The sequence below is a fragment of the Glycine soja genome, chromosome 10 (assembly GCF_004193775.1).
Source record: "Glycine soja cultivar W05 chromosome 10, ASM419377v2, whole genome shotgun sequence".
Classification (NCBI taxonomy): domain Eukaryota; kingdom Viridiplantae; phylum Streptophyta; class Magnoliopsida; order Fabales; family Fabaceae; genus Glycine; species Glycine soja.
The window spans coordinates 4590577-4734755 of NC_041011.1; the positions used below are offsets into that span (position 1 = coordinate 4590577).

The window sequence follows — 144179 nt, forward strand, 5'->3', positions numbered from 1 at the left end:
AATTAAGATTAAAAAAATGAAAAAATTGGGCCAATTTGGCCTAATTTGGTGGATCAGACCAGGTCCATTAAATGCTAGCTCAATATTAATTAAGGTCTAAAAAACTATCGTAAAAAAAATATAATCTACAAAAAAAATTGATTAACTTGACTGAATCCGCTTTCGCACCTTGATCCAATAGTTAGGGTTGGGTGACAACTCATTTTGTCACCTTTAATAATACATTAATACTTTTAGTTATTTCGTCAAATATCACTTGATATTCCTATGTTATATTACACTTAAATATAAAAAGACTAAAAAACCCATTTTTTGTCATATAATTTACAAAAACAACTATTAAAGAGAATAACTTTACCAATAGTTACTTGTTCTCTTCTCCATATAAAATATTTTTGTAAAAGGCTAAAACATACATATCAGGAAAAAGTTACAGAAGTATTATATTTCTTGCTTTAAGAGGATAAATCCAAAAATGGAAACGTAAAAGAAATGATGCAGCATTCACGTGTTCTATAGATTATAGCGTAAGCATTTGCTTTGTTTATAATAGAAGCAACAAGAAAATATTCGCGGGACTTGTGATTTTGTATGATTTGCATTGAAGTGTAAAGCTATTAGTGCAAACAATGGACAACCTGTTCTAAAGTGACTACTACCACACAAATATATAAGATGAGGAAAATGCATGCCAATGCTCTCTGTTAATTACTTTAATTAGATGCCCCACAAGAATGATCAAGCACCAGAGTAGTGTTTGGTGCTTTTACACTGGAACTACTAATCAATCTCTGGATATATACACAAAATAATCTATTAAAATAGAAATGGTTATTTCACATATTTTATTTTTTACATTTTTTGTTGATATACACAAATAGAGATAGTTTTAGTTATTTTATACAAAAGCAATATAAAATGGTATTAAGATAATATGTTAAACATATAGTTATTTTTATCACAGAAGCATTACAAAATTAAATATGGAAGAACTGTTAAACATGTAATCCTATCAAATCATGACAAAAAATGAACCATTCCCAGAAGCCCACCCTAAGGAGAACCAATACTTGCTTTCATATCTCATTTTATTTATCTGGACCCATTGACGACGTTGTAAAACGGTACCGTCTAATTACTTCATAATTATGATTTTTTTTATTGATAAATATTAATGGTTAATTTTTGTTTATGAACAAATCTTATATCTCTCATAATCGTGAAAGATTATTACATATTCCCGTAATACCGTGCCTTATTTATTTATTTATATTTCTTTTCCCCTTCCTTATAAATTATAATTACATTTTCTCTAGTACATGAGAAAATGAAGAAAACAAAATAGAAATAACAGTCTAGGATCTTTCAAAACGTAATTCCTACACTGTCAGCAAGGACAAGATATCTGATTTCAGAGGGAGTGAATAGTCTCCATTCTCTAATATGGTTATATATATTCTCTACTCCTTTAAAGAATTACGTATAATCTAAAATCTCATATAAACTAAACCAACCTTAATGTATTGAGAATTATATTTATCTGTAGTTGAATTTGTAGCTCAGGATATATACTGTTTTTATCAAATGAAGAATGTAGAGGTTATTGTATGTGTAAATTAAGCGTTTTAGATTAATAAGATTGAATTTTGTAATAAAAAATAGTCTCTCACGATATAGTGATTAGTGAATTAAGGTTTGAATTTTTGCTATGAAAAAAAAATCCACTTTTAATATCTACCAAAGAAGATTACCTTTGAAGGATGATACCTTTAAGAAAATTTTGTTTAAGAGTTTTAGTAATTGATTTTTTAATGTTTAAGATCTAAGATTTAAAATTAAGATTTGTGCAAATAATTGATTCTTAATAATATTTTTAATTGAAGAAGCAATAATATTTTTTTTATCCATGCAAATCAAAAACAGTGTCACCAGCTATTTACAACAATTCACACATTGCTTGACAATAAAAATGTATTTGAAAGTAATTATTTAACAATAAAAAGATTTAAATCAAACTTCATGCCAATAGACTCATCAGACTACATGATAAGACTAAACAAATTGAGAAGAAAATCGATAAACTACAAGTCTACAACTTTGATGGTTTAATTTATATATATATGTAGAGTTTTGGAATTTTTATTATTTCATTTTCTTCATAGTTTTAACATCAGCACAAACAGTAAAAAAACTCACAAAATAGAACTAGGACAAAGCTTTATACATTTTTTTTTCAAAAAAGTGAGTGACGGACCCAATCCCTGACCCAAAAGAAAACAAGGCCGAAAGAAAGACAGGCCCAACATCCCCCATTCTCTTTAAACAATTAAAAAAATTAAAGAGTAATATGATTCTGACAATTTATTTTCACTGCACTTTCTAAGGAGGATAATAAGACAGCGTTGAAATGAACCGTGAAAACTGAAAAGTGTTGCAAAAAGATGTTTAGAAAATATAATTAATAAATTAAAAAAGGATTAGAACATAAAAAACGTAAGAACAGAGGCATTTTGTTTTTATTTACGCAAGAACAGAGGCCCACGGACTAGGATTACCTGCAGTTCAGAAAAAAAAAAAAAACTGCACGATTCTGCAGCTGCATCCAACAAATACTTGTGATGCTAGATATATTTTATAAGTTATATAATTATATAAAAGAACATTTTTTTTATGACCTAGATTTTGTGCACTTGCTACACAACGTAGACTTTTTTTTGGTTTAACATTCCGTTTTGTCAAGAAATTTTTTTTATTAATCTGAAATTAAGGATTGAATTTGAATAATACTCAAATAATTCAATTTTGATCTTATCATATTAATTATTTGTGTCTACCATAGAAATTTTTTATAAAAAATTACTACTGTAAAAATCCTGATCCGTAAACAATGGTGTAAAGATAAAAGATTGAAAGTACTAGAAGAGGGATCAGGTGGTCACTCCCCACTTCCCATTATTAGAAATATATATTTTTTTTGTCTTCTTAAAATAAATATTTTATTCATTTTTCCATACATTTTTTATATTTAGCATATTAATATTAACATTTATAAAATATAAGTTATACATTAATTTTTTTAACATATATTATGTATGTAGAAATTTAATTTTTTCACTAAGGTATTTTTTTCTTTCTTCTTGGCCTCGTGAAACTATTGAGCCATGGAAGGTAGCAAATAGCATGTGAGTAGGAATAATTCCAAGTCTCACACACTTTCTGAGAGGGTAACGAGGTCGCTGAGATTCTTCATTCTTTGACTAAGTTTGGGCTAGATAGGGAAGGTTATTGTGGGAATTCCCACTTTGCCACTTAATTTGCTACTTTTATTTCCATTGTCTCACAGCATGTTCAATCTTTAATTAAATGTTGTTTAAATTTTTTTTAGGGAACATATTACATAAAGTTATTTATATAAACATAGTTACTTATAGGAAATTATGGTTTAACAATATTATCATAAATAACATATTTTTAAATATCATAGGATCCACAAAATTAATTTAAACATTTATTTTAACAAATTTAATATTAAAATGAATTTTTATTTAAAATATTTATATTTATATAAAATTATAAGACTTATAAAATTATAAATAGTTATGTATTTGATCTCAAGTAGCGGAATTCTTGTCTTGGGCTTAGCCCTCTTTTACACCAACTCAATAACAAGGATGAAAGAAATCACATTACTAATTAAAACTTATTCATTCATATTAAGTTATGCCAATCCTACACGCGGTCAGTGAAGATGATATTGTGGGCAAATAAGTGTATTTCCCTCATGAATTTTACTATTTTAGGCCCTATATATGTGCCGTGATAATTCCATTAATTCACCAAAGAAAAGAGACAAGTATGCTAACACAATGCAATCCTTTTTCAATAACCTCCACTCCTCCAGTTTTCTTTTTGTAGATATTAAGGATCAAAAGAGAGTTGCTTTCCTCTTCAATAGACTATGTTATTTTGCTAAGTTATGGGATTAATGAATAGATTGTTTCATCAAACCCACCTCTTAAACCCCTCAAAGAGGTTCGGAATGAGTGGAAAAAAAATGAAACAAAAACTATTATGAAAAATAAAAACAATAATAAATTAATGGTATAATAAAAAAGAAGAGAAATAAATCGTGCAATTTTTTACTAAAATATCAATCAAATTGGCATCAATATCCTTCTAAATTGGTAGTACATAATTGATTATACAAAATCGCATTAAAATACTAGCTTAATTTAAAATAAATAGGCAAAATTGTATTTTTGGTCCTCCAATTTATCTTCAGTTTCGAATTTGGTCCCCCAATAATTTAATTCACAAATTTGGTTGTGCAATATTAGTCTCCTAGGCCACGATTGAACGTTAACCGTTAACGAGTGATGTTGACAGTCATGTGTCACGTTATTATTGGATTATGATTGTCACGCGTCATGTTCTCATTGGTCAATGAAAACAACAATTCATTTCATCTTGTATGGAGTTGACATTCAATTAGAACATGACATGTGACAATCATAATTCAATAAGAACGTGACACGTGGTAGTCAACATCACTTATTAAAACGGTTAACGTTCAATTGTGATCTATAAGACAATATTACACTATTTTATAAAATAAAAGACCAAATTTGTGAATTAAATTACTGGAGACCAAAATTGAAACTAAAGATAAACTGGGAGATCAAATTTGTAATTTTACCAAATAAATATTTATATATTTAGTTTTACATTAAAAAATTAATTTAAAAGTGATTTATGACTTTTAAATTAGAAGTTATAAATATCTTTTGACTTATATTTTTTAAAAATTTACTGATTAGGAGAAAAAAACTACCCCTTAAAAAGTGGATTGGCCATATAAATAAATAAGTAAGGTTGAAATGCCGGGACCATGGTCCGTGGCTACTTTGAAATGCTGGGACCAGTGTCGTACTTGACCATGCAGCAGGAAAACTGGCACGACGTCGTGTCGCTTTCATTGTAAATACAATATGGTCCTGTTCAGTCTTCTAGTTCGCGTCTATGTCCAAAGGAAAATGTTTTTTAAATATAAAAAAAGTGAATACTAAAACGTGATTTTAATTGGAAAATTACTATTTTAGTCTTTTAAATATATGATTTGGTGATAATTTAGAATGCTTTTGTTTGAAGAGAAAGAAAGTGGAAAAAAAAAAATAAACAGTAAAAGAATGAAAGACTCATATTTTTATTTTAAATTTTTATCTTAATGTTTTTTCTTTACATTTATTTTGTCTATATCGAACAGACCCTTGGTTCATAAAAATGAAAATTTTGATTTAATTATGAATGTGTAAAAGTGGAATAGTTACACTTTGTCATACAATTTTACAAAATTATCTTATAAAATAAAATAAAATAAATGTGAATATTAAAACATGAATTTGAATTTTATAACATATTATTAAAATGTATATGATATTATAAACATAATAAAAATTTATCAAAATAGCATGCCAGCAGAGACTTCAATAAAAGAATCTATACTACCAAATGGATTTTTGGTCCATCATCACCTACATAATTCAATAGCATTGAATAGCTGGACCTAAAACCGAAAAAGCTTTTACAAACTAATACTAGTACTGAATAGCTTGTTTGTTTTCTCTATTTTTTTTTAAAATAATTTGAACAAATTGCAATTTAGTTTATAATCTGCAATTTGACAATTCGTATCCTCGTATTTTTAAATCCACAACTTTGACTCTCAATTTTTAAAATTACACAATTTTACGTGAAAGTGATTCAAAATTATTAATCGCTAACTTGCTATGCATGATCAGTTAACTCCTTAGTCCTTATAGTAAAATAGAGTCAAAGTGTCTTGTAATAGTACATGATAATTACATTCAAATTCAAAGTGATTCAACATCTACCGTTGTTAATAAGAATAGTATTTTCTCGTGAATTATGTGTCGTGTCTAGAAATTTAAAGTCTTAAGCAAAACTTATATTCAATGCTTAATTTAATACAACTTAACATTTTTATTTTATTTTTATCAACTACAAAATTATCGATCAAGATTTTACGGTTAAGTATTTTTAACCATCCATTATTAATATATAAAATGACAAATTCATTCAATATATCCTTCATCATGCTTAATATCAAATAAGATTTGAGTAGTTTTAAATTCAAAGAACTACTTTCAACAATAAAATAATTATATATAATTTTAAATTTATCATCATCCAAAGTTTTCAATTGTTTAATTAATCTAATTTGAAGATTGTGTAGTCTTACACTAAAATCATGCAATTTTTTTTAAAAAGTTACAAAAATTTTTAAGTAATGATATATTTAAAATTAATAATGATATTTAGACACTTATTTTTTTAAAAATATCTAATTAGCACTTATCATTTATTTCTATTTTTCTCTTTTTATCGCATTATATCACTTATAATACTTATATTTCTCTCTCTTATTTTTCACTTTATAAATAGGCTTAAATAAATTTTATGTTATTGTAATTTAATATTTTTTTCATTTTCTATCCCTAAAAAAAGTTTGAATCATCCGTATAATTTTAAAATCTTTTATTTTTTTATCTCTATCATTAAATCATATTTAAAAAATATTGAATGACCAACATGTACATATATCATATCTGACATTGACATGTGTCACATCAATATATCTATTAGGTGATTCATTCTCTTTTTTTGATATAGATAAATAGATTGGAAAACGAAACCAAAGTAAATATTTATTTAAATTAATTTTTTGATTTAAAACTAAATATGTAAATATTTATTTAATGTAAAACTAAATCACGTTTTAGTATTCAGTTTTTTATTTTATTTTATTTAAAAAACATTTTCCTTTGGACATAGACGCGAACTAGAAGACTGAACAGGACCATATTGTATTTACAATGAAAGCGACACGACGTCGTGCCAGTTTTCCTGCTGCATGGTCAAGTACGACACTGGTCCCAGCATTTCAAAGTAGCCACGGACCATGGTCCCGGCATTTCAACCTTACTTATTTATTTATATGGACAATCCACTTTTTAAGGGGTAGTTTTTTTCTCCTAATGAGTAAATTTTAAAAAAATATAAGTCAAAACATATTTATAACTACTAATTTAAAAGTCATAAATCACTTTTAATATAAGTCGCTGGTAGTTTTTTTCTCCTAATGAGTAAATTTTAAAATAATATTTAAAAAATATAAGTCAAAAGATATTTATAACTTCTAATTTAAAAGTCATCAATCACTTTATGATTTTTGTTTTTTTTTTCTTTTCATCGTAAAATTTTTAAGAATTCTTAATGCGATCTTGAAATCAGAAACTATTTATGACTTTAAAGTTCTGATTAATTTTATTTAAATTAATATTTTTTTATTTAATATTTCTATATATTATTTTATTTAATATTTTTTAATTGTAGTACATTTTAACTAGCTCGACTTTAAAGTTGTCTATATAACTACAATTTCATTTTATAGAAAATATATTAAATATAATAATATACAAAATATTAAATAAAAAAGTATAAAATATTAAATAAAACAATTTATAAAATATAGAAAATATTAAATAAAACTAAAAACAACATACAAAGTCGTATATTTTTTTTTATTTAAAATATTATTTTTTATTTAATATTTTCTATATTTGTGTATATTATTTTATTTAATATTTTTTTTATAATTTTGTATATTTTTTTATTTTTTATTTAATATATTTTCTATAAATGAAACACTAATAAAATGAAATTATAAATATATGTACGACTTTAAAGGAAGCTCGTTGGAATGTATTATAATTAGCAAAAAATCCTTAACATTAAGAAAAAATATACAAAATATTAAATTAAATATAAAAAAATATAAAATATATATTAAATATAAATATATTAAATAAAATTAAAATTAAGATATTAATTTAAATAAAATTATTTATATCAAGTGTCAACGACCTAATTATTTACATTTTTTTCTATTTTTAATATATTTTATTATTTTTCTAAATAATTTTAATATTTTATTCTTTTTTTTCTCTCACTTTTATATTTACTAAAAAAAATTATGCATCGTAAAAATTCCAATACTAGTTACATATATACGTAATGCGTCTCTCACTATCATACTTATTAAACAGTTTAGTTGTTTTAACTATTTTTTAGATAATCAAAAGTTATGGTTACAACTAATTAATTTATCATTTGGATCATTTAACTAAAATTTGAGATTCGATTCCTCTATTTAGATATAAAGTCACAATTAAAAGTATCATTTTATATAAAAATAGATAAATTCAGTGAGAAGATTAATTGGATACTAAATAAGAAGTTTCATGTAGTTTTTGGTTATAAAAACAAATAAATAACTATTTTGAGATTATAAAAAAAAGAAAAATTTTCAAAGATTTTTATGTTAAGCAGAAGCTATATATATGGTTCACTACAAATATAAAAAACACGTTGATTTAGAAAAATCATTTTATAGCCTAAAAAAATACTTCATTCATTCTAGATTATAGAAAAAGATTTATTTTAAAATATATGTCATTTTATAAAATTGATGTTGCATTAAATATTTTTTTTTTCAAAATTACTCTTAATCAATACTTAGTGAAGTAATATATAAGAAAAATAAATGAGTTATTAATTAAAAAGATAAAATATATATTAAGAAATTATTTAATGTTTTATTTAAAATTCAATAAATTAATTGTATTCATTAATTAATACATGTGTCAAAACTTTAAACTTCGTATAATTTGAATGGAGGGAGTATAAAGAAAGACCATTTTAATTAGTTTAAATCTAAATGTAACAACATAAAAGCACTTTTTTTTTAAAATAAAATTACAATAAAAGATATGTTTCTCTTGATAAATATTAAAACCATTCTCGCCGGAGTAATTGCTAGAACAGGTGCTCGATTCTCTACGTTTTAAGGGTAACCTCTATACGCTAGATATGGTACTTGTCCTTTGCTTTTGTGACTCCAAGTCTATTTAAAGGGACTTTTATTAATTGGAAGAGGGGATTTTAGGCTAATAGACGCAACAGATTAATGGAGGTTAATGAAGATTAATAAATTCTTCTTGCAAATAATTAAGATAGTAGTAATATTTACGGTTGTACTATAAGGAAAAAATGATTTTAGAGACTGAAATTTCAGTTAAAAGTGAGAAAAATGATTGCTAAATTAATTTCAGACTGAATTAGAAATTGATTGGTTGAGATAATTCACAACTCTTCAACACTGAGTCTGAAAGACAAATATAGTTTGTTGTATCTCAACCAAGGTATCACTTGATTAAGACGGTCTACAACCCTTCAAATACTAAGCTCAAGGGAGGTAAAAATTATTCTTCAAGATTTTCAAAATGTATATTTTTGTCCAAAAGCAAGAGTGTAGTTATATATATAAGATTTAATACGATAAAGAAAAGTAGTTTTGGTTTGATCTGTAAGTATACGTAGAGTTAAAAAAGTTATAGTGTGTTTGTTTATACTTTAAAAATGTTCAAACTAATGTTTGAGCAAATCCATCATGACTCACGTTTCTCTCTTTGAGTGCTTTGGAAGTTGTGATAACTGCAAAGCAAACACACTTAAAAGTTAATTGAGTTCTTCTATAAGCAGGTGCGGACGAATGTTGGGCTGATTTTTTTTAATTAAAAAATTAATAGGTTATTATTTGTTTATTTTAACAAAATTTGGTTTTTTATTCAATAAAAAATCTGATTTATAACTGAATATTGTATTTTATTAAATTAAAATTATAGTATAATTAGTTTTATCTCTTAACTTTTCTAATTATAATATCAATAGTAATATTTCTTTTAAGAAATCTTATCTCAATATTATATTTATTAAATTTTAGTTATTATATAATCAAATTTATCTCCTAGATTTTTAAATTATAAAATAATAGTAATTTATCTAAATATTATATTTAATTAAAATTTAGTTATTATATAAACAATTTTTTGTTTGGTTTTGTTAAATCTTATTTTCTTGGAGAAAAAAAGTTTTTTTTTTTCAAATCTCATATAAACAAGGGCCAACATTGGATTGATTGAAAATTATTATAATTTTCAAGTAAATGCATAATTGTAGGCATTGTAATGTTGCCATATTGAAAAGAGACATGAGTATTTATTTAATGTTTTAGTTAGAAGACTGCACTTAGTAATAATATAAAAGATGATCTTTTATTGACTAATTTTGTTGGTATATATTGAAAAAAAATTGTTAAAAATTAGTATAAACTAAATCATTGATTATTTTTGTGACATATAATTTAGAAATACATTTTATGTTTTGATAGATTATTAATATAATTTAATGCATTAGAACATCAAAGTATAAATATTGTATTTTAAAAAAATGATGATATATAATTGTCTAGATGGATTTTATATTTTTATTTTTTAGATGTCTATTGATTGAATCAATGACTTTTTTTTTGGTATTTTCTTTATTATCTTGCTCAATTTCTTACTTCTAAAACATATTCATGATCAGTGATAAATTGATGTAGTCATCAAGCATAAGTGTAAGCTTGTTTCTTGGATAAATTCTCAATTTGGTCATTGAAAGTGATTCGCTGACATATAAGTCCTGAAAGATGCAAAACTATTTTTTTTATCCTTGAAAGTGTAAAAATATTGACATATTAATCTTATCGTTAGTTTGATTTGTTATCTCTAACGTTCAGGCTAATGTGACATGCGATGACTCATTTGTCGATACAAAAGATTGTCAAATGAGATTTTGACTCAACAAGACTAATTTGTTATGGTATAGTCGATGAACCATTTTGTCATTTTTGAACTTTGGGTAAAAAAATTACATCAAACTCTCCTTTTCTTTAGAACCCCCTTCCCCCCCAACGGCTATAATGACCACCCTCCTCCTTTATATCTTCCTTTCCACCTTCTTCCTCTCCCAAACCCAAAACTCTTTGTAGCATTCTTCTTGTTCTACGAAAACTTGAAAATCATAAAAAATGGGTGGAGAGTCACAAGATTGTTTTGGGGGAAAAAGAAGCAATGGTGGTGATAGCCATGGTAAATGCTCTTTGTCTAGTAATGGTCCATCATTATGAAGATAGCTAGGTTGATTGGAGACATGAGAATGAAGATTGATGGCTTGCAAAAAGGACTTGAAGACTATACAATATTGTGTTTTTTTTTGTTGTTGTTGGATCTAATACTTGTATGTGGATTGTTTAGGGTTTGAGAATGGTTTGATGTTGTCAGTGTGATAACAATTTGTATGTCGAAAAAGAATTTATTTGTCATAAGTTGTAAATTTCAAGTACCACAATGAGATTAAGTTGTTTTTATTGAGGGAATTATTTTAGCTTTTGAACATTGAGGCAACGAATTTGGGTTCATTTCCATGAAAACAACCTTAAAAACTTGAATTACACTTTTAAGATTGATATGTCTGAATTTTTACACTTTTAGGGGCTCAATGCATACCACTAGTACAAGCTAGTATCAGCGAGTATGAAAGGATTTTTTGAAGTATATTTTAAAAAATACAATTTTGAAATATATGGTTATATTAAAAAATAATTTTAAAGTATATAGTTGTAGTTAAAATAAATTATTTTAGTGTCAGCGTGTTTAAGCTTATTTAAAATATATATATAAATAAACAGATTTTTATTTTTTATGTATTTGTCTAAATTGTTTTTAGTTAAAATAAATATTCTTAATTTTTTTAAAAAGTAAATTTTATATGTTTCTTAAATAAATATATTTTTTAAAACACTTATTTTAAAATTATTTTTTTAAGTTTAAACAAATTCATCGGTTGATATTAAAATAAATTAAAAAAATACTTTATATAATATATAATATATTGATAATAAAATTCAGCCTGTCTCCCTGTTCACGTGTTCTGGTATCCGAATCGTGTCTTTATATATATATATGAGTTTCTGTGGGTTCATATTGTATATGTGTTGAGTTTCCTTGTCCGAATAATTTCTAGGTTCTTAAGCTATCCTTTTACCTAGAGAAGAAGTAGTCACGCTTGCATAAAGTAGTGGTCTCACTCTGATCTGAGCCTCTTGAAAGTCTCCCAATATTAAACTCTTTCTGTTTGTATATATAGTAATAACCATCATTTGCCCTTCTACGTTGAAAAGATTTTGCAAATCGAAGAAACTACTGTTGTCCCATGTCTTAGACATGCATGCCTTTTCACTATATTAATTCTTCTCCACTCTCTTTACCAAAAAAAAGCCTCTATATTTTTAGTAAAAAAACACTTATGACTTGTATCCAAAACATGCCTATATATATGATATAACATATAGTTAGTTTCCAAGGAATTAATTTGTTCAAACCGCTGTCATGATAATTATTATCGAAGGGACTTGATGCAGTAGTGTAGAGTTTTTGTTCAACTCTTCTACTTCATCAAGACTCCAATATTCATGCACCCTCCACTAGTACTGTTTTCTTTCTGGTGCCCTAATTAAAAAAAATGAAAATTATATAAATCTGAAATTTGAGAAATTAAGTTTCAAAATACGTTGAATATGCCTACTGATTCAACTGCCTGTTTGATCAACTGAGCGTCCTCTAGTTGCTAGGTGTAGTTCAGCACCCCTTGATGTAAAAAACCATAGAAAAGCAATCAACTGGGCCCTCTCATTCTATTCATCTTCAAGGACAAAGTTTTGCATCAACTAGCTTCATTTGCACATGCGCCATACCCTCAGCCATTTAGCTAGATCTTTCTCTTTATTTTCTTCTTCTTAATTAAATATTCATCTCTCTTTCTTTAATTTATATCACACCATTTGGTATATCTATTAGTATTTTTTACTTCCCCTCTTCTTTCAGAACATACACCCCATTTTTGGATGTTTGTTTAACATTTTTCAGCTCTTTATTGTTTTTGGTTCTTGACGACCAACAAAAAAAAAAATCCTTGATCAGGGGTTTATGAGGTCTAAGGGGATGCCGGTGCTGCTTTTGAAACATGGGTATTTTCGTTCGTACATGTGAAAGGTATACATCAATGGCCACTCTTCTCTGATTGATTGTGACTTGGTTTCTGTTTCAATATATTCTTTTGTTGGTGGTAAACGTATAAGAAATATGGTTTTTGTGTTTTTGACACTCTGATTAATCTTTGAATTTAATTTCTTTGATGCTTGGCTGAAGCCAAAAAATTAGATTTAACTTCAAAAAACTTTATCCTTATCAGCGGTAAAGTTGTGCCTTGGTGATTTGTTGGTCATGGGTTCGAATCCGGAAACAGTCTCTTTGCATATGCAAGGGTAAGGCTGCGTACAACATCCCTCCCCCATACCTTCGTATAGCGAAGAGCCTCCGGGCAATGGGGTACGAAGTTTTTTTTTTAAAGAAATTGTATATATAACCTAGTTTTTTCAGGCTGGAAAGTTTATATTAATCCTGTTTTGTATAGTGTGAATGTTTCTTTTTTTGTTCTGATCAACATTTTTAGGGTTGCATTTTGATATTTATATGTGGAAAAAACAAAGCTTATGTTTATGAACAACATGGATGATTTAAGTAGTGTATATCTTTGCTTGTCTTTAAATAAGATTTTGAATTATTGAAGTTTGTGTATGAAAAAATCTTTTGCTAAAAGAGACAGCAGCACCATTATATGAATATTCTTAGTCTCTTAAAAAATATATATAATCTAAAAAAAACTAAATTCAATCAGAGTCTATGTTTCTTTGTTTTTATCTTTCAATTTTAGAAGTGAAATTAATTAATGTTTAAATAATTGTTTCTTTTATGCGTTGGCTGTTTGTTTTCCTATCATTTTTTTTTCTGTTTTCAATTTCTCTTCCTTCATTCGAAATCCATATTCCAACTCAAACTTCAATTTGTTCATTAGCTTAAGGGCTTGTTTGGTTTACACCAAGAGTTAAGTGCTCTCTCGTGGTGTCTAAATAAAACATTTTTGTTTTTAATAATTGAAGACCATTTTAGTCAAGCTAGAGTTATGAAGCTCACCTTCATTATCTTTTCCCAAAATCTTGCACGTACGTATCACTGATTCTATTTTTGATATCTTGGGTAAAAGTTTGGAAAAAGTTAGATCGTACACCTACTTTTGAGGTGTGTGAGTGAAAGGAATAGTGTGATAGAATCAAAAATTAAATTATAATAAGAAAAAAGAGAAAATAATAAATATAATAAATGATATGAAAAATGAAGAAAGAAGAAAAAAATAAATAAAGGGGAGATGGAATATTGGAACGAGGAAGGTGGATATATAATATAATATCCAATCAATTTATCAAGTGAAAATAATAAACCATGAATTATTGGTCCATCATGCCTATAAGTAAGAAATGAAACTTAAATACATTATCATTATTTTTTTCCTCGTGTAAACAATATTTAGAAATTCTACCTTCTATTTTTTTTTCATAAGCAGAGATTCTACCTTCTAAACTGTTCTTTATGGTTTTATTTTTCCTCAGCTTGGATTTCTCTGTCATGTCTTAAATGTTCAAAAGAAGAGGCGACAAAATGGAACCCTGGTCTTAATGAACTGTACCATCCAATGAGTTTACTACCATGCATGCATATAGCAGGAAGCTTAGAAGTCATCTAAGAAAAAGTTGAATACATGTTGCGGAATCTTGAAGAGGAAAAAGTTTATGTGATTCAATGAAAGATTGCGAATTGCGAGGGAGGAAGTGGAAGAAGAGAAGGAAGATGATGCAAGTTGCTGATTAACTATGACGTCAAAAACGTGTTGCAAATGAAGCTAGCTGGTGCAAAACGTGTCCTTGAAGATAAATACAATGAGATGGTCAAGTTGATTACTTTTCTAACGTTCTTTAGATCAATGGGTGCTGAACTACACTAAGAAACTAGAGGACGCTCAGATGATCAAACAGACACTTGAATCAGAAGGCATTGAACGTGTTGTGGAAACTTTTTTTTCAAAATCAGATAATGTAATTTTTCATTTTCTTAGCTCAGAACATCAATACTAGTGAGAATGTAAAAACCACAATCCACATTGAAAGTCTTGATTTAGAGAAGGGTTGAATAATATAAAAACTCTATAATCAAGTTTCTCTTTTTCTTTCTTATGAGTTACTATCTTATATATATATATATATATATATATATATATATATAAAGACCAAAGGTAGTATCATACAACTTATTATGTGTATGATCCTACTTTTTTTGTTTTTCCTATTTCTTTTCCTACCACCCAAATCTACTCAAAATGGAATTAATGCACGTTGATACTTTTCCATTTAAGAAACCAACACCAGCCTCTCACCGTTGCAGTTGGTTTCGTTTGTGTGTTGAAACAATGTACCTTTTTTACTTTCAATTGGAGTTCACCTATACTTATTACCTTTTAAATCATGTCGTGCATATTTATTGTGTGGGGGAAAACCATTAATTAACTTACCTCACTGTGGAGTGGATGGAGTGAATGGAGAAAAGAGATAAAAAGAATTGATTTAAATATGTTTCCTATTCGCTAATCGCTATGTATATATATACTCTAGGTAATATAAGTTTTTCAATTTAAGGCATTGAACGTGTGTACTGTGCAACTTTTCCAAAGTCAGATAATATAATTTGCATTTCTTAGCTAGAATGACAATACTAGTGAGAGTGTAATTAAACTCGATTTATATCATTCACATTCAAAATCTTGACAGAAAAGAGGTAAATAAAAAATCTATATTACATCAATCAAGTCCTCTGGTGATCATAACAGTACTGGTTTGAACCAACTAATTTCTTTGAAACTATCTGTCTTATTGTGGATAAGAAATTTAGTTCATCAGCAACACAAAGAGGAGAGATACCTTTTTTATTTGAAGAGAAGAGAGGAGATACCTGTATTGTTATTTTTATTTATTGAGTGATAGTCACATGTTTTTTTTAAAATCCCTCACCTATGTTGTTAATGTTAACAATTAAGGACAATGATATGGGAGGCAGTGAAGCAAATCGTAATGAAAAAACAATGTCTAGAATCTCTCAAAACAGGAGTTAACGGGTTATGCTCTCTATGTTAATCATAGGATAAATAGTAACTTTCTTGAATGATACAAGAAAATTATTTTATTATAAAACTATTTATTAGTTTTACACATAAAATTAATTTTTTTTATTTTAAATGGTACAAGAAAATACATTTATTATAACTTGTATAATTTTTTTAAGTTTTGAAAGATTTTTTTATCTCACAAACATAATTACATTTAAATAGGACTCACAATAAATAAAAAAGTAAACACATCAAATATAATAATAACTAATTAAAACTCATCAAGTTTTATAATAATTATATATAATATATATAAATATATTTATAATATAATGTTAATAATTAGATATATAAATAAATAAATGAGACTTCCAATAATAAACAAATTATAATTAGCCTAGATAATAGCAATTGACGAAAACTCAAATAAATATGTCATTCTTATTAGATCTATTAATTAACATGTATATCTCAAGGATAAATTATAATTAATAGCAATATATATTATTAAAAAGATTAATATTTTTTCTGTATTAAAAAGTTTAGTATATAATCAATTGTAACATGTATTAATTATCAGATTTTTAATTAATATATTTTATTTTATTGGAAGTAGTATATATATTATTAATTGGTATATATTATTATATACTAACTAGTATATATTACTTATACTGGAAGTAGTATATTTATTATTAATTATAATTATATATTATTAACAATATTTTTAAAAAATATATTATTACATAGATAATTAAAGCAATTTGAGGATGGGTGATTTGAAGCCCTGGCTGCCGCCCCTTATATCCGTCTAGGGGGTAACAGTTCATCTAAACTATATATATGTATAAAATTTTATATAAAATATTCATAATTATATATTATAAAGCATTCATTACATTAATAATACATCAAAATATATCTCTTGGATATTATAAAATTATTTATAATTAAACCTGCATTAAAATTTTCAGCAATTTATTTTTTAAAATAAATATTTTTCTTAACAAAAATAATATAACAAGTGATACTTTAACATATATGTTGAGAATAAACAATCAACATATATTGTTGATCCCAGTGAAATTAACTAACAACCAAGAATAATGTACTTCAATTGTTAGAAAGTAGGAGAATATATGTCTAAAAGGATATAAAAAGAATGCAATTATCTCTACTTTAAGAATAAAAATGTTCATTTTAAAAAAAGAAAGAATATCTTTATGTTAAAAAATACTAAAATGTTATTATCTGCAAAATTGTATCTTATTAAATAAAAATATTATAATTCTATATCATAAAAAATTAATTAGAAAAAGTGAGGGGGGCCAGGCCCCCAAACACTAACATCGTTTTCTATTTGGCAAATTGCATTTGAGAAGACCTATGTATCTGCTATTTACATTAGCATCGGATAGTAGGTAACATTTTATTTATTATTTTTTCTTTGCCGGTTTGGATATCCTTCATAATCGATTCCAACAGCAAAAGTTATGGTCCGTAATTGAAAAGTTAAAAGCAACAAAGAATTGCTTTATTGCGAGCATGAAAAACAAATCAATTTGATATGATCGCACCATGTATTGTGTATTCAAACATACGCTAAATATATAGCCTTGTATATGTTTTGGGTCTAATAAATTTGGATTATTTTTATATTTGATCTTTCAAATTTAAATTTATTTTTTTAGATTCTCAATTATGAAAATATAGATTTTTTAGTTCCTTTTCATAAACACACACAACACTGATGAAGCCCTAAAGCGAAGAAATTAAAAATCAAAAGGGAAAAGACTAGAAATGGATGAGATGATATAATCGTAGCATGATTGATAAGTTAAATAACAATTCACTACAAATAAAGATTGTTATGATAAAAATACAGTGGTTTAATTCAAAAACCAAAAGAGGAGAACACCATTACTAGCAAAATACTAATCACTTTGTGCAGTTTGAAAACAATTAAGACGGTGTCTACCATGGTCAAGTGGTTCAAATGGTTTACAGTGGACCATTAAAGATAGCCTTTAGATTAATCAATAGTCCATTTTCTTATCATGGACTCTCAACATCAGATCCTTGCTCTTTCCGACGTTAATTATCATGTTTTTTTTCCCTTTACTTCTAATTTTATTGTCGTCTCAAGTTGGTTTTTTCAGAGGTTTTTAAGCCTATTTGATGTGTTATTCATTCACCCAAAAACATAAAATGAGCCAGAAGTTTTTGCATGTTGTTAGAAAAAAAGTGTGTATATACATTCTTTTAAGCAAGTATATATACATACATCTAACAACTAGGTCATTTGACTATTTTTTTTAGAGGCCATTCAACTAGTTAGGCCCATGATTCCATGACTCATAAACCAACACAACTAAGGTCCAATGAAGTCCTAATTACAAAATTATAAAAACAAACATAAAAATTACACAAGGATTAAAAGTTTTCAAATTATACCAAGTTCCTCATCTTTGAAAGAAGCCGGAAGCCTCCTCCATTGTTATTTATCTCACACACATGCACATTCACAAACACACAATGGGATCCACTTACTCCACCCTTTCATTATTATACCATCTAATGATAGAAAAAAAAATCTTATGTCATGTGATTTCTTCTTAATTATATCACCATCATCATTATAATTCTTATCATTGTCACACCACCATATTGTCAATAAAGAATAGCATATTTGAGTGACTACAAACATAATTAAACCTTAATATAAATAATTATTACAGCTTTAAATTTAGCCCCCAACAACCATAATAATAGTGTAATAATGGACAACTGTTGAGTGACCTAACAATAATGCGTGAGACGTTGGTTTCACGTGGATTCCTATCGTGCCTGACGTGGCCATATCTTCGTCGTCAACTTGAATCTAATTTTTTAAATAATATAATAAGGAATATAAAGAATTTTCTTGGCAGAAAAACTAAACTCATTTAATAAACTTGCCATTATATAGTGTTTGAATAGCATTAGTCTAATGACCTTGGGTTGCAGAAAAGTTCCAGCGTCAGAAAAGTGAGAAATTCTAATATTCCTCTTTTTGTCCTTTTTTGAATACTGGTCGGATTATTATTATTTAATGAAAAGGTTTTGCTTCTAGATCACGCTTTGGGGGTGTGCAGAGGAATAATAAGTGAGTAACTCACTAACTTTATTATTGGTTTCAGAGAGAAATTAGCAAAATGGCGGATGTGAGAGGGAGGGACACGTGGACGGAGGAGCTGCCCAGTCTGATAGAGGATTCGGGAGTGCTCTACGGTGGAGATCCGACGACGACGACAACAACAACAACAACGACGTCGTTTGAGGTGTACGCGCCGCATAGCGAGTCGGGGGAGAGCTTCAAGGAGCAGGCCTTGGGGTTCGTGATGGCGTGGTGCGAGATACTCATGGAGTTGGGGAGAGGCTTCAGGGACATTCTGCGACAGAACTTGATGAACGAGGATTCGTATGTGGTTAGGAAGTTCGGTGGACCTTGTTCCAAGGTTTCGAAGCGGCTGAGGTTTCTCAACGACTTTCTCCCCGAGGATCGCGATCCCGTCCACGCTTGGTCCGTTGTGTTCTTCGTTTTCATTCTCGCGCTTGCAGGTAAGAATGCTAAGCTCAAATTTATTAAAAATCTTAGTAATTATGCAGTTTTTTCACTATTTGACCTCGATAATGATTTTGGAGTTTATTTATTTATTTATTTATTTTTTTTAATAAATTTCAGCTAATAACAGAAAGAGAGTTAGAATGAGTGTTACTTATTATTATTATTTCATTGGTTATGAAAAACATAAATTCGTTTTACTTTATTTCGGTTATTTGTTAGTTCTTTACTGTTATTTTTTTTTGTTCCAATCATGGTATGGGCCATTGAGGAGACTAGACTAGAGTGTACGAAAGAAGATATTGTTTGGATAAACTTCTCCTAATTACTTATTAGAAAAGAAAATAAGAAATTAAAAAGAAATTGAGTTTCTTCCATGAGTTATGCACTTCAACTTTTGGAGAAGTTAAATGAGAGAGTTTCTATAAAAGATAAGTGCATAAGCTGATTTTAAAGCTCAATTTTTGTTTTCTTATGTGAAGTTTATCCAATCAGGGCCTAAATGTATATATTATTATAAATGAAGGGACCTATAGATTCTCGGACCGTTTCTTTGTGATGTATTGATTTTTTTTTTTTAAAAAAAAACTGCATTGCTATTGAGCTCTCATATGTTCTACAAAATTTTGAAGCAAGTTTTGTTATTGCTTACAAATGATCTTTTTCCTGATGGTATTAGCTTGGTATTGACATTTTTTTGAGTTTTTTTTTGCAGCTATAAGTGTAGATCCCAGTCGTGAAGCAGTGGCCCCTGCGGTGAAGGTCCGTCAACATCCTCCTTGTGCTAGTCGCGTGCTACTTCCAGATGGTAGATACATGGCTTATCACGAGCAAGGTGTTCCAGCTGACACAGCTAGATTTTCACTTGTTGCTCCACACTCTTTTCTTTCATCCAGACTAGCAGGTAAAATATAAGTTGCAAATTTTAACTACAAGAAAATCTTATTGGGCACAATCTTTATGAGGAGCACGACTAGAGGCTGGATTTTACCTTCAATCTTATTCTACTTTCTTCCCCCCTTAATGGAAGGTTTACCTGGAGTCAAAGCATCACTGCTTGAAGAGTACGGCATACGTCTGGTCACATATGATCTTCCTGGTTTTGGGGAGAGTGATCCTCATCCCAACAGAAATCTCAACTCATCAGCTATGGATGTGCTGCATCTAGTCAATGCTGTCAATGTTACTGATAAATTCTGGTTACTGTGCCACTCTAGTGGATGCATTCATGCTTGGGCTTCTCTCAGATATATTCCCGAGAAAATTGCAGGTTGTACATCTTTTTAAAGCTTTCTAATTTCTAGATACCTTAAATTGCTTGTAAAAAAATATTCTTGGAGGTCACTCTGACACTAATAAGAATGCAATCAGACCTCTAATTGGTGATACCCCTGGCCAGTTGGCATAGTTATTGTATGTTGGGTGTATCTGGATGTAGAATCCATTGTTCAATTATATTGCCAATTGGGCAGGGATGTCAATCATTTAAGTGTACCACAGAAACCTCCATTCATGTGCTGTTGTTTCACGAGGGCCTGAACTGATTGAGGTTTTGTGATAGGAAAGAAGGGAAACCAATGGGCATATGTCTGGACTAGTCGACAGTCTAGTTATCATAGTTCCTTTCTATTCTTTTTCCTTCCAAATCCTTCACATTAAGCATTGTGGAAAACCCTGCAGAGAAAGTCAGAGTTCTTAATTCTTTTTTTTTTTTTTTTATCAGCCAAAAATAATATATATATATTAACAAAGTACCAGAGGTACTAAAATTACAAACTACAATTCTGGTCTAGTTCAACACCATAACAGTTTGGTTGATGAACCAGAATAAAACATATAGTAAGACTAGTACAATTAATAAGCCTAGATTCGAATCCTCATCTACGGAGAAATCCTTCACTTAGGTTTGATGACCACAGATTATAGTGGGTGGTGAAATCCTTCTCTAAGTTTTTGAGCCAGGTCCATAACAGAAACACTGCATCATCCACCAGTTTATTTGCATTAAAGGCAGAATTGGAGAAAACTATACTATTTCTATGCTTCTAAATAGTCCATGTCAGTGCTAACCACCAACCTTTCCATCTGTCCAGCTGTATCCCTTCATATGCTCCATATATATGCGGCAGAAAATGATGTCTTGGGTGATGTGGAAAGACACCCACCAGATTTACCCAAGACAGCATTTCACACCATAAAGGAAACACTTTGCTGCAGTGAAAAAACAAGTGACTTGCGCTCTCTTCCATTGTTCTGCAGAAAGGGCACATAAAATCTTGTAACTCAACATGCTTTCTCCTCAAGTTGTCTCTGGTTGGTAACCTATCTTTAAGTAACCTCCATGCAAACACAGCTACTTTAGATGGAAACTTCACCTTCCATAGCTCCTTGAACTCACCATCCTGGTCCTCCTGTAATAAGTCCTCTCTAAGTACAGTGTATGCACTCCTAACCGTATACTGGCCACTAGGATCTGCCACCCATACCCACTGGTCAGCACTGTGGGCCCGAATTCTGTGCCCCTCGAGTTCTTCTAAGAATGTTACCGCCATATCTATCTCACTGTCGAACAATGGTCTCCGCCATTTGAAATCCCATTCCTACCCTGAATCTTTGAAGTCTCCCATTTGCTGAATGAAATGATCTTGCTGAAGAGATATACTGTGTAGCCTAGGGTATTTCTCTAGTAAATGGTTATCTTCCCCTATCCAAGAGTCCTCCCAAAATTTAAATTTATCCCCACGCCCTACCTTCCACACTATCGAGCTATTCAACAATTGTCCCTGTTGAGGATGCTAAGCTACAATCTTCAGGTCCCTCCACCATGTAGATTCATTATTGGCTGACCTTGCTTCATTTAGATTCCTCCACCCACCATACTTTGACTCAATTACCCTAGCCCATAACTCCCCCTGATTCTGAAAAAGCTTCCACCTCCATTTACCCAACAGAGATATATTAAAAGAGCTGATGTCTTTGACCCCCAAACCTCCATCTTTTGGCAAGCACACCGTTTCCCATCGGATCCAAGCAATTTTGTTTTGCTCCGACGCACCTCCCCATAAAAAATTCCTCTGTAGTCTTGTTAACTTGTCCACCACTTTTTTAGGTACCCTGAAAAAATAGATAGGAATGGATGTTAGCACTGAATTTATTAGAGTCACTCTCCCCCCAAACGATAGGTGTCTTTGTTTCCATCTCACTAATTTTCTCTCACATTTAGTAACGATAGGGTCCCATGTTTGGCATCTTCGCGGATTGGCCCCAATAGGTATACCAAGATATGTAAAAGGAAAAGACATCACGCTACAATGGAGGTAATTGGCTGCACCACTTATCCACAAATCCGACACTCCAAAAGCCCCACAACTACTTTTAGCAAAATTAATTTTTAAACCCGAAGCAAGCTCAAGGGCCCTCAAGATAGCTTTAATAGTTCTAACATTCTCCATAGATGCCTCCCCAAAAAATATTGTGTCATCTGCATACTGGAGGAGATTAATGTCCACTTTGTGTGTGCCCACTAAGAATCCCCTGTATAGCCTTTTCTCTATTGCTTTGGACATTAATCCATTAAGTCCTTCCGCAACAATGTTAAATAGTAGAGGTGATAGTGGATCCCCCTGTCTGAGTCCTCTTTGGGGTAGGAACTCAGATGATGGACTGCCATTGACCAAGACCGAGACCGATGCTGATTTTAGACATCCAGCTATCCATTGGATCCATTTGGTGCAAAAACCCATTCTTGTCATCATATAAGTCAAAAACTCCCAAGACACAGAATCGTACGCCTTCTCATAATCGACCTTGAAAATAATGCATGGCTTTTGACACCTTTTGGCTTCTTCAACCACCTCATTTGCAATCATCACACTGTGGAGCATATGTTTACCTTGTATAAATGTTGACTGTCTTTCATTAATGATGAGATGCATAACCTTCTTCAGCCTGTTAGCCAGGACCTTAGCAAGTATCTTATAGGTACACCCTATCAAAGAGATTGGTCTATAATGATTCAACACTTGAGGATCCACTAGCTTTGGAATTAATGCTATAAAGGATGCATTCAAGACCCTCGGAAAAACTCCATTGACATAAAACTCATCAAAAAATCTTAGGAAGTCTGATTTGATGATATCCCAAAATTGCTTGATGAATTTAAAATTAAGTCCGTCCGGGTCTGGGCTTTTATCATTTCCGCAACTCCATACTGCCCTTTTGACCTCATCCTCCGTAAAGCGCTCCACCAGCATGTCATTCTGCTGAATGCCCATGGACTGAAAGCAAATACCATCCAACCTTGGTCTTTCTTGTACATTTTCCTGGAAACGTTGTGAAAAAAACCTCCTGATTTCCTCTTTAACTATTGCCGGCTCATCCTTCCATGATCCATCAATCAACACTCCATTCAGACAATTAGCTCTACGCCTGGAGTTTATCAGCAGATGAAAACATCTAGAATTACAATCACCCTCCTTAATCCACTTGGATCTCGCCTTTTGTCTCAGTAATGACTCGTGTGCCTGAGATGAAAATATCTAGAGTTCTTAATTCTTACTGTATGTACTAAGTAACAGATAGTTTGACTTGAGTTTAAAACAACTCAGGGAGGGCATAGTGATGCTATCAGTTTTTACATTTAAAAAAATGGCATATCATCTGATTTAAAACACAATAACTGACTTGTTTGAATGTCTAAAGAGAATACAAACTAACAGTTGTTTTTCCCAATGAAAGAAAAAGAAAATGATAAATCTGAGGTGTTTCCTAGAGAATAGAGCACATAGTTTAGGCACAAACCTCTTGCAAGTTGCAACTTGGTTTAGAAGATGTGTTTATAGATTTGCACTTGTACCCAGCATAGAAAATATCATCTATTGATGAAAACAGCTGTTTTGAATTCATACAGAGAAATTTGATTTGGTTCTCTATAAAACTACAAGTGATAGTCCTATTAAGGCTTTCTAAGTTTCTAACCCTATTACCTCCCATGCAGCTTGTAGACTGAGAGAGACTTATGATAAACTAATAATGTTAAACTTTTGGGGCACATACAAATCTAATGTCAATGAAGTTATTAATGTGTGACTCCATCTTATTCTAACAAGTTAATGGGAAAGAAATTGAAAAAAAAAATCAGCTGAGATCACACCAATAAAAGCAATTTTCTATTTAGTTACCTACCTTTTTTGAAAATGTTTGCTCCCTTTTCTAGTATATCTATCCTCCAACCCTCAAACAAAGAAAAGGGACACGTTGCAGAATCTGATGTAACTTGTTATATTGTCCAAATTGCAGGTGCAGCAATGTTGGCTCCTATGATTAATCCATATGACACAGACATGACTAAGGAGGAGACAAAGAGAACTTGGGAGAAGTGGCTGCAAAGGAGGAAAATGATGTATTCCTTGGCTCGTAGATTTCCAAAACTTCTCACTTTTTTCTATCGGAAAAGCTTCTTGCCTGAAAAGCATGACGAGATTGATAAGCTGCTATCTTTCTCACTAGGAAAGAAGGTGAGTGTGTCATAAGTCATAACTTGAATTATGTAACAAGTATAATTACTTTTGAAGTATGTTGCATTGTTCATCAATATGAACTGGCTTATCTGTATTGCAATAGTATGATTGGAGTGGGTTTGTGTCTGCTTCAAACAAATAGAGCTAATTGTTGGCATTTGGTTCAAATTTGTGCAGTTAGTTGTCTGTCCATGCTAACATGTTAACTCGAAGCCCAATGCTTTACCAGCTGGATACCGAATCACCCTGATTTCTATGTCAGATTTTCAATTGTCAATATATATGGTCAAGAAACTATGGAGCCATCCAATATATTTGTCTTTCTTGAAATTGCTTTTGCTAACATATTGAAGCTATAGAACATTATTTAATATTGTTGGCTTCAATCTTGTAGTATTATGGAAGAGAATGAGTAATTGCACTTTCTCATTGTATATTGCTTGAAATAGTTTCATCTTGGCCACATCTGACAAGATATTTTTTCATTGTTATGATTAAAATACCAGTCTGTGAGAAAGTCAATTTCATCTCTGCCCTGCCTTGTTTGGTGACTTTGACATTTAACATAAAATTAAAGCTCAATTTCAAATCTAAATACAAACACAGTGGTAGGTAACAAAAATTCAATTCCCTAGCAGCTTGCAAAATTGTCTGCGAGTAAAAGACATTTAGCTCTGCCATGATTGTTAATATAATGTACTTCACATGTGCAGGATAAACTTATGATTGAAGAACCAGAATTTGAGGAATTTTGGCAGAGGGATGTGGAGGAGTCAGTTCGTCAGGGAAACATACGCCCATTTATAGAAGAAGCTGTTCTGCAGGTATCAAATTGGGGTTTTGACCTTAAGGAACTTCATGTGCAAAAGAAGTGTCAAACAAGAGGCATACTTCTTTGGTTGAAATCCATGTACAGTCAGGCGGACTGTGAATTAGCAGGATTTCTTGGCCTTACACATATATGGCAGGTTTGAACTTTTAACTCATTGTTCTTTGGATTCTACACTTGTATTTTTGTATCATTATTTACAATATTTTATATGTTGTTACTCATGTGCAATTGGCATTCTGCATAGTTGAAGGTCTTGGAAGTTATAGGAATGTATAAAGATTGCTTAGATACATACCCGTTGTTTTTAGATCAAAAAGTGGTAGTAAACACCCTCTTCCACGAAGGAGGACAATTAAACCTTCTTCATGTCAGAAAAATGGTAGCTAAGCTTATTGCATTAAACAACAGCTCCAAAAAAAGTTCAATCTTGACCTTCAACGACTCTTCTAAAATGATGCTGATCGCATTGGATATTCGAATACATTTTTTGATATTTCAAATTTGCAAGGCATCATGGAGCAAACATTCATTGTCGTGCTTCTATGTAGTTCAAAAGACTTTAGTGTAGACTTAGGTATAGACTAAATCAATAAAAAAATTGACATCATCATTTCATTTCAAATGTAAAATACATTTTGGCAGGAAGATTTAGACAATAATTTGATGATAAATGCCGCTGTGTATTAGTATTAGTACCAGGATTATTCATGTTTTAATCAAGTTCAACTTGCTATTAGGTGTAAGTGTAAATCTTACCTTTCTCTTTTCAATACTTTTAACAGGGACTGGATGATAGGGTGGTCCCACCATCAGTGATGGAATATATAGAAAGGGTTTTGCCAGAGGCTGTTATCCATAAGCTTCCAAACGAGGGCCACTTCTCCTATTTCTATTTCTGTGATCAATGCCATAGGCAGATTTTCGCCACTCTCTTTGGAACTCCTCAAGGTCCCGTTGAACGACAAGAAGAAACTGCAACTGTATTGGAGGAAGAGGTTTCACAAGTACCTGTTTGACAGCTTCTAATGCGACATGACACGTTAATGCTCATAGGCGCGTCTTAGGTTGGATGTAAATACCACAGGCGGCTCCACTGCTCGGTGGAGCTTGAAAGAAAAGAGAATGATCGATATAGTTCTCGGAATTTTGAACCGTTAAGAGCTTTTGGAGATATAGGTAAAGCACGAATGTGACACATTGTTTTTCCTTTCCTCTCCCTAGCAAATTGTACCTTAAACCCTGTCTAATTTGTTCTAGACAGTTTCACTTGCAATCATTTTTTAAAAACTTACATAGTTATTATAAGATTTTTAGTCATATTTTCAAAGATATGGATCCTTAGTTGTATCCTACAAATAAGCTAAAGCCAGTAAATTGGTAATCAATGCTCCTTCCTTGCCAAAGCATTTTGATCTCATCTCTTTCTTTCTTTCTTTCTATGCAGTTTGGCTAAGAAATAGGACTTCAATCAGTACTTGATTAGGTTTGGTCCATAGGCTATTGTGTACGCAAACCTTACACTAGGGAGCACCATTGATGAATAAGTCCCTGTTTATATACGTAGTCAATTTGTGTTTGTTAAAATAATATGGGTTTTGATAAAATTGTTACGTACCGGGCCGTGTAATATAGTGTTTATGGTGAAAAAAGTACCGGATATGATCATACTTTAAGCTTTTTTATTTTGAAAAAAAATGTTTTGTATTTTTAGTTTTAATCATAAGAATACTTTTTATTTATAATGATTTATTTTGGAATTTTTATTATATAATTTTATATGAATCTTTAAAAGTAAAAAATAGAATGAAAAAAGTTAATATTTTTTGTAATTAAAAATAGTAGTTAATAAAAACAATTTTTTTTCAAATTAAAAGGGAGATTGGCTGTCAAGGAGTATGAATTGATGAATAATTAATTGAGCATAAGTAATTAATATATTAAAATTAAGATTAAATCGTTTGAATATTACTTAAATTTGATCTTTGATGAAAATAATTTTTTTTTATCATATTTTACTTTTCTTCTGATTAGTTGGTGTTTCTTTTTTCCGATGAATCAGAATGAATTAATGTAAACTCAGACTTCGTGTTTCTTTTTTCCGATGAATCAGAATGAATTAATGTAAACTCAAACTTCATCGATGTGTGTGCATGTGAATTGATTGCAATTAACAGAATATTTGGTGTCAATTGGTCTTGTGATTAAATGATTAATTTCATTTATGCACAAATTTAAGCAATAGAACAAGTGAGAGAATTGTTTTCATCGATGTTGAAGATCCATCGCAATGTAACTGTTTAAAAAAGGTTTTGACATTTTGAAAATTTTATGACTTGTGAGAGTTCATACAATGGTATGTTTTAATCTTGATTATTTATGATAAGATATAATGGTTATTATTAATTTCTCTCTCCAAAAAAAAGTCTCTCACTAGATACATCTCTGAATTTTTTAAGAAATAAATAGTAACCATTATATCTTATCATAAATAATCAAAGATTAAAACACACCATCGTATGAACTCTCATAGGGGCACGAACTCAACCAGAAGGGAGACATCACCTAAAAAGGCAAGAACTGGTAGTAAAATGCGCGAGTAAAAATCAATTTTATTGATAGCAATCTTAACTTCTATAGCACATGCCAAGTTACAATGGAGCTTTATCATCCTGATACAAGCATACCCATGTTCAACTTTCTCACAATGGGACTACAAGAATTAATTAGGCGATGACCAAAAAATTAATAATTGACATCTAATGAGGACCCCGGTCTGCACTGTCAAAATGATGGAAAGAAAGGCTTGAGCAGGCTTCAAAATGCTGACCCACCACCTTTGGTCTTTCCAATTAACATATCTTTTGCTTCATTGATTTTGGATGCAAGGTAATGGCTGCCACCTGCATCTGGATGGTTTGCAACCATCACCCTCCTATGTGCTTCTTTAATCTTATCTGTTGGAGTGCGTTCCCTGAAACATGACAATTGGAAATCAGTAAGAGAAACACAAAATACATCTGCTAAAACTTTGTCAAGGGCAAGACTCGTAATAAAAATTCATATCAACCAATTGAAATTCCATTTGATGGCACAGAAAGAAAATGTAGATTAAGGGAGACACAATTCAGCTCATAAAGCCTTTTAAGCCCTTACTATGGACCAATTAGCAATCTGGCCTCTGAAAGAAATGTTTGAAATTTTATTCTTGTATTGTTATGCAATTTATAATAAATGGGCGGTATATTCCCAAATTTAAACCCAGCACCTTTTTCATCCTTACTTTCTAAGCACAGGAGGGAGCAACGGTTCAAACCGATTGAATGTGGGAATATTTTACCAATCTAGAAGGAAGGATTTAAGTTTCATAAGTCATGATTTTCATAATTTCCTAAGCAGAGAAAGTATACAATACAAGAAGACACCAATGTGGCAAAACTAAAATAATACACACACACACAAGATACAATACTGCATGTGCATACACACTAAAACAAAATCAATCAATGCCAAATATTAAACATGAAAAGAACTAAACAAATCAAACTTTTGACTAATTTCAGTTCAAATGTACTTCCACCAAACAAATTATAATCAGTAATAGTACTCATCAGTCATCACCAACTTATCACCATTTGACAAAACAAAAGCATTGAAGCTTAAAATCAGTAATCAGTATGATTGGACAGAACTACAGTCCAATCCAAACCGCATGGCAAACGAAAGATGGAAAACAAAGTCGGAAGCCAATTCTCAACAACAATTGGAGAACTAAATCTGCTTTTCTTTTCAATTGGATACAAAACTGTACAAAATATGCCCTCTACACATGCTGCAATTTGCAAATCACAACTTGCAATAGAGGCAGAGTAACTTCGAAATACGATCACAAGATTCCGTTCAAGCAAATTAAAGAGGAATGAGTAACAACATCAATTGAACAGGAATTGATAGTAAGTTCTGATTCCCTTTCTCGATTTACATGCAGTCTGAACAGATTCAGAAGTATAGCAATTGGACACTGAATAAAATGAGTGCCATGGTTACTAATCCAGGATCACAGTGCCAAGTAGCTGACCCAAGAAATGCTATAGCAAGATAGTGGATAACTGCTACGCCAAAGGCGATAGATGCATACAAAATCCATGATTTATATCATACACACATAATTGCACAAAAATAAAAAGATATGTTCATAATTAATAATAGAAAGTCATAATCTAAACCACAAGCACCAGCAATCTAAGACTTCATTTTAACAAGTCAATAACAACAAAAGCCATGTTCTAATTTGGTTGGATGATACCATGACTGTCATGAGCAATGAGAACATAGGTAAGAAGTAAAGAGAAAAATAGTAGAATTGATAGGGGAAAAAGCACAATACATCAGATACATGAACAGAAGACTGAGTTGGAAAGAGAAAAGAACAGATGCGAATTAAGGGAATATGAAATGTGAAGTGTGAAGGAAGAACACAATTTAGATTAAAAAGGGAATAGAGAACAGCAAGCCATGCTGCCTGATGTGAACATAGATCAAATGATGAAGGGGGAAAACAGGGTTCCAGCCTTACAGGAGAGCAGTGGTTCTATACAACAACAACAACAAAGCCTTTCCCCCTAGGTGAGGTTCTATAAAAAAAACAAAAATCAAGGTTCAGCAGAAATAATACCACTAAGCAGTAGGGACTGAGCTGGAAAGGAAATAGAGATCACACTTCATGTTTTCTTGTCTAACCAGAGGTAACGCTGGTTTTGTGTTGAAGATAGGAACACCCTATATATTTCTGATGTGAAAAGCGGCCAAATAATAAAGATTCCTGCATTAACGGTTTCAATAACTTAAAAAAAAGAACAACCAGAATGGCTGCATTTTACTGCAATAGTAGCTCAGCAGAATCATGGCTGCGACAGAAAAGCACTCCATGATGGAAGTCTCGGTCACCATAATGCCACAATAATGCGCTATTGACTACCTTGGTGATGTGTTCAAATTAGACAATAGATGTGCAGTTTTGAAGTTTTTTAAACACAAAGCACTGTGCCTACAAAGCACCATATCTACACCATATTGTTCCATATCTCTCAAGTCTCAACCATCTACGATATCCAATTTGTTTGATAGAAGCATAAGATGTGACGGAAAGAAGAAAGGGGAGAAGGATTTGTTTGATAGAAGCATAATGGTACAGCCTGAATATTAGAGTGCTGGTGGGAAGTTGTTATTTTGGTGCTTTATAGATATTTCTAATATTCTAACTAATGACATCAGAAGTTATATGCATTGCCGTAGAGTCCATAACAAATCAAAGACCCTTCCTGCACAGTGCACACACTTGCAAGCCGCAAGCAAGGCCAGTATTGGACATAATTAGATGGTTGTGACTGTCATGTGATTTTTCCATGAAGACACTTAACCTTTATTACATGTTGGGTACACATACATGCAGGGTTGTAAAGATATCACGAGAAAGACCAATATCTCAATTTTCAAATCAAGAAATACCATAAATTAATTCGATCAATCAATCACCCAAAATAAATGGTGGTGACAACCATCACTACAGACATCATAACATAAGCAAAATTCGATACTCCAGGCCTTTTTCTCCTTGTAGATTATCATTTCAATGCCTTAACACAAATCAACACATTAGAATCTTCAAGCAAAAATGGCAGTTACCTAACACCCAGTATAAGAGCTGCTTCCCTCCTAGTCATGGTAGCCGGGAAACCACCTTCATAAAATTTTCGCATACTCGGTGGCCTAGCCTTGAATGCTTGCCAAGCCTGGATACCATATCTACCAGCATAAGCCGCAGCCGCCACTGCAATCCCTGCCACCAATGGTGTAGCCTGTTCCAACTTCCAATTTCAGTTCCACAAACCCAAAGGCAATATCAAAATAAAAAAAACCTTATCCCCTAGACCCCTACCCTACCCTCTGCTGGTCACAGTATAGCCAGAAAAACTAAATTCCAAATTATGCTTATCAATACAACAAGAATACAAATCCATGTTCTGTTTTCTATACATCAACATAAAACCCTACCCCAAAAACCTCTCCAATCCCAGAGCCCCAAACAAAATTTGAAGACTGAAAAAAATAATTAATCCAATACAATTAACAACTTATCAAATTTGTATAAAAAATTAGGCAAAACGAAAGCGAAAATATAAAAAGGAGGACAATGAGACAAAGGGGCAAGAGGAGCTTCAAATCAAGTCAGGAGAAGGGGAAAGAATTATCCCTTTTGCAAAAAAAAACAACTTTTTTCGATCCAAAATTAAAGGGGAAGAAAACAGTTGAGAGGTTGCGAATGGTTTCCCAGTTCGAAATCGAAATAAAAGGAATGAAATTTTAAGAATAACGATGAATGGCTTACCATAACGTTAAAAAGCTTAAACGAGTGAATGGAGAATTCGACTAGGTTTTTGATTTGCCCGCAAAGAGGGTTTCAGTTGAGGAACATGAACGAAGCTTGGCTTCTTTTTTTTTTTGTATTTATATTTTTTTTCCTTTTTAATTGCCTTGCTCTGCACAACTGATTTTTCTCGTAACTTCTAGTCCAATTCTTCTGATAGATTTTTTTGCTATGAATTCTTGTGGTAGTTTACCGCCAATAATGTACTATTTAATAATCTATAACTAATTATTTATCTTTAAAATTGTAATTATTTCAACATGTTTTTTTTTATTTCTCTATTTTTTTCATATCAATTATCATAAAATTGAGGTAAATTGAGTCTGGAGACTCAGGCTTAAGACAAGCCTTAATGCTCGAAGATAACTTACAAAAGTATTAAATTTTGGAATATAAATTTATTTTTTCTTACCAACTATATTAACCTTTATTAATTGTTTCAACATGAAACATTTACTTTTTTATGATAATATGAAATATTTACTTAAATTTGAATATATATTTTAAAAAATAAAGGATAACAAAGATTGGAATTTTGTTATGCTATGAATTTAATTTTGATATATTGACAAAACAATTATAATTTAAATTAATTAAAAATTTTCTTATATATAATTTTAAGATATTTATATAAATATAATAATTTTATCTACAATTAAATAAAAATATAAAATATTTATATTAATGTATTCTTATTAAATTCTAAAATTATTTATCAATATATTAACTTGTTTATGTTTAGAGGCGATAACAAATTACCTAATTATAGATCAATTCGTTACAAGTCACACTATCTATGTTAAATCAAGCTAAAAAAAACTCGAATTCAACTTATACTTCTAAAATAAAATCCAAACTTGATTTTTGCATATTTTTAATTTTTTATTAAGACAAAATTAATCATTATCAAATCAAGTTAAAACGTCATGAGTTAATTTTGGTTCAAAATTTTAAATTAAAGTCTTATATTCAATTAAATGGGTTCGATACCAACTCAATTCAAGTTATGTATTATTTACTTTTATTGTTAAAAGAATAGTTCTAATATTTATAAAAAAAATAATATTTTAATATATTGTTTTAACATAAGTTATAAGTAAGATCGACCTAACATATTGATAGTGTATATGTTTAATATAAATATATTAATACTAAAGAATTTATTTTTTGATATACTTAATGCAAGGGCTTGAGTCGCCTCACCCTTAAACTAACCCTAATTATAAGAATATATATGGATTGAACTTCACTAAACTTGGAACCCAAATCAATTTAAACACTTTGATTTGAGTTAGAGTAGGATTTCGATAAAAAAAAAATTAGGAGAAAAATAAAACAATAGAAAAAGAGATCAGCTACCCTTAGAAAAATAACTCATTAGCTGAACCAAAAGGTATTACATCATCGGGTCGAATTTAATCCAAGTAACATTAAAATTTAGATCAATGTGTGAAGGTTGGGTGAGATTCATAGGTTACCCAAACCCATGAACACCACTAATAACTTGATTAAAATCCAATATAAAACATTGAAAATCATAATTTGGTTGAATCAAGCAATGCTCACTGAAATATTTATAATAAATAAAAAGTATGTTATTTTGTAAAAATGACAAGTTGTCATGAAAACTTCGGTCCTCCAAGGTCCATTGTGGAGGAAGTAGGAACTTAGTTTTTCATTTGAGATTTATTGAAATACATTTGCATATAGATTACCCAGGGATGAGACCTGTGTACAAAGCAATTTTTCTTGGGTCTGTTCACAAATTCTCTGCTCCGGATCATACAGCATAACGGTCCAAGAAAGCCATACACAACATAAATATCATAGATTACCAAACATAGTAACATCTAAGAAATGAGACAATGAAATTAAATATACATTTTATATCACATGTAAGAATCAATAGTAACAGAAAGATACTGGGGAAGCTCCGAAAGGCTTCTAACTTTGTCCATAATACTATCATGAATCACACCTTTCAACTTCTCAGTGCAAATTGTGAGCTACATGAGAATACAAATAGATAAAATGTAGAAGGTAAAACAGTTTTCACCCCCAAACCAATAGCCTCCAAGAAATCACAAGATTGAGATACACATGATAAATAAATAAAGGAACAATTCAAATGAACTTTTGTCTTATTTTTTGCCATGGCATTTCAAATGCTTGCTTGCATTGCATCATTTTTTCTGTGGCTACATAATCAACCAGCCACACCATTTCCCACAGTGATTTCAGCATTGAAGCTGCTTTCTACCTTTGGTGGACCTGAATGCCTCCTTGGCCTAGCAGGCGAAGCTGGGAAAGAAAGACGTTTCTTTGCAGTCCCGGAGGACCCTTTTTCTGGTGTTCCGTATTCTGCTGCTAATGGACTTTGCATCCGGGACTTGGCTTTCGCAGATTTAGTTGGCACCATGTAACTTGGAATAGATGGAGAGCTTGCAAGGCTTTCGTCATCTCCAACTATCGATCCAGCAATGGAGTGCCTCCGCGGCCGCTCTGACTGCACGCTTATCATGCTTTTGGTGTCATCATCTATAGCCAAGATATCCTTAGGACTTGCTTTCTTCAGTTTCTTAGCAACTGCTGGAGAAGGTGGCTTGGGAGGATTTGAATGGGATTGGGAATGCGACTCGAAGTTAGGTGAGCCTGGATTTTGGCTGGCTGTTGGAGAATGCTTCTCAGAATTGAGCTGAAACTTAGCAAATGCTTTGCTGATTTCAGCACTGGTAATGCCACGGCTAGAACTTCTTAGAGATTTATTGCCATTCTTCTCTTTCTCCATCTGGCTATGGCTCTCCCAGGGCCGGGCTGCCGTCCATCGTTCCAACCAACTCCAACCCCAGGCTGGATTGGTTGGATCCATGAACATTGGGTTTATAGATCTTGATGCATTCTTCCAGTTATGCTGTCAAGATATAAACATTTTTATTTATTTAATTAAGGTCAAACTTTGAAGCTTAATTTGTTCAAAATGTCAAGGAACTCAAACTAGTAGCCATATTCTTATTTTAGTTCTTTATACTATGTGTTATTTTGTAAGGAGTGTTAGCAACACACTCTCTTTATATTACACTCTCACCTATTGGCTGAAATTCATGTGGATCCCCCTAATTCGGGAATTGGACCCACCAAACGAGGAATGTGACTCACATATTTAGTGGGACCTGCATGAATTTCAACAATTGAGAGTGTATTGAAAAGAAAGTATTAAAGAGTGTGTTGCTAGCATCTCTTGTTTATAATATAACAGACTAAGTCAATTTTCCTATGATCTTCAAGTTCACCAACAATTTGCTTTCATTTATTTTTTTCATTTGTTTGTTTCACTATCCTTATCCTAACAAATGTAAATTCATAAGAGAAATAAAAAAAACCTGATGAGAGAATGAATAAGCCATTGCTCTTTCTCTTCTCATAGAAGCTTCATACTTGCTCAGTAACTTGGCTTCAACTTGTTCTTTTGATTGTACGCTGTCATCCCATTCCTCCCCAAGCTGTTATGAGAATTTGAAATAATTTAAAAGCATCCCAAAATTCATACGCTAAAACTTTCATGTCAATAGATTAACATTTGAAAATATATCAAGGAAAATGAAACACAGACCCGCATGCTCTCTAGCTCTTTTGCGTGCTTCTGTAAGAGCTGTTTTTGTAGTGCTTGATTCTCCTCTAACATCCTGAGCCTCCTAGAACGAATCTGAGTTTGCAAATGAGCAAAAGTCTGCATAGAACGGAGGGTGCTAATGGCTTGACGTTTCACCACTGGCCCTTCCATCAGTGATCTCAACCTGACCAACCCCCTTAAAGCCCGCAATGCTCTTCTTGCCTAAATGATTTTAAAAGAAAATTCAGCTTAAAAGTAGTTTAGCATTGAATCAAAAAGCTTTCTTTTGCAGCAACTATTGATTACTTACCATGTATGACCTTAAAACATAACATAACTAAGTAGGACATTTAGTAAATATAAGATTTTTATATGGATTCACATTTAAAGAGTTTGAATTTGATCAACTGTAAGTGTACAATAAACAATAAAGTGCTATATTACTATTGTAACTGAGGTTTTTCACTTGTAGTAAAAACATTCAACAGATAAATGGTAAGTTGGAGGCTGAAAAAAATAGATGAATGAATTAAGTTACATTGGTTTCAATAAAAAGTTGCAAAACATACCAAGTATCCACGAAAAGCTTTTTGAATCCTGATTGCTGCCATTTCTTCTGTTGGTTTATTGTCAAACTGAACAATTGTTGTGGCTTGAACCTCAGCAGCTGCTGTCTGAACTGCAAGAACAGGTTCCTCAGCATCCACTGCAGTTGCAACTTCAACCCGATCATGGTTGATTTCACTCTCGACATGAGTTAAAATAATCTCAGGTAGAGGAAGAGGTGGTGCATTATCAGATTGTGAGGTTGATTCTGAAGTCTGCAATTTTTGCTTCTGAAACCATTTCTTCTTTGATCTACTTGAATTCTGCAAAAGCAGTTGCTAACAGAATAAGGAACATCCTGGATACCTGAGATAGGTTAAATATAAATTTTATCTTAACCTGATCGTTCTTCTCCTTTGGCTCAGGGCTTAGAGCTTTCTTCATAGTAGAAAACCAACTATTTCCTTTCCTCCCCATTTTCTTCGCATTCCTCACTTTGAGCCCTTTATACAGAAAATATGTAAATTTCAAGATATCATACCTCACAAGTCACAAAGCAAAAAAAAAAAAAATCACGGATTCATCTTGCGTTTGAATAGGAGATCCAGTGGCATTAGCTGACATTATTAAATACTATTAGAACTATGAAATTTGATACTGAAAATGACAGAGTCTCATAAATTATGTAAGCCTCTTAGCTCTTAAAGAAAAAGGAAATGAGGAATTAGCTTCTGGCTTCTACTAGAGAAAATCACCATCAAGGGATGGAGAAAAAGAGGGAAAAGTTAACTCAAATTATGAGCAATTCAAAATCCTAATCCCTAAAGGAATCTAAATATCATCTATATAAACAAAGTATAATTTGAAATCTTCATTCTCCGAATAATGTTGAATCCAACAGTATGAACAACTTAGTTATCTTCCTTAAGTAACACATAGAATGCAGATTTATCTACTCAAAATAGAATTTCCAGTCAAAATTGTACAACACCCTGGTTGCTAAAACTTCAACAATTTTCACCAAACCAAAACAAAGAAAGAAATTAAAGAACTTTAAACATTAAACAACCCCCACCAACATTTAATTGCATAGAAAAGAGGAAATGGGAAAGTGCAAAAATAGCAATTTTTCTTAAAAATTGAAAAAGGGGGGGGGGGGGGGGGGCGGTTCCAAAGTCCAAGGAAGATGAAAAAATGAATGAGAGTACCTGAAGTGAAACCAAAGAGACAGACAGATCTCAAATCAAAATAGGTTGTAGCAATTTGTTCTTCTGGGGCCTATGTATGTCTCTGAAAACAAAAGGGAACAAAAAAGATGAGAACTTGGAGATTACGCTTCTCTTGCACTATCTAAATTCTATCTCCCCTGTAAAGGGAGGGAAATGCAATGAGATCTTGAGAAGAAGGGACAAAGGGTCTCTCAATGATAAGAGAATATGGAAAGAGAAACCAGCTGGTTCAGCAAATACTGTGACCCCACCACAATAGTACTTGTGTTAATTAAGGACAGTGGACCCCACTCAGTTACCATGAATTCGTGAAAACTGAAAACACCCTTCTTTTCTGTCCAAGGTGGTTGTTTTGTGCGTTTAGTTTAGTTACCCTTGTTAACCGTGTGTCCCATGATCAATGATGACCCCTTTCTGTGGATGTTGATGTTGCTTCCACTTATGACAGTGTTTGGTTCTTGGTTGCCAGTTGCCACTGGCAGTGGCATTATAATTCATGTTTTTCATTCATTCTTTTTTTTTTTTCTCTCTCTCTCTGCTCTTCGCTGTTTTTGTTTTTGTCTTGTCTACTTTCTCATTAAACCATTTAACTGTTTTTCTTTGTCTTGATTATTTTATTTTCTTATAAATTTTTGTTTAAGATATTATCCAACATTAAACAAAAATATTTTTTAAATAAACAAAAATATTTTTTAAATAAAAATTTAAACTTTCATTCATCACATTATATCCGAACCCACTCAATTCTTGTCTTAACGGTTGGTTGCATAGATTTTTCATTGTTCATATAGCTTAAGTTATCAATGTCTCTTGTTTTGTTTATTCATGTAACAACAAACCCTCAACAAATCTTCAAAAGTTTTAATTATCAAACCACTTCCTTCTTTTTTACAAGCAATTATCAAATCAGTTCCTAACTTCTTATAATATTTAAATGAGTAAATACCGACCGCGATTTGTCAATGCAAGAGTCTAATGTAAAAAAGAGTTATTACATTTTCATTCAATTTATTATGGATAGTAAATTTATAATTTTTATAATAATTTTTTTAAAATCATATCTATTATAGTTTTTAATTGGTAGATAAGGTATAAAATTTACACTAATAATAAAAATTAAATTATCTTTTTTATGACAAAAACAATAATTATATTTAAATCATCACTATATTATTTTTTGAAAATCTCATTAAATTATTTTAAAAAAATCATTGGTAGTCTCTCAAAGACTTAAAATATTATCATATATCAGTCTTTATAAAGGATTAAGCCGGTAAGAAAATGAAAATTTGAAAGTCTAGTTCATTGACAGAGTAAATCTATGAGGAAAAAAATTAAAATATGATCATATTAATTCACATGAAAAATTAAACTAAAATAATGATAAAATAAATGTTTAAGAATTAATTTAATAAAAAATATTTCTTAACAAACTAATTCAGTAATGAAATGATTGATTAATGTATGACTAGTGATCGAAAACACATACATTTCGTACTTGTGCATTTGTATTTTTATTTTATTATTGTATTTTTTCGTTAATAAAGAAAATGACATTTTAAGATTTAATTTAAAAAATCTCAAGATGAAGAATTTTGAAATTTAGTGTGTTGTAACTTATTAAAACTCTACCTTGTTAAAATATCTGACGTACAAGATAAAAACTAGATTCCTTGCTTCCTTTCTTTCTTTCCTTTTTCATACGAATAAGTAGACTTTTTTGCGTTTTCTTGTTCACGTAACAAAATAATTTTGAGGAACTTTGCTTTTGCTTTTAGCCTACTAAACGAGATTACTATCTAAAGTGAAAAGTTCTCATTAGCGGCGATAACTTACCAACACACCATTCTGAAAACGTGTAATTCATAAACTACTCGTTAAGCTTATATGACCAGCGATTTGTGAACGACAACCTTATCACACAATTTCGGATCTTTTAATTACACCTAAACACCTTAATGACCTTTTTTATTTTTTTAACCATAATTAAGAATTAAACCTTAAGTTCAAGGACTAATAACATATTTAAATTATTATAAACTCTTGATATTATTCTTACAAATAAAAAAATCTTAAATTTTCATGTATAGTTAGACACTTTATCCATTTATAAGAAATCAAACTCAGATAAAATCTACAATAACTTAAATATAGTTCAACCAAACGTTGTTTTAGTAGCCACATGGATGGTCAAACAAGATCATTGAGGAACATGCAAGCCAGGTGGCAAGAGACAACTGGGCAAACAGGAGTTAGAATGAACCACTCTGGAAGGCATGGTTGGTAGCTTAATTTGTTAGAAGAAAATGCCCTAACTATTTTGTCGGTGATGTTTTTTAGCACAATATTCTATTCCTCCATCCGTTTATTTTTTGTTTGTGGTGTTAGCATAAATAAAGCCAAATTACCAAATATCTACAAAGAACAAAAGGCCAAATTACTGAATGATGATTAATCAAAACCGTGGGGCTACACTTGTTCCAGCTTACATCTTGATTAATAATAATAGCTAGCAACGATAATAATTATAAATAATGATTTGAAGTTAATAGAATTTTCATGACTAATTGTGTGACTTTTTTTTTAAGGTGGTTATGTGGGATTTATTAATTGGTGCAGTTGTATTAAGAGTATATAACCACCAGAGGTGTCGATATTCCATTAATTACTTGATCTTTTTATAGGCTAAATTGTGTCCATTTTATGTAATTTTATTGGCAAACTTGAATCGAACTAGTCCAATCATAAAAATATTAGTTCGAGTTAGATTAATTGGATATAAATATTTAAAAAATATTTTTTATTTTATAAAAAAATTATAACAACATTTTGTTTTCACCTAGAGTTATATAAATATATAATGATTAAATATCTTTCAAAGAGGCCAAATTATAGCAATATTTAATTAATAGAAGAAATTATTTTAATATTAATATAAAATTTTTATTTTAAATAAAAAATAAAAAATAAAATAATATATTATAATATTAGCAACAGAAAACATAAATACAATCAAGATAGAAATAAAAATAACATATAAAATAATCAAGGGTAGGTTAATTTAATAGTTTAATAAACTATAACAAAAAAAATATTTTTGTATTTAATAATTTAATATATATAAAGGCAATGACCCTCTTTACATATTTCTTATTCCTAACTCACCCTTTAATATATATAATTGTTTTTATTTTCTTCATTCAAGATATAAATGATGTCACTTATCTTAAAAAAAAAAAAACTGTTATCACTATATTCTTTAATTTTATTCTTTATCTTTTAAAAAATAAACATAGAGGCACAAAATGTTTCTTTTTAATTAATATATGATAAATTTACTTTGATTTTATGGGTAAAATTAGATCGGGTCACGGGTTAAAAAACTTATTATTCAACCCATACATTTAGCGGGTGTATGCCTCATAAATTTCACAAAATTTTCTCCAAGCTGGAAAAAAAGGTAAAGAAGATGCTACTTCAAATTTTGCCCTAGCATATGAGGAAATCCAAATTTTGGGGAAGTGTTTGAACTTTGAAGAACATATCGAAGATGATCGTGTAAAAGATAAGTTTCTTTGCTCGTTGACTTTGAGTTTTATTATTTACTTGTGTTTTTTACAATTCAAATGATTTAGACATTGCGAGTATTAATGGGTTATGAGAAGCAAATATGTTTAAAAAGACAAAAAATGAACATTTGGAAGCTGGAGCACGCCCACAAAGCACATGTGTCATAAAGGACTATTGAATAAGACAAGAGTTTAAATGGACTTGGATGTGGACAAGAAAGATGGTATAACCATGATCCAGGAGGAAAAAATAAAATTTAAATACAATATGATAGCAACTGTTGACTTTGTTTTTTTTTATTAAAAATACTAACATTTTATTCTGGTAATTGCTGTCTAATTTTGATGATTAAAATTAATACTAATTGTTAGATGAAATGCCAATTTTAATTAGATAAGAATAACAACAGTATCTTTATATCTAATTTTTAAAAAAAAAGAAAGAAAAAAGAGAAAAAGAAACAGCTATGACAAGTTAAATGATAAAAAGACAAGCAAGTCATTTCATCATGAACAAGTTGTGGAAAGAGGAAGAAAACAACTATCTAAAACCAAATGGAAAGGTCAGAAATATGCTTCAACATTTCATTTGTGTATTTGATGGTTCTACTTAGGACAAGCCTTGGTTGTTAGCAAGCCAAAAACAAACGGGGGGACGAAATTAAAAATTGTTTCTTTTTGTTAAGCCAACAACTGAAATTATGAACCCTTAAAAAAAACTGAAATTATGAAATTAAGCACAATATACACAACATTTATTCATAACATTTAGACTTTTTCACCTAATTAACACTACATCTATATATATTTAATAGTACTATAACACCAATCAAAGAAAGAGAGAAAACTACTATAAAGAGAGGAGAAATATGAATAAGACCTTATCTTGATCAAATCCAACAATTCTGAAAGACCAAATGCTGATTTCTGAAGAATGAAGATCACCGCACTACTTAGGCTTAAGCTATGTTGTACAAAAATAATATAAAAACTAGTTGAAACTAAAAAATTAACTGTTTAAATAATTAAAAAGTATAAAATAACATAAAAATAATAAAATTATGATTTATTTAAAAATAATAATAAAAAGTATGATAAATATATTAAAAATAAAGCATGAATAAAATATAAAAAAAACTAGAAACTAAAAGCTAATGTTTTAAATTATGTTACTTTAGCTCACATTTCTAGAAATGTTAAAAATTATTTAAAAAAATTGTTTATCACGTAATCAAATAATATTTTTAGACAATAAAAACATGTAAAGATTAACTGAAATATTTTGTGGAAGATAATCTTAATAACTAAAATATCATATTGAGGAGAATAACCATATTTGCATACTTTAATTTGTTGAAAAGAATCCCCGGTGCTATAGATTAAAAAAAGTTGTTACCTACATATGTTTACCAGTCAATGTAAACTACTCAGAGGAAATATGCAAAATTAGTTTTGGTATTTACTTCATTCAGTTCGTTGAATAACAAACGCAGAAAGGAAATACGCAAAATGAGTTTTCCTAATATGCATGTACTGCATATTATGATTTTGCTGTGAAGAATTTGATTTGAATTGGGGTTTCAATGAATACAACAAAGTAGACACCTTCGATTATATTTATATGGTCCCGAGTAATGATTTCATCAAATATGTATGGCATAAAAATCGACACATGAACTCACACAAAAAGTAGGCCAGACCACATTTATATTTGAATTCCAGATGCAGAACCATATTTGTATTTATGCATATCCAATTCTCCATTTATGTACACATGACATCATTATTCAAACAATATTATATATTTAATTTATGAAAAAAAGGGAGGGCTAGCCATATTTATATTTGAATTGCATTTGTCCAAGAAGTATACTATGAGAAAATAGTATAAATAATGAAAGTGTACATTTTTTATATATACATTATCATCCAATTATAAATTGTTTATATTATAAGTTTGGTAATTTTAATAAGGCTGAAATAAATAACTTCTTGATCATTATAAAATATGGTATTTTTTAAATTAGTTCTTTAAAGTTTTTTTTTTGTTTTAAACTTATTATTAAGTAATAACATTAACCGATAATTACTATTAACTTTTCATATCATCAAAATGTTTAACTAGACAATTGAGTACTTTACTTCTTTTTTTTATTAACTGTATGACGCTATCATTGTTTTGAACGGATCTGGATTTAAAATTGCCACCAAATGCACTCTTATTATAATAATGTTACATTATGATTTTAAATGCACTGCATTCTTTAAAGTGAAATATGACCTTATAGAGGATCTCAAATCTAATTTTCTATAGCAAAAGAAATATGGAAATGCTAGTATCCTTAAATCTAGATTAAGGGTTAATATGAAAAAAAATTAATAAAAACTTTTTATTTGTTAATTATCTAACGAACGCGCCTGGAATTTATGTCAGCAGTAATATCAAAAGAAAAATATATGTTAGCAGAACCCAAAAATATATATATGATAAAATGTTTTTGCTTCCCATCAGAAGACACTTAGACTTATCTAAGCCAACAAAACTTGTGAAAATAGCAGGGACGTATAAAATATACAGGAGAACTTTGTACAAGTAAAAGTAAAAAATAATGAATAAATTCCTGCAGTTGGAAAGTTGAATATTTTGCTATACATTATTTTCGGATAACACCAGATGTAGTAGTCAGAAATTTATGATTTGAAGTCGTGCGAGCATGAAAATTGAAGCGCCAAAGCAAGATTCTGGAGCAGTCCTCTGGGGGAATTCCCTTCAACTTTGCTTCATCCTCTAGAACTACTTCCTTCACGAATTTGATTGAATTCTAAGAAAACCAAATTAAAAGCCACGTCAATAATAAGAATTATATATATATATATATATATATATATATATATATATATATAAGAATGGAAAAGTAACTCTTTGGTACATTCATAGGAATTGAAGACATATATCTGAAGTTTATAACAACTCACACATTTTACTTAGTTAATTGATCTAGACCCCTTGGTCAGAATTATATATATGTGTGATTGATATAAGATATTAAGATTGTTGTGATTTATGTCATCTAAACTCATTTGGTACGTGTGGGTGTAAGCAAAATAAGCCATTGGGTTATATACATATCCCGGAGTAATCGGAAGTAGAATAGTGAGAATACTATCATTATCAGTGAGACAGTGACATTATGCTAGAGCAGAGAACACTATAATAATTAGAATTGTGAATAGTTGAAATGATCAATCAAAATGTCATTATATTGCCTAATATGCTACTATTTCTTTTGTCCACTTTTCATTTGCACTTTTTAAAGTGGTAGTAGGTTGGCCAAATGTTAAGCAAACGTAAGTAATGACTCAAGGTTCAGGCAGAGAAGGTACGATCATGTTTTGGACCATACAAATTACATTTTGACATCTACATCACTGTTTTATTAATTTCTCATTATAACACGAGTTATAAAATTATTTTTTAATTACTATGTGTAAGTTCTTAATTCTAGATGCAAATATTCATGACTTGGAGACACACACACTTGAGCATGAATAAATGGTGGAGACAACGTGGATATTAACACCCAATTAATTTTTTATTTTCTTAAAAAAATTATAGTAATACTTTGGCTATAGGATATAATCTGTACCTGAGAGGTGTCTTGAAGAGAGGAAGTGCGACCCCATCTCTCCGGGTCCCAGAGAATGGAGCTATTGAATGCAAAACTTGAAATATGAATTGGAGGAGTAATTGTATCAGTTTCATTGTTCATATTCCTTAAATGCCATCCTATGACTTGTGAAGAATCACACACAGGTCCTTCTATGATCACTTTCTTCATGTTTGCTGCTAACAATGCTGTTGGCCACGTTCCAAATACCCTGCTCAGTTTCCAAATCATCAAGGAGCATGTTTCTCATGTTAGTTCTAACTTTTAAATCAAATTGCAAGTGCGAAATATAGTGCATTATTGTTAGGATTGTAGTTATCATTAGTCATTGGTATACCTCATGACTTGAAATTTAATTTTTTTTAAGCTTACCATTTCACCCATTAGCAATATTTTTCCCTTTTCTTAACATGGTCATAAAGACATAGTGCCAATTAATCAATGTTTATAATCATCATCATCATCATCAAAGTAATAAGAGAAATAGAACTAGTGCATAAAATAGAAAGGGAAGAATCATACTCAATATGTCTTAGTTGTTGGAAGAATTCAAGATCATAAACATTGGAAAGCTCAGCAAAGTGTACTATCCCACTTAGCCTGTGATGCACAATATGCTTGAGTGCAAGATTTCTCTGGTGATTCAATTCAGCTTCCAAGTCCGTGAAGTTTTCCTTGGAAACCAAATGCCTATACATGATGCCAGTCTTCCTAAGCATCTTCCAAAGTTCCGTGGAATCTGTTTGCCCTTCCACAACAATCCACAGCAATGGTTGAGGAACCAGCTTTATAGTGTTTGCCAACCTTGTCAAAATCACTGTTTGGAAAGGATGTTTTGTGCTTGTTGGAGTTACAATGATTATAAGTCTTCTAGGCTTCAACTGGGGCACTATTTTTACATGTAATTTTGTATTTTGCTTGTGTACTAAAGACCTTGCTGTTGGAGCTATCCAACTTCTATTGACATTTGTTAATGTCTTCTGTGACATTTCAATAGGTTGTGGTGCAAATTCTGACCTATTTGAATAATCAACATGGCTGTGAAATATAGATTTACCTGTTGGAGCAAAGCCAGTGAAGAACCCCATCACAAAACATAGAGAAAAGTGCACCATGGCTTTCTTCCATAACATGACTTTCTTTCTTGATCTTTCTAGTGATCCCATCTTCTATCACTAGCTTCCACAGAATTTGAGTATTTAATGTATAGATGCTGGAAATGAATATGAAGGGTGTGTAATATAAAATTGAAACATTAAGGACACCACACTTTTTTTGTGTAAAACGTTTAAACTGTAAAAAGCTATGATTGGTACTGCCAAACTAAATCATTTTGTGTAGGTATTTCATTGGCAAGGTATTGCTTCACAGGGATGTCACTTGAAGCACAAGAAAAAAATAGAAATAAAAAAAAAATACTTTGTGTGATGGCAAGAGTTGCTATCTACACCAAATAGTAGTTGGCGTGGCACCCATCTATGTATCTATGTATCCAAAATATGTTCTCTGACATTTAACTAATACTAGTGATTGTGATTAAGGGTCTAATTATTATTTGGGGTTGACCGGTAGTCCCCCTAGGGGGGTTGTTAATTTTTTTAAAAAATTAATAATCAACCTCGGGATGTCATCAAAGAATCATGATTATGCTGAAAAAATATCAGATTATGACAGTAGGTTGAGTTTGGACAGTTTGTATAAATCAACAATAATCTCCAACGTCAGGAGAGATTTGGATTCTCTCAAGAATCTTAAGTGAAAGTATGGGTGCATAGAGATTAATTAAGAAGGTAATTTTATTCAAGTCAAGGCCACACTTTTCATTTAACACACTAATTCACTAGTTACAAGCAACATTTACGTATGCTTAATGTGCAAGCAAGCAAGCAACAGCATTGCAATGAAGCACGTAAAGAATTCTAATCCAACATAGATTTAGCATCCGGATAGAACAAAGAGGTGAACCAATTTATCTGGTTTGGTTCCGACTTTATATCTGTCGACGATGGCTGGTAAATCCATGGACGCCTTTGAACAACTTTTGATATGAAGCCACAAAATTGTGATCTCTTGAGCTGTTAAGTAAAAATTTAAATCATTGTGCAATTATTGTACCACACTCAAATATTTGGACTGCGTTATACAGTCAAGGTTACTGGAAGAGATGTTCAATTTAGCCATATTGAAAATCCAGGACTCGAATTCTGGGAGTAAATTGCGCTTAGTGGTAACTGGTATCTTTTGCAGGTACTAAATTATAACGCAAAGAGAACTGGAACAGAATTACAAACAAAAATTTACATTTCAGTCTAACGTGTATGTACTCTCACAAAAAGGGCCACGGAAAGTGTACAACCACAAGCCCTTGATAATTTTATCAAACACCTCAATAATACCAATACAGATCCTATTGGCCTTCAATAATGAATCATCGATCAGCAATCAGCAATGTCAAGTAAAGTACTTGCCATACTTCTCAGATCTTCATTTTCATGAAACTGAAGGCTCCATATTTGAGATGCGGCTGATGCAAGGCATGCATTATAAGGACAAAAACAACAGTGGATCTCACTATTCTGACCCCTACTATTATTCATCAAGCCCATAGTCCTCTCCAAAATACTTGTCAATTAGAGTATTTGCCATAGTTCTCAGATCTTCATTTTCATGAAACTGAAATCCTTGATTAGGTTAGACAAAGCCCAGGCAGCTGTTCTAGCAGTTGAACCTCTGTTTGGTAGCATCATTCTTGCAAGAGGTAGTAATGCCCCTTGAACTAGCAGAACATTCCTCAACTCTTCACCTTCACCAGCCACATTTCCCAGCGCCAAGCACACTGTTCAGCAACCGGTGGGTAGCTCTTTTCTGCAGAATAGGATCATTCATGAATTTGAAAGGTAATTGTAAATGCTAAAATTATTAAATTAGTCTCAGCCTTGAAGAAAAATTTGTTATAAATGATGGATACAGACGAAAAATGGGCATTTAAGAAAAAGAATGACGTGTCAGTAGGTTAAGTTCCCTCCATCACATTTCTTCTTTTACATAATATATATCTTATAATGCTTTAAGAATTTAGACTATAAGAATTCCTCTTAATCTTTATCTTTATCTTTATTATATACAGAGAAAAATAAAAAACTAATTCATTTCTTTACATGCAAAAGAATCTTAAAGTGATCACTCACCCCCAAGATGAGCAATAAGCAAGGGCAATGCAGGCAACAGAGCTTCTGTTTCTTCTGGATTCCCTGCAGCAATATTTGTGAGACACCAAGCAGCCTCAAGCACCTGCAGAAGACATTCACCACAGAATGTAAGCATTAAGAAAATTTCTTCCCACCACTGGTTCCGTATTATCTTGCATAGCATGCACAGAGATGTGCTTGCTCAAGCGTTTTGAGAGCACAAATATTCATAGAAGTCATTGAACATCATTCAAAGGAAGATGAAACTTCAGACCTGTTCTTCTGGGGAACCAAATGAAAGGCACTGCATAAGCAAGGGTACAGCTCCAGCATTAATAGCAGACTCAACAGGAGGAAATTCAGATCTTGACAGCAAACGCCTTAACTCTTGAAGAGCCCCAACTCTTTTCTTTACTGCACCCTTCCCCCTACCAATTGAACATATATATAGTTTAATGCTTTAGCCAAAGTTGATGAGTATGAGAACTTGCAGCTACATAATCAAAGCCTTTCCCAGTTTGTATTAAAAATACAGCCTAGACAATACTAAAGATTTAATAAATGACCCATCTAAGACTAATATATTAAAAAAATAAAACAATAACACCATTCTTGTAGTGTATGTACAAGCTTGCTTCATTGTTATATCATCCCACCTCAATCAGAAGACAAGCACTTGGTGGGCTTTACTTCCTCAGGCCAACAAAGAATTGGCTAATCATATGTTCACCTACATAATTTGTTTTTGATAATAATATATGAACAGCAGGTATCCTCCATGAAAGACAATTCAACTCAAGTCGGGTAAGATCACTATGGGCCGCAAAATAATTCCTCTGAGTATTTAATGCAACTACATATCTAAGACTCAAACTCGAAATCATCGGTTAAACTAAAACAACCTCATGCCAGTTGACTCACGCACTCAGTGGTTCAACTGCAAAATTTCAATTAAAAACAACTCATCACACAATTGCAAGTATTTGGCCTCCACTTTATTATACTAGTCTTCTGAGTTCATCATAAACTACAAAAAATTTACCAAAAAAAAAAAATGTTTTATGGACTTCCTACAACCACCTAACCTGTTTCTACCACTCCAGATAGCAGTAGCATGTTACCTGGCAGTAATTATTACAAAAACCAAAACTACCAGCACAACAAAAAAAAAAGAAACAATGAAACATTGAGGCACCAACAAGTTTGGAAGATCTTACTGAAAAGCAAGGGCAGATTTCAAATTTTCCACTGCCGCTAAAGTCTGGGACTCCAAAATGGATTGCTCTTCATCAGTTAACATGACACTGTCAACGGAAAATTCGCCATTACCGCCACCAATGCCCACCCTACAGAGTCTTTTCGCGCGCATCAGCGATTCCCTCCTTTCTTTCCCCACTGTGACTGCATGCTGTCGTCTCCTACTAGCCGCAGCATTGCCAACTGAAACAAAAAAAAAAAAAAACACGCGATTGAATCTCTCGGATTAGGCCTTAGTGTCAGAAATCAAAACGGGGTTTTGCAAACCTTAACATTCCTCTCTGATTTTAGTTTTATTTTTTTCGATTTTAATTGCCTTGAAATGAAAAAAAACGCACCTGAGGACTTAATGGGGTCCCTCCTGTCACTGGTGAAGCCAGAATCGGCCATTTGAGTATGCTAATCACGTTTCGTGAGTTACCAGAGCTTCGTTTTTGCGTTCGGTGCTTGCGACCTCCCAAGTGAAACTAGCTCTTTACCGAGGGTGTTTGCAAAGTCGAAAATGAAGTTTTTGTAAGCTTGGAACAGGGCTTAACGGGGATCAAAATAAAAGTGTTCTACTCAACGAGATTTTATTTTTTAAATAAGTCCCTATTTTATAGGGGATTTTTTTTTGCCCATTAAATTATCATTTTTTAATCTCTAATGTGAAGTAAGTCACGTGTAATTTTTACTGTAAATCGTGTTTTTGGTAAATCTTTTGGGCATCATACACTAGTGGCATCTATGTGATTTTATCTATTCACAAAAAGTATATCTACATTTATCAATTCTTCCACTTTCTCATTTTTAGTAGGTTTTGAAAAGCTCAAGTTTGGAACAACCTAAGAATTCTGTTAATAAAGACTTTCTCGTTCGAGCAAGACAACATAGATAAAACATCAATTTTATATATATGCTAATGCTAGTCCCACCCAGTGCCATCCATTTTATTATACTTTCTGGCCTATATATCTCTGTTGTAATAATTCATCCTGACAGCAGCAATAGTTATAGGATTGCAAAATTATATCTTCCTTTGAATGCTAACTTGCCTGGACATTTTCCTTTGGGATTTGTTGTTTCCTCAACTATTATTGTCATTAATGTGTTCATTTGAAGGCATTGTGAGTCATGTGCATTGGGTCTGTTTAATTTAATATTCACCATATTGAGTTTCTAATATATGCAAATGGTGGAAATATAAAATTATAACTACAAGGTTCACATATGCTTTGGTATGTTTTGGTGTAGCTGGCCTTGCTCTTTTTCCGTTTTCCAGGCACATTGCTCCGAATTTTTCTTCTAGGGTTTGTATTCACAAGTATTTATGGCAGTATTACTATAGCTTTATTTTGTGGAGCTTTCCACTATAGAAGCCAACTGGCTGAGCCACTCAGGTATAAATGGCATCTATGAAGAGAGCAGCAGAGCACACTGACATGGTACTACGGACCTATGATGTCTGTGATGTTAGATTTCATCTTAAAACCAATTGGCATTAAGTGAAGTTGCACAACAGACAGATATATAAGCTGCACTCCAAGGATTGAGGCAGCCGATGTGAGACTTGGGTATTTTCCCAATACACCCCTTTCACGCCCAGCACTTATTGGGCTTGGTGCGTGAACCACAAATCGTGGGTGCTTGTCGCAGCGGAGGCGAATGCGAGGTCCCAGGGTTAGAGCCTGCTCTGATACCATGTTAGATTTCATCTTAAAACCAATTGACATTAAGTGAAGTTGCCCAACAAATATATAAGCTACACTCCAAGAATTGAGGCAGCCGATGTGAGACTTGGGTATTTTCCCAATATGTGAAATAGAACTGATGTATGAATAGATGGTTACCTGATGTTATAGATAGACATGAATATTTTATCTTGTTTTCTTACATGGGTTTTAGACAACATACATTGACACAAATACAACCAAGGATTGTTCAAATCATTGATAAATTTATAAATTTCTGGTTTGCACCTAAAATATATTGTGCAAGCTCTATATTGTGTTTTACATGTTTTTTGTTTTGCTTAAAATTGGGTGTTCGATTTACATCTCCTTTTAGCCGATAATGCTTTGCTTGGTTTAAATGTTTTGGGTGTCATGGTGTTTCCTTTGATTTTATTTATTTATTATCATGTAATACATATTTTGAGGGTAGAGGTAGTGAGGTACTACTATGGGACCTTACTTGAGCTTAGGAGAAGGAATCCTCATGCCAACATAGGGAACTAGAACGTGCTTGTTTGGATTCCAGTTGTAGTTGCGGTGGTGCACGTTTCGAGGTGAAACGCTGTTTGGAGGATGCCACCGGATTTTTTTTTTGCCCATTAAATTATTATTTTTTAATCTCTAATGTGAAGTAAGTCACGTGTAATTTTTACTGTAAATCGTGTTTTTGGTAAATCTTTTGGGCATTATACACTAGTGGCATCTATGTGATTTTAACTTTAAATTAATTTAAATCAAATGAGAAAATTAAGTGTGGTGTAATTTTATTTGGTTTAAATTATTTATAAATTTGAACTAAATTAAATTAATCTTTTGTAGTTTAATTTGATCAGATTTTTACAATTTAAAAATTCTGTTAGTAAATATTAAAAAATTGTTTAAAAAATTTGTTATTAATTTGATAAAACTTAAATAATACCTAGTTTAATAATCAATGGTATAAATGGACAACAAAAGTTTGAACAATTGAACTCAAAGTAAAACAATAATTATTTTTAAGTTGAATAATAATCATTTAACTTAAAAGTAAAAGTAATACATAATACTTACTTATAAGTTTCAACAATTGAACTTAAAAAAAGTAATAAAACAACATTCATAGTACTTATTTTCAACCATGAAAACTTTGAAAGTAGATATCTAACACCAAAGCAATAATTGCAACAATAGTTTCTAGGGGTGTTCGCAATGCGGTTTAATTTGGTTCGATTTTTTAGCATCAAACCACAAATCGAATCAAACCGCATGGTTTGAAAAATAAAAAAAATCAAACCAAAATAATGACCATCAATTTTGTTTCGATTTTCAATTTTTTAGGTCAATTTTTTGTTATTCTTGATTTGATTTGGTTTTGAACATCTCTATGATACAAATAGTTGTTTCTCATTAATGAAAAAAATTGACGTGTTGATTAGAAATGACTATCTAAATATATATATATATATATCAATAGGTAGTAAAAGGCATTCTTTGAATCTCTGATTATATGTTGGTTTTATTCCAATTAATTTTGAATTATATTTTAGTTAATCAATTTTTGTGTTGCATTAAGAATTCAATGTAAGCTTCATTATTTATGATGAAAAAGTTTATTTAAAGATCAAACTCAACAATGATGCATACTTCGACGACCAAACAAAAACTTAAAATTAGTCATTACTCTAATAGGAGGTCAACCAATTAAGACCTAAGCAATTCAACAAGTAAATATAAACTTAAGTGTGATCCTCACTCTTGTTAGAGGTAAACCAATCAAGACTTGAGTAATTGAACAAGCAAATAAAGTTGTAGGTGTTACTTTCATTTCAACAAGAATCTATTAAGAGAAGTGAACAAATCACATCTAAGGAAACTTTTTCTTGTTTTTTTTTTTCCTTTTTTCTTTTTAAACTTGAGTTTGATGGGTTGTGGACCAATGTTATAATAATCATATCAATCATCGCCTTGGTCAATTATTGGAATTAATGGTCACTAGTTGAACTAGTAAATTAGTGGTTAAATTTTGTGTGGAATACATGTATGTATGGCTAGTAAAATGGTTTCTCCATCATTTTGTCTATTGCTTTGTCTAATATTACAAGGAATTTTTTCTTCTTCCATTTTTATTTTATTTTTATGAACACAAATGATTCAATCAGTTAAATATGTGTCTAAGTCATTAGTATTTTAAAAAAACAACTAAGTTATATCAATCCATACTTCAATTGAATACACAACTTATCTGTAAAGGTTCTTGGACTAATTATATAATTAATTTTTAGTTTCATCACCTCGTCAGAGTTGAGTTTTATAATATTATTATGCATCGTTTAAAGTTCTTAGTCCATCATGAGTCGATCTTGTATTAAGCCAACCTTAGATGCATTGTGGGTATGAGCTCCACTTCATAAGTTGACCTTGTATTATGCTAACCTAAAGTCCTTCAAATTACTTGACATTGTAATAGGTGAACCTTAAATCTATCACAAGTCGAATTTGTATTATTGGCCAACTACTTACCTTGGTAGACCTTAGGTCCTTTGCAGGTAAAGTTTTGAATAGACTGACCTTGTAGGCTTGTACTAATCACACAACACCTACTTAGGCTCGAATACTTATTTCCCAAATAAAAAATCACCCACAAAATATTCTTTCGAGCACAATCTTCATTTTTAAAATTATTAAAAAATTATAAACTTTAGAGTTGACCATTTTTAATAAAACTTACTAGTAAGTAGCAATAAAGTGCATATTATTTAATTTAGTAACGTTTATTCAATTTTTTGAGGCCATGAAAAATCTGAGTAATCAATGACGCGAGATGTAACGTAGTAACGGGGAAAGAAAGGGCCATTCTCCGTTGTCACTTTTCACTATCACCCACTCCAAACCCTTCGTCGATCTCAGATCTTCCACAATGACAACTCCGACGCCGCTGAAGGCCGTGACGCTAACCCACGTGCGCTACCAAAGAGGCGACGGCGTGGGCCATTTCCTGGCCTGGATATCCCTCGTCCCCGTCTTCATCTCTCTGGGTGGCTTCGTCTCGCACTTCATCTTCCGCCGCGAGCTCCAAGGCATCTTCTTCGCCCTCGGCCTTATCGTCTCCCAATTCATCAACGAAGTCATCAAAACCTCCGTCCAGCAAGCCCGCCCCGCCACCTGCGCGCTCCTCGAGATGTGCGACTCTCACGGCTGGCCCTCCAGTCACTGCCAGTACATGTTCTTCTTCGCCACCTATCTCACCCTCCTCTCCCTCAGGGGCCTCTCCTTCTGGCACGTGCGCGATAATCCCCTCCTCCACGCCCTCACGTGGTCCCTCGCGGTTCTCACTATGTATTCTCGGGTTTACTTGGGCTACCATACGGTTGCGCAGGTGTTCGCCGGAACCGCGCTTGGGGTTTTTCTCGGCGCGGTTTGGTTTTGGGTTGTGAACTCCGTTTTGCATCCGTACTTTCCGATTATTGAAGAGAGCGCGTTTGGGAGGTGGTTTTACGTGAAGGACACTTCTCATATACCTAATGTGTTGAAGTTTGAGTATGATATGGCCAGGGCTGAGAGACGGAAGGTGGCGTTGAATTCTAAGTCGGATTGATTGGTATGTTTGAACCTGCTTCATGTTTAGGTTCGTATAATGTGATTGATGCAAGTTCTTAGGATAGTTTTTGGGAATTGTAAAATCAGAAAATTTGGTTTGGAAATGTTTGTAGAGGGAAAATTGTGGTGGTCTTGTTCTGTGAATGCTAAGTGCATGTTTGGATTGATGTTAGAAATGTTGTTTGTGGATGGGTTCCAATGCAAATTCAACGGATAAAAACAAAAACAAGGGTCCTGATCCTCTGGCAAAATTACTTTTGCCTCAAACGTACTTTTTCACCTGAAAACTGAACATGAGAAATCAGAGGGGAAACTTGTGTTTGATTATAATATATCACCCTATATGATTTGATTCCATCATGTTTGTGCGTTCATAATGGAATTAAATTCAAATACCTTCTTTCACAAGTCTCAAGTGGGTGATAGTGGTGTTTTTAGTGAGTGATATAAATGTGTGTGTGTGTGTTTTCTTTTTGTGTTGATTTGGTTTTGTAGGATTGACTGATCTTGTGAATGCTGTGTAGTGTGTACATTTTAATTGGAGTAACTTTTAGTTGTCTGGACTCTGGAATGGTAGAGGAAGTACTTGCAATTGTATTATGCTTGTTTTTGGTGTGAATAGATATGTTTCTAGTTGGTTAAGTATGATGTGATCTGTAAACTGAGTAAATCATGGATTAATGTACCAAACCTGACAAAATGAGGCTTGCAAATCTTGTGAACTGAAGCTCAAGATTATTTGGTTACAATCATTCTTTATGTTTAGTATTGTGACACTGCCACACAGGGACCTTCTTCACTTCATGTTAGACTCCTTGTTGAAACTCACTCCATTTATGATATATCCTGAGCATGTTTCTTATTCACATTTGTGATATGTAGTTTGTTAAATACTTGTTATGACATTCTTATGTAAGATGGATAAATTCCATTGCATAAGATAGGAAATCCAAGTGGTGGCTCTCAATAATGTTTTGTATGATAATTGACCCAAGAATAGGCACTTAGTTAGTTAGAAACTTAGAAAAGACTTGATAACACTACATTACTGTTGATATCTGTATCAACAGCTAAAAGCATGGATGTGACATGTTGCAAGTGACAGATATGATACCTGACAAAGGGATGCAGCAACTTTCAAAATTTTTAAGACAGCATGACTAAAATACATCATATACAAGTAAGTAACATGAAAAGTTAATCTTAAATCCAAAGAGGGAATTTATGTTTTAAGAGTGAACACAAGTAATCACTGACATTATGGAATGCTATATTTTATTTAATTGCTGTGGTATTCTTATTTGTGTTCATATAAAAGTTTAAAAAGAAATTTAAAATAATGGTAAGATGCAGTTAGTAATATTCAAATGCACTTTTGGTTTAAAGGAGGAGAATCGAGGAACTTTATTTCAAGGGAGAAGCACCTTGTTTGTTTCACAAGGGAAAGGGGGAAGGGGGGGATTTTAACCCCCTCCCCTTCCCATCCATTTCCCTCCAACTAAACACTGGAAATGTTAGTGAAGTACCCCACACAGCTATGACATGGTTACTATTTTGAAGTGTTTGTGCTTCCTTGATTCAGCTATTAGTTAGTTAGCTAGAACAGTGGACAATACTAGAGGAGAGCTTTTAGATTTCCTGTAGGGATTGGGGGAAAGAGCCAGGACTCTCAAATTTGCGAGGACTGTGGTATACACTTGAGATTCCTGTACTACTTGTACTATATACTAGAGTCTACAATCACATCTGGTTCAGATTCAGGGAGAAGAGTGATATTGATAAAGGTTATTTTTTACTCTGTTTTTCTACTTTCCCCCTTCCAGTTCTATAATCTATTCTAACAAGTCGTGATCCGTGCATACTGTCTTCCTTTCTAATATTAGCCTCAACTATTCAAAGTCAGCAGCCTGTCCTATTAACTATGATAGACTGCTGATCAGACTGAAGTGCTGAATTGAGGAGGCATACATATTTCAGGGTTTAGAATCTTGATGGTGGCATGTAATTGTTTCTTAGCTTAGGCAAGTGTTACACCCTGGAGAAAAAAAGGGGTAAGGGATTGTGGAGGTATATTTAGGTTGACTATAATAGTTATTCTTTATTCAATGTTGTTCCTTCTGCACCACTTTCATGGTATTCATGTTAAAACATGGTTAAGATATCACCCAGGCTGCTCTTAATATTCAATTCATACGAATATAAGGAACCTGATCTTCAGTGTGCTTAGTCTTAGGCTGATACCGAAAGCCCAGTTTTATTTTTTATTGTAATATTTTGGGTTTTAGGTCTATTTCCTTTCCGTTCTATTTTCATATGGGTAAGTAAAGGCTTATTTATGTTCTAATTTTTTAAGACGATAAAAGATGGTTGATTCAGGGGAAAATTTTATCTGTATTTGCCGCTACGAAAGAAAATGTCAATCTATTCACAAAAAGTATATCTACATTTATCAATTCTTCCACTTTCTCATTTTTAGTAGGTTTTGAAAAGCTCAAGTTTGGAACAACCTAAGAATTCTGTTAATAAAGACTTTCTCGTTCAAGCAAGACAACATAGATAAAACATCAATTTTATATATATGCTAATGCTAGTCCCACCCAGTGCCATCCATTTTATTATACTTTCTGGCCTATATATCTCTGTTGTAATAATCCATCCTGACAGCAGCAATAGTTATAGGATTGCAAAATTATATCTTCCTTTGAATGCTAACTTGCCTGGACATTTTCCTTTGGGATTTGTTGTTTCCTCCACTATTATTGTCATTAATGTATTCATTTGAAGGCATTGTGAGTCATGTGCATTGGGTCTGTTTAATTTAATATTCACCATATTGAGTTTCTAATATATGCAAACGGTGGAAATATAAAATTATAACTACAAGGTTCACATATGCTTTGGTATGTTTTGGTGTAGCTGACCTTGCTCTTTTTCCGTTTTCCAGGCACATTGCTTCGAATTTTTCTTCTAGGATTTGTATTCACAAGTATTTATGGCAGTATTACTATAGCTTTATTTTGTGGAGCTTTCCACTATAGAAGCCAACTGGCTGAGCCACTCAGGTATAAATGGCATCTATGAAGAGAGCAGCAGAGCACACTGACATGGTACTACGGACCTATGATGCCTGTGAAATAGAACTGATGTATGAATAGATGGCTACCTGATGTTATAGATAGACATGAATATTTTATCTTGTTTTCTTACATGGGTTTTAGACAACATACATTGACACAAATACAACCAAGGGATTGTTCAAATCATTGATAAATTTATAAATTTATAAATTTCTGGTTTGCACCTAAAATATATTGTGCAAGCTCTATATTGTGTTTTACATGTTTTTTTTTTTTGCTTAAAATTGGGTGTTCGATTTGCATCTCCTTTTAGCCGATTATGCTTTGCTTGGTTTAAATGTTTTGGGTGTCATGGTGTTTCCTTTGATTTTTTTATTTATTTATTATCATGTAATACATATTTTGAGGGTAGAGGTAGTGAGGTACTACTATGGGACCTTACTTGAGCTTAGGAGAAGGAATCCTCATGCCAACATAGGGAACTAGAACGTGCTTGTTTGGATTCCAGTTGTAGTTACGGTGGTGCACGTTTCAAGGTGAAACGCTGTTTGGAGGATGCCACCGGATACTCAAACATAGCTTAGTAGTTACTAGAAATATACCTCTAAACTCAAACAACGAGACGAAGCCACAAGAAGGCTAGCAAGATCCAGCCATTATTTTGTCTTTTTATTTCTTTTCTTTTCTAATAAAGAGAGGATTCTGTTTCTATCTTTCCCCCTTCCTATTTTCCTATTAAAGGAGGTCTGCAGGTTTTGTTGAGTATCAGTTATCTCAAACAAAAAAGTGAAGCCACACGAATATTTTGCTATATAAAGTTTGTATTTATTACAAAGTTTTCATACAAAACATAAGATCTACACACCATTCAAAAAAGGAAAAAGAAAATCCTTTACCCTTTACCTTGGTTATTAACCACAACCAGGATCTAAATTTTTTAAGGTTTATAAAATTTCTCTCCTCCTTTATAAAGTTTATAAAAATAGTTCATTCTTTCCCTGTTGATTTCTTTTCTATGATGTTTATCCTCTTGTTTGTGTGATGTTAAATATGATGAGGATCTATTCCTTTTATAAGATTCTATTTATCTTATGTAATTATATTTGCATTTAATCAACCACCGACAGTTTGATGTAGGAAACTTAATAATGGACTAGACAGAAAAACTTCATAAATAACTTATAAATTTGTATATGTTTAAAAATGAGTGTTCAATTACCAAAACTATAAGAGGAATCAAAACTCTATAAAAAAAAAAAAATTATCAACGAATTTTTTTATGCCAAGACAACAATGATATATACAAGAAAAATAGGTAGTTTTTGGATACACAATTATAATAATAACAAAAGAATTTAATAATGGTACAGACAATGTAAAAAATTTACATTATTTATCCTCATAAATAATAAATAATTGTAGATATGACTTTTTAAAAAAATTATTATAAAATTTAACACTTATCATACATAATAATTTATAATTAAATAATGGTAAAAAAAATTATATTGTCCGTGCATAATCTATTTTTTATGAAAAAAATAGGTTAAATTTTAATTTTGATCCCCTATAATTTAAACTTACAATTTTAATTCTTCTATTTCTAAATTAAGATATTCGTGGAAAAAAATTAAATAAAGTAAAAAATAAAAAATATTTTAATAAAAATTGAACTCACGATGCTTTATTTATATATGAAATAATAAACCACTAAAACACTTAGTTTGTTTAGATAGCTACATTAACATTATTTTCTATGTATCATTATTCAAGAGTTATTATTATTTTTTTCAAATTATCAAAATTTATAAATTAAAAAATAGTTAATATATAATTTTTTTATTTTATTTTATATAATTTATATGTTTTATTTTGAATATTTTACATATTTTTTTATTTTATTTTATATAATTTATATGTTTTATTTTGAATATTTTACATATTTTTTTATTTTAACCATTTATAATTAAATTTCATAAATTAATATGTGAATTATTTACATATTTTTTTATAAATTTATTTTAATACAAAAATTATTTTTACTCTAATTATTTACATAAAATTATTCATAAATAATGTAATAAAACAATTGCTTGATTTAGTTAGCTATATTAACATTATTTTTTATATATCACTAGTCAAGACTTATTATTTTTTTAAAATCATAAAATTTTTATAAATATTTTTAATTAAATGTCTTGACAATTTAGTCAAAAAATATATATAATGTGCTATTAATAAGCATCTGAATTAAAAATATCTGTATAATAAAAAAAGTACTAAATATTTAAAAATATTTGTATAATGTTAAAAATTAAGTATTAAATATTTATGTTTTAAACATTCAAAAAAAGATATTAAGACATTATTGTGAATCTCATCTCTTCGATTTTTACGAATAAAAAAAATAAAATTAGATGCTTTATTTGTAAAAAAAAAAAAAGATGTTTCATTAAATGTTCATATTTATTTTAAAAAGTAAATATTAATAATTTCAGTACAATATCTATTGCTAAATACTTTTGATTTTAAAAAAAATTTCAACCATCATTATCATTTTCTAAAAAGTATGAAAACCCCTTAATTAGTTTGAAATAAATGATTTTATCATTTGAATGATTCGGTCAACGATACTCTACCAAATTAGTTTCATGAATTATTATTTTTTGACTGATAGTTTCATAAATTATTAAAATCCTTGAAGTTATAAAAAGTGTCATCTTAACAATAAAAATGATCAACCAACGGTTATTTTAATGTTGACATTATTCAATGGCATTCTAAAATCATAAAATAATAATTAAAATAAGTAAAATCAAATGACTTCAAGAAATAAAATAATGTATTTATATTATTATTTTAAACATTAAACTGATGAACATTTGTAATTTCACATAGGAAAGAAACTGATAGATACATTAGTCATTGGTATTTGGTTGAACAATGGTAAATTGGTAGTAGTAGTGATATAAAAATGGAAAGAAGCGGGAAGCACGTGACACACGTGACACCCAAGTTTTCGCGCACTGCATAAGTGCATAGCATAGCATGTAATTCTCTCTCCTCTTTCTTATGGTTGATCACTTGCAATTTGCAAACTGTGTAATTGTTTGTTTGTCACAGAAATAACAGTGAAGAAGAAACTCTCAGTTGAAAAATTCAACCGCGCTTAGATTTCGTTTTTTCTGAATGTGGCCCATTCTCTTACTCGTTGCCGTGGCCGGATCCACTGGTTTCGCCACCAAACGCTTCCTTACTCACAGAAACACCATTGAAGGTGAAAACGTCAATCTCCACGATCCAAGTGCTTTTGACTTTTCCAGTTCGGAAAGCACTTCTCAGATGCATAACAATGATGGAGTGTTCACGTTTTCCAGTTCAAAATCTGAATCTCTGACACAACAAGATGGACCTGAGAGTAGACGATCCCGAGCTTCAAATGACGGAGTTAGGGCTCCGAAGGTTGAGGCGCGATCGGAGAAGCGGAACGGTGGAACTAAACTACATTTTCGTATGAAGAAGAGGGAGATTACAAGGAATGTCGCTGCAAAGGCTCCGGTCCGTTCTTCTAAAGGTTAGATTTGTGTTTTAATAATTTCTAGGTCTGTTAGAAACTTAGAATGATAGTTTTTTAGTATTTTGTGTTCAATGCAATTGAGGTTTTGAAGGTGTTGGTGTATAGAGGTCGTAGTGGTTGTGGTTAATGATTTACAATTGAAAATTAAAGGCTCTGTGTATGATTCTCAAATCAAGGGAAATTTGTTTGTGAAGTTTCGTATGGTTAGTGAGTTTGATAGCAATAGTGTTGTATGACATGATGGATTGAATACAGGGGATGGAAATTCGTGAGTGATGGCTAATAATGTTGTGTTTTGACCTGGGAAATTCCATTGCATGAACCGAATGATTGTTTTCCATGGAATCATTTCACAAATGGAAGAGATCTTTGATATTATGGGAAATGCGGCTTCAATTGGGGTTGCAGTGACTCTGAAAACCTTGATGTTGTGGCCAAAATCGTTGTCGCAGGCTGTTTTTTGAAACCTTGCTTATACTATTGGGATTTTTTGAAATCTTGATGGCTCATATTTCGTCATTCATTGTTGCTTGTTTGCTAGATTGGTGCTTTTCTTTTGGCCGTGTTATTGGATCTGTTCAATCTGCTTTTGTGCTTTTTTGCACAATAGTAAATAATTAATTGGTTTAAAAAATAATTTCTTGATTTTTTTCCAAGGTATTCTTTTTAAATATATAATATAATGTCCTTGTTCTTAATCTGTGGAAAATAAGTTTAGCTTCATGTTGTATCCTTCAGATGACTCCTTATTTGGTCGGGGACTTTGCTCTGGCATCATGTGTATGATGTCTGCTGGAAAAGCTGAGATCAATAAGCTGAACAAGACCATGGACGAGACAGCTAAACTTGTTCAGGAACTGAAATCTGAGCTCAACAGAAGAAAATCGTCACATGCTCTTCAAAATTTGGATTCTGTTGGCAATGGTGTTACGAACTCTTGCAAAATCAGTGGCAGGAACGAAGTGATGCTCAAGAAGACAAACAGTGAGCTCAGAGATGTTGATGTCAAAATTTGGAGTCCTTGTGTAAATGATTGTGGTGAATGTGGAAGCAGTGCTCTTACTGAAGAACCAGAACCACAGGTTCTGGAAATGGATCAACTGGAAGCAGAACTTGAGTTTGAACTCCAAAAGCTTTCTGGGTGTGCTACTGACGGCCCTTGCGATGAACAAATAAAGCCTAACTTAGATGAGGTGAACTTCTTCGGATCATTCTTTCTTTTGTTGTCTTAGACTCAGTATATTAAATATGCCATCTAGGTATTCTGCAGAATGCAGTTAGTTGTGTGTTGTCAATTCTATGGTGCAATTTTTTGCTCTTTTCTCTCTTTCTTTTGATCACCCAGGGCTTTGGTGGCTTTTTTTCTTCTGCTCTGGATTTTCTTTTTAAGTAATCTGTTTATTAACCATTCAAGTTGTATGTTTGCTCTCATTTCTCTTGTTTCCAGTATGGGCAGGCAACTTCTTTGCACCATGGTTTAGTAGAGAAAACAGTCTAAACTCAAATTGCATGTCAATGTTCCTTTTCTAAATATAATTTAATTTATTTATGGATTGTCATACGGTGTGTGTGTGTGTGTTGATGCAGCAGAATTTTGGCAAGTCTTCTATGATGGTTGATAATTATTTTTTTAATAGGAGAAACATGTCTTTAGACTGTCTAAATTTTGTAGTCCGCCTTCTTTCATATCCAATTTACTTGGTTGAGCAACATTTTGTTTTTGTGAATTAATGTTTGATCAATAAAATGTTGTGCAGCTTGAAGCTCCAGGTGAAGGCTATCATGGAACAGATCATGGAGTATCAGCATCTGAATTGCATCAGAAACTAAGCCACTTGCTAATAAAACAGCAAGAAAATCAGATCATGGAGCTAGAATCTGAACTGCACCAAGCTCAGTCAAATCTGCATGAGAAGGAGGCTGAACTTCAGGCACTAAAGGACTGTGTCAAACGCCTTACTGAACTCTCGTTATCCACAGTTTCAGGCATGATTATCTCTAGAATAATGACACATTCTTCATGCTCACAAACTCCTCATAGACTTGCATGTTTGCCATTGATAACATTTTGATGATCCTATTTAAACTACTTATGAATGGTCAAAATGAGTTCATCTTAGAAAAGTTCGTGCATGTATTATTTTCCTTATCTCTATTATTGATAATTTATTTCAAGACAACGCCTTGTCACTTTATCCCCTTGAACTTGAAGCTGTATTTTTTTATTTTCAAATTTATTTTACTTAACTAGAGGCTTTATTAGTGAAACTTGTCTCTATGACACTACTATATTATTTCTCAGATGATGAAGCTCAGGTTCTCTCTGATCCAAAGGGAACAAGCGATTATGGCAACAATAACATGCACTCTGAATCAAAACATTCAGTTATTGGGACGAAAAGACCTCTTGATTCTGAATCTTTCTCGTGTTACATGTGAAACGACACTTATCTCTGTGGGGATACAACCATACAAGGTATATAGACAACTTTATCTGCATTCGGATAAAAGTGTAAATTACTGTAGTTGACAACTCCCTTCCATATTATAACCTAATTATTATGCCTTATGTTGTATATGTATAAATTATTTAGGCAGATATAATTATAAAATTTAGCAACTCAGTACTCGGATACCGATATGTTCCATAACATGAAGTTCTACCATATTCATTTTTAATACATTATAACTTGCAGAGCAGGTCATGTTACTAATGTTAGTACTCTAGTATTAACTATGAGCATGCCAATTTTTTATTATATAAATACTATATAGTAACAGATCTGATTATTTGATATTTTGTCGTCTACTTTTTGGAGCTGAACTGATACTGATTCTAGAGTGAGTTGGGGGCCATTTTCTGTTTAATGGTCAAGCTATATTTATGAGTGGCAGCAGGAAAAAAGGGTGTTTCAGCTTTTTGTTTGACTTTTGGTTCTCTTGTTGGGAGATTATGGGTCAGCCCACTTTCTAGAGTCATGTCACTAAAAAATAGGATTCCAATGAGGTTAGGAGTGGAAACATGCGCTGCGCTATCAGCGGAATCTGTGGTTGACTCTATGGTAAGACATTGCTAAAAGGCTTTTGTATGGCCATCGTAGTGGGGTTTCACTTTTTCAGAGGCTTGCTTCTTTCTTTTTTCTCTCCCAATTTTGCTAACCATTGTCCCATGGAATTAAAAGTGATACAAAATTTATTGGAAAGTACTAACTAATAGAATGAGTAAAAGATTGTCGGAAAAAAAGATAAGAAAAAGAATGATATTTGTCCAAATCAATTTGACCTAAATTTAGGTGTTTAGAAAAAATAATATAAAATAAAGGAAAAATATTTGCAATCACCAATAATATCAATAATTATTTTGGCTTAAATATATTTTTGTTGATTATAAGTTAGTATTTTTTAAAAAATTTTGTTGTAAGTTTATTTTTCTAATTTTAGTTTATCCAAGTTTGTATTTTTTAAATTTTGATTTCTGTAAGTTTTTTTGTTTATTTTTAGTCCTTCTAAATTTGTACTTTTTTAATTATAATCTTTTTAAAATTTTAATTTTTTTTATTTCTAGTCTTATAAGTTTAAACTTATATGGATCGAAATTGAAAAAATATAAACTTAAACAAATTAAAAATAAACAAAATATTTTAAATGAATCAAAATTTAAAAAATACAAACTTCCCTAAATTAAATTTGAATAAAAATTATAACAGACTAAAATTAAAAAAATATCAAATGTATTTAAGTCATGATATTAAGTCTGAAATTATTTGTCCTTTTCCAAGGGACAGTAGTCTTTTAAAATATTTGAATCCATGTTCAAATGACAGTATGATTAGTTCCACATTATAATCGATACATTTGTGTTAAGTGAGAAACGATACAGTGATTTGCTCTAATTCCGTTTTGACATGAAAATGGAAGTTGGACTTGGATGCGTTGTTTTAAAACCCGGATCAAACACACTAAATCTGAAGAGGCAATTACTAGATCAAATCACGACTAACGCATGAAATTCTATATTTACTTTTGCATATGCTTAATGGAAACGTCTCAAACGAAAAATAATCAGAACAAGGAAATTAATCACGTCTAAGAAATTCTAATGTGAATTCATTACACGCAAGCATTATTTTCGTTGGCTATCTGCTCGCTCAACTACGGACACCAGCAAACAGTTAAGTTGACGTGAACAAGCAAAAATAATATCGTGGCAAATTCAAAGTTCAAAGTGAAAAAAAAAAGCAATTTATTTTTAAATAAAAATAGCCTGTGAGTTGCACTCTTCCATCCCTCGAATTCTTTCCGTCCTGTGTAGAGTTTTTGGAATTAACTCAGAATGATGAACAACGTGGGGCAGGAAATGTCATGTCTAAATAATATTATGAATCATGAAATTGATTTAGTGAAAGAACATTCAAGTGACTGAACACCCACCCTCTGGATATTCTTCCTCCTTTTTTCTCTGTTACGGATTGGCGTGTATGAGAGTAATTTGAGGTTAAATCAAACTTTTAGTTTTTATACAAGTGTAATGATAGCTAATTTTTTTAATAAAAATAATTAAAAACTATCCTAACAATTATAACAATAATTAAAAGGACCAATCATCATTTTAGTTCTTCGATGCGTAAAAGATTGATCATTTAGTTTATGAAAAAATAAAAATTCTGATTTAGTCATTGAATGTGTAAAATAATGATAATTACATCTTTTATATAATTTAACGACAAATTAACCTCAATATTTTATAATTTAATGTTAGATTATTCTTTAAATATTATGGCTTAATAATAAAATAATCTTACAAAACTAACTACAAGACTTAATTATTGTCCTTTTTACACATTTAAGAAATAAATCAATTTTTTTTTCATTTTTTCAAAGAATTAAATTCTTAATAATTTACATATTCAAGTACCAAAGTGTTCAATTATCCTAACTAAAAATTATTAACAGAACTTTTTTAGAAATATGTTTATAATGTTGAATTGAAATTTTAAAAATATAAAAAACTTTTATTGCTATAATATAGGTTAAATTGAAACCACTTCATGTTAATTGATCTAGATAGTATCAAAAACTTTTGCTTTTGAAAAAAAAGTAAAATTAAAATAGGAGGTATTTAATAAATAAATTCATATATTAAATATTTAATGTACAATTTAATAATTAAAAATTAATATAATTAAGAGCAAAGTTGTATTCTCTCTCTATCTAAATTCAATTGAAATTATCTTTAAGCACATTGATCAACGGATATAGGATTGTTTTATATTAATCAACAATCTCGATTTCAAATCTTAAATATACAGTTAAATTATATATTTGAAGAAAAAAATTATGGTCCATAATAATTCTAAAAAACTCTTGAACTTGATTTTTTAATTATTTAATCCGACTCGAGTAACATTGTGTATTGGGAAAGATACATATAGTATGTAAAAGAAAACGTCATCATCATAATTCTTCAATTAAATTTAATAATTTTAACTTGTTAAAATGCTCTTAAAAATCGGTTAATATATATACGATTATTCAGGTAAGAATTTTTTTTATCCATATCATTTAAACCGAACGTATTAAGTCAATTATCGAATTAATTTTTACAACCAATGTAAAACTAAATATTAAAATTAGTTCGTCCCACTCTCTGAATCTGGGTAGCATCTTTTTTCATTGCACTTTTACTAATTATTACCTCCCCCATTTCTTTTTATTTATATTATAAGATTTTTTATATATAAAAATAAAAATGTAATAAATTTTCTTCTTATAGTGAAATCCTTGAGAAATAAATAATAAGTCACCTAGACTAGTAGGCCAAAGAGAACCTTACGTTCCAACACCCCTCCAAATCATCAAAACTCATCCATCCGTGCGATAAGATCAAAACCAAATTTACATGAAAACAAAATATCATAAACAAACACCTTTTTCTTTCCTTATTTTTGAATAACTACACACATAAATCACTTTTTATTTTAAATATCTAATCATAACCCTTACTTTATTTTTAATAACCATCAACATCTTTTATTAATTTCTATCTCTTTTTTTATATTACATCATAAATTCTACTATCTTATATATTTTTCCCCCTCTTTTTAAGTGTTAAATAACACATTAAAATGTATATCCCTTTTTACTATTTTACGAGAAAGACAAGCTTCCCATATCTTGAGTGCGTTTCACTAAATAACATGGCAGAGCATAAAAGTCAAGTGTACCAAATTTGATAAAAAGTAGAAACAAAACAAGGGTGAACAAAGAAAGAGATATATCCTAATATCTTCTCTTCTTTCCCTCTTTCACTCTCTCTCTCCAACACCAACAATAAGAACAGAACAAGAGTTAAGAAACAGAGCATAGAGTGATTTGGTGGGTGGAGAGAGGAACAGAACAGAGCAACATGAAGCCACCAACGAAACCCATTTCGAGCCCTGGTCGAACCGAGAAGTTTCCACCACCGTTGATGAGATTCTTGAGAAACAATGCCTCAAGCAGAAGCAGAGGAAGGTCAAGAACCACCACCGCCATGTTTCTGAGAAAGAAGAACACCAACAATATTGAAACACAAGAACCCTCTTCCCCCAAAGTCACTTGCATGGGGCAAGTCCGCGTTAAACGCTCCGCCTCCAAAAGGGTGCCCTCCGCCGGCGCCGGAACTCCGACCAAGTTTCGGTGCTGCTCATGGGTCCCACATGCTCTGTTTTTTCACCGTTTAATAAAACCCGAAGTTTGTTTCCCCTTTCAGTGCAAACAAGTTTGGCCCAATTGGAGGTTCTTACAAAGAAAGAAAAGGGATTCCAAAGTCACGGAAACTTCTTCGCCGAAAACAGAGTTGAATTTCAGGGGAAGGTTTAACCCTAATTACGACGACTCAGAGCATAAAGATAGAGTTATTGTTAACCCTCCCGCTTTTGTTTCCAACACTTCAAGTACTCCACCGAGGAACGCTTTGTTATTGACACGCTGCAGATCCGCGCCGGGGAGGAGGTTCTTGAACGAAGAGACAGAGGTGGTTGAAAAAAATAGAGTAAACAGAGAACACTCTGAGAATAACAGAGACCGGAAGTTGGAGGCGAAGTTACGGTTCTTCAAAGAGCTTGAAGAGTCACTGAGGGAGAGAATAATAATGGAGTCAGAAAAAGCAAGGGAAGAATCTGACTCTGTTCATCCTCTGGTTCTGACGAGGTGCAAATCTGAACCCGCGAGAACCGCACAAAAACTCGATCCTGAAATGAACGGGCTTTCGAAGAAGACAACGTTGGGGTTCGCTCATGCTTGGTTTTCACATGGTTTGTGATTATTCTATTCTTACCTCTGTAACTCTGTTACTTGTTCTGTTTTAGTGTTTTTTTTTTTTTTGGTTTAGTTTATTATCTTATTTTATTCTTATTATTACTGAGTTCGATATATAGTTATATAATATAAAGAATTTTATAGGCAAATTGTGGTGACGTATTTTCTTCTTTTTGACATCTGGAGCTGTCGAGAGAATCTCTATGCTCTATGTATTAAAAAGATACCTTGGAATTAAATAGAAGAAACATGGAAACTTGTCCCGAGTTAATGTATTATTCACTGTCTCACTCTCTTTTTTTGTTATAGTTTGAAGTGTTGCTTTTCAATGCTTTCTCAGTGGTTTCTGGTTTTGCTTTTGCACTTTGTTTTTCTTAGGGGGTGCAATTTCCTTCATGTGTCGGTTTCAGTTTGTTATGGTCATCGTCCAATTTATTAGAAATTATATTGTATAGATTGAGATTTACATGTTTTTGGTGAATCTTCGTGTACTACATAAATAAGTTTTATTAATTTTCTCTCTCAAAAAAAAAGTTTTATTAATTTTTTACGTAAATTTAAAACTTAATTATCTATTATATAAAAATTGGTTTATATCATAAACTCGCGATGCCATGGTATCATATTATACAATTTATACAAGAACTTTTTATCAATTTAGGCATAGATCTGCTTACTCTTGCCAACTTCCCAACTGGAATTTGGAAGTGGAGACAGAGTTAATTTTTTTGGTACATCAATTCAAGAGGAGAAAAGTAAAAATAGTCGTTTTAAGACACTAAAATTTAAGAATTAAAATAAAAATATTTTGTATAAGACAGTGTTATCGTTATTTTAATCATATTTTTATTTAACCCATATGTTAGTAGGATTCAATTTAGTATCTTTTATGACTTTGAGGACTGAGTATGGTAAACATGACATCCGTTTAAGCCATTAAAAACAATAAAATGTGTAGTTGTGAACGTTCAGAGTATGGTAAAATATAGTAATTATTAATAATGGTAGTGATTTCTTATTTACTTTCTTAAAGCTTGTTTTCAATTTTCTTGGTTTCGGACAAGGTATGTGGTCATTGTCAATGCAAATAGGTTAAGAAACACAATGACCAACATCCATTAAGGATTAGGTACCAAACCACTTTGCCTTGCTTAATTACTTTTTTGTGGGGTTAACAGCTTACTCAACTAAATTCACAGTAGCCTTAACACTGCATATATGTTTTTATTTATTTATTTATGGCACCATATATGCTTTAGTAAATTAGTGTAATAAGTTTTATATTAGTTTACTTGAGCATTATTCCTGGTTTATCTTTTGCAATAAATATTTCCAATATCCTTATAAAATGGCCCACTTGTGAAACTACAACTATTATCCAAATTGTATTACACTATTAGTCTCTTACGATTTTATCGTTCAACTTGATATGAAAATAAAGAGCATAAAAAGGAAGAAAGATGTTAACTAAGTGTCTTTCGATACTAAGAAAATAAAATAAAAATATTTAATGAAGAAAAATACTTGCATGTATTTTTTAAAACAATGGTTAAAAATTGGAAGTTAAAAGTATTTAATAAAAATAAATTATTTATGAAATTAATATAAAATAATTTAAAATTTACTTTTTTAATCGATTGGGAATATTTAATAGAGTACACGAAATGCTTTGTAGTTACTGCACTAAGAATACCTTTTAGCGAAAAGGGAGATATTCATTATAGTAAAATATAAACAATATTTATTATTTTTAAATAAGATCTTATTTAATGAATGTTCAAAAGATAATGGCTAAAAAATATTTTAAACACTTTATTAAATACTTTTAACTATATAAAGATTTGTCTATTAAACAATTTTTAATATATTGAATATTTTCTTGTACATTAAATAATTTTTAAGAATTTTCATTAGTGTATATTATTAAGTTTTGATAATACTACGTACGGTGATCTAGTGGCGACAGTTTAAATGATGTACATAAGAATCTCCGTGTGACCATTATAAAAAAAAGTTATTCAGTTTTGATAATCAGGAATTCAGGACTATACGAACACTAATTAGAGTATATTTTTCCTCAACTAATAACAACAAACTAAATCTTTTTTTTATGAGTAGAGATAGTCAAGAAGACTTTACATTTTTCACTAAATTATTTTGAAAAATATTAAAAAAACACATCTTTTAACTTATTCTTCCAGATACTCTTTTTATTATTAATTAAAATTTATTAGAAATTATAATTTTTGGTGGTTTTACTTTTTATTTAATAAGTATCTTTTCTTATTTTGTAGTTTCAAAATTTTTAACTAATAATAAAAAAATATGTATACAAAAGTGTGTTATTAACACTTGGAATTTTTCATACGGAAAAATCTTTTTCATAATATTTAAACAATGCTAACTTATCAAGTAATAAATAAGTTCATAAAATTGTCCCTTTTTGAAAAGATTTTATTAATTAAAGAAGAAAGTATGTATCATGTCAATAATGCAACAAAAAAAAAAACATATTTTCAACAATTTTTTATATTTTCTTAACAAAATTATTCTTTTTTTTAAACATCAACCTCTACAATTGACATTAAAGAAATACAAGTAAATTTTTTTTACTAGAAAAAATTTTCTTACACTGAAAAATACAAGTTTAATTTTCATTTATTTATTTTCCTAATAAAATTTTCTCTTTTTATTTTCATGAAATTAGCCCTAAGGACTGGCGTTAACAAAATTGTTTCTTTTTCAATAGTTTTTTAATATTTTCTAAACTAATGTCTATAGGGTATTAATTAACATTTACACCTATATTTTTATCATAATACTCCCCCATTCCATTTGGATTGATGGTTAACATTTTTTCACACAGTTTAAGCAAAACAAGTACTCTAAGACAATAGTATTTATTAATAATTAATTTTACTAAAATATCATTACTCTCTTTTTTAATTTTAATAATGCATTATTAAGTATTTTTAGAAAATAATATTTATTAGAGAATAAAACTAAATAAATATTTTAATGACACATAAATAAAGTTGCATCTATGGACTTCGGTCAATTGGTTCGTTTATTGTGAGTGTATACAGTTTGCTCTACATATCAAATTTTGTACTTTATAACGACTGATTCAAAATGTAAAATTATATTTTGGAATGCAATTTTTTGTTGACTTATGAAATGATCAATCCAAAAAATAAAAAAGAAATATTATTCAAAAGACATAATAAATACAGGAAACAACAATCCAAATGAGTTGAGCTTGTGAGTTCATGACCAATTGTTTCCCAAGAAATAATTTAAAAAATGCATTTCATATTATTAGTTGTTTTAAAGTAGAAACAAGAAGAAAATGTAAGTAATTAGAAAATTAAAAATTGATCATATGCAAAATAGCAAGCATAACGATTCGTTTAATCTTGGACCTACGTAGACTTATCAAATATACTTATTTCAATGAGTCTATGCGTATCAACTCGTTTAATAATGGTGAAAGACTTGCTTAGACACTATCCTAAATATGATGTTTTAGGCACATCCAATCAAATGTTGTCACCTCATCAACAAATATAAAATAATATAGTTTGGAGAATAGATTCCTTATTCTCATTGCATTCTATTCTATTTTCATCCCCAAATAAGTTTGTCTAAACATTCGATGTTATAGTAACCAAACTAGGCAATATTAAGAGTGCCAATAACATGTTTGATGAAATGCCAAAGAGAAATGACGTGAAAACTTGAGAGGTTAGACATGTCTAGCATACTTCAATTTTTTCTGAAATCCCATCCAATATCGAGTATATCTTTTTAGTAAAAGGATTGGAGCTATCACCCACTAGAAACTCAAACAATACCATCAGTGTATTAACCACAATTGAGCTACACATAGGTTCCTTTTTCGTACCAGAATTTGTCATAAGCTTTCTTAGATTGCAAACTTTCCAGACAGGACAGAGGCTCCATGATTACTAGGTTCTAATTCAAGCAGATTATGATAAACAAGTTCAGCAAGCTCAACATTGCCATGGCATACCCAAAGGAGAGCTCCCAATATTAGCATGGACACATAAGTGTATTCCAAGCAGCCAAATATTGTTGTGAGCAGAGTCAGCTCTGGAACAAGAAGGGTTTATGGGTGTAAAAGGGGGTTTTATGATGTCAAAGTTTTAGATTTGTAAGTTGGTTTAATTGTTGTAAAAGGGATTCTAGGTTTACTTGACCACCATAATGTAAAAATTTCACGATATTATAATTAAGTTATGTTGATTTAGAATTACTAATAGTTTTTTCATATTGCAGTATAATGTAAAATTTTCACGATTTTGAACATCACAAATAATGCTTGTGAAAAACTTGTCATATTAAAATCTAAAAGAGTACGCAATATCATTGAGCTCTTATATGTGATCTGGAAGTGAAATGCCAAACATTGCTGGACTCTCAACCCTCATCCTACAAAAACAGGAGATGAATAAAACTCAATCTAATCTATTCATTATTTACGAACCTTAGACTATGCAACTTTCTAATACATTCATATATCACGAAATGGAAAATTTCCTTGTCATGCAACTACTGCCTATGGAAGAATTTCCCTAAAATGCAAGCATGAAGCTTATAGGCAAAGAAGTAAACACCAACAAATATTGCAATTCTTTGAAATTGTCAGCAATCATTCTTAATTTACAATTAAAAGATTTTCCAAGGAACAATCGCTTATAACATAAACCACGTCTAAATAAGCATATCCCTCTCCACATCTTATTTGACTTGTCCAACACCTCATATTTGGGTCAGTGTCTACCCAAGTCTTTCTTTTAATAATAGGCTTATGTAATTCAGGACAAGCCTACTCACATACCAGCTACCACTTGTACATATAAATTTAGAAATGCAATTAATACCTTTATTCAAATTAAAATTATTATTAACTTGTTTCTATAATTTTGTTTGATACAAATAACTAAAAATCAATTGATCAACTAACTAGTGTATGCACTACTAGAAAAATTAAATTTAGTGATGACATATATTTCATCACTAACAGTGTCGACTTCTGCAACGGATAATAAGATTTTGTGATAGACCCAATTGAAGTTAATTTGTGATGAATTTTGTGACAAAATTATCCCCTCTCCAAATTATCCGCAACAAATTCTAGCTATATAAGATGACATAAAAGGACATGATTGTGTAGGCATGTGTGTGTCCATATAATTTTATTGATTGATAGTAACATCTATATTCACATTTAACAGTGGTGAAGTCAATGAATGAAGATTGTCAGAGTTGGGTGGTGGTAGTGATGCTGAAGGATGAATATTTTTTTAAAGTAGTATCTATATATAGAGAGAGAGAGAGTTGTCTTTTATTGAAAAAAATATTAAATTTTTCATTGTTTAAAATTGAATTAGGTTTAAATCTATGTTCTAAGATGATATTATGCATACCTAGTATCTTCTCAACCATGGCTGATAACTCAACAACCTTAAGCCCAAAGAACGATGGCAGCACTGGCAATGTTCCAACAAAAGAATCCAACCATCATGTGGTTTCAAGTGTCATAAAATCGGGTATTATTTCTCATCCAAATTCTGTTCGGATCTTGGATTCAGGTGCAAGTGATCATGCATGCTTACATTCAATGTTTTTTTTTTACCACTTACAATAGAATTAAACCCATTGTTGTTAAATTACCAAATGGTGCTAAAGTGTACCTCCTCGCTTTGAAGGAGACGTTGATTATAAACTAATTTATTGAATTATAAATATTTAAAATTTAATATATTATCTGATTAAACTAAGAAGATGTTTAGCAAAACTTTTATGGAACTTCTAACTTGTTTGATTACTTTAGAAACATGTTTAGTTAATTAAGTCAGGCTTTTTTAGTAAAATAATTTAGTGAAATTAATCGTTAAATTATCTAATACGTAAAAGACATTAAAGATAAAAATAAATTATGATAAGTTATTAGGAATAACAACAGAAAAAATGCAGTAAAAAAAACAGAAAAAGAAAAAGTGTTAGGAGCTTATATAAATTCAAGAGTTAATAGTATATACACCAACAAAGTAAAAACTTTTTATATTATCATCTAATATTAAATTGTCATGAATAATAAATTTATTAATTTTTATAATAATTATTTTAAAAATTATTATCATAATTTTTTATTGGTGGATAGTATTTTTTTTACATTAACAATACATAACTATGTAAAAATAATATATTTTTTAAAAAAATGCTATTAAAAGACTATAAGTTATTTAATAAGTTCCTTTATTACATAACTTAGAAACAAACTTTTAAGATAATGAAATAAGTTAAAAAGTAATCAAGTAATTAAATATAAATAACTAATATGTTGAAGTTAAAATTGAATCGTTCGAATATTATTCGATTTCAATGTTTGATAAAAATAATTTTTATTCAGACTTTATTTACCTTTTGACTGAACTCTAAATTAGTCAAGGTCATTTCCCTCATAAACCGAAAGATTAAAAAAAAAAGTGGTTAAACTAAGAATGTTTCCCAAATGACTCTTAAAGGTCAAATCAGACCCTTAATTAAAATTTTCAAAGCACATGATGGAAGTGTCCTACTAGTGCAGAATTAGACAATTGGCAACAGGCATGCCTCCAGTCCAGCCATGAAATGGTTGTTGATATAGGCCCAATTCCATCAAACCTAACTGCTCATTAAAGTCTAGAACCACTACCAGTGGGTTTTAGACAACATCAACACCGACATATAAGTTGATTTAAGGAATCATTTGACTTGATTTTCTTTTTAAAATTTAAAAGTGAATTCAAGGTTAAATTAAAAATAAATAAAAATTTAAATTTAGAGATAAAATTAATTGATATTTTTGTAGTTTTTAAATTAAAACAATTAGATTTTAATCTTGAGATTTGAAGTAAATAAGGAAAAGAGAAAGTGTAAACTAAAATCTCCAAAAAATATCTTATTTTAAATCTATTTTTTCATTAAAACTATATTTTTAATAAAAAAATTAATTTTCTTAAAATTGTCTTGTTCATCCTTTTCTTTTAAGAAAAATATAATATCAAAATAGTTAAGATAAATATACTACCTGTTTTTTTTTTTTTTTTTTACATTTCTTTGACACGCCCTAAAAAATAAATTAAAAAACATGTACATATATGCGTGTGTGTTTTCCAATATTAAAATTAGCAAAACTTCAAATTAATTATATATATCTCTCTCATAAGTATTTCAACCAACACTTTGTCATTAGCTTCAGATTTCTATGGTAGTAGGGATATCCATCATTTGGAGTATTTACTGCTCCAGGAACTTTTCTATTTATTTAATATTGAAAGCAAAAGGCCCACTATTTATTTTCAGACCAATCTTTTGGACATATGGACCTCTGGATTCCATAGCGGATTAATTCATTTTTTTATTTATAAAATAACTATTTTCAATTTTTTTAAGAATATTTTAAAAAATAAACTAATTCAACTTAGATTGCAGGAAAAAATGGGTCCTTTTTTTTACAGGAAGGAAAAAATGGATCTTAACATGCTGCCATTTTGATTGAGATAAACATATATACTCTCTTGTCTTACATGAAAGCAGAGTTGTTTACATGAAATGTTAGCTTTAATTAATAATTATAGTTTGGTAAATGCTAACCAGTGTGCTTTTAGAGCATTGATTAAAGAATCAAATTTTTTTTTTATTCAAATGTACAAAATTGCGATATTCATGATTTTTTTTATGCTCTCTTATAATTTTTACAATAAATATTTTTTTCTTATATTTCATTAAATAGTGTCCTAAAGATATCGATTAGCAAGATCCTTATAATTTTCACATTCTAAAAGTGATTCTTCTTATCTTAACGTGTTTTTAAACATGTTGGAAAAGTGAATGTACTTCAGTTAATCATAAAACAAAATGAATAGATGACCTTTTTGACAAATTTTCGTAACTAGCAACTCATGTAAATTACACGAGCCAATGATCACAACAAATAATTTCCTGAGTCAAATTACAAATATCAATTGTATATGTACACAATGCCTAGAGGAAACTCAGCATCAAAATCTTTTTAAACATGCTACTAGTTTAAGAAAGCAAGAACAATAAAGGTAATAAAGATTGATCCAAGAAGAATCAGACTTATATTTAAAAAAAACATGGGTTCAAATTTGACTGTTAATGTAAAAATCTTATTAAGAATGACATGAAAGTACTTTTGTAGGTATTCCTTAAATCTTAAGGTATATTTTAACTCTCATGAACTCTCAAGACCTAATTCACCTAAACTTTTGTAAAGAAAAAAAAAAAAGACAAGCAAAAAAAACAAGCAAAAATAATGCTGAACACTTCTTGATATATGATTCTCATTAATGAGTAAGTTATGCTCAATGTATCTAATTAGAGTTTAGGACATTGAAAGTAATTTTCTCAAATCTTTCCAAAATTAAACTTGCCCAACTAAAAGTTTTTGTGCTTCCAAACACACTGCCTCAAAATTGATCCACCCTTAATATCAAAGGAAATTAATTAACTTTAATATTTTTATTTTTATTTTTAGGAATCCAAGATCATACCAAAGAATATAAAATACTCACTATTCTATTCAATCAAATTAGACTCAATTGATGATTAAGCCTCGTATATGTGTGTGTTAAATATATGGGTATGGAATAGAAGCATTAATGTTGCATACCAACACATCTACACCATCATCTCACAACTTGTTGCTGTGTGATTGTGTGGATGGCGACAACTTCAATATATATTATTGTCTTAAAAATAAATAAATCTGAAAAAGATAAACAAATCAGAGACATGAGCACACTGAGCCTTAGCTGTGAATTTTCCGCGAGCGTGCCCACTTAGCCCCCACCACTTGTAATAATTCATTAAAACCCTTGCAACCCTCTTTCTTTCTTTCTTTGCTTTTTCCTCCTTATAAATGATCCCAACCTTTGCTTTATTCTATTAGTTTCAAGTTTTAACAAAAAAAATCTCAACAAAATTTGAGCATGCCACATATGGAGCTTAGGTCTACCTTCACCACCTGCTTCTTTCTCTTGATTCTCATCCTGGCTCTCCCTCGTTTCTCAAGAGGTTTGCATCTTTAATTTACAAACACTTTCTCTTTATTTATATACATGCATGTTTATAGGATAGTATTTACTGATGCCTAGCTAAGAATTTTTTTCTTCTTACCACAATATTAAGGATTGAACTTAAGTCCTCATGCATCTATTCAAAGTCCACTAGTGAGTTTATGACATAGCTAAGGTGTTAATGTGTTGGTGATATATATTAATTAATTAATTGTGAATGTTACAGGGGAATCTGAAGCATTGCATACAGAGATATATGAGATTGATTATAGAGGTCCAGAGACACACTCTTCAGGTGTTCCTCCTCCTCATCACTTCCATATTGGTAAGCAGCATTCAACTTCTCATCCTCAAAAAGGCTCAGTCAGAGGAACCAAAGCTTTGGGCTTAAGGGATAGCACTTACGATGAAAATAAGGCAAGTTTTTTTTTTTACTTCTCGAAACTCTTTGAATGTCTCTCTTTACTGCAGAGTACTCAACTATTCATCTTGATCTGAAAACAATTTGGCAGTACAACTTTAAGGATTTTAAAAACATAGGAATATAGGATACTTTACTGAAAGGAAAATTTAATGTCCAATACAACTTTAGTTTGGCAGTTATTCCATACGTCAGAAAATAATTATGGTTTCAAATTCTGGCTACAAATTAAGTAAAAATTTAATGGTTATCCAATGAAAATGTAAACCAACTTTGTATGGTTAATCAATAAAAAATTACTGTTTAATATATTTAAGATAATTATTATAAAAATTAACAAACTTATTATATATAATTATTTATGATTGATTGATAATTTAAAACTATTTTACATAATTATATCATTACATAGTCTATTTTTTCATTAAGAAAATTATTTTTATTTTGTTCAATAAAAATATTATAAAACGAAGAATAATATAGTTGGAAAAATTATTAATCTTTAATTGTTTTAAATAACAAATAATTTGAAGCAAATTAGAGTTTATAAAATAATAATAATTTTGATTAAAAGGAGCTATAACCAAAAATTGATTTCCTTTTAGTTCATTTTGGACTACATGAAACACAGACATGGATGAATCTGGCGGTTATTTATCTTTAGTAAATTTTCATTCTATAGTTTGTTAGTTTTTTTTATTTATTATTATCAACAAATACTAGTTTAGTTTTATTAGAAATATTAATTGAAAAATTCGAACCCACTCTCTTTTCTCTCTCCCTTCTCCATTCACAATTCTCAAACAAGTGAATCAATTTTATATCTCCTAAATTTTCTTTTCATAGTGTAAAAGGTTATTTTATGAGGCTAAAGATCACTATAGTTAAAATTTTAATTACAAAAGATCTTTATCCGAAATAGAGAGATATATCACCTGTTAAGTTCGATTTTCGCTAAAAAGCTGTCAAACCACTATATATATAGGAAAACCATTATATAAATAAAACTATCATAAAATTTCCAATAATTTCAACCCAATCAAACTAACAATTATTGGGCGACCAAATTAGTAAAAAAAATAGTTATGTTTTTCTTTTCATTTGTATATTATTTAAGAATTTCTTTTATTTGTTTGTTCATTTAAAATTTTAAAAAATATTAATTATTTTTAAAATTATTTACACTGATCTATTTTAAAATATCTAACATTTTTTAATAATGATAAATAATAATAAATTGGAATTAATGCACCTGTTTTCATTTTTATTTTTAAATATTTTAATTAATTTTTTTTACAAAAGCTAAAAAAAGCTCATATTTTTAAGAATATTTAAACCTTCATTTAATTATTTTTTTAAAGTAATTCCTCCAAGCATATATTCTAGTTTTTTTCTTTCTGTTTTTTTCTCTCTTTTATCATATTTTTTGCTCTTCTCCGGTGCAGGTCAAGAAAGTACATGAATGATCATCAGGAAGCTTTACAAATTAAATGGAGTATGACTTTGATTAGTGCTCTCATACATAAATATTTTTGTTAGAGAGTGTGATGATAGTAAAGTTGAGACTTGAGATATTGTATCATTATGGTTTGCTCATGTGTATAATTGATAATAGACAAAAAATAACATTTGAATATATATATATATATATATATATATATCAATTTTTGAAAAACTAGCTGGACTGATTGATTGAACTACTTGTCGGACTGTGAATCGGCTACATCTCTTATTTGAAACATTATCTCTGGATCACGATCTTTTGTTGCAGTTAATTAAAAAAGAAACTTTAAAATTTAAATGATCCTTGAATAATTTTTTGTACAATTATTTTAAAAATAAACAAAGACTGTTATATAATGATTTGAATGATTGGGTGATGAACAGCACCGCGAGCAATTTCCTTAAAACAATCAATAAGGAATCTTTGTGGACATTATATCAAGTTGAACAAACGGTTTAATCATGTACATAAATTATTCAACCAATTAAATTATAATTACGAAGATTATTCAACCAATCAAATTATATATATATGAGTCTATTATAGTGGTAATTATCATTAATTCTGCTAAGAATCCGCTAAGTATTTCTCATGAAATGATTGTATGAATTGTTTAACTTTCAATAAGGTTATTTTTTTTATCATAATAAAAGACATGCATAAATCATTGCTTAAAACATTAATCTATATAAAAAATAATATATTTTTCAAACGTGGTAGAATGATCCATAAAATTAAGTTAAGAATTGATTTTAGGAAGCTTAATATTAAAGTGAATTTTTGTGTAAGATATTTGAATGTATGTGAAATTATAAGTATAATAAAATTAAAATAAATAATTCATTTATTTTTGTTATTATATATTGTAGATGCTATCATGATAGTGAGAGTTTGAGTGAGCGAGATAAATGAAATTATCGCTTCTAATTTCAATGCATTACCAAAATCTCTTCTGGTCATTATGGACTAAATGAAATTATCTTAAAAAATATTTATGCAGGTTTTTTGTATAAAAATTATTGGATTATAATACAATTAATACACGGATATAATTATACATGTAAAAGTTTATTAAAATTTATAGTTTATCCTTAATTATTTTTGGTGGGTCGACCCCTGTTACATATATGTTCCATTAGTTTTGTTATCTGTTACCAAAAACAATTTACAGCAGGTCCCGTTAACTGTCGTTTTGTCAAGTTGGTACAAAAACTATCGTATTTAGTATTAACAAAGATTACTCTTTCTTTTTTGTTAAGGATCTTGCCCTCTTCGTTCTTATCCATGCAGATGCAATGCAACAATGAATTTTTAAAGGAAAAAAAAAAAAAAACCTATATTCCTAGCTAAGCACTTTGCACGATGATTCCATGACCAATAAAATGCATCGTATTTTTTTTAAAGGCTAATTTATCGTATTTTTAATTATTAATATTGTAGCAGTTTGGTTTTCAACATCCAGTACTGTCTATAAACATTCCGTTAAAAATAAAATCCATTTGAATCTTATTACAAATTGAATTTTCTTCTTCTTAAATCACTCTATTAATCCTAATTTTATAAAATGCATTTATGTAATTTTTATCTTATGTTTTTTCTATAATTTTACATTAAAAAACTAAAATGTATGATATTTTATAAATGGCTAACAGAATTTTTAAAATCTAAAGAACTAAAACATTTAACCCATATATATATAATTTAAAAAAAGCTTAAATATATTTGTCGTCCCATAAAATTACTCTAAGTTTGTTTTTTTTTCTTTCAAAAATTTATTTATTGTTTGTTCTCCAAGAATTAAAATATGTGAGTTTTTGACTAGGAGTTAGGTTTGAATGAATATAAACCTATCCAAATCTATGTAGCATTTTTAATTCAATTTAAAATTTAAAATATAATTTATAGGGTTGAAAATCTCCACAAACACAAAAAAAACTGCCACAAATCTTTGTATCCCTCCTCCCTCACCTTATTCATCTTCAAAGTTAAGATTACATTACAATTTGAATTTCTTCACAAATGCAATATTTCTTCACAAATGCAGTTTAATGTGACCAGAATTGAAATTGTAGAATCCAAGAAATCTTGATGTTATTGTCACAATTAAAGTTACACACATTGTTTCCTAAATCCTTAAGAATAACTAGAACCTCTTAGACAACATAAATTTCTCATTTTATTCTCACATTTTCCACACCCAAAATTTAGAAAAGCCGAATCCAAACACAACCAACATACTTCAGTTTCTTCTCAAAAATCCTCCACTGAAAATAAAAAACCTCAGTTTCTTTCTTCTCAACATTTCCAAAACTTCGGCCCTTCGAACTTCATTCTTCCGAAACCAGCATACAGTTTGGTGGCATGGCGAGGCATAAACAACATGCCCGAAACCAGCGATGGCCCTAGATCTAAAGCCTTTGTCAGAGCCATCGATGTTCCTCCGACGAAGTCCGATCACCGTTGAATGGTGTTTGAAGAAGATGAAGACGACGACAAAGAAAGAAGGATTCGAAAATTTGTCACGTTTTTATTAGTATATTTTTTTAGAAGTTTTTAATCTTCACAAATCATATTTTGAAATTTAAAATAAAAAGGACACCGTATCTGGACATAATCAAAATTAATTTCGTAAAAAAAAATTACATATTTTAATTTTATATGAATAAAAAAAGATAAAAATAAATTTTTTTATAAGGACTAAAGTCAAACTTTAAAAGTTTTATAGGGACGAAAATATTTTAACCTTTTAAAAAATAACTTAAAACTTTACTCCAAAATCCATATATAAAAGTTTACCATGTAAATAAGAACTATTTTTAAAAAAGTGTAAAAAATATGTATACCAAAAAAACAATACGAGCTGCAGTAGTTGAACTGGACCTAGATAATAAATTTTCATATTTCTTGATCGATGAATAATTAATGGAGAACACGTATATATAGCCTTATGTGATAAAGGGATTGATGAAATTGGATGACAGAAACACGTAACCACAAATGCATGTTTGAAAGTCAGATCCAGGGAACCACCTGGACTCCAGGCCAGCTAAGCTTATCGTCTCAATATTAATGCTTTCGTCCTGAAACCGTTCCTTTAAATTAGATTCATAAATATAGATACAAAAAATAGATTAATAAAATAAAATTAAGCAGCCTCAGAATATGCTGTATAAGTGATGTATAATTTTAAAAAATAGGTTCAAACTAGGAACAAATGAACAATCAATGTCATTGCTATAGATACTAGCAATAATAGGAACTCCCTAAAAAAAGAGAGAGATTGGAAGCAAATAGCAATCATGAGAAAATTAGGAAAATCATAGTTTTAGCTAAGGCTTCTTAGTTTAGACATAGATAAGTACCAACTGTTAAATTGAAATGTTAACTTGTATCCATTCTGATAAGATAGTTTAATTTGCTAAAAGATGTTTAGTGAAATGTATCAATACACACAATTTTACATGGTATCCAAACTAAAAGCTTGGTTCTACTCCAATAACCTCTAGTTCCCTTCACACCGCTATTCATAAAATCATGTTTATAGATAAAAGGGAGATGATGATACGAAGAAAACAAACCATTGATAAAATAATTGCAGTGAGAAGAAAAATATTACCATTGACACACAAAAGTGTAGCATTAATGTGATGTATATATATATATATATATATATATATATATATATATATATATATATATATATATATGTATGTATATATTCATCCCTTAAATAACACACAGTAGGTTTTTGTTAGTGAACTCTTTCATAATGAAAACTGCGTGATGATAAGAGTGATGCATTATACATCAAGAACAAAATAGGATTTGTTAATGGAACGATCTAAATGCCAGGTATTATACAAAGATGAAACGATTATAGGACAAAATCTAGTCTATTGTGTTAGGAATAATTCAAAGATTGAAAGTTAGTTAAATAACAATATTTAGTTAGTTACCTATTAAGGAAGTTAGTTGAGTTAGTTACTCCTAACCAATGTTTGTTACTTGTTATATAAGCAAGGTTCATAATATTGTATATGCATAATTTTGAAGTTTGCTATCAAATATAATTTTTCATTCATTCAATTGTGTGTTTTACTTTTGAATGCATTTGAGTGAGTTTAACATGGTATCAAGAGCTTTTGAATGCATTTGAGTGAGAAATGTTAGTTAGAGAGTCTTGATTGTTTTCAACAAAGTGTGTCTTCTTTCTTAGAGATTCTTTCTGTTTTCTTGCAAGTTTTGTGTATTAAGTCTTTTTTTCCACCATTTTTTTTTCGTGAAGTGCGGTGGCTAAGTGAGAGTTCTTGGTTAGAAGAACAATTAAGGAAGAACTAATCCTATACTCGCATTGTGATTGAAGAAAGGAGCAGGGTGTAGACATGGCAAGCCCCAACAGTATTGTTCAAAGGGTCTCTTCTAGTCTTTGATGGCAAATTATTTGATAACTAGCGGATCAAAATGTTGGCAATTTTTGGCTTCTAAGATGTGGTAGAAGTAGTGACAATTGATTTTACAGAATCAAACAAGAATGTCACGAAGGAGCAAAAACTGACCTTCAAATAGCAGCAAAAACTTGCTAGCAAGGCACATTTTCTCATCTACCAATGTGTGAATTCAAAGATATTCAATAAAATCCCCAAAGCCTCCACGTCGAAGGAAGCATGGGATATTCTAGAGAAAACATATGGAGACGGAGAGAAGAATAAGAATATTAAGTTGCAGACACTGAGAAGGCAATATGAACTTCTCACCATGGAGGACAAAGAATCCATAGCATATTAATTTGACAGAATTCCAGAACTGGTTAGTGCAATGAGGGCCTGCAAGGAGATAATCTCCGATCAACAAGTGGTAGACAAAATATTGAGAACTTTACCTCCACAATTTCATCATGTAGCTATTGTAATTGAGGAATCAAAGGACTTATACACAATGTGAATTGAAGAATTGCAGCACTCTCTTAAGGACATGAGATGAGGATCAATGAGCGAAGATCCCATCAAGAACAGGGACTTCATGCACGACCCAATAACAAAGGGAATGAGAAATGACCATGGAAAGGAAACAAGTCAAACACCACCACCAAGAACCAGGAACAAGTGACAGATGAAGGCAGTGAATCCTCCAAAGGAAAAACAACATGTCAAACTTCTCAGAAATCAAACTCTAACAACAACAAGGAGTGAAAGTTCAACAAAAAAAAAAGGTGAAATGCTACAATTGTCAAAAACTTTGTCATTATGCAAAAGAATGTTTGCAAGGAGAAGGTTCCAAGAACAAACTAAGTAATCATGTAAATCTGGCTCAGATTCTGAACCTGTATTGCTTATGGCTATCACTAGTAGTGAATCATCAAGTGACTCCTAAGGTACTTAGATTCTGGTTCCTCCACCCATATGACAGGGAAGAGGGATTAGTTCATCAATATGAATGGATCATCCAAGAGCAAAGTTCGCTTTGCATATGATAGTACATTGACTACTGCAGGTATTGGAAGAGTAGCATTCAAGGGGAAGGATGGAAAAGACATTGTCATTGAGGAGGTGCTGTTTGTACCTAGCATGAAGACTAATTTGTTAAGCCTAGGCCAACTACTTGAAAAAAGGGTTTGTTATGAGGATGGAGGACAATTGTCTCAAAGTGTTTGATAAAGATAAAAAAACTTGTGGTTAAGGAAAATCTGTCTCAGAACCGGACCTTTAGAATTGGGATGAATATTTTGAAGCATGGGTGTCTTGCAACCTTAGAAAACAAGATGGAGTGGTTATGGCATCATAGATTTGGTTATCTCAACTTCAAGGACCTACACCTTCTTACCAAACACAAAATGGTTAAAGGACCACCTCAGGTTTCATCCCCAAAATAGGTGTGCAAGGAGTGCATTGAATGCAAGCAAGCCAGAAGCAACTTCAACAAGTATCTTCCCACAAAAGCAATTGAGAAACTTGGCATCATACACTCTGATGTTTGTGGCCCTATGCAAGTGAAGACTCCAGGAGGCAATAAGTACTTTATCTCTTTCATTGATGATTTAACTAGGAAAGTTTGGACCTACCTAGTTAAGAGGAAGCGTGAAGTACTAGAAGTCTTTAGAAGATTTAAATGTCTAGTAGAGAAATAAACTGGAAAAGTGATCAAGATCCTAAGGACAAATGGTGGGGACGAATATGTGTCAAATGATTTCAAACAGTTATGTGAAAGTGAATGGCTAATTCATAAAGTAACACCACCTTACACACCTCAACAAAATGGTACAATTGAGAGAAAGAACCAAACAATAATGAATATGGTGAGGTGTATGCTGAAAAATAAAAACCTACCAAGCTACTTATAGGGAGAAGTTGTATCAACAACAACTTATATTCTGAATCGATCTCCTACTAAGAGACTTAAAGGTACGACACCAGAAGAAGACTGAACTGGATTAAAACCAGATGTGGCACACTTGAGGGTATTTGGTTCAATTTGCTAAAAACATGTTCCTGATCAGCTAAGAAGAAAGCTAGATGACAAAGGCACTTAACACATTTTGTTAGGCTATCACTCAACTGGTGGCTACAAATTGTATGATCCAGAGAATGGTCAAGTTACTATAAGAAGGGATATGATATGTGATGAGAGTAGAAGCTGGAACTGGGAAACAAACTCTAGAGAGGCTCAGTCCAAGATACTTCTAGAAGAAGAAACCTCAGTTGGACCAACTGTTAGTAGAGATCAAACTGTGAGAAGATCAACAAGGATAAGTCAATTGCCCTCTTATTTGAGAGACTATGAGTTGTTTCAAGACTCATTAGTCAACTCAGAAGGTGAACTGATGCACTTTGCACTTATAACAGAAGCTTAACCTATTGAATTTGAAAAGGCATTGACAAATGAAAAATGGTTAAAAGCTATGAAGAAGGAGATCAACTCCATTGAGAGGAATTAGAATTGGGAATTGGTAGATCCTCCTCAGCACAAGAAGCCTATAGCACTGAAATGGGTCTAAAAGGTGAAGGTTAATCCTAAGGGAGAAGTGGTGAAGTATAAGGCCAGATTGGTAGCAAAGGGTTTCTAGAAGAAGGCAGAAATCGATCATGGAGAAGTCTATGCACTAGTGGCAAGGATTGAAACCGTTAGATTGGTAGTAGCCACTGCAACCAATGCTAACTGGTCTATGCATCAACTTGATGTGAAGTTTGCTTTCCTGAATGGTCCCCTGGAAGAATAAGTTTATGTGCATCAAACACAAGGATTTGAGGTCAAAGGTAAAGAGAGCAAGGTGTACAGGCTCAAGAAGGCACTCTATGGGCTTAAACAAGCTCCAAGAGTTTGGAACAGAAGAATTGGTAGCTTCTTGTCTCAAATTGGTTTTGAGAAATACACCTCAGAACATGGAGTTTAAGTGAAATGCTGGAAAGGCAGTGAGAAAGCAGAGAAATTGATAGTGTGCCTATATGTTGATGATCTCCTAATTACTGACAGCAATGAGAATGCAATTAACATGTTCAAAGGTCAGATGATGAATGAATTTGAGATGAGTGACCTTGGACTCCTCAATTACTTTCTAGGAATTGAGTTCAAAGTGACTCAATATGGTACAATGATGCATCAATCTAAATATGCAAAAAATCTACTAAAAAGGTTCAACATGCAACAAAGCAATCCAGTAGGAACACCAGTTGATGTTGGACTTGTCTTAAAGAATCATATAGATGAAGATCTAGTTGATCCTACTTATTATAGAAATATAATTGGATGCTTAAGATGTTTGTGCAATACAAGGCTTGATCTAAGCTTCAGTGTTGGGTTAATCAGTAGATTCATGCAAGGGTCAAAGCAGTCTCACTTGTTAGTTGCACAAGGGACAGTGGACTTTGGAATCCTATTTCCAAAGGGAGAGACTGATGTAAAACTAGAATTGGTTGGATATTCTGATTCAGATTGGTGTGGAGACAAGTGTGATAGGAAAAGCACAACATGCTATATCTTCTTCTTTGGAGGAGCACCAATCTCTTGGTCCTCCACAAACGAACCTGTTGTAGCACTCTTTTCTTGTGAAGCAGAGTATATTACAGCCTCAGAAATTGCATGCCAAGCAGTATGGCTAGATGCCTTGATGAAAGAATTGCAAGTGAAGAGTAAAAGTAAGGTAAAGTTGTTGGTGGACAACAAATATGCCATTGATTTGGCAAGGCATCCAACATCTCATGGAAAGAGCAAGCATATAGAAACAATGTTTCATTTTTTAAGAGACTAAGTTAGGAATGAGAAATTGAAACCAGAGCACTGCAGAACTGAAATTCAATTGACAAATATTTTTACTAAAGCTTTGAAGTTAGAAAGATTTAGAGAGTTATGTGATTCAATTGAAATTGTATGTGTAAGTGCAACTTTGAATTAAGGAGGAGTGTTAGGAATAATTCAAAGATTGAAAGTTAGTTAAATAACAATATTCTGTTTGTTACCTATTAAGGGAGTTAGTTGAGTTAGTTACTCCTAACCAATGTTGGTTACATTGTTATATAAGCAATGTTCATAAATATTGTATATGCATAATTCTAAAGTTTGCTATCAAATATAATTTTTCATTCATTCAATTGTGTATTTTACTTTTGAATGCATTTGAGTGAGTTTAACATATTGTACCTTGGCCCAAATGCACATGTAGTAGTAAGTGTGATGTACAAAAGCAACTCACACATATACATGAAAGGATAAATTTTATTTTTTTTCATATCTTTGAATGATGTCTTTGGGACAGTAAAGACACAAACCCTTGGCATGAAACCGATGGTTAATTTTGGCCATGCTTATCACTTAGTAGTAGATGATGAATATTCATGCATGGGAAAACAAGAAAAGTAATAAAATTTAAAATCCAAAATACCCTAACAAGGAGGGAGCAAAAAGAAAAGTTAGAAGAAGGGAAAGATCCAAGTGTGGTCATTGCCAAAAATATAGGGACAAAAAAAAAATGTTGAGGTTAAATGGTACTCACTCCACTGGAAGAAATCCGGCCAAGAAAAGAAAGACAATGCAGGATCATGGAATGAGAAAAGTAGTGGACCGAAAGTATCTTAAATGGAAATTGATGGAGGCCTGATTCCTAGGTTATTAAAGCAACAATGTGATAAATTAATGTAACGGGTGGGTCAAGATACATGTCATATGTTGCAAAACTAGTAACCAAAGCAAAATATGAATATGGAAGGTATGATTACATTTGGAAGGCCATGGGTAATTGGTTCAAGAGTAACGGAGCAAATCACATGTTGTGATAATCTGTTGTTAAGGGAAGAATAGGTCACCAATCATTAACAAGTAAAAATTCCAATTAATGGTCAAAGTGCGATAGTTTAAACTTCAAAACCAGTCAGAATGTGAAATTGCCAAATGACATTGATATTGACTATCTTTTAAAGAATATATTCTAGACTTAAGGTGCAATTTACTTTTAGTTAGTAGATTGATTGGAAAACTAAGTTGTGCACTAACATTTGTGGCTAATTTTGGTGTCATTCAGGACTTGTCTACGAGGAACCTGAGTAGAATGGGTAAACACCAAGAAGGGTTATGCCTTCTTCTGCCTATATAAGATGGAGGTGTGGCAATGAGGGTGGATAGGCCTATGGAATATGGATGCAGACTTATGCCATTAGAGGCTAGGATATGCGTCAAAGTCAAAGATGAAGGGACCTGAAGTAAATTTGGATGTAAACAAAAAATGTTTTATGCAGTATGATTCATGTGTAAGAGAAAAAATGACCAGATTTCCCTTTTTTAAGTTTGATAAAATCAAATTCATCTTTTGATCCTCAATTTTTTGGGTTCAAGCTCCAACATTGTATGTATGAATTATGTGTCAGTGATGTGGAACAAAAGTAGAAAATATCTTTTTTATCGTACATATATTTAGGATCTGTATACACCAGACCACTCGTAATCGTTAAGAACCTATATGAAAATCATAATCTATGATTCTATGCTTCTGTTGTCGGCGCCAACATTTTCATAACCAAGTCGTGCTAACACTTTTTAAAAAAGATTACTTATTTAACTGAGTAAAATTATCAAGCCTTTAATATAGGACTTATTCTCCAATTCTCAAAAAGAGTCATTTTCGATTAATAGATGTTCAAATTCAGAAGGACGGGAGGAGCAAGATTTGTTCATAGTAAAACAGAACATTACCACAGCCAAAAATGCAGGACAAGACGAGCAAATCAAACACGCTATTCTTACTTTCATCTGTCATTTCCCACCCCGCAACTAGTATTAATTCTCTATCTTAGCAAATAATAATAATAATAAAGCTTCCATATTTCTTGTATCTGCTGCCTCACGAAATCTGTTTAGTATTTATCATGTTGGCAACTAACTGTAGCTAAGGAGAATAAACCTCCGCCAAAGATATTCAATAATCCGAGGGCAAGCTAAATCATGAGTTAAGCACGAAATAATTAGTCCCAAATATTTAAACGCAGTACTTAATTTATGTGGTCAAGATTTCAGTCAGTAAAACACAGGACAAAGATAAACATTAACATAACTCAAGAGACCACAGAACGATAAATTTTTTCTTAGAGAGTACAATTTAGCATCACAGAATATAAAGTGAGGAAAAAGTTCTACTCTCCAGGTGCAGAGACGCCCTGCTTCAGTCTCTCCTTTTTCATCTTCTTCTTTGAGACTGGCTTCTTTTTTCTAGGAGGGAGGGTCTTCTGTGCATATGTGTAGAGTACATAGTTTCCAATGAGGAATGTCAACAGCAACCCACCAACAAGCAGGAGAACAATTAAAGCTGGGTTGAACCCTTTTGAACCCTAAGTGCAACAAAAACGAGACGCTTCCATAAGGTCCATGTCAAGGAGCGATCAAGAAAAAAGAAATTGCAAAATTAACAATCAATATACAGGAATTTATTTTAGCAAGAGGGAAAACAATGCAATGAAACATCACAAGCAAAGCAATTGTCAAAGCCATCCAAGCATAAGATAACATGTACACTATAGTTTTCTTTAAAGGTGAGCCTCTGTTTATTGCAAAAGAAGAATAACAACAGGAGAAAGGTGATTTTATATGGCATGGTTAAGGTAGAACTTTCTCTTTAAAAAAGTAGAATATTCTCCATAAATCTATTTTATGATTGCACATGCTTGAGATTGGTGATGAAGGTTTATGAAATTCGGATATTTGAAGGGGCTACTTTTATGCCCAAAAGTGTTTCTATAAATTTGCAAGCTGTCTTACAGAGAATTTATCAGAAATGTTAACTTCTAACTCAGTTTTATGGTAAACTAAAATTGAGGGAAATTATAATTACTTTTACAAGTTAGAAGGCTTTAAGTTAAAACTAAGGAATTTGGTTTGTTTCCTGTTTCCGAAAACAAAATTAAACAAATGAACATCTGAAAATTATTTTAAGAACTAATAACTCTTTTTAAGTTTTTAAAATGAAAAAACCAGAACATCTCTAATAAGTTGTTTTGGTTTTCTACTTTAAACTTTATACTATACTCATGCTTCTTATTGCAACTTCACATTTTCCCCTACTCTCTAAAATTTAGTCACACAAATTGCACAAATCAAATTTTGAAACATAGAATACAACAAACTTGTTCGGAATGATGCTATTCCCTACTTCAGAAATGAAAAATGGTCTTAATCATATCTTATTAGTTGAAACATTTAATGTTGTTGTAGTATACCCAGAACTAGTCCCTGAGATTGTATGGTAAGACATTTTAATCAGTAAGAAATTAAAAATCCTCCGTTAATCCTTGATTTCAGAAAACGTCATTCAGAAAACAGTAAAAAAGAAAATAGAAGACAATAGAAAATTTTCATTATTTTCTATACAAACTTTAGAAACCATGAAACAAAATCAAAACAATGGATCATTTTCGTAATTAAATGCAAAAACAGAAAACATGTTTCTCAAATCAAATGCTATGTTGTTGATACACGAAACTTCAAACTTGAAAGTCAATCCAAAAATGATTTTTATGCATCAAGGAAAGGTAACTCTGCGACACGCATTTGCAATATCATTAGACAAAAAGAAAATATTAAAACTGAACCATCGGTGAGTGTGCATTCGTTGTTTGAACACAGCAATAACCTTTTACTGCTCTATATCCATGTTAGCATCTAAACATGGATTGCCATAAACTCAAATAAAAAATGCATCGAACAAATTAAAAAAATTATCCTACACAATCACATCAAACAAATGGAATGGTCAGAAACAATAATCACAACAGACAAGCAGAAATCATGAGTCAATAGTTAAATTTGATAACAAACAAAATGCGATTACTTAAAAACATTCAATTATAAATTTTCAGAATAGCGATAATTGAAAGAACAACTAAATGAAGGGAGCTAATTAGTAAAAGAATGCAAGGATCTGAGCTTCAGAGAACATAACGATGCTGATGCAAGCTTGTTCGATCAACGATTTCGATTTACGATGGGTTTAATTAATGGAAGGAAAATAAAAATTGAAAGAGAGAAAGGGATGTATATGAGAATGGAATTACCGCGCGATCGAAGGAAGGAGGGACTTTGTCGGCGAATTCGAAGTCGTCGGCCATGGATGAACGGCGAAATGGAACAGATCTACGGCGAGAGGAATCACGGTGTTCGTTTCTGTGCTAAACGGAGAACGTTTCTGCACAATGTACGTTAATATATACTATCAGACAGATTTTTCAACCCATGGTTTGTTTTATTTGTTTTCTAAATAAATAAACAATTGTCTTAATTGAAGAAATCTTTTTTATTTTTATTCGGTCAAATAAACTATTTGCTAATTTATTTTATTTTTTTTAAGTTTAGTTTTATCATTTATCTTTTAAGAAATTTAATTTGATTATTTTTTTTATTTTTTTTCCAATTTAATTCTTTATCTTAGAAAAGTTTATTTGATTTTTTATCTTTTTTTATTTTGATTTTTTTTATTTAAGATTGATTTTATTAATCACTTTTTTCCATATTCTTTTACTTTATTTTTAACAAAAAAATTATTATTAAATGCTTAACGACATCAATTTTAAATAGACTAAAAATATCAAATTGAATAAAAAATAAAATAAATAATTAAAATATTTTTTTAAAGATGAATAACTAAATTGAATAAAAAAATAAATTAAATGACAAAATAGGTCCTTTGACATTTTTGTTTTTAGCATGTTGTTAATCATTGTCCTTAGTAAAAAACTAAAAAAAAAATTGATTGGAAAGATCATATGAAAAGGTAAAAAATGTTATCCGGTAAATTTTTTTCTTTCCGTTTTTTAACCAATATCCTGATAATGCAGATTAACATTTACCTTATCTTTATTTTATGTTTTTTAAATATTAAATTGTTTTTCATTTATGTTATTTAATGAATTTTGAGGGAGTTATTAAGAAGGTATTTAAAGAGGTGTTAGGAAATTACCAAGTTGATTCTTTTTAGATGGATAAAATTTATATGAATCAAACAAAATATTGAATGAATCACAACAACATGAAAAAAATTTACTCTACCCTATTTAATGTATGCTTGACTTTGAAAATCTATTTTTACTTTTTTTAAACAAAAAAATTAGATTATGAAATGCTTTAAACAAAAAATAAATAAATTTTGTAAGCTTAAATTATACTACGTCCGTTCTCTTTTATAAGAATTTTTTTTACACATATTAAGAAAATTAATTTACTTCACTAATTATCTCATTCCAATTAAAAACAAACATTTTTCTTAAACTATCCTTCGTTAAAATTTAATATCAAACACAAATCCCATATTAAGTGAAAGATATTTTAAATATAATCTCTTTAAATAAGACATAAATAATTAAGTTTTGTTTATATTTAAGAAAAAAATAAGTTTTTTTTTTTTTTTACTTTTAAAAGAGAAAGGAGGAAATATGTTTAAAAGAAATCAAATATAAATTCTTTCGTTAAATTCTTGTTGTGTTTATATGTGTGTGAATGATATATTTAACAAGAGAGTGTTATTTTTTTCCCTTATATTTAATACCAAATGAAGAAGTAATTTAAATCGATTATTATTATGTCGTGTTCATATGTTTTTTTTTTAATTTAAAGCTCTCTAATTGTATGAGCCATTTATTTTAATTAGTCCCTAATTTTATAAGAATTTCAGTTTAGTTTCTAACCATGCAGAATATTTCTGTAAAAAAAACCTGTAGAACATTCTTCACTTTATTTATTTTTCAAAACAACAGTGATATTTGATGTACAGGTAGAGAAATACAACATTTTAATTTAAGATAAATATGTATTACCAATAAAAATTTAAAAATAATTATATTAATGATAAGAGAGTTTCAAAAATTAAAAGTAATAAAAACATTTAAAAAACAATATAAGTATGTCTAATAAAAGTTAGAGGTAATTTTAGAAGAAACTATTAATTTAAGATAAATTTAATACTATAAATTAATTTAATTAATTTTCTTAATAAAATAAATTAACTAATTGAGTCGAGGAAGTGGGAAAGTATAATTTTGTTTAAGAAGTTTAGTATTCTATCATATGCATCATCTGAGTCTATTAAACTAGATTATAAAACAATTGTTGAAAAGTAAAAAAAATAAAAAAATCTTGAAATGGGATAACAGCTAAATACAGAAACTTCTCATATCCTAGTTATTTTGATTTTTGGGACCATAATTTCGGATTTCCATCTACTGGGTTTCTGAATTTTGCTATGTCTACAGCACTATGTTCCTTTGCGGCTGCATTCGTGACACGCAAATGATGTAGAAGACAAGTTTGTTTTGTTGGCCGCCTATGTTTTCCCAAAGATCACGTGTTTATCTTCACTGTCAAAACAGGATGTATCAGACCGAGTTCTTATTTTTGTTCGTAAGAGAATTTTTTTTTAACCACCCTAATTTCGTAACAATTTATGCCCAGTGTAATGTTTCTGGAAAATTATAAAATTGAAATGCTGGTCGAAAAGAGAAAGAAAAAAAGAGATATCATGAATTTGAATCTTGCTAATAAATTAATAACTAACGTTGAGAAATAACAAAAATTATAATGCTCCCGATATTTTGAACAATTATTTTTGTTCCACTTTGTTTAGGGGATTTTTCACTCTAAATAAAATATTTTTGGCTTTTTCGGGTAGGGAGTTGGTATGCCGTATGCTGCTGCCCATTCTGTTAAGGTAATGCTGGCTACAGCATTCTGAATTATCACTTTGTATCTTAACTAGTGAGTATATTTTGTGCTATTATTTAGTCAATAAAAAATAAAATAAATTGGCTTATTAAAAACCTATTTGAAGCTCTGTAGAAGACAATTATACTAACATGAAGATGATAACCTCATAACCATATCCCTTTCATTCTAAATTATGAACAATGCCAACGAAAGATGTTTATTTAGTCAAACTGAGACATAATTTTAAAACATAGAAGACGGTGAAAATACATGTACCTATGTAAGAAGAATACAAAAAAATTAATAACTTAAATTTGTTATTCAGAGTGGACATTATAGAAATTCTTATCTCACGACACTACTCACTACCCCAAGTTTTGGATAGCGCTACCCAAATTTCCCTTTTTGGTGAAACAAAAGAGTTTTGGTCCTCAATCCCTTTGATGAATAAGAAAAAAGGAAAATTATTTTGTTAAGACTTGAGATATCCTCAGCACCCGACCTTAATTCTATTAATGTGTAATGGAGCCAAATACTTTATCCGTTTTTGTTATCTAGTTTTGCTTCTAATAAAGTAACTTGACAAGGACCATATAAAGATAGACAACGAAGAACACAAATTCCATAAACCTTTAAGATGTTGGGCTTTGTTAGCTGTAGTAGTAACATATGACATGTCTATGAACAAAGCAAACAGAAGGGAATTACTTCCCGCAAATAGGGAGCGTGCAGGAAGTAAAAGCCCAAACATAAGCGTATACATAAGGCTAGGCCCAATGGCGTATTGCACTGAATATGGTAACCTAGGCCCAGTACGTCCCACCCGTTTATTTTGGCGCACTCGTGCATTATAATCTATGCTAATTATACATATTATCATGCACAAAGGGCAACCTTATGTTATATATTTAATTGGCATTGAGGTAGCGACAATCCTTTCTGATTTCACCTTCATCTCCTGTTAAAGGATTGGTCTCTGACAACAAAAGAATGGCCCTTGAGAATTGTTGGTTGAAATAATCATTGTCGTTGGCCATCTTTTGGACATAAGGTGCAGTTATTGGGTCAGTGGCAAGCTCTTCATCCACAATTAGAAGACCCTTGTGTTGCAAGATGTTCTTGTAGTAGTTGTTGTCAATGATCATTGGCGTTTTAAGGTCGTTCCTAGAATACAGAACAGCTTTTGGATCGGGATTGGGTGTTGGGCAGCGACGTTTTAGGTACTCAGCGTGTGCAGGGTTTAGTGTTGAATCCACGGTGGGGTATAATCTGTGCACCAGGTTCTTGCAGTGAACTCTTCCAACCGAGTGAGCTCCTAAGTCAACCAACAAATGGCTTCGGTTAACTCATGAAATAAGTTATCTTGAACTTTCACATCCCATGACATATCTATACATATTTCTTGTATAAATACCATGTCTTCTTAAATATTACTATAGTACTCATGCAAAGCTAGTATGCTAGTGTATTTATGTTTTATTTTATTGCCCAGTTTTTTTTTATAGATTACAAAAGGTTATTTAAGTATGTAAACGAGGATATATAAAATGAGTTGGATCACTAAGAAAAAATTATGAATTTTATTTCTTTTTACTAACAAAATTAATATTCTAATAAACTAACATTTATAGATATATTTTTTATATATATAAATGAGTTTTACATGTTAGTGGGAGATGAATTCTCACTTCCAACAAATGCCATTTTAGATATATACAAATAGTCTCATAATTTTTATTGTGCATATAACTATAAATTATACTTTAATTTCTATGACTCATTTTTATTACTGGCTTTAGATTTCAATCAAGGGTAAGTTGTTAAAAAAACTTAATATTTAATTGAGATTTATATAATTAACTGTGGTTAATTAATTTTTTTAATTAGTGCGAATAATTTAAAAAAAATATTTGAGACCAAGTAAATAAATATAATAATGGCAGTATATTAATTTAATTGGAAAAAAAGTATAAATTATACGAATATGTTTTATATTAGTGGGCTAGTTTGACATGATCATGACAGCTACAACATATTGAAGTCGTGTCTGGGTTTCTGCCTAATAGGTTAGGCAATTGTCCATATATTAATTGCTTAAGCATTAGTTTCGTTTAAGTAAATAAAGGCGCTTAAATGAATTATATTTTGACTTTAGAAATACTAGATGTTATTATAATCGGAATTAAAGAATTTCAATATTATGTGTAACACAGCATGTTTTTATACCTAAAAGAGCGACTGTGGCTTCAACGTCAATGCCAATGGCTTGAAAACGAGACAGCACTGAGGACATGGAATCATTGTGGTTTGGAATCAAGGCTTCCACCTCCGTTGCATAGCTTTCTTTGCTATCCTTTCGCCCTGTCTTCATTTCAATGCTTGGTCCTCCCAACTGCGCACATCAACATTAATTAAATCACATTTTCAAATTAATTCTCTAAGCAATTTGTCCTTTAACAAAGTAATAAATACAAGAAGTTCATCAAAAAACATAATATAATTTTGAAAAAATTATAGTGTATTGTTTTTTTTTTGGGTCATCAATATTGGTGTAACATATTTATCCACCACTAATTTTTGTTACAAAATTTGGCTTATTACTTTTGGTAGCATCTCTTCACAATTTTTTTTTTCTTATACACAAGACTCGATACAGATATGAGCTTATCACTCGAAACATATTCAAAATATTTTTTACCATTTCTATATTTAATTCTTTGATAAGAATATTAAAAACAATTGTTAGCATTTTTGGTCATCAGAAACATTCAATTAGGGAAATGAATATAGAAGTGCATACAGAAGAAGAGTCTGAAGAGAGGAATTGAGACATACCAAGGCAATGCCATCTCTAGCAGAAAGAGCAACAATGTCAGCGCATGAAACCGTCAAGGGGCATTCTTTCTCAACCGCTGCTTTGATGGTGTTTACGTACTTGAAGTTTCTCATCCCAAAACTTCTATCCGACGCCTGCTCCGACACTACATCGCTCACCGTCGCTAACAGTAGTGATGCATCGCATGACTGCGTCAGAACCAAATCAATTTTTTTAACTGTTTCATGCATATGATATTGTTGTTAACTAATTATGATGTATCTTGATATGTGTATAATAATAATAATAATGAAAATCTGGCACCTTAACCACGCAATCGTGGAAGAGATTTCTGACCCACGAAACGGCAGTGTTTCCATGCTTGTTGTATAGTTGTGTGACTTGTTCCTTGATTATCTCTTCAGCTTTTGGGCAGCTTTTAGAGTAGTAATTCAACTCAACTTGGCTTTGGCCTATACATGTACAACATGCATGATCATATATAATTAGAAAAATAATCCATTGATTTGCTTACGTACTATTTTGACACCAAGAATGAGAAACAGAGAAATATATATGCATGATAAATTAAAATGAAAGAATTAATGAGGTGTTTGATATATGTAAGAATCTTTATATATCATTAATTAATGACAAATATGCTAAGGTTAAAGAATTTAAAATAGAAGTATTTTTATTGAAAGATAAAAAATTAATTAAGTTATTTATGATTATTTTTTGTATTTTTTTTAATGATTTTTACATTAAATAATTTTCCATTTTAGTTTTTTAACAAGGTCCTTAGGAGAAAGGATATTGGTTTAGTAAGACCCTTAATTAATCCATATATTATGGATGAAGGATGGAAAATAGTGTACGGAGTATGTCCAATTATACATAGAGAAAAAAGATAAAAGAGACAAAATATAAATATGATAAATGATATATAATATAAAAAAAGATAAAAAACAATCAAGTGTGTCAAATTGAATATGTATATAACATGTAAGTGTTTATGTATAATTACGGAAAAATTAGTGCAACTTCAAACCTGTCATCTATATCACTATAATTAAAAATGCGAAGGATTAATTAATCGAAATGGAAAACCCATGATTGAGTAAATAATTGGAGTAATTAAATAATAATTATTTGCAAATAAACTCATGAACTCCATAATGCATACTATATTTGAGTAATGCTAAATCTTCCTACTAAATAATTGGATAAACATTGAACGAAAAGTAAAAACATTTATTGTTTTGGAAGTATAAAAACATATTTAAAACTTACCATAAAACATCATAGTGGAAGAATTTGTAGGAAGATTAAGAATTATTCTTATAATGTATCTAAATTAATGTCATCCATCTCTTTCTAATAGGTTATAAAAAAAAAAAAAAACCAAAGTGTAAGTAGAATATCAGATAGTTAGCGTACCCAAATGGAAGTGTGCTAGAAGCAACAGAAGGAGGAAACATATATTAGAAGGAGGCTTGGTAATGGTGGCCATATTGATCTCTTAAGTTGAATTGTGTCTTTGTGATTTATGATGTGGAAGAGGGAATTTGGAAGGCTTATATAGAGTTGTGTTTGAGATTGAAGAGTAGAACTAAAGCCTCAAGCTAGCCGGCCGGTGCATTCTCCACTACGCAACTTTCTTTGACCTTCTATCCACGCCCATGGCCCCACTGCACTGCTGCAACTAGCTCTTATATTATGGTTTATGGATACAATTAATCATATTAGATTCATATAAAATAAGGAATAATTGAATTAACTGCTGCTAGCTAAAATAAATTGATGAAGAAAAAAATGTTCAATTAATAGGAAGGGAACACAAGAGTCAAATCCGAAACAAGTTTGCTAGGTTGAGAACTTCCTATAACATTAGGGACAAGATTTGATATATGGCACTCCCAAGTTTATCACCGTTATCAAAGAAAGGATTAATTATGATGTTTCTCACTATCAGGCCTTGAGATTTTAGGTCAATTATATTGCAAATGCATTGGTTATCTACAAAGACAAGGTAAGGCATGCGGAAGGTTCTAGCTAGCTAGGATAATTGAATAATAAAATTTGTTAATTGAAACACATAGTACTGTATTATTTTTCTTTAATTAAATTGGAAAAAATGAAAAGAAAAAATGAATGAAGGTCGTACCCATGTGCGTCGTTGGAAAAAATATATAGCGATCTCAAAATTTTATATAAGCAATATTTCTCTTTAATTATACACAATACAATTATTAGGTTAGTTGGCAGAATTCACATGCAGATATGCATGATCCCTACAAATTACAAAATATTAGGATGTATAACTTAGACTTTTTGGGAAGGGGCTGGGTTGGCGATGCCTAACCCCGAAAGCATAATTAAATAATTTACTTCGTGAGTGGATAAAGCTAAAATATAAAATTATTGAATATAGTTTTGATTCACTTTTGAGTATTTCGGAATAAAATAAAATAATTTTGACTTTCGAATTTTGAGCTGTTTAACAGAAAGAATATAAACTTGGAGTTGAAAGTTGAAACGTGAGGATTAACAGAAAGAATATAAACTTGGAGTTGAAAGTTGAAACGTGAGGATAATTTAACAAAAACTAGGAGTTAGATTTGAAAATTTGCCAATTAATCAAGCCCTCTGCCTTACGAAAAGTACCGAATTGAAAAAAAATCTAATAATAATAAGTAGTTAGAGGCATTCTGGCCATTCATCTTTGAAGGTATTTGCCACTATGATGGTAAGTGGTTAACAATTTTCTTAAAAAAAGAGAGTAACTCATATTACGGAGTAAGTCATAAGTACAAGATGTAAGGGAGATCATAATAGCCTCTCAAATTGGAATACCTTGTCATTTATCATTGTTATTAGTGGTATTAATTAATAATTATATTCACACTGAAACTGATACTTACCAATCACAAAATACCTGGTTGTAATTAAACAATATAAGATGAAGAACCAATGACACTTGTGCGGCGTTTGTCTAGCTGGAATCATATGCTTTCATTTTCAAGACCAAAACATGTTGTTTGTTGTTGAAACTTTAAAGTTAGCATGTACTTAGAGTAATGATAATCTTACATTAGTGTTTCTTACAATAAATAATAAATAAATAAATTTATATCTTGATTTCAAATATAAATAAATTCTAATTGATTTTGTTATTTAATTGGACTATCTTTAAATATTGACATAATTTAATGAAATTAAACTAATTTTTTAATAATTATAAAAATATTTTTTGATAATCGATACCAGATGAAGTATAAGAATAAATTAATAATATATACAGTATAAAATATTTTTACTTTATAATTCAATCATAACAAAAAAAAAGATATATAAGTGATGTTAGAGAGAGAGAGAAAAACGGAAAATAAAATTGTAAAAAGTGATTTGAAATTTAGTACTATATGTGTATCATTACTTGTTATTATTTCATTGTTTTCGAGGTTTTTAATTAACAATGAAATTTTATATGAATAAAACATACTGCATGTATTTACCTTTTTTTTTCTTAATAAAACATACTGTATTTACCTGGCTAGCTTAAATCTTGCAAAATATTTTAATTAACATAATCTATTGCGTTTAGTTTTCCTTGTCATAATGATTTCGTAGAAGTCACGCATAAACCATTAATTTGTCTGATGTGTTAGAGTGTCACAATCTCAATATTTCTGAATAATTAATGTATATAGAGTATATACTATACGTCAAGTCGCAATAATTCAATACTTATCAATTATTTAAGAAGTTTCATCACCCAATGATATTTTTTAAAGACCATCGGAACAATTTTGTTACTTAATTTGTTGTTTTTATTATGATAACTAGGATTTTTAGTATTTTTTACGCGTGGCTTAAGCATTTACTTTTACAAATTATTTTATAAAAAGTGAATATTGTAACCTTTTTTATCGTGTAATATAAATATACACTTTAAGTGTTAGCTGATATTTATTAAAAAAACAGTTCTAATTCACATAGAATATAACTAGATGTTTATATATTTTTATGTAACATTTATCTCATATATATTTAATGTAAATATTTATCATATGATTTAGAAAACAAAATCATTCGTCTCATTTCTTTGTCTTGGTGTCCCACCAATTAAAGCTCCTTCGGCATCGAAGCGGCACACGGAGAAGCTACTGCAACTCTCTAACTTGCTGACATCAGTTCTGAGACTATAAATTCCATGTGATTCAATCACTGATACGATTTTGTATTTAAAATTTGTATTCTAATGTGATGTATATATTCATCATGATTAATAAAATATTAACATGTTTCATTTGAGTTTTTATACACATTTAATTTATGTAAAACACCTACGATAGTAAATTTAGAAATTAAGAATTATATTGAAGTAGTGATGCAAGAGTGATGCATATACTTACCATTGCTTGATAGCGTATAGTTGTAAGAAAGAAAGAAGAAGAAAATGTTGCGTCGTGACAATAACTACGGTCCTGAGAAAGCAAATTCTAGTGGAATCCGGTGCACTCCAATATTTAGTTTGTTTCCTAAGATTTACACAACAGCGTGTTTAAACCTGTGCATTCGAGGTTAAAACACGTTAGAATTCCTAATAAACAGTTAATTAAAAGAACGTTGGGTAGAAAGAAAAATTATAGAAAAGGAAAGAGAGAAATATTGAAAAGATCTAGAAAAGCAGTGTTGTTGGTGTGTCTTGTTTCATGTTACTGTTCTTTACATACTGCAAAAGTGTGGTCAGTTCGGTTTGCGAAGATTTTAAATTGGCTTTTTAATATTACAAAGCAAAAACTGATGTAATGAATTGTAAAATTAAAGCTACTTTATTATATTATAGAAGAAAAACCAACGTTCTCTCAACGGAAAAAAAAAAAGCATTCAAATGCTTTTAAAACTGCAACGTTAAAACATATATAAACATTTAAACGATTAATTTTGGATTAAAAAAAACCTAAAATGTCATTACTTTTACAATAGTCTACAAACACACACAACAAAGAAAGAATATTGTATAATTCCAAACGCATGTTAATCACAGAAAGTGCATTATTTATTTTTATAACAAGCAATTACGTGTATTATTGATCGATGCAATAATCTATCTAATATCTTATCTCTTTAATCAAATTTTAGGCTAGGAAATTACTTCACTGACCCTGCTAATTTATTGACAACTGTCACTTTTGAGGTATATATCTTTTTTTGAGGGAACAAACTGAGTCCAATATGAACATCCTACTCTTCTTTTGATGTTTTTTTCTTCTTCTGTTATTTATTAACAGATTTAAGAGTCCATATACGTTACCCATAACATACTTTTTAATCTTTTAATTGTTGAAGTCACATTGGAATAGTGTGACTTTCATGCAGCGGTCTTCCTGTTATCAGCCAAGGTACATTAATACCAATATATTCAATGCCAGAAGGAGAAGCTATCAATTGGATTTCATCTATACTAGAAGGAGGAGTATAGTATTTAAAAATATACATTAAGCATACTAGAAGGACAGGGATTTTAGTGGTTGGCAAAGGAGGAAAATCCATTATTTCCCTCCATTTAGTGTATCAGTCAATATCAATATCAGTTGTGAAGAATTGTGATATTATACTTCACATGTTAACAAATTTAAGAAACTGTTTTATAAGTTTATCATCATGCATGTTAAACTTTATAATCTCTTTTCATATATATATATATATATGTGTGTGTGTGTCATATGCTAGCTTTCAAGCACTCACTGCTTAATGTGTTGCAATCATTATTATTAGGAGGAATATGGTGAATCGGTAAATATGATTGATCTTCTAATACTGTGATTACTATAGGCTCTACCTCTCAACTAAGGATCATAGAGAAGTTTAGTCATGTGATTTTTTTAATCTATACTTCATACCAAATTTAACAAACATAAGCAACCTTTCAACTTTTGGACGCGTGTCATGGCTGGGATAAGATTAAAAACAACACGAATCTGGATCCTAGAGAATGAAAACTTGAAAAGCAAATTAATTTTGAGGTGGATCATTGCATTCTTGATATTAGCAATTTGCTCGATATAGCTTTTGTCCTGTACGTATCTATAATAAGTTTATATAAAATCTTGCAGATACTTCTTACTTCTCTCCTGCATGTCACTAAATTCAAAATGGAAAGGAGGATCTTAGTTTCACGAGTGGTACCTAAGAATCTATATTATCATCATTTGACAAACTCCAAAATGAATGAAAAATTATACCTAAGATCTACAGCTGTGTTGTGACAAAAATAGCGCTATCTGTTGGAATCTAAGAAGAAAATATGTAATTAAGAATACAACTATTTGTTGAAGTTAATCTAAATTCTAATTGTTGAATTTTTTATATTATAATAATAGTATTAAAGTTTAAGGTTGCACATGCTCAGTTGCTATGTTTCGATACTTTCCTTCACACGTAGCACATTTTGATAAAAGCTTAAAGTTTTAGGCTCTGTTTGCTACGCACAATGGAATTAATATAGAGCAGACAAAATTAATGAAGTATGATTTGGTACAATTGATTTTAAGAAGAATTTTAGTCTCTCGAACTTTAAAAAAATAGGTATATTTAGTTATTGCACATTGAAGACCAAAGCCCTAAATACTAAATTTACCTATATCTTTTAAAGTATAGGAATAAATTGGTGGATTTAAAATTAGAGAAAATAAAATCAAGTTTGACATAAAGTACTGAGAATAAAAATAATTTATTAAAATATATCTTTATTACATTTTTTTATGATAGATAACATAATCTCATTCAAAATAGACAATTCTATTTGAATCAAGTAACATTATTATAGGTAATATTTTTTTTCTCTGAGTATTCAAGATAACTTCGTACTTAAAACTCAACATTTTTCTTTTACTTTTAAATTCTATAAAATCATTTTTACCTAGAAATAGTATAATTTTTTTTAAAAAAAATCCATTAATAATTCTTTTTGTTGAATATCATTTACTTTATGAGGGTGAAATTTTTATACTAAGTAATAATCTAAATCTATTTAGTTAATTAATTTATAACTTCACATTGTGATTTTTCTTTTGAAATGAACTTTATTGTACATTGCAATTTTTAATATACAAAATGACATATAATATCATTATAAATTCTTAATGAAACATTGATAAGAATATTTGGACAAAAATGTTAGTCTTTTCAGTATTTGTTTACAACTAATATTTTTGTTTTATAATTCGTTAATATTGCACCATTATGCTTATTAAAGAGAAAAATACCCATATTAGATAACTTAATAGTTAGTAACTTAGTATATTTTCTTGTCACGGGACAAAGATAATACTAAACACCTATAATAACAATCATACATAAGTACTATTCAAATATGAATTTCTATTTAAGATTAAAAAAATGTTTTATTTTAAGAAGAATTAATTTTAATAATTTGCATACAATTTGATTAATTTTTACATTATAAATTGTAATATTATCAAATTAATAGTTTTTTTATTCACAACATAGTTCTAAAATAACTATATTAATTTATTTTAAATCATATTTAAATTTTTATACATAATAAATTTCTCGTATACTTTTAAAACATTTTTGTTATAAATATATATGTAACTATAATTAAATATATTTTCTCTGCTTGAATACTCAATCTTTTTGTCATTTTGGAGAGTTTAATTATCTAATTATATTTGTCTTAATGAAAATATTTAACTTTATAAACAAATATATTTCAAATATATGTAATGAGAAAAGCCTAGCCACAGTGACTGACAACATGAATGTGTATAACAATGTTTTTCTTCTTCAAAGAAGCTGATTCATTTCTCGAAACATGTCCAATGTTTACAGTTTATATTAGCATTTATGATATTAGTTTTGCTAAAAGTGGACAATTGTAAGGTTAAAATGTGGTATATCTTAGGATGTTTGGTTTTAAGGATTTTTTTATAAAAAAAAAAAAAAACATAAAAAGGTGCTCTAAATTTTAATACTGACCTAATATGTGATTGGAATGATAAAAATGATAAAAAAGAGAAAGTAGCAACTTTTGAATGGAAGCAAAATTCTTAAGGATATATGGCGTCGCCCGGACTCGAACCGGAGACCTTCAGTGTGTTAGACTGACGTGATAACCAACTACACCACGACACCAACGGGTAAATTGTTATATTTATTTTAAATATATTATTTTTGTACAAATGGAACGTTGTAAAGCTAAAAAATCTAAAATTCCTTAGCATTGATGCATTTTTCAATTATCCTACTCATGTCATCATTTGTCATGATCATATCACTTTGTCTTTTTTTTCATCATAAAAAAAATTAGTCACTCACTTTGCATGTTGAATGGCTATTTGTTAATGAGTTTAATAATTATACATTAAACATCTAAAATAGTTTTCTACTGTGAATAAAAAAAAATTTATTGTTGGTATAAATTTTAAGATATTTATTTTAAAAGTTAATCAACTTATCATACATGATATTTAATAACTAGATAATTGTGTAAAATTACTTTACACTTAAGGAGTGCATAAGATGTTTTCTTTTTGTTAATTGGTGTTATTTTAATTTAATTTGCTAAACACTTTACACACATATACAAATTATTTCCTTCAAGATTGAACTCGGATAGTATCTGAATGATTTAACTTTAACTTCAGTATATTAATCATTTGTGTTCAATTACTTAGTTAGAGAAAGAGTTTTAATTTAGTTGTTTCATGATTATAACTTAAAGATCTTATATTATTCTAGTTTTAAGTACACATTAAAAGTTTGATGATGGACTTTTAAAGGATTTTAATTTTGAATGGAATGTTTTCACCTTAGTTAATCTTTACGAGTTACATCTTGCGAACTAAAAAAATCATTTATTTTTTTAGAGGTTGTATATTTTAAAATAAGAGGAGAATGTAATTTAATCATTCAAAACGTCAAGAGAAGAGAATATTTTACTATTTTTTTTTGTTTTTTGCCACTTGGTTTGTGCACTTTTTTTTGTCTTACTTACATGTCTAATTTATTTCATACCTTTATCTACTCACATCAAGAAATTCAATGCTTTACAGCCTCATCTATTCATGCTAGGGAATCCAATGTTCCAAACCCTAACCCTTACCTTAGGTCATAAACCCTTGACCCTAGCTTCAGACCTTACACTTAAAAGGAGACAGGGCCTTTTTTGTATGATGTTTCTTGTGCTCTTCTTTTTCCCCCACTCACAAGTCCAATGTATTTCAGACCCTTATCTACTCACGTTAAGGAATCTAATGTATTTCAAACCCTTATCTACTTACATCAGGGAATCCAATGTATTTCAGAGCCTTGTCTACTCATGTCAGGGAATCTAATGTATTTTAGACCCTTATTTACTCATGTCAGTGAATCCAATTTATTTCAAACCTTTATTTACTCACATCAGGGAATTCAATTTATTTCAGACCCTCATTTATTCACCCCAAGGAATCCAATGCTCCAAACCCTAACCCTTACCTTGACCCTAGGTCACAATCCCTTAACCCTGGCCCCTATATAGATAACTCATTTCCACCTTCGTTGAACACATCCACACAACACTTTGTTGCTCTTTTACTTTCTTCCAAGTTTGCAAACACAAACCATGTGTCACATTTGTTTCTCTGTTCTCTGTCTATTACACAGTATGCCTTTCTCATCTATCAAATGATTAGTGCACTACGATGGTCAAATCATCAAAACAGATGAAGGAGATACTTTTCAAAGCCTCAACCCATTATTCTTTGAAACAAAGTGAGGCTTTACACTTAAGGCCTTAAAAACAAAAATCCACCAACACCTCCATCTTCAACCATTGGACCAGGTATGCAATATTTCATTTTGATACCCACAAGTAGTGGGGCACAAAATGCTAAAATTTATAGCAGCCCAAATTGTTGACAATCATTATGTGAAAGGTATGATTTCAGTTATTTGTCAAACTGAGATTCTTCAATGTTGCGAATTGTATGCAAACATCGAGCGAAATACAGCTCCCACCCCAAACCCTGAACCAGTACCTTATCAATCACAATATTATCCTTAGTCCCATTATTCATAATCATCCGATGTAATCCAAGACACTTTAGCTTTATCCTAACAAGAAAAAAATATATTTGAACCAAACACATCTTTTTTTACCTAACTTCTTTTTGCACCATTTCCACCAATTTTTTTACTCAACCATTTTATGCTACTAAGGATCATCCTCACATATACTTTAGTACCCTTCCAATAGAGTCTTCCTCATCAACCTGACCAAACGAGCCTGAGTTCACAGTAGAGCTATGCTTACCTCATGAAGAACTCGGTCCCTATAGTGAGGACAAAGACGAAGTTCTTCACAATTAACCCAGAAGCAAGATGATGAGGAACAAGCCCAACCTATTTCACCAATCAAAACTGTACCACCCCATGTGCAAAATTTTGAAGAATCCTATTTTCAAGATTTTGAATACGCGCATAGCTTGGATCACGAAGAAGTCCAACATCCAGTGGGGACTCTCTTCAAAGGGATGCGTTTCCTGACAAAACAAAACTTACAAAATGCTTTGCAGCAATATCATGTGAGCAAAGGAGCTAACTATAAGACACGAGTATCAAACCCAACAAAGCTAATTGTCATTTGTAATGATGATAGTTATGCTTGGAGGTGCAGGGCATCATACATCCTTGCCGTCAAGCAGTGGGAAATAAGAAAGCTCTGTGAACCCCACACGTTCAAATCCTTCAATCTTTCAAGATCATGCAAATTTGTTGTATTTGATGATTAGTAAAAGCATCCATAACTTGATAAAAAAAAATGACCCATCAACTTCAGTGTCAACCTTGATAGCTCACATTAAAAGCACTGAAGGATACACCACTATATAATGCAAAGAAAAAGACTATTGAAGACATCTACGACAACTTGGAAAGATCGTTTCACGATCTACCGAGATTGTTGCAAGCTATGCAGTAATTTCTTCTAGGTAGGTGGTGGAGAAGGAAACACTACCAATGTCACCACAAGGAGGTCAAACAATAGAGGGTTTCGTCATGTTCCATTTTCTTTTTTGGTGTTTTAGATTGTGTGTCAATAGGTTTCAATATTACAAGCCCACGGTTTAGGTTGATGGAATATGATTGTATGATAAATACAAGGGGACCCTCCTTGTAGTAGTTGCATAAGATGACAACAATAAAATCCTTTTGATAGTCTTTGTTGTTGTCGAGAGTGAATCAGCGAGAGCATGACTATTCTTTCTCTGAAATCTAAAATGGCATGTCACCCACAACATGGTATGTGTTTGATTTTAGATAGTCATAAGTCAATCAAAAGTGTCTACTCAAGATGTGATTGTGGGTGGATGATACAGAATTCTATGCATATGTTCTGTATTCGACACATTGAACAAAATTACATGAGGAGATACAAAAACAATCCCATCAAAAAAATAATTATCAATATGGGTGAGTGTCAAACTTCTTTCTCTATATATTAAATGTCACTTTATTTTGTATTATTCATAATGATAAAATTGTATGTTTATGACTATTAAGTATATGCAAAGACGAAGCCTACGTTCAATTACTACTACGACATACTGAGGGAGGAAGCAGATGTTGACCGAGCAATTAATAGGCTCAACTAGATTTCGTGAGAAAAATGGACTTTCTTATGGGATGGTGGCCGATGATGGGGGCACATGACCACTAATCTTGTTGATTCGATTAATTCGTACTCTAGAAATCAAGAAATTTGCCAATAGATGCGCTAGTAAAATCCACATATTTAAGGTGTAATGCATTGCTCAACAAAAGAGGGAGAGAAATCACAATAATGCTTGCATCTAGCCAAGTTTGTACGGAAGTGCTAAACAGGGTCATCAAAGGCATACCTAAAAAGGAAAACACTCACAATGTTTTTGAGTTTGATCGATGCGACATACGGTTCTTGATCCAAGAGATAATAAACCCGAGAGAGGTTCAACCTGCTAGAGATTTCACTGTCAGACTAGACGAAAGGTGGTGTGACTGTGGCAAATTCTAGAAGTTGCACATGTCTTGTTCTCATGTTGTTGTTGCTTGTAAGCATGTTCATCATGAGTACAGAAACTACATACATCTTGTGTAAAGGTTGAAAAATGTCTCCAACATATACAGATAATTGTTTGAAGAATTATGCAATGAAACCTATTGGTCATCGTGTCACGAGCCAATGATGTCCCTAAACCCAAAAAAAAAGTACTAAAGATTGTCCTGTCTCTACTCGTATCCACACCAAAATGAATAATCGAGAACATGGTCAACCAAAGTGATGTTCTGTGTGTCACATCGCAAGTCATTCAAAGAAAAATTGCTCTCATTGTAAAGACTCAAGCCAACAATGTTGAATGTACGCCATATTATTTGTATTTGTAAAATTTTGTTGTATTATTTCAAATTTAAATATTTTACTTCAATTGAATTTGTTTCTATATTTTTAATCTTCTTTTGATTTTGATTGTTTGCTACATGCTCCTTTTCCTTTTATTATCATTTATATTTTTTTTCACTTATTTTTAATAAGCTAAATGTTTTTATTAAATTAAAATTTGAAAAAAATGAAATTAATTTTTATCATTAATTGATTTTTTTCTAATTTAAAAAGTGACTTTTAAATTTTTATTCAATGTTACTCTCTTCTCGGTAATTCAAAACATTTGATATGCATAAATATCATAAGCAATGCCATTTCATAGGAAAAAAATATTTGATGAACATTCACAATGTTATTATCAGACATATAGGGAGAGAAAAAAATAATTATAAAAAATATAACTTTTATAGGATTTATATGATAAAAAAAACATGTAAAAAAATAAAATATATTAATAAATAGATAAAAATGTAACGATTAACTTTGGTCTATAATCGGTCATAGATTTTATTTTTAACTTTGATTTAATCTATTTAAAAGTTTAACTTCGTCTATTAATCAATTTAAACATGTATTTTATGTTAATTTTTTAGATTTATATATATATATATTAGTAAACGAAAAAGAATTTAAACAAATTAAAACAAAAAAAAATACTCAATTTTTTAAAAAATGTTGTAACAAAAGTTGCAAAACAATTAAGAAAACAAAAACAAACACATAATTTTTTAAAAAACAAAGGATGACAAAAAATTAAAAACTATTTTAAAAAAACAAATCTAAAATAAATAAAAATTACAAAAAAAACTCAAATAAATAAATACAAAAAAAAAACACATGCTGATCTATATTTTTAAAAAAATGCCTTGTAACATCGATTTTTTGAAAACCAATATAGTAATGTCATTACGAAAAGAGTAAATGATGTTAACACAAAACAAAAAGATAAAAAATAAAAAAGAGGTGAAAATTGGTTTGGAGAAAACCAATTTTTCACTTATGAATAGTGATTTGTATCATGAATGTAAATAATTTGTTTATATATCATTTGAGTAAATTTTTGTTTTTTTGTATTATTTGGGTTAAAAACTCGAGACTAGGACACATTATCTGACTTACTCGCTTTTGATTTTAGAATTGCAGCAACCCTTTGACGCAGCTCAGTTAGAATTAGAATCCAAATTTCATCACGAACAGCAAATATCCTAAATTGCCAGTTGAATTTGTATCATAAAACCATGTTTTGATTTAAATTTTATCAAAAAGAAAGACAGATATGAACATTATTTATATTTATTATTCATATTTGAATCATATGGGACTCACTTGTCAAAAGGAATCCTAAAATCGGAGCTGTCAGATTCCCTGCTAGTCAGATGCATGTCAAAATAAATCTGTGCAAGTCATTAGTCATGCCTGGTTTCGATGCACAAAGAACTGGAAGAAATTACACCTACAATACAATTATTACAAATAGGCAGATATACAATCCTAATATTCCTAACCTCACGGTGAAGGTAATGTGTCTTTCAAGTTGATTATACACTTGAACACTGCAAAACACTTACATTAGCTTGCATTTTACAACACCAAATACAGAATTCAGTCTTAATCCCTTGTGGCCGAAGTTAAATTAGTGAGTTGAAAGAATCTGCATTCTTGATTATCCAAGGATGCTCCATTATCTTATCAAGAGAGATCCTTTGTGAGGAATTTTAAGACGACCCTGCAATCAAGTCATTATTAGCTGTACATACAAGTGCCCTTAAACCCCAAATATAATCAATTGGCTCCACCTATCTACCGAATTAATTCATTGTATATCTCTAATAACAATATTTTCAGTCTAAACTCTAAAGTTTCTTTCATTTTAGACTTTTTTGGAAGAGGAGTGGAATAAAGAAGGGCATTGAAGAATTGAAGGCAATAAGTATAACAAAGCTAAAAGTACATTCGAACACCTATGCTAAAACTTCAGGCAGAAGAGTTTCAAAGACTACAACAAGGGGGATGTGGCAGAAAACAAATTGTTTTTGTGTTTAATATTAATATATTAACTGTGGCCATTCTAGTTTTTCTGGTTGACGGATGTGTTGTCATAAGTGAACACAGATCAGAAGCATACATTGTTAGCAGAAGAAGGATATTTTAGCTTATCTCATGGTCTAGCAACAAATTATCTGGCTTGATATCCCTATGAATAACATGCTTCTCATGACAATAAGCCAATGCCTTTGCGAGGCTCAAAATATACTAGAATTGTCAAAATAAAAGAAAAAAGTTAAGAATCAACAGGATAACAGACCTGTTTGGTAAAAAAAGAAAAACCTGTCTCACAATAAAGGAGCACAAAGATAACAAAAGAATATACTCCATAGGAGGCATCTTTTTAATTTAGGAAAAAGAAGTAATTCCATGATACAATTTTTCAAAACATTCAAAAATATTAATTGCTTGAGAAAATCCTTGAAACATTGTTTTAAACTATTGCTTTTATTTTCTTAAAAAAATGCATAAATATTATAATTTTTTTAATCGTATCTTTTAATTAAAAACATATTTAAAAAGGAGCCCAAACAAACGAGACCATAATTACTTCTTATGAGACTTTTCAAAATGTTTCCAACCCATTTTCAATTAACTTCTCTATTTTCCATATTCCACAGTATGCCATTACCACTAGTTCACCTGCTGCAATCATCATAAACTTCTCATAATTTGATACTTAAAAAATTGTTAAAGATGATTTTTGCTTTGCAGTCTATTCAACCTCTTCACATACAAAACCAATCTTCTCAAAAAAATCACACTATGCCTGTTTTCTTTTCATATTCATCTTTTGTCAAAAGTCAAATCCCAATAATCTGAAGAAATGTCTAGAACCAATGGAAAAAATTTATCTTCCAAACTAGTAAAATACAAGTTTCCTCCAAAACAAGGCCAGAGAAAAGCACGAATAATAAAGGCAAGTCTTGTTTGGATAAACTTCTTTATAAGGGCTCACACAGCCCATAAGAGAAAAAAAATAGGAAGGTAAAATAAACAAGAGTTTCTGTCATTAGTTAAAATCAACTTGTAAACTTAACTTTTATAGACAGTTCTTTCATTTAACTTCTCCGAAAGTGGAAATACGTATCTTGATTTGACCTTATGCGAGAAGGTCAACTCATTTTACTTTCTTATTTTCTTCTTCTAGAAGTGCTTTCGAAGAAATTTATCTACACAAACCTTAGTACAATGGTACAAGAAGCTGTAAGGAAAAAGCAACCTCCCTCATGAATTATGACCAAGTGTTCAAAACATAACACACACAGACACACTTGAGAAAAAGGATTAGATTACCGTGGCAGCTTGCTTCTCAGTGAGACAATCCTTCTTTCTCAGCTCCTTGTAAAGCTCTGCCTTATGAGCATACTCAAGAATCAAGAGAACACGATCAGCATCATGAAACCAACCATAAAGACGCAGAATGTTCGTGTGCCGGAGACTGGTCAGTATCTCCATCTATCTCCTCAGTTGGTGATGAATTCTGTACTTATCAATTTGTTCCTTGAATATAATCTTCAACGCCACAACAAATTTGCTCAGAAAGTAAATTCAAATTAACACAAAAATTCAGTTCCATTGGCTACTCAGCGAACAAAAATCCAAACCTCATGATTTATACAAAGCATTTAGTTAGTGAACAATTTAACATTCTAATTTTGCATGTAGTTGGATGAATCGTAAAAGAAAAACATAGGAAATGGGAATAAAGTGAGAATTAGGAACCTAACCTTGACTTCTCTGGCGACGAAAACTCTACCGAATTTGCCCCTACCGAGAGGTTTACCGACCTCGAAGTCTTCAAGGGACCAATGTCGATTTGAATTTTCTTCCTCTGCTGGGTTTTGCGAAGCCATTTTCGGTGGAAAATGCGAAGAAGTTCGTTGGTGTTTCTCTCAGAATTTGAATTTGAATTTGCGAACCGGTACGGGTTAAGCACGCTTCTTTTTTTTTTATTTTTGTTTTTCATAAAACGACGTCGTTTCATTTTGCCAAAACATGCGTTTCACAAAGTCTCAACTCATTTCGTCGGGAGTGGTGAGTGACGAGCCCTAGCTCCACATCTGGTCTCCCTCTCTCAAAATCTCACAACTCTCGTCGCCGCCGCCGCAGCGCACCGCACGGAAGCACCCACGGTGAGTGTTTTGATCTGGTTTGTGAATTGCGAGTGTTGTGCTGAGTGATTCGTGATTGAAACTCTTTAGTAGAGCATTCGTTTATTTCAAGCTCTTTTCAATTTGTTTTAAGTGGTTGCTAAGAATTTTGCTAACTTTCAGAATTTTTTTTATACTTACCTCAGAAATTTTGTTTTGTATGTATTCCTTTCCTCTGGGTTAAAGTGTTCAATTTTCTTAGCGTTGCCTTCCAAGTGTTTGATGAAATGTCTGTGTTAGTGATGAGTTGCAAATTGGCAGGAGATGAAGAAGGGAGTCCATCCACAGAAGCAATGGATATCCTACGTTACTCAAACGGGTAGGTTGATGCATGTGATGATGACAAAGATACACCCTGTTGGGAAAGTTTACCACTTCCGGGCTAAGCGTCAAATGGCCGAGAGTTTAGGACAGATTGCCAAGTTCAGACGCCGCTTCGGGCTAGAAAATTCAGAGGGCAATGAAAAAAAATGACTTGTTCAATGAGCATAGGGGACTTCGGCTTTTTATTTTGTGCAAATTGCTGGAAAATAACTGACAAATTGGTGATACTCTCAAGCAGGTTTTTTTTTTAAGCATTCAATATCTGTAGTTTAACTGCAGAAGCGTTTCCTTCTTCAGTTCATATTAAGTGATGTCTTTGGCAGTTGATATTTGCTTGTGTGTTTATTTAGTGCAAGTTCAAGCTGAGGTTTTTTGTTTGCACTTCTGGATATTACTGAAATAGAAACTTTGTGTTGAAGGATCAAGTGAATAGTTTGAATTGAATAATCATATCGAGTGATTTTTTATCCAAGCATAAATCTTGTCCGAAACAGGTGCAACCATCAACAGTATGACCTTTTCAATTTGTTCATACTTATGTTCGTGATTGACAAATCTTATATCTGCATTATTTTTGTCTGTTCATATGTTTTAGAGATGTAAAGAACATAATTATGCTATACAACACTTTGTACTTTCACTTGCATACACTAATATCCCATAATTGACACAGGAGGAAAATAAATAACGTGTCAATTTTGCAACCATCACAATCTAACCAAGGGTTACCAGTAATATTAACAGAGACAGGCAGCAATTTGTTAAAAGGGGGAAATTATTAGTTGTATACAAAGGGGAAAATATAATAAATTGTAACAGATTCATTTTATCAATAGATGATACCATTTTATAATACTTTTTAATCCGTTTATATACACTCTGCAGTTTTAATTTCTTTACTGACACATAATCCACTCTACAAATGGGGGCAGAATATGGATATAAGTACCAAATTTCCATTCGGTGTCCTATGCAAAACCTGCTTCCCATGACAATTTTCAACATATCAAGGCGGCTTAGCAATCAATTAACAAGGGATTGCAAGCTCCTGTAGACACCATACAAGGAGTTTCAAATTCATATTCATTTAACTTAATTTAAGATTGCTATTGCAGAATCGAATACAGGAACGAGACAGAGAGCATGATCACATTCACCGTTCACCCACAAGCACAACATTGCAAACTTGAAAGTAAAAAAAAAATACTTATCACCAGCAAAAAATACTATCAGACACAAATAACAATTTGCTATTACATAACGAAGAAATTATATTAATAAAATTGAAGTACACATCATTAACAAGATTCCACAGTACCGAAACTAGACAGGGACACCACGGAGCCTAAGGACGACAGAGAAATTGGAAAAAGGAAAGAGAAATTATTATTAGAACTGAAACATCTCATTAGCAAGATTCAACTGAACTAGAAATCACCACCACGGAGCCTGAGGACAAGGTGAAGCGTGGACTCCTTCTGAATATTATAATCTGCAAGCGTGCGTCCATCCTCAAGCTGCTTCCCTGCGAAGATAAGACGCTGCTGATCCGGTGGAATCCCCTCCTTATCCTGAATCTTTGCCTTCACGTTATCGATCGTATCAGAACTCTCCACCTCCAGAGTAATCGTTTTTCCGGTGAGCGTCTTCACGAAGATCTGCATCCCTCCGCGGAGACGAAGCACCAGATGAAGCGTCGATTCTTTCTGGATATTGTAATCGGCGAGGGTTCTGCCGTCTTCCAACTGCTTTCCGGCGAAGATAAGACGTTGCTGATCCGGTGGAATGCCTTCCTTATCCTGGATCTTCGCTTTCACGTTATCGATTGTGTCAGAGGACTCTACCTCTAGCGTAATCGTTTTGCCGGTTAGGGTTTTCACGAAGATCTGCATCCCTCCGCGGAGACGAAGCACCAAATGCAGAGTCGATTCTTTCTGGATATTGTAATCGGCGAGGGTTCTGCCGTCTTCGAGTTGTTTTCCGGCGAAGATCAAACGTTGCTGATCCGGAGGAATCCCTTCCTTATCTTGAATCTTGGCTTTCACGTTATCGATTGTGTCGGAGGACTCCACCTCTAGCGTGATTGTTTTGCCAGTTAGGGTTTTGACGAAGATTTGCATGCCGCCGCGGAGGCGGAGGACGAGGTGGAGCGTGGACTCCTTTTGGATGTTGTAGTCGGCGAGGGTTCGGCCGTCTTCGAGCTGTTTTCCGGCGAAGATTAAACGCTGTTGATCCGGAGGAATGCCCTCCTTGTCTTGGATTTTGGCCTTCACGTTGTCGATGGTGTCAGAGGACTCCACCTCCAAGGTGATCGTCTTGCCAGTTAGGGTTTTCACGAAGATCTGCATATCGAGATTGGGTATAATAAGCTTCAAAAATTAGAGAGGTTTGTATTATGTAGAAAACGATTGAGAGATTGCGATTGAGATGAATGAAGCACGAAGAAAAGGGGGTTGTTTATATAGGGCGAATAGAAGAATCCAGAACTATTGAAAGATTAGGGATTAAGAAAAGTAACGGATAGTTGTTACGGTGGGTCCAGAATATTCTAGGAGTCAAATGCGTGGCCTCTAAAGACGTCATGACCAAACAAATAGAATTCGTGGTTGAATGTTATTGCTTATTGAAAATTTGGAAAATATTGTTCAAAATTCCAAAATAATATATTATATTTTCGTTTCTATGCTTAGTGTATATTTGTGTACAATTTGTACATGGCCCAATTTAGGTCAAATTTAACTAAATTCATATTTTATTAATAAAGCAAACAAGTTCTCTATTCTACATCTTTCGTCTATTTTGCATTATATTCCCGTTCATTCAACGCGTGACTTTTCCAATATTTCTCATTTGTCATCTTTTAGTCTCTTCTCGCATTAATTACCATTATATTTTCAACGTATCTTTTCCAATATCATATTAACCAAAAAACAAAAATCTTTCTCAATATCACATTAATTAGGGTGGATTCGGTTAACTTTTGTCTTCCTCAATGCATGCGTAAATTAATTTTGTTTTATTAATAAAGCGAATAAGTTCTCCATTCTACATTTTTCGTCCATTTTGAATTACATTATCCTGCTAATTCTACATGCATATACTCACGTTCATTCAACGTGTGATTTTTCCAATATTTCTCATTTGTCATTTTTCAGTTTCATCTCACATTAATTACCATTCTCTTTTCATACGTATCTTTCCCAATATCACATTAATTAGGGAGGATTTTGTTAACTTTTTTCTTCCTTAATGGATGCGTAAATTAATTTTCCCAAACCATCAAATTAATTATCCCTTCCTAACTCTCGTTGTATTACGAAGAAAATTAATCTTTCATTAATAAAGTGATTAAGTTTCCCATTCTACATTTCCCGCCTATTTTGCATTACATTTCTGCATGCATATATTCACGTACATTCTGTATCTCTCCCTCTGATGTATGCGTATAAGAAATGTCCACTAACTATACAAATTAATTATTCCTCTGGATCCCCCCCTCTCTCTAAAAGAAAACAAAAAAGAATTTGTAGAGCAACACCATTAAGTTATGAAATACGGACACTCCAGTCCCTTGTCGTGTCCAGTGTTTGATATGCGTTCGTGTCTATGTCAATGTCCGACACCGACACGACACCCGTATTACGTTATATATTTTGAACATTACAGGTGTCCACATGTTCGTGTCTGTGTCGTGTTCGATATCCGTATTGGTATCAGTGCTTCATAGTCAGTAAGGGAGAAAGGAAGAGGTTATCCACTGTGTGACCAATAAAAGAAGAGGCATGTATGTGGTGCCGCTGCGTATTGTAAAAAAAGGCTCTAGCAGGTTCTTTGTAAGGTGCAGGGATTATTTATATGCAATTTCGGATTGCAGTTGAGAATTTACATGCAATTTCGGGTTTAGTTCTAAGTAGAAAGGGATTTCTTCTATAAGGTTTTTTTGTGTGTTAGTAATGTTTCTGATATAGTGTTCACAGGAAGGAAAGTCGATACTGCAATGGAAAATTCCACCGAATGGTCTCCTACTCTTGCATCAACTTGAAGAGACGGCATCTCCTTCTCCTTCGTCTTCAACGATTACATGTCATTAATTGGAGCGCAAACGATGCGGCACCCGAAGTTGGTTTCCAATAAGGTTTAGACAATGAATGATGCAGAGAGAGAAAATGGAGTAGTGTTTTTTATTATTATTAATATTCCATATTTGCTTGTGTACAAATATTGGTATTTTGTTTCTAATTTTTAGGATTTTAGACTATTTTTTTCACATAACCCTTCTTCTTTGTGTAGGTTCGGAAATTTTTTTTGGACAAAGAAAGGACCACATGTTTCTAATTTTCCACCTTTTGATCTTAAATGGTTGGGGTACGAAGGCCACTATCTTATATGATTAGATTTCATTTTTGTTTGTAATTTTTTTTATTCTCTTTGATTTTAATTTCCCTTTTCATTTTGATTATGATTAGATTTCTTATATGAAGGTTGAATTATAGAGCTCTTTTTTACTTTCTCATTTTTTTTTCTTGATCGGCATTCGTGACTTTCTCATATGATCATTCTATTTTCAATTTCCAAAGTATGAGGGTTTACAACTAATTTTGCATGCATCGCTATTTCCTCTCACTGAAATTCCCTTTTTACTATTGTTATTCATGCCAAAAGAATTGCGGAAATTTGGAATAGATGTTGAAATTTTTTATTCCAATATAGATTAATATTATAAGACAATTATATTTGTTATTTATTATTAGTGGATTTATTTTATATAGTCAAAGTAAGCTTATTAGACAAATAAATAAAATAATATAAACTTAAATATTCATATGTCAGTGTTGACCCATTAGGGGTTGAGGAAAACTATAAGGTCATCATCGATTGTTTGTTATTCAATAATTGTCAAAAAAATGCTTTAATCAGAAATCAACTATAGATCTATGTATTTTATCTTATCCTTAATAATCAAACATGGTATAGATCATAGGACTTTTGGTAATTTGTTCAAAGACGTGTATCTGTAGATTAAATTTTTAGTTTCTGCTTAAAAAATAAAAATAAGAATTAAAGATTAAAAATATTTCAACAAGTGATATCGGAATTTGTCTTCATTGTTTAATTGTTAGGATTCAAGTTTTTTAATTATTTTAATATCTGGATCTTTTTGTCGACAATTCCTTAAAGTTTTTCTTATATAAAATTGATTACATTCAATACAAAGTTATGGGCTTATACTTTTTATATAAAGCATTATGTGTCATTGGAAATCCTTGGATGCTATTGTCTTGAGGTTACACACATGACAATTTTTTTTGGATGAATTTGTATCTTGCGCATCCTTGATACATGAATTGGCGATGCTACAATAAATTTGATATAGCATAATAATATTATTTACGGATTCATTATTTACTTGGCGTGATTAATGTTTCATGTTTATGTTGGCATGATTGAGTGAAATTTTAGCATTTATGGGCACTCTCCATTTATTTGTATGTCTAGTAATTTTTTTTAATTAAAATTGATTGACACAATATATTACCAAAATAATTCCTATTGTGAAAATTGATTTGATTAAAATTACATAGATGTTAGTATGAAATTATTTATATATGTGAATTGTGTTCAGCTTAAAGAAATATGCAATTTGGTCAAATAATAGATTATGTGACAATTATAAAGTATTTTTCATGTGAATAATAATCAATCCAAAAAAAATATTATTTGACAAAACTAATTGTTAATATTTGATCTTGAGAGTACCAATTACAAATTAATTTCTTTGTCCAAAAATTAGGAATTAATGTTGTGTTGGGTATCTTATGAGTGATAGGTCTATTATTTGAAATATTTGTACGTTTTATTATATATATTTTATATGACTTACTTATTATTTGTAAATGTGTTATACATTAGGAATGACTATTTGTTATTGACTAAGGAGATATATGGCTTATGGTTGATACAAGGTCAATGTATGGAATATTGAGATTTGGATAGAATATTAGTATATATCGCGGTATTTATAGGTGCAGGTGGTTTGAAAATTAATAGTTTTTAATCAACCGCTAAAGTCTTTTGAATTTCATAGGAATTTTGGATATAAAGAGATATTTATTTCATCATTTTGTTTTAAATTGTACAAAATTGTATTGAATCTGATAGGTTAATTATACATAGTTGTAATGTAGTTTTATTATGCTAATTTGAAATTAATTTTTTTATGGTTATATATAATATATAAAGCCTTGTGAAATTGAAATTATTTCGAGAATACTTCTTTTTCATTTCAGAATTATTTAACAATTATATGATCGTTAAACAATAATGTACATGTAAAATTTTTTGTTTTGTATGCTTATGTATAAAACATGTAAATTTAATATCTCTCATTTTAATTAAATTGTCTAGTATTTTACATTGGACTAGTCATATTTGTTGGAGTGATGAAAGCCCCAATGATTTCATTATTAATACATGAGATGAATCAAGTTATTAAGGTGAAAGTCTAAAGATAAATAATGTATAGAGGCAGGCCTAAGGAATCCTGGTATAATTGTTACAATATGTAACCCAAGTGGAAGAATGTTGGAATTTTCTATTCTAATAATTAATGTGGGCTAATATTATAAGACAATTATGTTTGTTATTTATAATTAGTGAATTTATTTTATGTGATCAAATTAAGTGAGTCTGTTAGACAACTAAATAAGATTATATGTACTTAAATGATCAAATGTTAGTGTTGGCCCATTAGGGGAGAATGAGAATCCTATTAAGTTAACATGTTGTAAGAAAACTATGGTCCCCAATATACCGAGACACCACACATTGCTTTTTTTTTTTCTCTCTTCATCTGAAGAGTTATGAATGTCTCATCGAGAAATAAAGAGGGTTCGATTGAGGAAGAACCAAAGGTTATTGATTGTTTGTGAGTTAACAATTGTTGAAGAACGCTTTGATCAGAAATTAACTATAAATCTAAATATTTTATCTAATTCTTAATAATCAAACATGTTGTAGATCTTAGGACCTTTTATAATTTGTTCTGACATATATACTTACAAATTTTTAGATTTGACATAAAGAATAAAAATAAGAATTAAAGATTAAAGATATTTTAACAATAGAACCAATTGCAATTGTTAGTTATGATATAGTTATTCCTGAATCCTTGGCATGTGCTTTTGTATAAAACTATGAAACTAAAAATAAAGTTTAAATCCTAATGCCACACCATCACTTCTATGACAGAGTATAGTTATTTGTTCCAGTACATTCATCTGAGGTGTGTACGTATAATTCTACATCTCAACAGTTATATATGTTTCTTTAAACTTTTTGAATTTCATCTTATATTTATCAACCGTATTTCAAGGTCTAAATCTTAACATCATTTTGCGGCAAATACTAACCACAATATATTCATGAAAAAAATTTGATTAAGTTCAATATGTTTTATGCATTTAACCTTATTATAAAACTATATAATTCATTTACCAAATTATTTTATTAAATAAAAGATAAATAACTATACAGAAAATTAAAGAAAATCATCAATTTATAAAAGCCCTCAAAGAATTTAAAAGCCTCTTAACAATAATAAGTGTATCTTAAATTCCCTTAAAAATAATAATAATACTAAATTGTAATTTTGATCCTTAATTTTTCAAATTCATGATTTTGGTCTCCTTGATTTTTAATTTTAATATTTGGTCACCTAATTTTATAAATTGATGATTTTGATCCTTTGATAGATTATTAACTAACATGTGATTAATAGAAATATTAAATTAATTATAAATTAAATAAAAATTATTTAAGACTATTAACCGAATGTTGTCAAGGGAGTTGCATTGTGGTAATGAAAGTGGAAAAGGTATTTGCTGAGAAGAGAAAAAGTACAATGTTATAGAGAATTAAGATTATTAATAATTTTTTAATAAATAATTATTTTAATCAATTTATAATTAATTTAATAATTTAATTAATTAAAATTTATTTACTGTTAACCTATCAAGGAATATTAAAATCACTAATTTATAAAATTAAGAAATCAAATATTATAATTAAAATCTAAAGGAATCAAAATCAAGAATTTAAAAAATTAACTGGACCAAAATTATAATTATAATTTAGCCTATGCATTTAAAAATATCTTAGACCAAGACCACAGCAAATCAAATCGAGTTAAATAAAACCATTTAGGTGAACAAAACTTTTCTAACAAAAATTTAACAGTTTATGTCTACGATTTTTCCTTTACAATTCATGTGTTGTTTTGTGACTAAGATATAACAGCTAGTGCTCCCTATATAATTTCCTGCACGGAAACAGTATATAATAACACACTATATTCGTGATTTGTCACGCTCTCTTATTTTTATTTCAAGTATTCAATAAAATATTAAAGAAAAAAAATTTGCTAAATCCCGAATAATGGAATTTTACAAACACACTCGGCATTTCTGTTTGATTCTTTGCTTTGTCCATGAGTCCTGCTACATTGTAAAGTTCACAGACCCTTCAAAGACGATTTCAAGGTTCAATCGAATTAAATCAAATATTGAAGTACGATAATTTAATTTCAAGGCTTCACGAAATTAAGAGTGAAGCCAAAGAGAACGAATTCATAGACATATAGATAGAGTATAGCATTAGCTATTACAACAACATATCCAAATGGAAGTCTGTTTTCTCCACTTCAAGGAATATCCAAATATATGTACAGAATGATGATATACGTTAAACTAAAGTATAATGAATAAATTGTTTATTTGCCCTTCTTATCCTCAGGCAAAGCAGAAGCTTTGCATATAGGACATACTTTCTTCATAGACAACCACTTCCTAATGCAACCCACATGGTAATCATGTCCACAAGCTTTCAGCGTCCCGACATCGTCCATGTTCTTGTATTCTTCCTGCAATTTTCAATAAGAATGGATCAGTAACCGGATTGTTCTTCATCAAGATTTATTTTTAAAAAGTCCAATTAGTTCTGGAATATATATTTACTTATTCAATACTGGGCGTTAAGAGATGAACATACCAGGCAGATTGCACAAGCTTCTTCTTCTTGACTTTGCTCAGATGAACAGTATATTGTTTCTGTCAAATACTTGGAAATCAAATCCTCAGACAATCCTGTGCTCACATGGCCTATTCTCTCTCCAAGTGCAAGTAGTTCCTGGTCGAGCAAAGCATCCAAATAATTAACCAGATTTGATAGTGCATGATGTTAATTTTTAACACACACAAATAATAATTACCTCATAACTCATGTTGTCTATGTCCATCCTCATGTCTCTATGTCGATCAAGCATATTCCTAGGTCCATACAGTGAAGTGCGATCAACAATCATGAAACCCTGAAAGAACGATAAAACCAAATTTGAGTCATATACCCCAATAAAAGAACAAAATTTGATTTATTGGAATTAAATCCAGAAACTACTGTATTGCTAATATTAAGTTAATAACTAGTCCACTTCACGAAGGATATATTGGAACCAACGTGCCTATAAAGTTTGCTAGCTATACAAATATCTCAATCAAGGTTATATAGCTAAAATGGAGCTGGGAAAAACATGAACACGAGTGTTTCCAATCACAAGAACAGAGCTCTTGAGAGTTTAGATACTTATAGATAAGAGTTAAATCGTTAATTGAGACCAACCTCATCATCCAATGACCGATATCTGTCACTAGGTATTCTTGACCTTCCATTTCTATTATTGTTCTGCCAGCCAACGGTGGTCAATGGCCTTGGCTGTCTAGAAGAGTAACTTTCGGACACCATATGCAATCCATCATCAGAAGGTGCCACACGTCCCAAACGTAAGCTAGAAGAAGCCCTAAAAGTTGGAGTGGATCTTTGAGAGTAGTTACTGTGAACTCCTCTTGCAGTTTGAGTCAGATTATTATGAAAACTTTGAGGAGCAGTAGGATTTCTACTAGTTCCAAATTCATTATGAAAACCTCCAACATCTACAGGAGCATTACTAGAACTGCTTCCAATAAGGAAATGACTTGCCTCGTGATTAAAAGCATTTGCATCTGAATTTTAATAAAAAAGATCACTTCAGATATAAATAAAGTACAGAGGAATAGAATTTGAGTAAATTACAAACTAACCTGATGATGACACCCTTCCATGAGGAGGACATATACTCATTGGGCTCCAATCCCTGGTCAAAGTGCCAGAAGTTTGAGTTGAAAGATCGACCATGTTAGAATGGTCAATTGGTAGACCAGTAGAGTATGAGTTGTGTGGATGAGTATTTGATAAATGGGTCCTAGCCAGGTTGGATTCCAAATCAAGTGCAGAACGGCTCCTCACATTCCTTAAAGGACCCTCACCCCTTATAGATAGGCCTCTACCTCTAAATGTGGGTGTCATATTAACATGGTCCCAAGGCATATATAGAGAATCCATATTGGGCTTCTCTGGCTGCAATTCTGAAGATGTAGGACGATCAGCTGCATTTGTAGCATTGGAATATCTGCTTGTACTGCCTCTTTCACAGACTGGAGGAATTCCAGGGCTCTTTCGCTTGTGAGGCCCTCGTCCATTTCCCATTGTAAGATCAATAAAACCCCCATCAGCAGCAGAAAATGCTTGTCTGTCATAATTAGAATTAGAAGGCTGGTGTACATAATTTTCAGGCACTGCATAAAACATTCCAGCACTTGATGAAGGCAGAAAATGATCATGAGAAGTGCCTGATACATCTGTTTGATGAGGGGGTGCTTCAATGTTGAGACTTGTGGATGCATATCCGTTTGACCTTGGGGCAGTGTTCCAATGAGATGGAAAAGAAATGCTATCTATGGACATATTTTCCAAAGGATAAATAAAAGAACCATTGTCTGAAGTGGTACTCCTACCTGCAATAGAGATCCAATATAATTGATACAATGTTTGACGCTAGCAAACATACCAAAATACAAACCAAAAATAAGGCATTTCAAGCAACACTACCATGGTTCACATATTGTTGATCCATATGCATATGATTCCAGTTCTGGTCAGGTTCACCCTCAAATATTGGAGATGAGCTATATAAATGTCTATGCCCCATGACTCACTAGCAATCTCAGGAGTCAAAATAGACAGTATGGTTAAGTTAGACCAGCAAATAACTCAACCTGCAAGATAAAAAAGAGCATCTGAGTAATTCAGTAACAAAATGCAAAGTTAATTCAAAACAATCAAGCTACACCACTTCAAAGCTACAACTTATGTATGAGACAAAATTCATCCATGACTGCAGCATGTGAAATAACAACATAAATACAAAATAAATAATCAGTAGGATTTATCTAATTTCAAAAACACTGAATTGAAACTGGAGAGCCCTGCACGGGATTGTCAGTAAAAACCATACATATTATTTAACAAAATCCAGTAAAAACACGTATTTGAAAGAAAACTGGTTTGTAGTCTAAAGAGTTGCCTGGATACTGAATACAATTTAAACACTTATCGTGACAATCCCGCATTTACCAGTCAAGACTCAAGAATGAACCATTTAACAGTCATTGGGAGATATTTGCAAGGGAGAAGTGAGAGAGAAAACAACCGATATCTATTCGCAAACACATGTGAAATGAACTAGAGTCAGAACTAAGAAGTCACAAGTCAACAATGTAACCTTTTTTTTTTCTGGAAAAAGGTAATTACTTAAAAGTAGCATGGGGTTGATACCTAAGGATAATTCAGATAGTCTTGCAGGGCAAGGGAGCATATACTCTATAAACCACAACTTAACAATTTGTATAAATTTACAATTTTACTAGTATTAGAAAAAAAGTAGTCCTACAATTAAATCTAGCCTGACCTTCCTCTTCCACTTACAGCATATACAAGCACCACTGGCACTTCCACATGTCTAGTCAATAGAAAAATTCCTTAGATTATCGATATATTATTCATCAGTTTACATCATTTGCCATTCAATCCTTTACAGGGCAAAAGGATCTAGGCCTACAGAAGACCACCTAGCTTGAAACTTCATGTCCAGCTGCCAAGAATACCAAAGAAAATATTGAAGGGGTAAATAAGAAAAAACTAACCGATATAGGAGCTCAATGGATATCAAGATGATGTGTTTAATCAGCCAAGAGGACAATACTCACAGCATGAGCTATACTATCTATGTTAGTGTTCCAATTACCACCAAAATTGCATGATAGATGAAGGCTACAGCCCAGGTGAACTAGAACGCCATGAACAGGCATGCACAAAAAGAGAAGCATGACTACCAGCCACAATACAATTTGGCCAAATGAGGAGAATCGCCACTGGCAATTATTTCTGAAGGAGAGGAGGAAATATATGCTTCAGATCATCAAGGCTTGGGAATTCACCATAAATTGGCAGAAACTAGCCTGTAAAATACTAAACAGTTGCCACTCATATACTCCTTAACCATAACAAATACCATGAGCCCCAATAAGTTCAATCACTTGAAACCAAGCTCATAGGATGCCTCTCTTCATTGACACAAGAAAATATATGAGGGAAAAAGGAAGTAGTGTACATACACAAGGGAGAAAAAATGACATAGCTGACATTTAAATTAGATGGATGATGGTTCCTCACTCTAGCTCTAGCTTATCATGCATAGCAGCAAGAGTTCAGATATGACTTAAAAAGAGGAGTGATTGGAAGTAGGATGACTCAAGCAACAGACTTACCTGGCAAGATTTACAAAGATCACTCAGCAAATGTTAGCATTTCTATTCTTTTCCTGCACTTGAAAAAGATAACCAACTATGTGCACAATCAGGCACAAAAGTGAGTGACTCCTATATTTGCCTTCTAATAAGTATCAGTAGTCAAGGCAAGACCAACTAAACACAAATAGTTTATGTAAATACAGTGTATTAGCTAAACAAACAGAGTATTTGAACTACAACAAAAATGAAAGGTTTAATAAAAGTGATGTATATCTTACAGAAAATTTAAAGGATGGATTCATTGTTAAAAAAACAAAAACAAGTTCACCCTGTTTATCTTATACAAAGCACAAGAGTCTGGGGGAAAAAATGTCAAAACTAGACTGCAGTTTTTACTACAAGGAAATGACGTGATTTTTATGTCACAAATAGTTTAAGAACCAGCACCAGTTTTTTCAAAACCACTATCTTTTAATCTCCCAATCACAAAATTGTAACATAATTATGAGCAGAAAGTACCTTTCTCAATGGTTGAGACCAGGCAAACATAATAGTCAAGAAAATAGAAATCCACATTATCCCAGCTCTAATAATTTAAAGCCAAAATAAGGAAGAGGCATACTTTCAATGAGTTAAATTGGATCATTTCAATTTAGAAAGGAAAGAAACAGATTAAAACCAGTCAAGAACACTAAAAACATTAATTAACTATATGGAACAAAATCAGCACTGTGCAAAGGACATGCCCCTGACCATCCACATCTTACATATCTCCAGATATTGGCAATGTCTGAAGTGTACATAATTAAAAAGATGTCACTATATGTGCAATTTTTTTTGCCAAAAAGTTATGAAGCAATTCTTTAACAAACAAAAGTGTTAAAGCCAACAGCATCTGCTAAAAACTGGTGTTGGCATTGATAGAATCCAAATATAAAAATATATATATTAAATAATTAGAACCGGGGATTGTCAGAAAAAATACAGATTTAACATTGGCTTTCAATTATGAGGAAACATTGAGCTTCAGGTTTAGTTTCAGATTTCACTATAATCCAAATACTAAATAATACCCTCACAGAAACATAGGTTTTTGGTGTTAAATTAAACAGCACCGTAAATAATATTGCTTTTTATCATGCGTATTCCTGAATCTGTTCATATTTGAAGAAAAACTTCAAACTCAATGTAATGACTTTCCAAATAAAAAAATTGCCTTTTACCGGAATATCAACAACAAACCACAATCCCAATATCCAATTGTAATAAACTCTCTTCACAAACCAGAGACAGGGGAGTTGTGTATAAATGCATAAAAAGTGAATGAGGCCTGCCTTAAGAAGGTGCATCAGCCCCAATAAGGGATGACAATTCAAAATTAGGAAGAATAAATTCAAACTAAGAAGATTTTTTCCAGCCCTCAAACTAGCTAATGCAAAAGGGAGAAAGTTCATGCATTCTGGCTATGCTATCAACACTCTCGGCACTAGTATCCATCCATCCCTCAACATTTTAGGACCACGAGAGAATATAACCAACTTGTGGTGATCAAACAGCTTCTCTGTCAGCAAACCCACAGGCTCATATCCAAATAAAGCATCACCCAGCACTACATGACTCCCAGTAATGAGTAGGTGTGCTATTGCAGAAACCAACTTTTGGCAGAATAACAACAATCACCAGCATTAAAGGAAAGTTAATATCAATTCAGGGCAAATGAACAGTAGTCTCCATCAATCATATGCACTATTGGTCCAACATTGCAGTGTCCATAGTGCATACAAATTTACAGTGAATTCTTTATGAATACTGTTACTGTTACACTCAGTATACAGCCCCACGAAATAAGATCACCACAACAGGCAGCATAATGTCAAATTCAAAACTAAGAATGAGATGAATTTGACTAAGGCATTTACAAGTCACTGGGTCAAATAGTATCTCAGCACCCCAGAGCCCCTTTAGAACTATAATAAAATATGGTAAGTGCCACATCATTCCCTAGATTGCCAGTAACACTCCACACTAATATTTTGCTTCACCAAACATTGGAATGTGACACAGCTATTGCCACAACATCCTTAGCATAATTGCTAGGCCATTTCATGCCAAAAAGGCACCCAGTCCCAGAAGATGGACGAGCTTGATCTAAAGGCAACGTTCTAGTTGAATAAAAAGCCTATGCAATTCTTCCAATTAACAGGATTTTTGGTGTCACATTCTTTCTTCTTCCTATATGAAAGTTGGCATATACCAATCCATAACAGCAGCATATCATTATGCTAATAAATCCTGGCATTAATGCTCATGACAAAGTCGTTGTTTCTATGGTCACCCCATTAACCCAAGACTCAAACGTTCCTGCTACATCATCTGTGATTCAGACAACATAATTGATGAAACCAAATGAAGAAATTCATTCACTTCCATAACCTGTACAGTACAAATGTCAAGGCAAACAAAACCAGTTCTCACCAATAATAATAATAATAATAATATCACTATAATATGAACCCAAAGGCATAAGTGATCATATACCAAAAACTGCTTGAAAAGATCCGTGAAGTGTAAATTGCTAAAGAAAAGTGGGGAACAGAGAGAACGAAGGAGAATTTCCAACTCAAGCACATCTCACCAGCACATGCAGATGTAAGCGTATAATACACCAGCAGCACCAAGAAACCTGCATAATAAAAAACCATCTAAACCTAATAGATTCTAAGGAAATCTAAACAAAACAAGTACCAACAATATATGCAAGAGCAACCAATATTCAAAACCATAATTGATAACAATTAGTATTGAAGACTAGTTTAATTACAAAGCCAAATATCCCAATATACCACATACAGTGACAAGAGGGTGAACCTAGGCACAACAGTAAGGTTGCTGCCTTGTGACCTGGTAGGTCCAAATCCCGGGAACACAGCCTCTTCACTCGTGCTGGTGAAACAGTGTACATATACTTCCCTCCCCAAACCCCTTTTACCATACATAAAGACAACAGAAGTTGATAAAAAGTTAAAAACATGGATCAGGAAAAGATTTACCCTTCTTTTACAAAGTCAGCGAAGAGATCTGAACATGTTGTTAGGATAGGAAGTATATACTAAAAAAATTATGTATATTTTTAAGTATTTAACAATAAGAAGTTTGACCATAATTCATTGTTTTTTCACTTCAGCCACAAAAAGATATGAAGCAAGAAAGCATAAAAATAAACAAACCTGTCATATTAAATAGACTTGTTATGATAATACTTCAAACAACCAAATGTTCTTCCCATGAAAAATATACAAAAATGACAACATGCTATATCTCTCACCACCACAGAACAAAGGGAATGGAAATGAAAAACAAAGTTAAATCTAAGACCTTATAAGGGATCCCAGTTGAAATGATTTCTAAACCCAAGGAGAATGGAGTAGTACTTCGCACAGAAGGGGTATACAGCTATAAAAACCAATACCCATTAAACCACATTTGACCGATGTATAGATTTTTATTTTAAAAAAATGCATGCGGCTTTTATTATTAACACGAACAGCGTGATTCAACGGTGATTTCATTTCCACCGTTTCTTCCATACATTTGATATTCTATCCCGCCGCAACCACAGAACAGGAAGGAAGAAGACACGCAAACAAAATCGAAAACCAAACTCATGAACAGCATAATTTCCCAGGGGGAAATCCAAAATCCCGCACCAAACAAATAATCGGGAAATCAGAGAGTTCGTGATAAACAACGAAAAAAAGCATCACAAAAAAACAGATACTACTCTCTTCTCCAAACAAAAAAGGAAAACCACCACAAACGAGCCTGGGATAAGGCGATGATACATTAGAAACAATCAACGAGAAGATCAGCACCGATCAAGTGAGGGGATTGTGGTTTTGCAGAGCTAAATGAAATCAACAACACATAAGCAGTAGTTCGATCATCCATCGGTGATCATGCATGTAAGAATTGCAACAAAAAAACATAACATGGAATCGCCGAGATAAACGTGCCTTGGAAATCGGTTACGGTGCTGTTGTGATGGTGGTGGAGTTGCTGCGATCTTTCACACGCACAGGCAAAGGAAAAGACAGAGAGAGAGAGAGAGAGAGAGAGATGAAAGAAGGAGGATGTGAATTTGTCGTGAGAAGGAGACAATGAAATGATAATAAAGCAGTTGTACGCAGAAAGAAATAAGAAACACACACACAAGAGGGGGAGAAATTCTCTGCACTGCCCAATCTTACCGGTTTCCTGTACCATCACCCTTTACTCCTCTCATTAAATTCATTATTTACTAATCTCATCAACAACTTTTCCATTTTTTTTTTATTTTTACAACCCTTTCTTTTTACGCCATTTTTAATCTTTTTTGGTTTGTTACATCGTTTATGGCCTCTTAGGTTTTCCAGTGATAAGCTAAAATATTCCTCTAGGCTTCGGTTATTTGAATTAATTATCGATTAGATTAGAGTTGAGTCATATTTAAAGTTTTTCTACTCTTTCCCAAAAATATATTTTACGGGATTAAATTCAAATTATTTTTCTCGAACAACAACTGAAATACATTTATTAATAAAAAAATATTTTTAATATATATAGTTATAGTTAAATATGGCAAGGATTTAGATCATGAATTTGCTCCTCCATTTTTAAAAAATACTAAAATAATTTAGTTTCTCTTTTGTAAGACTTTATCATTTTTTTACTCATAATTTATCATATTTTTATAATCTCTTTTGTAATAGTTTATCATGTTTTTTAAAATTAACAATGATTAAATTTATGTGCTTTTAAAAGTTTGAGACCTAAATTTATTGATAAAAAATATAGGACCTTATCACATTTGACCGAAAGTATTAGAGTTAAAAACATATTTTTCTTATTGCAAATATAATTTTGGAGTAATTATTAATAACTGATAATGCTATTTTATGTGATAATTTAAAAAATCTTTATATCATTATTATAATTTAATTACATTTATTATTATGATTAAAATAATATTATATTTTCTTACATATTCATTAATTATTTTGTAGTAAAGTATATCAAATAAAAAATAAAAAAAATAAATTATATTTAATACTTAACAGAAAATAAGAAGATATTATAAAAAATATTATTATAATTATAATACTAATAATTAATGTTTGCCCTTTTCCTATGTTTTCTTTAGGGGTGGGACGGGGTGCATCTTTGTGCTTAATTTGTAACTGTTGAATCTAGATGCCATTTGTTACTCTCAAAACGTTTCGGGCTCTGCGGATGCGTGTTGACTTGTATCTGAATTAAGTTTTTCAGTGACACAAGCAAATGGTATGGTTGGGGATTCAACTTGGCTTCTCTCTTTTACCTTTACAAATTCTTTATGTTCCTTTCAAATAATATTATTTTTATGATTTTTAAAATTGAATCACAAATAAATATTAACATATTTATGCGACACAACGTCATTTTAAATGGATAACACCAGAATAATTTAAAAAGGAACAACAAAAAAGTCAGATGTCAATTAACCCAATTTTTTGGAAACTTAACATGTTACTTCACCAAAGCTGTTTTCCCTATTTTTTTCTATCCCTAAAGATACCATACAGACGGATTTATAACATTCACCTGTATTATTTAACCAACTCAACAAAGTCTTTAATAATAATTGTATTACTTTTAATCCTTTTTAAGGAATGAAAATTTTAACTTTTTGATTAGAGGAATAGAATATCCAACAAAATCTAAATGGTATCATATCTTATAATCACTATTTTAGTATTTAAGAGATATTTAGAAGATTTTGTTTCCAAACTTATTCGCGTTTATAAAAATAAATGATGATTCTAATAAATCATTTTAAACTTATTTTTTATAGATTTGCTACATAAATTTACTATAATGAGTATTTTTCAATTTATTTATAACTATTAATAAACATAATTACTCGCTTTAGTGTACATATTTTCTATTCCTCTTTAATATATATAATTATCTTTATTTCCTTCATAAATCTTCAAGATCTAATTGCTACCGCTTCCTCTTACAAAAAAATGTTACTACTACTTTCTTTAACTACTCTTTCTTATTTTCTTCTTTTTATTTTTTTAAAAATAAAAATACTGACACAAAGTGCGTCTTTTTCAACTAGTTTAAATAAATTTCATAATTAAATATATGGTTTATGTATATATAAGCCCTTATGTAACAAAAATATTTAAAATAAAAATTTAATTTGAAAAAATTGATGGCAATCATATAATGTGTTTGAGAGTTTTTTTTTTAAAAAGAAAATACAATGTGTTTGGGAGCGTGTCCATTTAAGAGTGACACAAGTTTTCTCAAAGTGTTCTATTGTAATTTTCATGTGGTTCTGGACTTTAGATGTGTAAAATGTTATATATGCATGTTTATGATGAGAAACCACACACATAATCTATTATATATGACCAGATTATTGATTTTTATAATGATTATTTTAAAAGTAATATCTAAAATTATTTTTAATTGGTTAATTAATATATACAAAAATTAAACTTATTGAATAAATATTAAATCAAATTATTACTCAAGGAATAGTCTGCGATGACCTTTGATACAAGGAAAAATCTCAGTTTCCCGAAAATCTTAAGTTATAAATGTTAGTTTCTCTTGTTTGATTTGATTTTTAAAAACTAACATTTTTATGAAGAAATATTTTCTAGAAAAAAAAATTGGCCAAGTTTTTAACAAAAAAAATTCCATCTATGATGTGAGAATCTAATTTTCTAGAATTAAAAAATAAGTTTAATTATGATAAAAATATTATATTATTCTTATTAAATTATTTAATAAGGTAAATAATTAAAGATTATAATAAATATACAATTTTATTTTTATATTCCTAAGAAACTTATATACATGATCAATCAAATCAATTTAGTCGTTTTTAGAAATCATAATTCCTAGGATTTATGATTTATAGGAATGATGATTTCTATACAGGAAAAAAAAATTCTACCAAACGTCATCTAAATGTCATTTTTTTATACATAAAATTTAGGAGAAAATGAATTTCCAGTTCAAGCTAGGTAAAGAAAATCTCTCAGTTCAAAGAACACTAGTAAAAATAAGTACTTACATTTATCTCACTTTAAAGATGTGATCTATCATGTATGAGATCATGTATTGTTTCACTTGATCAATTCATTCGGTTAGTCTAAATGTCATTTACTAGAAGATTTAAGTACTTTTAATTTAAAATCTTTAGTAAAAAAAAAATACTTTTTTTCATTTGCAGTTTGTACAAATACAATGAATCATAACATTTCATTGCTGGCAATAGATTAATGTTTTTACTTAATAAATACAGAATATATTAGAAGATTTGGAAAGTTTTAACCTCTTTTAAAATTACCAAAGGACTCAATTATGCATCCCGCTTTAACCACAATAGCAAGTGAGTGCTTGATATATTATTGAATTTCCGTTGTACCATAAAAGCAATCTGTCCACAAGATAAGTGCATCCAAAATTTATTCTGGTTAATCAAATGGGTGCATTCTAAATTATAAATACAAAATTTTAGTTAAAAACCATCTTATGTGATTCAATCTAAATAAATATATAGCATGGTTACCCGATAAATAATGAATTTATTTTCTCCACACAGAAATTAATGAGGAGATGTTAATATTTGTTTGCTAAGAAAGTAAAATATATAGCAATCTTCACAAAGAAATTAATGACGAGATGTTATGTTACATTCATATATGAGACATCGAGGGTACGCCATGTGAAATGAGACCTACCATGACCAACCAAAAAAGAAAAAAGAATTGAAAAAATACATTGAAGAAACCTTTTTTGTTATAAAAAAAATTGTGAAGAAAATTAAATATCAAATATATGTTCTCTACTTTTCTTTAACTTGTATTTAGTTTGAAATTTGAATAAAGTGTCACATAAATATATTGTGAGAATTATTTTATTATTAGGATTCTATTGATTGATTGTTTTGTTAAAAAAGATGATAAAAAAAGCCTAATATAATATTCATTGAAAGCCATTTTATGCATTAGTGGCTGGAATCACTTGTAAATTAAGTTGAGTTCAATATATAGTCGATGTGTTGCATTATGCTCTATGATGAGTAACATAAAATTTATTGCTTTCTTGTGTAACTGAGACGTCAGAATAAAATGGGTATAAAATGGGCTGGAAGTTCTAATGCTAGAGTACTATCTATGGTTTACTCATGCATAATGAATTTTTATATGCTATCATTCTAATGATATTTTGAAGATGTATTTAGTTTAAAATTGTTATAATTGTATTATCATTATTATTATTATTGAGTATCGATTATCAGCCTGAAAATAAAAGGATGGGGTTTCCTCAAGGTTACTAGCTTGTATTTCCAGGTCTTTCAAATCTTTTATTTAGACTTATAAGATTTTTCTTTTGGTTACAAGACTGAATAGATTTAAATAATGGTTAGACATACATAGGGGATTTTAATTACTCAAAAGTTTCAATTAAATCAAAATATTGAAAGTGGTCTATATCGCCTAAACGAATTTCAGTGAGTTAAGAATTAGTTTTTAATTTTCAAATCGAGATATACAACATCAATCGTCCGACTATGCTCAAATTTTTTAAGTAAAGTTTGAACATTTCATACCAATATCATATCATGGTTATAAAAACATATAATATATATATATATATATATATATATATATATATATTATAGGAATGGTTTGATCAGTGCAAACTTTATGTATAATTGTTTATTGGTTGGGTTTAAAGCAACCGTTATTTTATTTCAATATTTTGATCAGATTAATATTTTGGGTCTGACTAAAAGTGGTTTTGGCTAGACCGGTTAATCTATGTTATGTTTTTTTTATATTATAAAATATTTATCAATTTTATTAATAATTAATTTTTATCAGAAAATAAGAATATTCTTATCTTTATTTTCTAAGTTTTTTAAGAAAAGAAGAATATTTTTGTGAAATTTTTTCTTTTCAATTAACTTTTTTTTGTTATTTGAGACTTTACTTAAAGGAATAAAGCTAGTACCACTTATATCAGCAAGTTGTTAGTTGGCTAACTTATTATTTAAATCAAATATACGAATTTAAGCACTATATGTAATTAAATTATAAAATTTAAAGTAAAGAATTAAAATTAAGGAATTTTTATTATATATTCTAAACAAGCTATATCAATTAAAGATTTTATTAGGGTACTCATTAAATTTTTTAAAATATTTATTATTAATTAGTTTAAATTACATAAAAGTAATGAACACTTTTGAATTAAAAATTTGTTATAAATTTAATGCTTTTCATTTAATATTTACTATTTTAATTTTTTAATGAGTTTTCATAAGAAATTAATTAAAAAAACCCTAAAAGTTATCGTATTATATAGAATGTATTAACTTAAGTATAAAAATTGTTATTATACCAAATATAAAAAATAACACAACAATATATAACATCAAAATATATTAGATCAACTGAACAAAAAATTGACCTGTTCCCAGTATGAAAATACATTGAATAAAAGTTTTAAAAACCGGTAAAATTCAGTTTAAATTAGTACCTCTAATTTTAAGTTACCAACTTGCCAAGGATTATGTATATTAAAAAGATAGATAGATAGATAAATAAGGAAAGGGGGTTATCCCTCAACCACAAGTCCTTTGGGTTTCAAATCAGACACCGACATATCTTGTCCTCAAATTTAACCAAGCAAAGTAAAGACTTTTTCCTTTTCTTTTTCTTACTTTCTTTTGCCCCTTCCTTTTAGTTAATTAATAATAATTAACTAATTATCATCATTAATAGAAAGAAGAAAAGGTTCAAAACTTGACTTCTAGTTCTGATAGAGAGAAAAAAAAAAAAAAACCTAAATGGCGAACAATTTACAATGCACTGAGGAAAAGGGGGATGTGCCAACCACAAGTGTGGACCTAACTCACCAAAAAACAGTACAGCTACAAGAACATGTAGATATACATTTGATTAATTAAGTTTAGCATTTAGCAAATACCCCTCCAATTGACCATTTTTATAAGTAGCACTAGTTCCATGCTAGAAGGTCCCCACACTTGCTTTCACACTCCTGAATTTGCAACATGCTCGGTGACAATGGCGGATTCAAGATCCAAAGTTAGTGGGTGTAAATTATAAAAAAATAAAATTAGTAGATTCAATTATATAAATATAAATTAAATAAAATAAAATATAAAAATATAAAATTTTATTTATAAATTTAATAAATTTTAAAAAATGAGGGGTGCAAGTGCACACCCTCTTATCAATGTAGGTCCGTCACTGCTGCGTGTCACTGCTTAACAAAAGGATGAGGCTGACAAACTTTATCACATTAATCTTTTTTGGTACTGAAGTATAGTATTTTTTAAACCCACACAATTATATTCGAGTTAAACAATATTACTATATAAAAAATTATCCTTTAAATTATTTAATACTGTTATATATTTAGTATTTGAACTAAGACCACTAATTGATTCATGTTCTGGACTGTTTTTACCATATTATCTTAAAGAAATATCTTAAAGCAAAAAAATATATATATATATTTGCATATTTACTAGGTATTTCTTGACAAGTTGTTTATTTTTTTGTTTTCACTAAATGTGTGTTAAGAAACATGCCCGTTGAGGTAAATTTATGTCAATTTAATTTTTTGGATTCGAAAGCTATATTATAGAGCATCGGTCAAGATGTTCGTATAAGGAGTATTAGGAGAATGAACTTAGTTTCAAACATGCTACAAGAATATCCCCTAATAAATAGTTAGGATTAGTTTGTTTAAACTTTAAAAATGATAAAGGTTAATTTATAATATAAAAAAAACTTCTCAAAAAGCAAAAAAAATACTTATTTTATTTTCAATTTTTTTTAAAATAAACTTAAGCAAACAAAACTTGTTTATTGTAATGGTGCAAAAGTCACTATGTTTTTTTAGTTTGCAAAAAAAAAAAAAACTTGGCTTTTCTTTCTTTACAATTGCCATGATGCATAGACATAGTTTTTATTTTCTTGTTTTTAAACTATTACATATAAAATAAATTGCACTCTGTTCATTTGACTTATTGTTACCCCGCCAGTAAAGTTAACTAATGCACCTTTATTTTACCATATTATTATATGCATGCCCATATTGTGGCACAAACAACTTTTAATAATTTAACTTTAAATAACAGAATAGAAGTGTAACACTTCAAATTCTTATCGTGAAAGTAAGAACAAGGCCATGTACCTTGCACCTTCACGGCACAAGTCACAAAGCTATATTCTTTCGCCATTTTTTAAAAAGAAAAATTCAGAAGTGGTATTCTGAAGTAGAGTTTGCAAATATATATAGTTTGCTTTTCAAACAATTAAATTACTTTTCCTTAGCAAATTGGATTTATTAAGAATATATCAGTGGATTTCTTCTAACATCATTCTAAACTCTTTCTATCAAAGCACTTCTTTTGGACTTACAAGTAAAATACGAAGAATTAATGCATTAATAAAAAAGAGAAAGATTTCCCCATTTTTGTTTTAGACAAAAACCAGGACTATGAACGTATTTTTATAATGAGAATACCACACTATTCTTTCTTGAACACTACCCCATTCCTTTATAGCCATATGGTCCAAAAAAAAAACAGTAATTAAATCATGTAGGCATCTATAGGCCTTTACTATTATTTTCTTTTCTTTAACCAAATCAAGGTGTTGATTAAAAGTGTTCTTTACATTCTAAAACAGTGATATGGCGTCAAAACCCATCCAAGCGCAAGATAAGGACCAAATTAAACCTCCCATGCTAAACAAGAGAAGAAAAGGTGCGTTTAAAGTAATTAAGTTATTTTCACAATGTAAATATCAATCCTTTTAATTTTCTATTGTTTATTTGAAAGCTGAAACAAGAAGAATACTTGATAGAACTATTTTCTATGGGTCTAGGCTTTTTGAGGAATTTGTCTTTGCATAGTTATCTTGTTCGATTCTAATTTATTGTTAACCTTTTTTCGTGATAGAAGTTGCTACCCTACATAATAGGAAAGTTCATCACGGAAGCCTGAATGGACATAGGTGATTTTATAATATGTAAGATAAGATTAGAAAATAAACCAATCATGAAGATTGTGTTCCACTACGACAAAAAGCAAGTTCAAATTATTTAAGTATATATCTAATAAAAATATAGTTTAATTTTTTTTTCAGCAAACAAAATAAAATAACGTGCCAATTAATTATTATCCTTAAACAATCAACTACCTTTAAAACGTAGCCATATTATTTATTGATTAAGATTTTTTAGATGAATTTATTGATTAAGATTAAAGTAAATTATTCCTTTTTTTTTTAAACAAAATTATTCGTCTTCTTTTCATGAGAGATGTTTAAATTATGTTCTCCTTCTCTCTTATTTTAAATTATTCCTTTCCTTTAAGAGATGAATATGTGTTATATTTTAATATAAATAAATTAGTTTAGGAATTTTTTCTCTTGAGATTATTCTTGACACGATTAAAAACTAATTTAAAATATTTACTATCAAATTTGTTTTTGCTAAAAAAATTACTCTCAATTTAGTAGCATTACAATTTTTATTTTGCTCCAGCATTTTTACAGACCCCCTTGTTAGCCGAGCTTTCTAAACTGAAGTCCAAATTCCTCGTAGTTTTTAGTTTGTTTTCGTTCATTTAACCCCTATTTAAAAAAAATAAAAATTAAGATTTTAGATGAAATTCTAATTAAATTTGATACTATATGTTTAAAAACTTCATTCCATGCTCTAAACTAAAGTAATTAGAGCAATAGTAGAATGTTCGAGATCAACCTTTGATGACGTTCAAAGTTTGGAAAAAAAAAGTCAATTTATATTTATATTCACATTTATTAAGATTTAGTGAGCCCTAGTGTATGTAACTTCTTGCAAAAGACCTTTCAGTCTGGATGGTTTTTTGAGCTGTTTCCATCAAATTTTATAGGGATACATTGGAGATTCTGTATTCAATGAGGCTAATTATGCCATCTGAACGCAAAAGTTCGATAAATTGCTCTCAAATAACACGATTCGTGCACCTTTGGGCTATTCATAGTTTAGAAATTATAGCTATAATCTTTTGTGATGTAGCAAAATCTCATTATTAATCTGTACCAAAAAAAAATCATTATTAATGTTTTGGCCATATACCAAAAAAAATTAATATTTTGGTCAATCACGCGATACCTTATGGGCAATCTTATTAGCTCAAAGTAGTTTTTCATTTATGTCAAGATGTGGAATCTCTTCCAGTATGATTAAAATACTCTTTACTTTCATCACCCAAAAAGAAAAACACAATCTTTATATCTGTTCTGTTTCTATATTTGCATATTTTCTTAAAAGAGATGGAAAAACTTGTAGGCACCTACATCAACATTTCATAATTTAACAGTAAATTATCATAAAATTGTATAAAAAGCAAAAAATTCCTATAATAAAAATAATAAGAAGTAAATTAATTAAGTACTAACTCATTGTTTGATAAGTGGCGAGCTAATATTAAAATACATAGAGTAGTTACTTTCAAGTTTAAAAAAAATCTCATATAAATTATCGACTCGATCTTTTTAAAGTTAGACGACGTACCATATTTTTTTTTTAAAAAAAACTGGAGTTTGGAAAATCAATTAGTTTATAAATTTTAAAATAGCCCCACATTAATATTTTAAAACTTTTATTATTATACCCATTTTTTCATCCCAACTAAATTATTTCTTAAAATATTAACAGTGCGATTTTTTAAAAAGTTATAAAATATATTCACTTGTTATTCAAATTTTTTAATAGTTGAATTTGATTTGATGAGAAATAAGATAGAGTTTAATCAAAATATAAAATAATTTTATATACTATTTTCTAATAGAAATAACTAACCTATAGGATGACATAGGAATGTAAGATAATGTTGTAATGTTGTGTTAACATGTGAAATATTATTTATTTAATGAGGAATTTGTATTTGATTTTTTTTTAAGTCAATAATAATCATACATCATTAAGATTAATCTCAAATCAAATTTCAGAGACACTTATAATGAAAAAAAATAAAAAATTACTGCTTAATATATTTTTTTAAATAATTATTATAAAAATAAATAAATTTATCATACTTGATATTATGATTAAATAACATAAAATTATTTTATTCTATCAATATATAATATGTTTTCTCAACAAAGGTTATATTTCATAAAATTAGTTAAAAAGTTAATTAAAAATTAACTTATTAAATTATAAATATAATGTAAAATTAGTTTTTTAAGTATACATACCTATTTTTTTCTCTTTTTGCTAAATAATATAAGAAAATAATCTTACTTTTTTTTCTTTCCTTCACAATTTATTTCTTAAACCAAAATACCATAAAAATGATATATATTTACAATTAAAACCACTACTCGTGATACGCTTAATATCTTTCCATTTAATTACTTCGAAAAATTATACTTTCCCTTATCATAAGTTGTCATTCTAAAAAGTAAAATTAATAAACTTTTATTTTATATAAATTTAATAAAGAAATAAAAATTTAAAATAATCGTACCAGTGGCACTGGTACTGGTCACTATACTGTTAACGCCGGGTTTACCAAATTTTAAGTTTTAACCATAGCACACGGCAGTACAGCACACACGGTAAAATTGAACACCGGTTCGATCAATTTTCCCACGCACTGTTACTCGAAGGTAAGTTTCTAGTTCTACCAAATCCAAAAGAATTTTTAATTTTTTAATTTTTAAAAAATTGTTTCACCATGTTCATTACAACTGTTAACTTTCCCCTTTGAAATCCTTTCTCAGTTCTGCGCCAACTGAAACGCAGATCGAACTCCGCCGTAGCCATCATCACCGATCGAACTTCGCAAGACAGAGATCAAATTCTGATTCCGACACAGTAACAGTATGAGCGTCATCGACATTCTAACCCGAGTCGATTCCATTTGCAAGAAGTACGACAAATACGACGTCGATAAGCACCGCGATGCTAATGTCTCTGGCGACGATGCCTTTGCCAGACTCTACGCCTCCGTCGACGCCGACATCGAGGCCCTACTTCAGGTACGCCCCGGCAGAATTTTGCACAACTCAATTTGTGCCCTAATTGGTCAATTTCTCTTCAAAATCACGGAATTAGGGTATTCTCTCACGGTGTATGGAGGGCAGAAATCTGATATATGTTTTTTAATTTTTGTGTAGAAAGCAGAAAGTGCTTCCAAGGAGAAAGGTAAGGCATCAGCTGTAGCGATCAATGCAGAGATTCGTCGTACTAAGGCTCGGTTGCTGGAGGAGGTTCCCAAGTTGCAGAGATTAGCTGTGAAAAAGGTTTTATTTTATTGTTTAATGTTTAGGCTGTGAAAATGATTAATTGAATCTGTGAGATGTTTTAACTGTGAATTCTCATCAATCTTGTAGCTGGAGCTTTTCGGATGTAATGAAGAGTAATTTGGTTTGCTGAATTAATCTAACTAATAACTTGTTAGGAGCTTTAATAATTTATTTAATCTAATTGAAGAGTTCTGTTTTAAATTTTGAACACTGAGAAAGAGTAGAGAAATAAATCCAACTTCTCCATTGTTTGGTGTCTGCTATCTGCTTTTACTAGTGTAAGTGTAACTGTCCAGCTTAAGGGGTATTCTTGTTTCTGTCTGTAGTTCTGACTGTTTTAATCCTCTATTGAGTTATTCCATTTGGTGTACTTATTTCCATTGAAGCTTGATTTTTTATTTTTTTAAAGTTTATTTTGCACTTTGTAACTTATTAGAATGTGAAGTTTCAAAGTTAATGAATGATTCAGTTTATCCACAGGTAAAGGGGCTTTCATCACAAGAATTTGCTGCCCGTAATGATTTGGTTCTTGCATTGCCGGATAGAATCCAAGCAATACCAGATGGGGCTCCTCCTGTGCCAAAACAAACTGGAGGCTGGGCAGCTTCTGCTTCACGTCCTGAAATTAAGTTTGATTCAGGTAATCTAGTTATCCATGTCTCAGGCTGATGCAATTATCGTATTTCATCTGTGAGAGGCCTTTTAAATAACTGACTCTGTTCATGTATGTGAATCACTGAATCATCTCAAATATAGATGGGCGATTTGATGATGAATACTTCCAACAAAGTGAACAATCAAATCAATTTAGGCAGGAATATGAAATGCGTAGAATGAAACAGGCAAGTAACTTAAAGCAGTTGCGAGTGGTTTGCCGTTATCTTTTAGCTTAGGTTTTTGTTGATTATTGGATGTCTATCCAGGAAATGGTTCACCTTACAAATCTAACATCACATAATTTTTTAGGATCAAGGTTTGGATGTGATTGCTGAAGGATTGGATACATTGAAAAACATGGCACATGATATGAATGAGGTCAGTTGCTTTATTTATTTTTTTTGTTAGAGTATAAATTTAATCCCTATATTCAAGATTGTTTTAGTCCCTTAATGTAAAAACTCAACATTTTGGTCCTGCATGAAAAATTGTTTACAAATTAGTCCCTAGCCTGTACCATTTATTAAAGTTATATTGCTTTTTCCCCCACCTATTGGCACCAAAACTAAATAATGTGTCAAGTGTAGGGACCGAATGTAGTTTTTTTTTTTAAAAAAAATTTATGTAGTGACTAGTGACCAAGATAGGGACTAAAATGAAAAAAATGATGTCTGGTGTCGGAACCAAATTTTTAATTTAACCTTGTTTTTATCTTCCCTTGTGCGTGTGTATGTTTTAATCCTTTCTAAGTTTATTATTTATGTGTTGAATACAGGAACTGGATAGACAAGTT

General features: G+C 30.8%; 13 protein-coding genes, 3 long non-coding RNA genes, 1 other non-coding gene and 1 pseudogene across 26 annotated transcripts in view; 8 read left to right on the forward strand and 10 right to left on the reverse strand.

Annotated features, from left to right (window-relative positions):
- The first annotated feature begins 11961 nt into the window (after positions 1–11961).
- Positions 11962–15081, forward strand: LOC114370787. Its single transcript, XR_003657924.1, has 2 exons — positions 11962–13013; positions 14468–15081. It is a non-coding gene; the product is annotated as an uncharacterized LOC114370787 (long non-coding RNA).
- Positions 15082–18964: 3883 nt separating this feature from the next.
- Positions 18965–27375, forward strand: LOC114371124. 2 transcript variants are annotated; one of them, XM_028328552.1, is made up of 7 exons: positions 18965–19041; positions 19194–19614; positions 20334–20522; positions 20649–20888; positions 24917–25134; positions 25851–26105; positions 26752–27375. In XM_028328552.1, the coding sequence occupies exons 2-7, from the start codon at positions 19209–19211 to the stop codon at positions 26983–26985; spliced, it is 1542 nt and encodes a 513-aa protein (XP_028184353.1). In that variant the 5' UTR covers positions 18965–19041; positions 19194–19208; the 3' UTR covers positions 26986–27375. The 2 variants fall into 2 exon arrangements, with proteins under 2 accessions (XP_028184353.1, XP_028184351.1); XM_028328550.1 differs by lacking the exon at positions 18965–19041 and having other exon boundaries at positions 19128–19614.
- Positions 27376–28547: 1172 nt separating this feature from the next.
- On the reverse strand, positions 28548–32566 carry LOC114371127 (mitochondrial import inner membrane translocase subunit TIM14-3-like). Its single transcript, XM_028328555.1, has 3 exons — positions 32355–32566; positions 31652–31824; positions 28548–28940 (listed from the first exon to the last, which is right to left on the reverse strand). The coding sequence occupies exons 1-3, from the start codon at positions 32355–32357 to the stop codon at positions 28784–28786; spliced, it is 333 nt and encodes a 110-aa protein (XP_028184356.1). The 5' UTR covers positions 32358–32566; the 3' UTR covers positions 28548–28783.
- Positions 32567–34251: 1685 nt separating this feature from the next.
- Positions 34252–37991, reverse strand: LOC114371125 (protein IQ-DOMAIN 1-like). The gene is made up of 6 exons (XM_028328553.1): positions 37758–37991; positions 36949–37052; positions 36573–36872; positions 36004–36225; positions 35774–35893; positions 34252–35304 (listed from the first exon to the last, which is right to left on the reverse strand). The coding sequence occupies exons 2-6, from the start codon at positions 37024–37026 to the stop codon at positions 34600–34602; spliced, it is 1425 nt and encodes a 474-aa protein (XP_028184354.1). The 5' UTR covers positions 37027–37052; positions 37758–37991; the 3' UTR covers positions 34252–34599.
- Positions 37992–43807: 5816 nt separating this feature from the next.
- LOC114371126 (probable beta-1,4-xylosyltransferase IRX9) lies at positions 43808–46350 on the reverse strand. Its single transcript, XM_028328554.1, has 3 exons — positions 45538–46350; positions 44995–45226; positions 43808–44169 (listed from the first exon to the last, which is right to left on the reverse strand). Exons 1-3 carry the CDS (start codon positions 46179–46181, stop codon positions 44002–44004), a joined length of 1044 nt encoding a protein of 347 aa, XP_028184355.1. The 5' UTR covers positions 46182–46350; the 3' UTR covers positions 43808–44001.
- A 763-nt stretch (positions 46351–47113) lies between these two features.
- On the reverse strand, positions 47114–49994 carry LOC114370737 (annotated as a pseudogene).
- A 3932-nt stretch (positions 49995–53926) lies between these two features.
- On the forward strand, positions 53927–58073 carry LOC114372478 (lipid phosphate phosphatase gamma-like). Of its 2 annotated transcripts, none has more exons than XM_028330049.1 (2): positions 53927–54776; positions 57693–58073. In XM_028330049.1, exon 1 carries the CDS (start codon positions 54069–54071, stop codon positions 54744–54746), a length of 678 nt encoding a protein of 225 aa, XP_028185850.1. In that variant the 5' UTR covers positions 53927–54068; the 3' UTR covers positions 54747–54776; positions 57693–58073. The 2 variants fall into 2 exon arrangements, with proteins under 2 accessions (XP_028185850.1, XP_028185849.1); XM_028330048.1 differs by having other exon boundaries at positions 53927–54749.
- A 2806-nt stretch (positions 58074–60879) lies between these two features.
- LOC114370682 lies at positions 60880–64081 on the forward strand. Its single transcript, XM_028328075.1, has 4 exons — positions 60880–61399; positions 62141–62595; positions 63160–63388; positions 63705–64081. Exons 1-4 carry the CDS (start codon positions 61015–61017, stop codon positions 63839–63841), a joined length of 1206 nt encoding a protein of 401 aa, XP_028183876.1. The 5' UTR covers positions 60880–61014; the 3' UTR covers positions 63842–64081.
- Positions 64082–67808: 3727 nt separating this feature from the next.
- LOC114370278 lies at positions 67809–68705 on the forward strand. The gene has a single exon (XM_028327581.1). The coding sequence runs from the start codon at positions 67809–67811 to the stop codon at positions 68703–68705; it is 897 nt and encodes a 298-aa protein (XP_028183382.1).
- Positions 68706–77645: 8940 nt separating this feature from the next.
- LOC114370771 lies at positions 77646–79890 on the forward strand. Its single transcript, XM_028328163.1, has 3 exons — positions 77646–77809; positions 78038–78228; positions 79678–79890. Exons 1-3 carry the CDS (start codon positions 77725–77727, stop codon positions 79696–79698), a joined length of 297 nt encoding a protein of 98 aa, XP_028183964.1. The 5' UTR covers positions 77646–77724; the 3' UTR covers positions 79699–79890.
- A 10291-nt stretch (positions 79891–90181) lies between these two features.
- Positions 90182–92421, reverse strand: LOC114369813 (DNA-binding protein S1FA-like). The gene is made up of 2 exons (XM_028327070.1): positions 92264–92421; positions 90182–90544 (listed from the first exon to the last, which is right to left on the reverse strand). The coding sequence occupies exons 1-2, from the start codon at positions 92315–92317 to the stop codon at positions 90350–90352; spliced, it is 249 nt and encodes an 82-aa protein (XP_028182871.1). The 5' UTR covers positions 92318–92421; the 3' UTR covers positions 90182–90349.
- A 3083-nt stretch (positions 92422–95504) lies between these two features.
- Positions 95505–99286, reverse strand: LOC114369950 (peroxidase 21-like). Its single transcript, XM_028327231.1, has 5 exons — positions 99160–99286; positions 98044–98192; positions 97740–97928; positions 97131–97296; positions 95505–96219 (listed from the first exon to the last, which is right to left on the reverse strand). The coding sequence occupies exons 1-5, from the start codon at positions 99230–99232 to the stop codon at positions 95813–95815; spliced, it is 984 nt and encodes a 327-aa protein (XP_028183032.1). The 5' UTR covers positions 99233–99286; the 3' UTR covers positions 95505–95812.
- Positions 99287–105808: 6522 nt separating this feature from the next.
- Positions 105809–105882, reverse strand: TRNAV-AAC. The gene has a single exon. It is a non-coding gene; the product is annotated as a tRNA-Val (tRNA).
- Positions 105883–111510: 5628 nt separating this feature from the next.
- On the reverse strand, positions 111511–114047 carry LOC114370917. 2 transcript variants are annotated; one of them, XR_003657951.1, is made up of 3 exons: positions 113926–114047; positions 113492–113710; positions 111511–111875 (listed from the first exon to the last, which is right to left on the reverse strand). It is a non-coding gene; the product is annotated as an uncharacterized LOC114370917 (long non-coding RNA). The 2 variants fall into 2 exon arrangements; XR_003657950.1 differs by lacking the exon at positions 113926–114047 and having other exon boundaries at positions 113492–113863.
- A 147-nt stretch (positions 114048–114194) lies between these two features.
- On the forward strand, positions 114195–115144 carry LOC114370919. The gene is made up of 2 exons (XR_003657952.1): positions 114195–114330; positions 114610–115144. It is a non-coding gene; the product is annotated as an uncharacterized LOC114370919 (long non-coding RNA).
- Positions 115145–115882: 738 nt separating this feature from the next.
- Positions 115883–117145, reverse strand: LOC114370916 (polyubiquitin 3). Its single transcript, XM_028328319.1, has one exon. The coding sequence runs from the start codon at positions 117018–117020 to the stop codon at positions 116100–116102; it is 921 nt and encodes a 306-aa protein (XP_028184120.1). The 5' UTR covers positions 117021–117145; the 3' UTR covers positions 115883–116099.
- Positions 117146–123220: 6075 nt separating this feature from the next.
- LOC114370443 (probable E3 ubiquitin-protein ligase RHG1A) lies at positions 123221–131563 on the reverse strand. Of its 6 annotated transcripts, XM_028327793.1 has the most exons (10): positions 129888–130032; positions 127368–129782; positions 126807–126984; positions 126509–126691; positions 125650–125816; positions 124803–125555; positions 124345–124724; positions 123938–124036; positions 123718–123855; positions 123221–123589 (listed from the first exon to the last, which is right to left on the reverse strand). In XM_028327793.1, exons 5-10 carry the CDS (start codon positions 125747–125749, stop codon positions 123440–123442), a joined length of 1620 nt encoding a protein of 539 aa, XP_028183594.1. In that variant the 5' UTR covers positions 125750–125816; positions 126509–126691; positions 126807–126984; positions 127368–129782; positions 129888–130032; the 3' UTR covers positions 123221–123439. The 6 variants fall into 6 exon arrangements, with proteins under 6 accessions (XP_028183594.1, XP_028183595.1, XP_028183593.1 ...); XM_028327794.1 differs by having other exon boundaries at positions 126526–126691; positions 126807–129782; XM_028327792.1 differs by having other exon boundaries at positions 126807–129782.
- A 10416-nt stretch (positions 131564–141979) lies between these two features.
- LOC114369157 (syntaxin-71-like) overlaps positions 141980–144179 on the forward strand; it is a 4003-nt gene continuing 1803 nt past the window's right edge. Inside the window, exons 1-7 of one of the 2 annotated variants that reach the window (XM_028326345.1) lie at positions 141980–142090; positions 142205–142462; positions 142601–142726; positions 143210–143369; positions 143486–143571; positions 143696–143764; positions 144162–144179. The exon at positions 144162–144179 is cut by the window's right edge and continues 27 nt beyond it. In XM_028326345.1, the coding sequence (XP_028182146.1) occupies positions 142307–142462; positions 142601–142726; positions 143210–143369; positions 143486–143571; positions 143696–143764; positions 144162–144179 (615 nt within the window). In that variant the 5' untranslated portion in view covers positions 141980–142090; positions 142205–142306. Of the gene's footprint in view, positions 142091–142147; positions 142463–142600; positions 142727–143209; positions 143370–143485; positions 143572–143695; positions 143765–144161 lie in introns of those variants that run through there. The other variant, XM_028326344.1, reaches the window with a different exon arrangement.

Coding starts and splice junctions, on each gene's coding strand:
- LOC114369950 (XM_028327231.1), bottom strand. CDS start 99,232: ATGGCCACCATTACCAAGCCTCCTTCTAATATATGTTTCCTCCTTCTG. Junction 97,929..98,043: donor TCCACGATTGCGTGGTTAAG/GTGCCAGATTTT, acceptor GTTCTGACGCAG/TCATGCGATGCATCACTACT. Junction 97,297..97,739: donor CTAGAGATGGCATTGCCTTG/GTATGTCTCAAT, acceptor TGATGTGCGCAG/TTGGGAGGACCAAGCATTGA.
- LOC114370278 (XM_028327581.1), top strand. CDS start 67,809: ATGAAGCCACCAACGAAACCCATTTCGAGCCCTGGTCGAACCGAGAAG.
- LOC114371124 (XM_028328552.1), top strand. CDS start 19,209: ATGGCGGATGTGAGAGGGAGGGACACGTGGACGGAGGAGCTGCCCAGT. Junction 20,523..20,648: donor TCTTTCATCCAGACTAGCAG/GTAAAATATAAG, acceptor CCTTAATGGAAG/GTTTACCTGGAGTCAAAGCA. Junction 25,135..25,850: donor CTTTCTCACTAGGAAAGAAG/GTGAGTGTGTCA, acceptor TCACATGTGCAG/GATAAACTTATGATTGAAGA.
- LOC114371127 (XM_028328555.1), bottom strand. Junction 28,941..31,651: donor GCTCTTATACTGGGTGTTAG/GTAACTGCCATT, acceptor GTCATGTTTCAG/GGAACGCACTCCAACAGATA.
- LOC114370682 (XM_028328075.1), top strand. CDS start 61,015: ATGTGGCCCATTCTCTTACTCGTTGCCGTGGCCGGATCCACTGGTTTC. Junction 62,596..63,159: donor TAAAGCCTAACTTAGATGAG/GTGAACTTCTTC, acceptor AATGTTGTGCAG/CTTGAAGCTCCAGGTGAAGG. Junction 63,389..63,704: donor CTCGTTATCCACAGTTTCAG/GCATGATTATCT, acceptor ATTATTTCTCAG/ATGATGAAGCTCAGGTTCTC.
- LOC114371125 (XM_028328553.1), bottom strand. CDS start 37,026: ATGGGGAGGAAAGGAAATAGTTGGTTTTCTACTATGAAGAAAGCTCTA. Junction 36,873..36,948: donor CAAAGGAGAAGAACGATCAG/GTTAAGATAAAA, acceptor CTGCTTTTGCAG/AATTCAAGTAGATCAAAGAA. Junction 35,894..36,003: donor AAGAGCTAGAGAGCATGCGG/GTCTGTGTTTCA, acceptor TTCTCATAACAG/CTTGGGGAGGAATGGGATGA.
- LOC114372478 (XM_028330049.1), top strand. CDS start 54,069: ATGACAACTCCGACGCCGCTGAAGGCCGTGACGCTAACCCACGTGCGC.
- LOC114371126 (XM_028328554.1), bottom strand. CDS start 46,181: ATGGGATCACTAGAAAGATCAAGAAAGAAAGTCATGTTATGGAAGAAA. Junction 45,227..45,537: donor CAACAACTAAGACATATTGA/GTATGATTCTTC, acceptor GAAACTGAGCAG/GGTATTTGGAACGTGGCCAA. Junction 44,170..44,994: donor CTCTTCAAGACACCTCTCAG/GTACAGATTATA, acceptor TGGTTTTCTTAG/AATTCAATCAAATTCGTGAA.
- LOC114370443 (XM_028327797.1), bottom strand. CDS start 125,749: ATGGGGCATAGACATTTATATAGCTCATCTCCAATATTTGAGGGTGAA. Junction 123,856..123,937: donor TAGACAACATGAGTTATGAG/GTAATTATTATT, acceptor TTGCTCGACCAG/GAACTACTTGCACTTGGAGA. Junction 123,590..123,717: donor AAGCTTGTGCAATCTGCCTG/GTATGTTCATCT, acceptor TGAAAATTGCAG/GAAGAATACAAGAACATGGA.
- LOC114369813 (XM_028327070.1), bottom strand. CDS start 92,317: ATGGCCGACGACTTCGAATTCGCCGACAAAGTCCCTCCTTCCTTCGAT. Junction 90,545..92,263: donor CTCCTTCCTTCGATCGCGCG/GTAATTCCATTC, acceptor TGTTGCACTTAG/GGTTCAAAAGGGTTCAACCC.
- LOC114370771 (XM_028328163.1), top strand. CDS start 77,725: ATGCCACATATGGAGCTTAGGTCTACCTTCACCACCTGCTTCTTTCTC. Junction 77,810..78,037: donor TCTCCCTCGTTTCTCAAGAG/GTTTGCATCTTT, acceptor TGAATGTTACAG/GGGAATCTGAAGCATTGCAT. Junction 78,229..79,677: donor GCACTTACGATGAAAATAAG/GCAAGTTTTTTT, acceptor TCTCCGGTGCAG/GTCAAGAAAGTACATGAATG.
- LOC114370916 (XM_028328319.1), bottom strand. CDS start 117,020: ATGCAGATCTTCGTGAAAACCCTAACTGGCAAGACGATCACCTTGGAG.